Consider the following 142694-nt stretch of genomic DNA (forward strand, 5'->3'; position numbering starts at 1 on the left):
TGTGTGGAAGTGGCAAAAGCTGACATCTCTGCCTTGTTTTCAATCTTGGGGGGGAATATTCAGATGTTTACCATTAATTACAATGTTGGATTTAAGTTCCCTTGGCAATATTTTATTTATCAGGTTGAGGAAGTCCTCTTTAATTCTTAGCTGACCGATAGGTTTTAAAAAGTTATAAATGGTTATTGAATTTCTCAAAAGTAATTTTTTTCATCTCTTGAGTCAGTCATATGGGGTTAAAAAAATTCTATTAATATGGTGAAATGCATCTATTGATTTTTGAGTGTTGAACCAAACTTGCATTTTTAGAATAAATGCCGATTGTTCAGGATCTATTATGATTTTTGTACATTAGTAGATTCTATTTGGTAATATTTTAAAAAGATTTTTAGTTATGCTCATGGAAGATATTGATGTAAAGTTTTCTTGTTTTACAATGTCTTTCTCAGATGTTTATATTGGTATTGTTTCTACTCTTATAACATGAGTTGGAAAAAATGTCTTCCTCTTCTATTTTGTGAAGTTTGTGTGAATTTTTCATTAAATCCTTGACAGAATTCAACAGTGAAATCAGGTGGGTGGGCCTGGAGATTTCTTTGTGAGAAGGTTTTTGATTACAATTTTTCTTTAACAGGTGTGTGGCAATACAGATTTTCTATTTCCCATTGTGTCATTTTTATAATTTGGTTTTTCCTAAATAATTTATCTGTTTTTAAATTTGTTGGCAAAATGTTTCAAATTTGTTGGCAAAAAGGTCCTTATAGTATTCTATTATTATTATTAATTACTATTTATTTGGCTTTATTGAGGCATAATTGACAAATAAAAGTTATGTATACTTAAGTTGTACAAATATATTTTGATATATGTATGCATTGTGAAATAATTAGCATAATAAAGCTAATCAACAGATCGATCACCTCACATACATTTTCTGTGTATGTTGTAAGAACATTTAAGATGTACAGTCTTAGAAAATTTAAAGCATTCAATGCAGTATTATTAACTATATTCACCATGCTGTACATTAGATCTTATTTTGCTTAAATGAGATGTTGTACCCTTGACCAACATCACTCCATTTCCCCCACCATCTAGCCCCTGGCAATCAAAATCCTATTCTCTGCTTCTGTGAGCTTGACTATTATTTTAATATCGGTGTCATCTGTCGTGCTATTCCCTCTTTCATGTCTGATAGGGGCAATTTGTGTTTTATGTTTTTTTTAATTAGTCTAGCTAGGTGTTTATCAGTTTTATCAATCTTTCAAAACAGCTAATTTTGGCTTAATTTTCTCAAATATGTATTTTACTTTCTAATTCTTTGAATTCTACTTTTATCTTAATTTATAGTTTTTATTTCTGTGCTGAGATTTTTGTCTCTTTATTAATTGCATGGATACTTTCCTTTATGTCCTTAAGCACATTTATAATAGTTGCTTTGAAACACCTCTCAGCAATTCTCATACCTAGGTCATTTTCGTGTTAATTTCCATTGAATCCTCAGGCTCAGGACATTTTAGAATGTATTTTAGAATGTATCCTGGATATATGAATATTACACTGTGGTTTTAGGATTCTGTAATGTTCTTCCAAAGAGTGTTGATGTTTTTGTTTTATTGGGCAATGAACTTGTATGAGATCAAACTGAATATATGTCTTGTGTGGAAGCTCAAATCTCACTTAAGTTCTTTTACATATAATTGAGCTATATGACTGAGCTATTTATAATTGTTGTCATATATTCTGCTTTAGGGTTCAGCCAGAAACTTGCATAGAGTACATACACAGAATTTGAGGCCCTTCTCTTTGCTTATCTCCTTTCTTGGATTTTATCCTCATTCTCCAATATCTGTGGTTCTCTCGCATGCTGTCCTTTGGTTCTTTATGCAAGAGAGGCTAGAGGATTTTCATTAGAATATTTGATGTCCTGTGTGGCACTGACTTTGGCCTTTACTCAGGCTAGAATTTGTCAAGATGAAAACTCATCACACCATCTCTTCTTCCAGGTGTTGGCTCCCCTTCAGTATCTGCCCAGATTTTTGTATCTCTCAGATTTTTCAGGTCATTGTGTATTTATTTTGTGCAGTTTCCTGTTGTTGTTGAGTGAGAAGTTTGGGTCCTCTAGATGCTTAATTTCTGATGCTGGAAGTGGAACTGCCTCATTCAAAGAATTATTTTATTTCAGATATTGTATGTTTTCCATTCTATGAGTTCATTTGTTTTTAGAATTTTCTTACCTATTCTGAAATTATCCATCACTTCATTTATTATATACATCATTCTCAATAGATTCTTAAATATATTCATAATTATTTTGTAGTATTTGTCTGCCAACTCCAGTATCCTCATTGTGTGCTCTTTCTATTGATTATGCTCTTCCTTGGTTACGGGACACATTTTTTCCTGCTTTTTCATACCTAGTAATTTTGATTATGCATTGAGCATTGTGGATAGCATATTGTAGAAAGTCTGGATTCCTTTATTATATTTCTCTAAGGAGTGTTGAATTTTGTTTTAGCAGGCAATTAGATTACTAGAAAATCATTTGGATTCTGTTGAATCATGGTACTATGCTTACTAAAGGTGGGTTTATTTTAGTTATTCTCTTTGACCTGGGAATAACCCTTTAACTTAGAGCATAGCCCTTAATCCTTCAGAAAGGTCTTTTAAGAGTTTAAATAAAAAGTCTGAAGTGTTTATGAAACTTGTCTAACTTGGGAGAAATTTGAACTCTAAACTTGTTCTCATTAGGACTTCCCAGGACCACTGCTGAAATACTAGCCTAGCACTTTCGGAACACAGACTGTTCTCTCAATTGCCGCTGAGCTCTTTGTAATCATGCCTGCACATGCAGAGTTAGGCTCAGCCAAGTGTTCTAAAGTTTGCAGATTTGAATCTTTCCCCTCTGTGACTTGTTCTTCCAGGATTTCTTTCTCAATATTCTGGCATTATGGCAGCCCAAATCTCTGACCTTAGACTTCCCAGCCCAAGATTATGATTCTCTCCTGGTGCTCTACTTCCCAAGGACCTCACTTACTGGGGAGTAGCTTCAAGAAAATATGTGAATAAATGTGGTTTCACCTATTATGCTACTCTTATTTCCAGAATTTAATTTCTTCCTGTATCTGCCTGCTTTCCTTTCCCTTCCAGTGTCTTCAAACGTTATTTCTAATTGTTAATGTGAGGAAAGATAAAATGCTATAAGTAACTCTAATATCACCATAAGCTAGAAATATATATACAATTTTGTTTCTTACTTTTTTACTTACTATTTTCAATTTATTAAAGCATTTTCCACAAACATCTTTAATGACTTAAGAATGCCCCAGAGTATGAATGAATATGTCATAATTTATTTGGATATTCTCCTATCTCAGAGAGCCATACACTTGGATGTTAAATAGAGAGCTGCAATCAACACTTCTGCATAAAGTTTTTGTAAATTTTTCTAGTTGTTTGGGAGAGATTTCCAGGGGTGAGATTAACACAGATTGTTAAGCCTTCTTTGAATTATTTTTTCTACCTTTTAAAAATAACTAATTTGTCACTTTATGTATAATATTGATGGATTTCTAGGTGTTGTTATCAGTGGATTCCTTTAACAATGTGATATAGCACAAGTTCTCAGAGGTTATATGACAAATTAGAAGTCAAAGTTTTTAGTTACTTTCTAAAAAATTTCAAATTAACTTTGGTTTCCTTGCATATATTAACATATATTGGGTTTCCTAAACATATTAACACATTGAAACAGAATGAAAGAATGTCATTTTTTCCCTTTTTTTCTGTGGAAGAATAATTTATTATTTTAGAGAAATACAATAGAGTTTCTTGTAGTTTTAAAAAATTTCCTATTTTTAAATTTAGAGACAGTCTCTGAGTGTGACAGGAGATAGATTCACTATTTATAAAAACGATAGCAAAATCTATGTGTCTAGACAAAGGCTTATTTTATCACAAATTTATTTGCACCTTGTCTGAGATATGGTAATCAAATGATAGTTCTAATTTCTTTGATTTATATTATAATTATATTTTCAAATGACATTATTTTCTATTCTCATTAAAATCTTTTTATTTGGTTCTTTCTTTAAGCAAAAAGAAGATAATATTCGTTCCTTAACTATGCTCGATCATTTTGGTTTTGAATGTTTGCCTCATCAATTGGCGAACAAATCTATTCAACAAGGATTCTCTTTTAATATTCTCTGTGTGGGTAAGTGCCAAATGCCTCATCTCAATTATTCCTTAATTTTCCCAAATGCTCACTTCAACTTATCTTAAACAGCATAACACTGGTGCTGTTAATTCAAGACCATGTATTTATATTAGTATGGGGTTTTGTCTTCCTAGTCATATTACTTACACTTTTTTCTTTAAATTTTTCAGCACTCTTCAAAATCTGATGTGCCTTTGTGTCTATTTTCTTTCTATATTATGTTAATGACTGACGGAGTCAGGAGTAGCATGTATACCTTCAAGGACATCCCAATCTTTGAAGTATTTGGGACACTTTAAACCACTCTTGGGGCTCAGAGTGTTACTTCTCAGCCATCTTATGTCCCTAAATGATGTATCTATGTTTGTTACAGGGGAAACTGGAATTGGAAAATCAACACTGATTGACACATTGTTTAATACTAATTTGAAAGACAAAAAATCCTCACATTTTTACTCAAATGTTGGACTCAAAATTCAGACATATAAACTTCAGGAAAACAATGTTCAGTTGAAATTAACTGTTGTGAATACAGTGGGATATGGTGATCAAATAAACAAAGAAGCCAGGTTAGTGTTTTCTTATTTTAAATTAAAAGGTTTTTTTTTTATTTCAAAGAATTTATTTTCTTTCTCCATGGACTAAATTGTAATATTCTTCTAAGACAATTGAAATCTTTAATCCTAGATTTTAATTCTTTCCTAATTAAGTAATGTTTTCTTATTATGAAATTGATATTTTTGTATGCAGTTGTCTCGTTTTCTTACAAGATTTTTGTATTAACCAATTATAGCAAAAATTTGTTGATGTAGTTTCTATTAGTTTTAGCTTATTTTCTTATTTCTTATATGATATTATGAGGACTTTTTAAGTTCCTGTATCAGATTTAAACTTCTTGTATAAGAGGGAAATAAATTGTGACTTAGCAATAGCTTTAGAGTCTTACTCCTTTTTGAAATGGATGCATATTCATTATTCTGTGTTACTCTTCTAGTGAGGTAAAGTTAGCTTCAGAGTGAAAATATTTTTCATGTGTTGATTGTTTTGTGTGATTTATGTTAGTTAGATGCAGAGGTGTGCTAAAGCTGGTTTGTACAAGCTTGTGAGAGCAGATTGTACTCATCTCTTCTCAATTCTACATTCAATGACATCATTTGGGTAGCTTGAAATCAGCCAAGGTGGGAGTATTCACACCACAGAAATCAGCAAGTTTTACAAATGAGTTTGTTTTTTTCCTTCCAAAGAGCCATATTGTAAACATTTACCAGCTCGCCACTGGTTAAAGAAGTCTTTTAAATAAATACTCAACTTCTAACTTAAATATGAAAATGATTTATGTGAAACTCATGAAAAGAATAGACAGTAGAAAAGGGGCTGTGTCAAAGACATATGATACATTGCTTTAAATAGTTCTTAATATTTAAAAAGTAAATATTACCATAGTATCAATAGTCAGTACTTCTGAAAGTATATTTTTAAATGTAAGATTAAGCCTATGGTCAATATACTTAATGTATTGTAAGCATTTCATTGTATGGTGGAATAAGATCCACAAGAGTTAGTGCATCCTATATTAATTTCATGAGTCTGCCATAACAAATTACCATAAACTGGGTGGCATAAAACAACAGAAACTTATTCTCTCACAGTTCTGGAGGCTAGAAGTCCAAAATCAAGGTGTTGGTAGGGCCAAACTCCCTCTAGGGGCTGTAGGGAAGAATGCTTCTTCACTTTATCCAACTTCTATTAGCTGTTGGCATTCACTCTGGCTATATCCCTCCAATCTGTGCCTCCACCTCTACCTTCTCCTTTGCCCTCCATGTTCCTTTAAGAACATTTATGGTTGGATTTAAGGTGTACTCAAACAATCCAGGATGAACTCACGTTGAGTTTCTTAACATAATTATATCTACAAAGTTTTGTTTCAAATAAGATTATACTTACTAGTTCCAGGGGTTAGAATGCAGACATATCCCTTTGGAGATCACCGTTCAACCCACTAGTCCTCTTTTATATAATAGGGTTGTTTCTTAAATGTTTTAAAATTGATTTTTCTCATTTTTTTACTTGTTGTATTGCTTGTTTTCTATCAATTATCCAAGTCATAAATGAATATATTTCTGTAAAAAATTTAAATAATCCAGATGAAATGAAAACCCACTGGGCCAACCTTAAGCACTTTGCTTCATTTCTTTTTGCTAAATAATCACTATTATGAGTTTAGTAAGTTTCCTCTTAGACCTTATCTTATGCAGTTATTGAATTTTTGTAGCAATTGAAATACTTTTAAAATAATGCAGAGTAAATTTATTTAACATATATCAATTATAATATAAAAATGCCTAAAACATTTATGGACAGGTTAATAGATGATTCTGAAACAAAAATCCTTTGTAAAGCACCTTTCTATTTAAGTTATGACATGCTCCTCATGGGTCTCAGGCATTTTCATTTTTCGATCACAACCCGTAGTCAATCTCATGGAAGCAGAGAGTAAAATGTCAGTTGCCGGTTGGTTGCAGGGAAGGAGAAATCAGGAGTTTCTGTTCCATGGGTATAAAGTTTCCATTATGCAAGATGAATAAATTCTAGAGATCTTCTATACAACATAGTAACTATATTTAACAGTACTTTATTGCACACTTAAAAGTTTGCTATGAGAATAGACCTCATGTTAAGTATTCTTATCTCAATTTTAAAAAAACTATAGGATGCTGAAAAAGTGTTGTTGAGAGGGAAACTTATAGCATGATATCCTCATGTTAGAAAAAAAATCTGTCAGTAATGTAAGTTTTCATTTAAAAAAAACTAGACAAATAGGAACAAATTAACCCTAAATAAAGGAAAAGATAAGAAAGATTATAGTAGAGCAGAAATTGATGAAAATAGAAAAAGGTCAGAAAATCAATAAAACCCAAAGCCTGTTCTTCAAAAAAAATCAATAAAATTGAAAACTTCTAGCCAGACTGAGCAAGCAAAAGAAATGAGAAGTAAACACCACCAATATCAAGAATAAAAGAGGAGATATCATTACTACTCTTACAAATATTAAAAGAAGAAGAGTACTACAAACAATTCAATGCCCACAAATTCAACAATTTAGATATTAGCTGTGGGCTTTTCATGTATGACCTTTATTGTGTTGATATAAATTCCTTCTGTACCTAATTTTGAGAGTTTGTTTGTTTGTTTGTTTTTTTGTCATGAAGGGGTGTTGAATTTTGTGAAACACTTTTCCTGCAACTATGGAGACGGTCTTGTGATTTTATTCTTTAGTCTGTTAATGTTGTGTACCACATTAATTGATTTGCTTATGTTGAATTATCCTTGCATTCCGGGGATAAATCCTACTGGTCATGGGGTATGATCCTTTTGATGTTCTGTTGAATTCAATTTGCTAGTATTTTGCTGAAGATATTTGCATGTGTGTTCGTCAGGGATACTGGCCTGTAGTTTTATTTTTTGTTTGTGTGTGGTATCTTTGTCTCACTCTGTTTTCAGGGCAATTCTAACTGTTTAAAATGATTTTGCAAAAGTTCCTGTTTCTTAAATTTTTTGGAAGAGTTTAAGAGGTATTGGCGTTAATTCCTTTCCAAATGTTTGTTAGAATTCAATACTGAAGACATCTGGTCCTGGGTTTTTCTTTCTTGGGAAATTTTTGATTGCTGATTCAATCACCTTATTTATTATTAGTGTACTCTGATTTTCTATTTTTTTGTGAGTCAGTCTTGGTAGATTGTATGTTTGTAGGAATTTCTTTCTTTCTTGTAGATTATCTAGTTTGTTGGCATATAAATGTTTATATCAGTCTTGTGTGGTTCTTTTTATCTTTTGTGGCATCAGTTTTAATTTTTCCTCCTTCATTTATAATTTTATTTATTTGAGTAATCTTTTTCTTCATCTAGCTAAGGGTTTGCCAATTTTATTTATCTTTTCAGAAAAGAATTTAGTTTTACTGCTATTTTCTACTACTATTTCATTTATATTTGCTCTAATCTTTATTTCTTTCCTTCTCTAACTTTCGGTTTAGTTTACTCTTCTTTTTCTAGTTCCTTGAGGTTTAAAGTTAGGATATTAAATTGAGATATTTCTTGTTTTTAAATGTAGGCGTTTATCACTGTAAAATTCCCTCTACTGCTTTTGCTCTTCCAAGAAGTTTTGGTATGTTGTTATTTTTTGCTTGTGTCAAGATATTTTGTAATTTGTTTTGATTGTTTCTTTGACCCGATGTTTGTTCGTAAGCCTGTTTTTAACTCTCTCCACATTTGTGAATTTTCTATTTTTCCTTTTGTTATTGACTTCTAGTTTCATTTTATTGCAGTCAGAAATGATACTTGGTATAATTTCAGTCTTCTTAAATTTGTTAAGACTTGTTTGTGGGCTCACATATGATCCATCCTGGAGAATGTTATGTGTGCTCTTGAGAAGAACGTGTATTCTGCTGCTGTTGGGTCCAATGTTCTGTATATATCTATTAGGTGCATTTGTTCTGTTGTGTTGCTCAGTTTTGCTCTTTCCTTATTGATTTTCTGTCTGGATATTCTATCAATTGTTGAAAGTGGGATATTGAAGTCTCTTACTGTTACTGTGTGTTATTCTCTTTAGTTCTGTGAATGTTTGCTTTTTATATTTAAGTACTCTAATGTTGATTTCATATATATTTATAATTGTTATACCTTCCTGATGAGTTGATCCTTTCACCTTTATAAAATAGCCTTCTTTGTCTCTTCTGACAACTTTTAACTTAATTTCTATTTTAACTGATAGAAGTAGAGTCACCCCTACATTCTTGTTGTTACCATTTTCAAGGAATAGCTTTTTTCATCCTTTCACTTCCAGCCTATGAGTGTCTTGATTCTAAAGTGGGTCTATTGTAGAGCATGCAGTTGGATTTTGTTTTTTTATCCATTTGGGCACCTTATGTCTTTTGATTGGAGAGTTTAATCTGTTTAACTGATTATTATATATTACTTTATTAAAAATAATTATACATAATATATACTAGTAATTATTATATACTCTATAATATGTAATACATATAAATAATTATTGATAGGGAATGACTTACTATTGTTATTTTGTTAAATGTTTTCTGTCTATCTTGTCATTCTGTTGTTCCTCTTTTCCTCTCCATTTTTAAGTTTCTTTGTATTTTGTTGACTTTTTGTAATGATGTATTTTGATTCCTTTCTCTTTTTTTGTGTGTGTATCTTCTACAGGTATTTTCTTTGTGATTACCATGAGGGTATCTAAAACATCTTATAGTTATAACAGTCTAGTCTAAGCCTATAACAAAATAGTTTCAATCATAAGTAAAAACTTTACTGTTATCTCTTTCCCCACTTTATGTTTTTGATATCAAACTTTACATATTTTTATGTTGTGTTTCCTTTAACAGATTTTTGTATTTATACTTATTTGTAATACTTTTTTCTTTTAACTTTTATGCTAGAGGTAAAATTGATTCACATAATTTTATTACAGTATTCTTTATTTGTCTATATATTTATCTTTACCAGTGAGTTTTATACTCTCATGTGCTTTTGTGTTACTGGTTAGTGTCTTTTTCTTTCAACTTGAGGAATTCCCTTTAGTATTTCTTTTAAGACAGATCTAGTGGGAATGAACCTCCTCAGTTTTAATTTGCCTGGGAAAGTCTTTATTTTTCCTTCATTTCTGAAGGGTAGCTTTGATCTGTATAGTAGTCTTTGTTGGCAGGTTTTTTCTTTCATCACTTTGAATATATCATCCCACTCCCTTCTGGCCTGCAAGTTTTATGCTGAGAAGTTAGTTGATAGTCGGACTGGAGCTCCCTTATATGTGATGAGTTGTTTTTCTGTTACGGCTTTCAAAATGTACTCTTCGCTGCTGATTTTGGACAATTTGAACATACCATATCTTGGTGTACACTTCTTAGGCTTCATCTTATTTTGAGGTCCTTCAAGTTTTATGAATGTGCTAGTCCACTTCCCTCCTCAGATATGGGAAATTTTCAGCCATTATTTCTTTAAATAAGCTTACTGCCCATTTCCCACTCTCTTCTTCTAGGATTCTCTTGATAAATATATTGTTTAGCTTGATAGAGTCCCATAATCCCCCAAAGCTTTCTTCACTATTTAAAAAAATTTTCTTACTGAGATTATGATAGTTAACCTTGCGAAATTTCAGTTGTACATTATTGTTTGTCAGTCATGTTGTAGGTGCACCACTTCACCTTTTGGGCCCACCCCCACCCCACCTTTCCCCTGGTAGCCACTAATCTGTTTCTTTGTCTACATGTTTAGCTTCCATGTATGAGTGGAGTCATACAGAGATTGTCTTTCTCTATCTGGCTTATTTCACTTAACATAATACCTGCAAGGTTCATCCATGTTATTGTGAATGGGACAATTTTATCCCTTTTTATGCCTGAGTAGCATTCAATTGTATATATATACCAAATCTTCTTTATCCAATCATCAGTTGATGGGCACTTAGGTTGCTTCCCAATCTTAGCTATTGTAAATAATGCTGCAACGAACATAGGGGTGCATGGGACTTTTGGAATTGCTGATTTCAAGTTCTTTGGGTAGATACCCAGTAGTGGGATGGCTGGGTCATATGGTATTTCTATTTTTAATTTTTTGAGAAATCTCCATACTGTTTTCCATAGTGGCTGCACCAATTTCATTCCCACCAGCAGTGTATGAGGGCTCCTTTTTCTCCACAACCTCTCCAACATTTGTTACTTTTTGTTTTGGTTACTTTTGCCATTCTAATGGGTATAAGGTGATATCTTAGTGTAGTTTTGATTTGCATTTCCCTGATGATCAGTGATGATGAACATCCTTTCATGTGCCTATTGGCCATCTGTATATCTTCTTTGGATAAGTGTCTGTTCATGTCTCCAGCCCATTTGTTGATTGGGTTGTTTGAGTTTTTGTTCTTGAGTTGTGTGAGTTCTTTATATATTATGGAGGTTAACCCTTTGTCAGATATATGACTTGCAAATATTTTTCCCAATTGGTGGCTTTTTTTGTTTCAATCTTGTTCTCCCTTGACTTGAAGAAGCTCTTTAGTCTGATGCAGTCCCATTTGTTTATTCTTTCTATTGTTTTCCTTGTCTGAGAAGACATGGTGTCTGAAAAGATCCTTTTAATACTGATGTCAAAGAGTGTACTACCTACATTTTCTTCTAGAAGCCTTATGGTTTCAGGTCTTACCTTCAGGTCTTTGATCCATTTTGAGTTTATTTTTGTGAATGGCGAAAAAGAATGGTCAATTTTCATTCTTTTACATGTGGCTTTCCAGTTTCCCCGGCACCATTTGTTGAAGAGACTTTCTTATCTCCATTGTATGTTCTAAGATCCTTTGTCAAAGATTAGCTGTCCATAGATGTGTGGTTTTATTTCTGGGCTTTCAGTTCTGTTCCATTGATCTGTGAACCCGTTTTTGTACCAGTACCATGCTGTTTTGATTACTGTAGCTTTGTAGTATGCTTTGAAGTCAGGGATTTTGATGCCTTCAGCTTTGTTCTTTTTTCTCAGGATTACTTTAGCAATTCGCGGTCTTTTGTTGCCCCATATGAATTTTAGCATTCTTTGTTCAATTTCTGTAAAGAATGTCATTGGGATTCTGATTGGGGTTGTGTTGAATCTGTAGATTGCTTTATGTAGTGTGGACATTCTAACTATGTTTATTCTTCCAATTCATGTGCATGGAATATCTTTCTATCTCTTTTTATGTCATTATCAATTTCTTTCAGGAAAGTCTTGTAGCTTTCATTGTATAGGTCTTTCACTTCCTTAGTTAAATCCATCCCAAGGTATTTTATTCTTTTTGTTGCGATTGTGAATGGTATTGTGTTCTTGAGTTCTTTTTCTGTTAGTTCATTATTAGAGTATAGAAATGCTACTGATTTATGTAAGCTGATTTTATACCCTGCAACTTTGCTGTAGTTGTTAATTATTTCTAATAGTTTTCCAATGGATTCTTTGGGGTTTTCTCTATATAAGGTCATGTCCTCTGCAAACAGTGAGAGCTTCACTTCCTCACTCCCTATTTGGATTCCTTTTATTCCTTTCTCTTGCCTGATTGCTCTGGCCAAAGCCTCCAGTACTATGTTGAATAAGAGTGGTGGCTTTTATTATGTTGAGGTAATTTCCTTCTATCCCCATTTTGTTAAGAGTTTTTATCTTAAGTGGCTGTTGGATCTTGTCAAATGCTTTCTCTGCATCTATTGAGATGATGATGTGGTTTTTATTCCTCAATTTGTTTATGTGGTGTATCACATCAATTGATTTGTGGATGTTGAACCATCCCTGTGTCCCTGGTATGAATCCCAGTTGATCATGATGTATTATCCTTTTGATGTATTGCTCGATTCGGGTTCCCAATATTTTGTTGAGAATTTTTGCATCTGTGTTCATTAGTGATATGGGCCTGTAGTTATCCTTCTTTGTGCTGTCCTTGTCAGGCTTTGGTATCAGAGTGATGTTGGCTTCATAGAATGTGTTAGGAAGTGTTCCATCCTCCCTAACTTTTTGGAATAGCTTGAAAAGTATAGATATTAAATCCTCTCTAAAGTTTGGTAGAATTCCCCAGGAAAGCCATCTGGTCCTGGGGTTTTATTCTTTGGGATGCTTTTGATTGCTGTTTCAATCTCTTTCCTTGTGATTGGTCTGTTCAGATTGTCTGCTTCTTCTTGACTTAGCTTTGGGAGGTTGTAAGAGTCTAAGAATTTATCCATTTCCTCTAGGTTATGTATTTTGTTGGCATATAGTTTTTCATAGTATTCTTATAATCAATTGTATTTCTGCGGAGTCGGTTGTTATTTCTCCTCTTTCATTTCTGATTTTGTTTATTTGAGCTTTCTCTCTTTTTTCTTTGTAAGTCTGGCTAGGGGGTTGTCAATTTTATTTATCTTCTCAAAGAATGAGCTCGTTGTTTCATTGAGCCTTTCTACTGCCTTTTTTGTTTCAATAGCATTTATTTCTGCTCTGATTTTTATTACTTCTCTCCTTCTGCTGACTTTGGGCTTTGTTTATTCTTCTTTTTCTAATTCAGTTAGGTGTAATTTGAGATTGTTTATTTGGGATTTTTCTTGTTTGTTAAGCTGTGCCTGTATTGCGATGAATTTCCCTCTTAATACAGCTTTGGCTGTATCCCACATGAGTTGGTATGGCACGTTATCATTTTCATTTGTCTCCAGATATTTTTTTATTTCTTCTTTAATTTCTTCAATGATCCATTGCTTGTTCAATAGCATATTGTTTAGTCTCCACGTCTTTGTCACTTTCTTAGCTTTTTTCTTGTAATTACATTCTACATTTATAGCATTATGATCAGAGAAGATGCTTGTTATTATTTCAATTTTTTTTAATTTATAGAGGCTTGCCTTGTTTCCCAACATATGGTCTATCCTTGAGAATGTTCCATGAGCACTTGAGAAGAATGTGTATTCTGCTGTTTTTGGATGAAGTGTTCTATATATGTCTATTAAATCCAACTGTTTTAGCTTTTCATTTAATTCCACTGGTTCATTGTTGATTTTCTGTCTGGATGATGTGTCCAATGATGTGAGTGGGGTGTTGAGGTCCCCTACTATTATTGTGCCATTTTTGATACCTTCTTTTAGGTTTGTTAATAGTTGCTTTATGAACTTTGGTGCTCCTGTGTTTGGTGCATAGATATTTATAAGCATTATTTCTTCTTGATGTAGTGTCCCTTTGATCACTATATATTGTCCCTCTCTGTCTCTCTTTACCTGCCTTATCTCGAAATTTACTTTGTCTGATACAAGTATTGCAACACCTGCTTTCTTTTGTTTGCCATTATCTTGCAGTATCATCTTCCACCCCTTCACTTGGAGCCTGTATTTGTCATTGGAGCTGAGATGTTTCCTGGTGGCAACAAATTGTCGGATCTTCTTCTTTAATCCATCTTGCCACTCTGTGTCTTTTTATTGGAGAGTTCAATCCGTTTACATTGAGGGTGATTATTGATGTATGAGGGCTTAATGCTGTCATTCTGTCATTCGCTTTCCAGTTTTCTTGCATTTCCTTTGTTTCTCGTCCTGTGTGTTTTGGTCTACCCTTTGATTTCTGCAGTTTCTTGTGCTGTATTTCTTAGTTTTTTTCCTTGTTTATTATTTGTGTCTCTGCTCTGCTTTTTAGTTTAGTGGCTGTCCTGAAGTGTGTATTCAGAATCTCATGCATAACATAGTCCATTTTCTGATGGCCTCTTATTTCTTTCATCTAAACTGATTCAGTCCCTTTCCTCCTCCCCTCCTAAGTTATTATTTTCATATCTTATTCCAACTTGTGTTGTGATTTTGTGGTTAAAGTGACAAGATTGTCTTTGTTTTTGGCGTTTTCCTTCCCTTTATCCTAATGCTATATTTGAATATTTGCTATCCTATTCTGATTCTATCTGTCTCCTTTCTCTGTGTTTTGTGAACTCTTTCTCCCTTTCTTTCTTTTTTCAGGTATGAGGGTCTTCTCGAGGATTTCTCGTAGGGAGAGTCTTGTGGCTACGAAGTCCCTTAGTCTTTGTTTGTCTGGGAAAGATTTAATTTCTCCCTCATATCTGAATGATAGTTTTGCTCGATAGAGTATTCTTGGCTGAAGATTTTAATCTTTTTTTTCATCTTTCTGATTTTTCTCCCCAAACCCCCCCAGTACCTAGCTGCATATTTTAGTTGTGGGTCCTTCTAGTTGTGACACATGGGACACTGCCTCAGTGTGGCCTGATGAGTGGTGCCATGTCCATGCCCAGGATCCGAACCAGTGAAACCCTGGGCTGCCACAATGGAGCACGTGAACTTAACCATTCGGCCACAGGGCCAGCCCCGATTTTTATCTTTTAAAGTTTTGAATATGTCATTCCATTCTCTCTTTGCTTGTAAGGTTTCTGCAGAGGAATCTACTGAATGTCTGATAGGGGTTCCTTGTAGGTTATTTTCTTCTGCCTTGCTGCCCTGACTATTCTTTCTTTGTCATTAATTTTTGCCAGTTTTACTACTATATGCCTTGCAGTAGGTCTTTTTACATTGACTAATCTAGGAGATCTGAAAGCTTCCTCCACACAGATTTCTCTCTCATTCCCTAGATTTGGGAACTTCTCTGCTATTATTTCTTTGAGCACGCTTTCTGCTCCATTCTCCTTCTCTTCACCTTCTTGGATACCTATAATGCTTATGCCACATTTCCTCATTGAGTGGCATATTTCTCAGAGACTTTCTTCATTTCTTTTTAGTCTCAGTTCTCTCTCCTCTGTCTGGAGCATTTCAACATGTCTATCTTTGATTATGCTGATTCAGTCCTCTATGGTGTCCACACGAACATTCAGGGAATCCATATTTTGTTTTATCTCTTCCATTGTGTCTTTCATCTCTAGTATTTCTGATTGATTCTTCTTTATACTTTCAATCTCTTTTGTGAAGTAGCTCCTGAACTCGTTGAATTGTATCTCTATATTCTCTTTTACCTCATTGAGTTTTTTGACAATAGCTATTCTAAATTCATTGTCATTTAGTTTACTTATTTCTGAGTCCCCAGGACATAATTCTGGGTATTTATTGTTTTCCCTCTGGTCTGGAGTTTTGATGAACTGATTGATGCTGGTACTACAGGTTTACCCGTTATATTATTCACTTGCAGTTACAGCCTATCGCCACTAGATGGGGATCAAGAGACGCATATTCTGAGCCCTCTGCCTTCACCCAAGATGGCACAGCACAGCCTCGGTCTTGGTGGGTGGCGTTTTCTTTTGCATGCAGGTCCAGGTTTCCTGATCAGCTCTCTCTATCTGGTCTCTTGGGGTCTTGGCTTGATGAGGTCACCCCATGTGAAAGCTTTTGCCCTGTCAGAGGGCTTCCCTCTAGGCTGCAAGGGCGCTAGAGAGTCCTGGGTGATCCCACAGATGCACAACCCCTCCACCCACCTTCCCTCACAGAGCCTCCCATGGCAGCGATCCCAGTCTTTAGGGTAGGGAGCAAAGTTCTCTCTTACCCCATTCCAGGTCCTCCAAGGGGGGCTCCAGCCTCTCCACCCTCCATAATTTGGCTGCTGTGAGTCTCCAAGGATTCCTGTGCTATTAGGATATTTTCTGTTGGAATATGGTTACTCCTTTTTGTTGTATGTTGGAGGGGAGAGAGTTCCGGGCAAGCTCATTCCCCCATGATGCTCTTTCTTCACTATTTTTTATTCTTTTTTCTTTTTGCTCCTCTGGCTGGATAATTTCAAATGACCTGCCTCTGAGTTTGCTAATTTTTCTTCTGCTTCATCAAGTAACTGTTGAGTTCCTCAGGTGATTTTTCAGTTCGGTTATTATAGTTTCCACCTCCAGGATTTCTGTTTGCTTCTTCTTTATCATTTCTACTTTGTTCAAATTGTTATTTTGTTCACATATCATTTTTCTGATTTTGCGTAGTTATCTTTAAGGAACTCACTGTATTTCTTTATGTCATGTCTCCAACTTTATTCCAGGCTGGTATGTTCTGATTCCCCTTTCTTTATCTTTTGTAAGTATACTTTAGGTTTTTGCTTTGTGGTTATCATGAGGCTTACATAAAGTATCTTATGGGATAAAAGAGTCCATTATAGCTGATAGGTACTTCACTTCCATGGCACACAAAAGCTCCAATCTTTTACTCCCCTCTTTTATATCTTTGATGTCACATTTACCTCTTTTTCTATTGTGTATTTGTTAACAAACTATAGTATCTATAGTTATTTTTAGTACTTTTGTCCTGAACTTTTATACTATACTTAACTGGTTAACACACGTCACAGAATTAGATTTTTTTGTCTGACTGTATATTTACCTTTATCAGTTTTATATTTTTGTATGTTTTTATGTTCTAATTAGTGTCTTTTCATTTCTGCCTGAACTTCTTTTGGTTTTTCTTGCAAGGAAGGTCTAGTGCTGATGAACTTCCTCAGTTTTTTCGTTTGTTTGCTTGGGAAAGTCTTTATTTCTCTTTCATATCTGAAGAATAATTTTTCCAAATAGAGTATTCTTGGCTGGCAATTATTGTCTTTCAACAATTTGAGTATGTCATTACACTCTCTCCTGGCCTGTGGAGTTTCTGATGAGAAATCTACTGATAGCCAATGGGGTTCCTTTGTAGGTCATAGTCTTTTTTTTCTCATGCTGCTTTTAGGATTCATTCTTTGTCTTTGATTTTCACAGTCTCATTGTAGTGTGTCTTCAAGGTCTTTTGCATTGAGATATATGGTGATCTATTAGGCTTGTGAACTTGGATGTCCAAGTCTTTCCTCAGGTTTGGGAAGTTCTCAACTATTATTTCTTTAAATAAATTCTCTGCCACCTTTGACCTCCCTTCTCCTTCTGGAACTCCAATTATGCTGATATTTGTATGTTTTGTGGAGTCTCATAGATCATATAGACTTTCTTCACTCTTTTTCATTCTTTTTTCTTTTTTCTCCTCTATGTGGGTTATTTAAAATGTTCTATTCTCTAGCTCACTGATTCTATCCTCCATTTGGTCTACTGTGCTGTAGATGCTCTCTATTTCATTTTCCTATTTCATTAATTGAATTATTCAGCTCCAGAGTTTCTGTTTGGATCTTTTTTATGACCTATATCTCCTTGTTAAATTTCTCATTTGAACATGTATTGTTTTCCTGATTTTGTTGAATTGCCTTTTTGTATTTTCTTATATCCCATTAAGTTTCATTAAAATAGCTATTTTGTAATCTTAATCAGATAGACAGCAAAATTCTGTGCCTTTAGTTCAGTTATTGGAGGATTATTGTTACATTTCAGTGATGACATGTTTTCTTGATTCTTCATGTTCTTAGGAGTTTTGCATTGCTGATTTCACATTTGATGTAGCAGATGCTTCCTCAAATCTTTTAGTTGCATTTAGGTGAGATATATTGTTCATTTGTCCCGTTATATCTGGGAATTTCTCTGACCTCATAAGGATACCCCAGCTATGCACTTCTTGCTTCTTCTTGTGGAAAAATTTTAAGCTTTTATGTCTTCTCTGTTCTTCAACTCCTCTGACTGGCTGCTGGAAACTTCTCTTTTTTTCCAGTAAGTGGTGCTACAACTCAAATTTTACATAAAATGGTTTCTTCCTTGCTCATAGACCCTTGTCTTATTTTTCTGACCACACTCTATTTACTAGATCTTGCTCTTGCAACCACAATGAGTACTGTGCACACACAACCAGCTGCAGAGTTTGAGGAGGTGAGGGTTTAGCACTCAGGGCATTGGGAGTGCTATGGTCCCAGCAGTGGATCATCAGATGAGGTTCTCCTAGAGGTTCTTGGTCAGACTTCCTGCTGATGTACTGAGCCTAGTCAGCAAGGACCATGTCCCTTTAATGCCCTTTTATATTATCTGCCTCTTTCCCAACTTTCTTCCTCCCCCTAGTCATGGATTTCCTGCATCAGTATTCTGGGTGATTCTGGAGAGAAATGTTTCTTTCCAGCAGCATCCTGCACAACTGGGGTAGCTAGACACTCATTCATGGCTCTCCTTTTTCCCTGAGGCAGATGTCACAACTTGTTATTTCAGCACAGTGCTGTATCACCTTGGTATATTTTAGACTTTAGCAAACTTTCTCTTACCCTCTCCAATGCATCCAAATTTGGTTTTATTTTTGCTCCAATGGTGTGCTGGAATGTCCTGTCTGGATTGCTGAACTTCTACAAGTTTCTCTCCTCTGTGGGTGTATGCCCAAGTCAGCACTCTCCAGTTTTTCCCCAAGTGCATGTAAGAGGTGTTGGGGCAGATTTGCTGGCTCCTGCTGGTTCCACAGCCTGTGCAGAGGTTTATCTGACTATTACTAGAGGCACAGTTGGGCAAGACTATTCCTGGTCCCCTGGCATATTGTGCTCAGTTCCACAACTCCCGCAGAGGTACTTTTATTTGTGGATGGATCTAATTTTTAGTTTTAAAAAGGAAGACAAAGGAGGGACATATTCACTGCCATGATGCTAATTTCATTCTTTTTAAATTTTACATACAGTAAGACTCACTTTTTGTGGTGTATATTTCTGTAGGTTTTTAAGAATGCATAGAGTTGTACATCCACCATCTCAGTTGTGGTACAGAACAGTTCTATCACATCCAAAAATTGTCTTGTGCTTTAGTCTATCTATCCTTGTGCTGATACCACACCCTATTATTTTAGTTTTATAATAGGACCACGAAGAATATATCTCCCTGTTTTTCTTCAGTATGTCTTGAGCATTCTTGGTCCTTTGCACTTCCACATATATACACATAAAAAATTTGGTTTCTGATTGGAATTGCATTGAACTGATAGATCATTTTGCCATTTCTATAAACAATGTAAAGCATATGCCTTTGTATTGATTTGTAATTGCTATCTTTGTAAGGACAGGTGATATATTTTTAAAATACTTTTGGTAATATATGTACTCACATATTAACTGTTAAGTTATTGATATGTATACTCACATACTAAGTACACATATTAACTATTTATTAAATGATGAAAATGCAGACTTCCAATGTCATTAATCTATTAAGCTAAATGTTTAAATAATGACTTTTTTCAGCTACCAACCAATAGTTGACTACCTAGATGCTCAATTTGAGGCCTATCTTCAAGAAGAATTGAAAATTAAACGTTCCTTCATTGACTACCATGATTCTCGTATCCATGTGTGCCTTTACTTCATTTCACCTACAGGACATTCTCTGAAGTCCCTTGATTTATTAACCTTGAAGAATATTGACAGTAAGGTATGTTTGGTAAATCCATCAACCTATCAAGATTTTGTATTTATTTTGAGATAATTTATATCTTGAAGGCATTTGTGTACAAGAACATGTTATTTTGTATTACATGTAGATATATATTTTTCTGTTAATACTTAAAGCATTTGTATTAGCTTCCTAGGGATACCATTACAAAATACTACAGACTCAGTGGTTTAAACAACAGAAATTTGTTTCTCACAGCTCTGGGAGCTGGTAGTCCAAGATCAAGGTGTCACCAAGTTTTGTTTTCTCTGAAACCTCTCTTCTTGGGTGGCAGATGGTCACCTTCTCAGTGTGTCCTCACAGGATCTTTCCACTATGCACACATCTGATATTCCTTTGTTTCCAAGCTTCCTCTTCTTATACAGACACCAGTCAGATTGGATTAAGACTCATCCTAATGGTCTTATTGTAATTTAATCACCTCTTTAAAGATTCTATCTCCAAATACAGTCATATTCTGAGATACTAGGTCTTAGAACTTCAACACATGCATGGGGCATGGAGACACATTTAGTCCATAACAGCATTTGATACATTTCAGCTTTAGCTTGCTTTCCAGAGAAACTTAATTAGAAAATGCATCAGTTAGGAAAATGAGATGCAGGTAAAAAAATTAAAATAAAAATTTAGGGGTTTTTTGGTGGTTAAATGATACTTTAGATCATGGTCATTTGCTCATATTTTTGAAATTAAATTTACTCTATAGTACTGTAAAATAATCCCATTATGATTTACCTGGTACCACTGATGGTGTGAAACATGAAGCACGATCCTGGCTGCTGGTTCTATCGGAGAAGATTCAGAATGCAATATACATATTTTCAACAGAGGATTAATATACACATGAAAGAAATTATGTCCTGAGATCCTTTCCTGCACTCAGCCCTGATAAAACGTGTTGCCTTTTACTTTATACAGCAGTAGAGAGGAAAATTTCCAAAATTGGATTCTGTATATCAAATAAAGCCTGAATTTGTTATGTATTGTTCAAACTGAAAACAAACTTTGTACTTAATCTCACATTTTACCAAGGAGTTGAAATAGTTAGATTTCTAGTTAAAATTTAGCTGCCTCAATTTCTTGATTAGTAGTATATTCAATAGTCAAGGACACATAGTTTTGTTTTTAACTTTATGGGCAGCCATAATCATCAAGCCACTTCCAGAAACATAAATTGCTAGTTTTTTCAAGGACCATTACATTCAAGGGGCAAGGGAGCATGTGTATCTGTTGTCTTCTCTTCCAGTTTGCTCAGCTCTCCCTGCAATAACAGACTTTTGTTCCTCAAGTCCGATCACCTGAGGAATTATTGTCATGGAAAGTTTCCATTTCTTATGTGATAATGATTTACTATCACTGGAGGATATCTTTTCCCAGCTTGCTCATCGATAAAACCCAAGACATTCATGATAGTGTTGAATCTACTTTGGCAGTAGTCTGATTTTTACTGTGGAAGCTATTATTTAATATTTTAAAATTATACAAAATTTTGAACATCTATGTTATAATATGGAAGCCACAGCTTTGCATAAGGATTGTTTTTAAAAAGTTGAATAATCTAGAGCAAAAGCAATATACCTAAAACTGACTTTTATGCATCCCTACTATATAACCGAACTTGATATCATGTAGTTGTGATTTAATAAAATCTTATTTTAACAGTAATAAAACATATTTTAGAATTTTTCATATTGTTATTTTATACAAAGTTTAATTATTAATGTGAAAATGCCAGGAGACAGGAAAGATCACGTTGTAGAACTAGGAAGAAAAGTTTATGAATAAAATTTCAACCTCAAATATGTAACAGTTCCTTTTTATAAATTACAAATGAACATATTTGTTAGCGAGATGCTATACACACACATTCAACCTTTAGGGTATGGTAACAAAAAATACATTATTTTAGGTGCTCTTTGGAAAACACAAGCAAATTTATCTGCAAAGACATCTAGATAGAGCAAGTATTTGTGAAAATGGGGCATTGATTAAGACAAATTTATGGAGAAGGTGGTATGAATAAATAATGGTAGAAGGACAAAATTAATCTGGTCTACAATTTTGATGACAGGTCTTTTCTGACTTTTTAGCACGCAGTTTAATAAGAAATCAAAATGATAGTGAAGTAAATAGACTACTTCATCCTACTACTTACATTTTACTAACTCCAGATTTGTTGGAAGTATAAGAAAGTTTGCCAAAAGAAAGAAAGTTAAGACTTCAGGACTTAAATTCTGATAAAAGATTAATCTTCAAAAGTACTGAGAATTTTGGAAAAAAGTTATAGGGAAGGCAAGATAGCTAGTGATTAGCTACAAAAATTTGTTGTCAGAGATTGTGGTTTTTACTGTAAAAATTCTAGGATTAATAAAAAATATTCACTGATGAGGTTTTGTTTGCTTTCTTCTTAATAGGTGAACATTATACCACTGATTGCCAAAGCAGATACATTGTCAAAAAGTGACTTACAGAAATTTAAGTTTAAGATAATGAATGAATTGGTTAGTCATGGCATACAGATATACCAGTTCCCAACAGATGATCAAAGTACTGCTCAAGTGAACTCCTCAATGAATGTAAGCTTTGAACTATTGAATATCAATTCTACTTTACAGGTGTGAATGAAAATATAATTTATAAGTAACAATATTAGTAATACATTGTCACTTGTATCTGATGAAAAGAGTATAATAAGGTATTTTTTCCAAAACCCAGTGTGGAAAAATGTTTTATTTTCTTGATTTTGAAAAATGTTTCTGAGAATCAATTCTCTTTTTAAACAGCTATATTAAGATATAGTTCACATACCATATGAGTCACTCATTAAAGTATATAATTCAACAATTTTTCATCTATTTACAGATGTGTTCACCCATCACCACAATCAATTTTAGGACATTTTTATCAGCTCAAAAAGAAAACCCAGACCCTTTAGCTCTTCTCCCACACTACCTGTCAGCCCTCCTCCCCACCAATCCTAGACAAACACTAATTAAATTTCTCTGTATATTTCTCTGTTCTGGACATATCGTATGAATGGAATTATATAATACTTAGCTTTTTCATATGCTTACGGATATTAGTATATATTTCCAGAAGAGACATTTACTCAGATATTTTGCCCATTTTTAAATTATGCTTTGTCTTTTTATTATTGAATTATGTGTTCTTTCTATATTTTGGATACAAATTACTTTGAGATATATGATTTGCAAATATTTTCTCCCAATCTGCTTTTAGTCATTCTTTTACTTGCTTTTTGGTGTCCTTTGAAACACAAATTTTTAAATTTTGATGAGGTCCAATTTATCTATTTTTGTTGTTGCTTGTACTTTTGGTGTCATATCTAGGAACATTTTGCCAAATCCAAGGTAATAAAGATTTACTTATATGTTTTCTTCAATGGTGATAAAATACACATAACATGAAACTTACCATCTTAAATATTTTAAAGTGCACAGTTGAGTGGCATTATAGATTCACATTCTTGTGCTACCATCACCACCATCCATCCACAGAACTCTTTCCATCTCGCAAAACTGAAACTCTGCATCCCATAAATAATAACTCCTCATTACTCCTCCCCCCAGCCTTTGGCAACCACCATTGTATTTTCTGTCTTATAAATTTGACTACTCAAGGTACTTCCTGTAAATGGAATCATTCAATATTTATTTCATGCCTGTACAAATATTTCTTTGAGTTTCTTTTTTCAGTTCCTTTGAGTATATGCCAAGAAGTGGAATTGCTGGATTGTACAGTAATTCTTTGTTTAATTTTTGGAGGAATTGCCATAACTGTTTTCCATAGTGGCTGCACTATTTTACATTCGCACTAACAGTGTGCAAAGATTATGTTTTCTCCACATCCTCATCAACATTTGTCATGTTCTGGGTGTTTTTTAAATATTAGCTTCTCTTACTGGATGTGAGGTGATATCCTATTGTGGGGGATTTTTTTGTGAGGAAGATTGGCCCTGATCTAACACCTGTGCCAATCTTCCTCTACTTTGTATATGGGATGCTGCCACAGCATGGCTTGATGAGCAGTGTGTAGGTCCACGCCTGGGATCTGAACCTGTGAACCCTGGGCTGCCAAAGTGGAGCGTGCAAACTTAACCACTATGCCACTGAGCTGGCCCCCTATTTTGGTTTTCATTTGCATTTCTCCAATGATTAGTGATGTTGAGCATCTTTTCATATACATATTGACCATTTGTATATCCTCTTTGGAAAAACGTCTATATATCTATTTCATCTAAGTGTTGTCAAATTTGTTGGTGTGCAGTGGTTTATAGTATTCCTTTACAATAATTTTTATTTTTGTAAGATTGGTAGTAATGTTCCTTTCATTTCTGACTATAATAATTTGAATCTCCTCTCTTTTTACCTTGATCTAGCTAAAGGTTTGCCAATTTTGTTTGTCTTTTAGACAACCATCTTTTGGTTTCTTTGAATTTTTTGTTCTCTATTTCATTAATATTCTCTTTAATCTTTGTCATTTCCTTCCTCTACTTGCTTTAGGTTTAGTTTGCTCTTCTTTTTTCAGTGTCTTAAGATAGATGGTTAAGTTATTGATTTAATAACTTTCTTTTTTATAGGCATTTATTTCTATACATTTCATTCTAAACATTGTTTTGACTGCATCACAAATTTTGATATGCTGTGTCTTCATTTTAATTTATCTCAGAATATCTTCTGTTTTTCTTTTTACTTCAACTTTGACTCTGGTTATTTAAGACTGTGGTGGTTTAATTTCCACATATTTGTGAGTTTCCAAAATTTTCCACTGCTATTGATTTATATTTTCATTATACTATGGTTGAAGGCCATACTTTGTATATTTTTTATTCTTTTATATTTATTGAATTTAGTTTTATGGTTTACCCAATGGCCCACCCTAGAGGATGTTTCATGTGCACTTGGAAATAATGTATATTCTCTTTGAAGGTGAAAATGATCTTTCAGTTTATTTATGTTTGCACAGGCTACGTTCTTATCCACATGAAACCACTAGGATTTATAGAATTTCTGGCATGTCTTGCCCTGCAATTGAATATTTAGGACAATATCCTGTGTATGGTGATGTTCTTTTACCTCAGAGTCTTAAACCCAAGCAAGAATAAGAATGTACATTCTATTTTTGGGTGGAGTGTTATAAATGCTTGTTGTCGGGTTAGTTTATAGTGTTGTCCAAGTCTCTTTTCTTGTTGATCTTATCTTTGTTCTATCAATTGTTTTATATTTGCATATTGAAGTCTGCAAATATTATTGTAGAATTGTCTATTTCTCCCTTCATTTCTTTCTTCCAGTTTTATTGAGAAATAATTGACATTCATCACTCTTTAAGTTTAAGGTGGGCAGAATGATGGTTTGACTTAAATATATACTGAAATGATTACCACAATAGATTTAGTTAACATCCATCATCTCATATAAATACAATAAAAAGAAAAGAAAAAATTCTCCTTGTGATGAGAACTCTTAGGATCTACTCTCTTAACAACTTTCCTACGTATTATACAGCAGTGTTAGCTATAGTCATCATGTTGTATGTTATATTCCTTGTACTTACTTATCTTATAGCTGGAAGTTTGAATCTTTGATCATTTTCCTCCAATTCCCTTTCCCCTCCCCCACCACCTCTGATAACCACAAATCTGATCTCTTTTTCTATGAGTTTGGTGGGTTTTTTTAAAATTAGATTTCACATATAAGTGAGATCATATAGTATTTGTCTTTCTCTGTCTGATTTATTTCACTTAGCATAATGCCCTCAAACTCTATCCATCTTGTAGTAAATGGCAGGATTTCCTAGTTTTATTTTTTGGGTGAGTAATATTCTGTGGAATCTTTAGGGTTTTCTACAGATAATATCGTGTCATCTGTAAACAGAGATAGTTTTGTTTCTTCCTTTCTTATTTGGATGACTTTCTTCTCTTTCTCTTGCCTAATTCTGAATAGGAGAGATGAAAGTGGACATCTTTGCCTGGTTCTGGATCTTAGAGGGAAATCTTTTAGCTTTTAACCATTGAGTATGATGTCAGTCGTAGGCTTTTCATAAATGACTATTATTACTTTTAGGTAATTTTCTTCTATATCTAATTTGTTGAGAGTTTTATATGGAAGGACATTGAATTTTGTCAAATGCTATTTCTGCATTTATTAAGATGATCATGTAGTTTTTATCTTTTATTCTGTTAATGTGGTGTATCACGTTGATTGATTTCTGTACATTGAAATATCCTTGCATCCCAGGGATAAATACTAACTCGTCATGGCATATGATTCTTTAAATGTGCTGTTGTATTTGGTTTGCTGCTATTTTCTTGAAGACTTTTGCGTCTATGTTCATCAGGGTTATTGGCTTGTAATTTCATTTTCTTGTATGTTCTTATCTGGCTTTGGTATCAGGGTGATGCTGGCCTCATAGACTGAGTTTGGAATGTTTCCTTCTACTTTTTTTGGAAAAGTTTAGGAAGGATGGGTATTCGTTCTCCTTTAAACATTTGGTAGAATTTAGCTGTGAAGCCATCTGGTCCTGGGCTATTTTGTGTTGGAAATTTTAAAAAATTTATTCTTCAATCTCCTTTTTAATTATTAGTCTGCTCAGGCTTTCTATTTATTCTTGATTCAATCTTGATAGGTTGTATGTTTTTCGGAATTTCTCCTTATATTCTAGGTTATCCAATTTGTTGGAGTATAACTGTTCATAACTATCCCTTATGATGCTTTTAGTCGTGTGATCTGTTGTAATGTATTCTCCTAAATTTCTGATTTTATTTACTTGAGTCTTCTATTTTTCCTTTATAACTTTAGCTAAGGCTTTATTGATTTTGATTATCATTTCCAAAAAGCAACTCTAAGCTTATAAAATTGTTTTTTAGTCTTTATAATTTATTTCTCCTATAATCATTTTTATTCCTTTCTTCTGCTAATTTTAGTTTGGAATTTTTCCACCTATTTCCTTGAATTGTAAAGTTAGCTTGTTTATTAGAGATGTTTCTTCTTTTTTAATGTAGAAATTTATTGCTATAAACTTCTCTAATAGTACATTTTTGTTGCATGCATAAGTTTTGATATATTATGTTTTTGTGTTTCTTGTCTCAAGATATATTTTAATTTTCTCTTTGATTTCTTTTTTGACCAACTAGTTTTTTATGAGTGTGTTAATTTCCCCGTATTTGTATATTTTCCTATTTCTATTATTGATTTCTAGTTTCATTCCATTTAGTTCAGAAGAGATAATAATAATTTCAGTCTTCTTGTAATAATTTCAGTCTTCTTAATTTTGTTGAGGTCTATTTTGTGACAATATATGATTTATACCAGAGAATATTCCATGTACATTTGAGAAGAATGGGTAATTTGGTGCTGTTGGGTGGAATGTACTGTATATATCTTTTAAGTCTATTTGGTCTATAGCATTATCTCTTCAGTTCTGCCATTTTCTTATTGATTTTATGTCTGACTGTTCTAGCCATTTTTGAAAGTGAAATGTTGACAATTCCTACTATTATTACATTTTTGTCTGTTTCTCCCTTCAGGCCTGTCAATGATTGCTTTTTATATTTGGATGCTTTGATGTTAGTGATAAATATATTTATAATTGTTATATATTCATGTTGATTTGATATTTTTATTATATGCTTTTGTCATTATGTCATGACTCTCTGTCTCATGACAGTTTTGACTTGACATCTATTTTGTCTGATAAAAGTATACCCACCTCTACTTTCTTTGGTTACTATTTACATGGACTATCTTTCTCCACCTTACACTTTCAGACTATGTGTGTCCTTAAATCTAAATTCAGTTTCTTGTAGTCAACCTATAGTTGGTTCTTATTTTTTTATCTACTCAGACTATGTCTTTTGATTTGAGAGTTTAGTCATTTCACACTTAATTTATTGTAGGTAGTAGCTTCTTGCAATTTAAAAAATTTTTCTGTTTTGTAGTTCTCTTCTTCCTTTCTCTTCTTTTGTCTTTATTTGTGGCTTAATTTTTGTGGTGGTGTGCTTTGATTATTCTTGTTTTTCTTTTATTTATCTACTGTACTTTTTAAAAGTTATTACAATGAGGGATTACATTGAATATTTTATATTTATAGTAATCTGGTTTTTGCTAATAACTTCAATCACATACAGCAATTCTACACTTTACACCTCTCCATTTTATGTAATTGATGTCAGATTTTACTTCTTTTTACATTATGTTTTCATTAACAAATTTCTATGGTTAAAGTCATTCTTAATACTTTTGTCTGTTGTGATTTATGTGCCACCATTATAAAATTTTGTTTTTATGTTTATGCTTAGTGGTGAGATTTCTATTTTCACGTGCTTCCAAGTTGTTTAGCATCTTTTCGTTTCAACTTGAAGAACTCTGATGACATTTCTAGCAAGGTAGATGTAGTGGTACAAACTCTCTCAGTGTTTGTTTGCCTGAAAAAGTCTTTATCTCTCCATTCTTGAAGTACACTTTTGCAAGGTAAAGTAATCTTGGTTGTTTTTTTTTTTCTTTTTCCAACACTTGACTATATCATCCCACTGTTCTGGCCTGCAAGTTTCTGCTGAGAAATCTGCTAAGAGTCTTAAGAGGGATCCTTTTATGTGACAAGTTGCTTTCTCTTACTGCTTTCAAAATTATTTCTTTCTGATATTGATCAGGTAGTACAAAGTTTTAGTTATACCAGATGAAAAACTTCTGGAGATGTATTGTACAGCAATTTGAGTATAGTTAACAATACCATATTTTACACTTAAAATTTTTTAACAGGGCCAATCTTGAGTGTTCTTACCACAAAAAAAAGAGAAATGGTAACTGTATGATGTGTTGGATATGTTAATTAGTTTGATTATGGCAATTATTACACAATGTATACCCATATCCAAATATCATACAGTACATTTTAAATATATAAAATTTGTCTTTATCCATTATACTTCAAAAAGAAAAAATTTAAAAATATAGAGTAAAAAGACAAAATCATAGTCCCCAAAACCCCCACAAAAATTTTTCTTTGACAATTTAATTAAAGTGTATCTTCTTGTAGAACTGCTTAGGTTCTAATTTTTATAATTTTGGGCTTTGTGACTCTGAATGTCCACTTCTTGCTCTAGATTTGGGAAACTTTCAGCCATTCTTTCTGAGGAAGACTAGCCTTGAGCTAACATCCATGCCCATCTTCCTCTACTTTATATGTGGGATGCCTGCCACAGCATGGCTTGATAAGCAGTGCGTAGGTCCACTCCTGGGATCCAAACTGGCGAATCCTGGGCTGCCGAAGTGTAGCATGCAAACTCACCTGCTGCATCACTGGGTCAGCCCCAGCCATTATTTCTTTAAATAAGTTTTCTGCCTCTTTCTCTCTCTCCCCTGCCTCTCTCTCTCTCTCCTCCTTCTGGGACCCTCATGATGTGTATATTGATTCCATGATGATGTCAAATAATCCCAAAGATTTTCACTTTTTAATTCTTTTTGCTTTTGTCCTTCTAACTGAATGATTTCAAAATATCTTTGAGTTCACTGATTGTTCTGCTTAATTAAGTCTGACGTTAAAATGATCTACTTTAATTTTCAGCTCGGTCATATTTTTCAGCTCCAGGACTTCTGTTTGGTTGTTTTGTATGGCTTTTATGTTTTATTGCACTTCTCATTTTGTTCACATATTGTTTTCCTGATTTTGTTTAATTGTGTATCTGCATTTTCTTGTGCCTCATTCAGCTTCTTTAAGAAAATTATTGTAAACTCTTTGTCAAGCAAAAGGATCTCTATTTTGATAGGGTTGATTATTGGAGCTTTATTACTTTCCATTGGTAGTGTCACATTTGCCTTATTCTTTGAGATCTTTGTAGCCTTGCATTGGCATCTCTGCATTTGAAAGAATAATCACCACTTTCAGTCTACTCAGACTGGTTTTGAAAGGTAAAGTCTTTCTCCTTCTGGGTCCTCCAACTGACATGACTTCTTCTAGGACCACAGATGAGCCGGGCTGGAGCTGAGTTCTGAGGCCCCTTCCTGCCCAGAGTTGGGTTGTAGGCAGTGGACCAGTTGCCAGGGTGCAGTGGGTATAACTTCTGCTAAGTCCTCCAGCAGACAAGACTGCCTATGGAACCATAGTTGAGTGAGATTAGAGCCAGGTCATGAGATTGCTTCCAGGTCCACAGTCAATTGTCCACAGGGCTATTCCCATAGGCATGAATGGACATGGCTACCCACAGGTCCCTGGACAGATGAGATTGCCTATTGGACCATGGTTGAGAGGAGTTGGAGCTGGGTCATGGATTGTTTCTTGGTTCGATTGGATCTTCAGTCAGTGGGCCTGTTACCAAGGTCACAGGTTGGCATGTTTCCTGCCTATGGCAACACTGCAGATGGACAGGATTGGAGCTAATTTCATAGAAAGAGATGGTTGCTTCCAAGTCTGCAGCCAGGTTTACAGTCAGCAGGCCTGCTCCTGGGATCCTAGCCTGTTTCCTCAAAGTATCTTTCTTCATTCTAGGCCTTCACCAGGGTGTGGCAAACACCACCCGCATCCTGAGGCTCCCACAAAGCTACTTTTTTCTGTGGATGGTTGCCAAATCAATGTTTCTATGGGGAGGATGTGTATTTCTCTTTCACCATCTTGCTGAAGTCACTCTCCTTTACTTTTTAAAACTTTTATTGAGGTCATATTGGTTTACAACATTGTGTAATTTCAGGTGTATATTATTATTATCATATATCAGTTTGTGTATAGACTGCATCATGCTCACCACCAATAGTCTAGTTTTTATCTGTCGGCAAACATATGTGCCCCTTTACCCCTTTCACTCACCCCCACCTTGTTCCCCTCTGATAACCACTAATCTGTTCTCCTTATCCATGTGTTTATCTTCCACATATGAGTGAAATCATACAGTGTTTGTCTTTATCTGTCTGGCTTATTTTGCTTAACATAATACCCTCAAGGTCCATCTATGTTGGTGCAAATGGGACGATGTTGTCTTTTTTATGGCTAAGTAATATTCCATTGTGTGTGTGTGTGTGTGTGTGTGTGTGTGTATGTATGTATGTATATTACCACATCTTCTTTATCCATTCATTAGTTGATGGGCACTGGCATTGCCTCCATATCTTGGCTGTTGTGAATGATGCTTCAATGAATGAAGGGTTCATAAATCTCTTTGTATTGCTGATTTCATATTCCTTGGATAAATACTCAGTAATGGGATTGCTGGATTGTATTGTTTTTCTATTTTTAACTTTTTGAGAAATCTCCATAGTGGTTGCACCAGTTTGCATTCCCACCAGCAGTGTATGAGGGTTCCCTTTTTTCCACATCCTCTCCAATGTTTGTTATTGGTTTTTGTCTTGTTAACAATAACCGTTCTGATGGGTGTAAGGTGACGTCTCATTGTAGTTTTGATTTGCATTTCCCTAATAATTAGTGATGTTGAACATCTTTTCATTTGCCTGTGGGCCATCTGTATATCTTCTTTGGAAAAATGTCTATTCATGTCCTCTGCATATTTTTTCATCAGGTTGTTTCTTTGTTGCTGAGTTGTATGAGTTCTTTATATATTTTAGAAATTAATCCCTTGTCATATATGTGATTCAGCAAATATTTTCTCCCAGTTAGTGGGTTGTCTTTTCACTTTCTTTATGGTTCACTTTGCCTTGCAGAAGCTTTTTAGTTTGATGTAGTCCCATTTGTTAATTTTTTCTTTTGTTTCCCTTACCTGAGTAGACATGGTATTCTAAAGATGCCGCTAAGACCAATATCAAAGAGTGCACTGCTTATATTTTCTGCTAGGAGTTTTGTGGTTTCGGGTCTTATATTCAAGTCTTTAATCCATTTTGACTTGGTTTTTGTGTGTGGAGTAAGATAATGGTCTACTTTGAATCTTGTGCATGTGGCTGTCTAGTTTTCCCAGCATCATTTATTGAAGAGAATTTCCTTTCTCCATTGTATGTTCTTGGCTCTTTGGTTGAAAAATAGCTGTCCATAGATACGTGGTTTTATTTCTCAGCTTTCAATTTAGTTCCATTGATCTGTGTGTCTGTTTTTGTGTCAGTACCACGCTCTTTTGACTACTATAGCTTTGTAGTATATTTTGAAGTCACAGATTGTGATGCTTCTAGCTTTGTTCTTTTTTCTCAGGATTGCTTTGGCTATTCAGGATTTTTGTTCTATTTCTGTGAAGAACGTCATTAGAATTCTGATTGGAATGGCATTGACTCTGTAGACTGCGTTAGGTAATATGGATGTTTTACCTATGTTTATTCTTCCATTCCATGAGCATGGAATATCTTTCCATTTATTTATATCTGCTTTGATTTCTTTCAGTAATGGCTTATAGTTTTCAGTGTATAGGTCTTTGACATCCTTAGTTAAATTTATTCCTAGATATTTTATTTTTTGTTGCAGTTGTAAATGGGATTGTATTCCTGACTTCTCTTTATGCTAATTCATTATTAGTGTATAGAAATGTAACTGATTTTTATAAGTTGATTTTGTACCCTGCAACTTTGCTATAGTTGTTGATTATTTCTAATAGCTATCTGGTGGATTTTTAGAGTTTTCTATACGTAGAATCATGTCATCTGAAAACAGCAAGAGTTTCACTTTTTCCTTTCCAATTTGGATCCCTGTTTTTTTTTCCTTGCCTAAATGCTCTGGCCAAACCTCCAGTACTGTGTTGAATAGGAGTGGCAAGAGTGGGCACCCTTGTCTTGTTCCTGTTCTCAGAGGAATAGCTTTCCATTTTTCACCATTAAGCATGATGTTGGCTGTGAGTTTGTCATATGTGGCCTTTATTATATTGAGGTACTTTCCTCCTATAGCCATTTTATTGAGATTTTTATCATAAATATCTTTGGTATCTTCTTGAATGCTTTCCCTGTATCTATTGATATCATGTGATTTTTGTTCCTCATTTTGCTAATGTGGTATATCCCACTGATTGACTTGCAGATGTTGAACTACCCCTGTGTCCCTGGTATAAATCCACTTGATCATGGTGTATGGTCCTTTTAATATATTGTTGTATTTGATTTACTAATATTTTGTTGTGGATATTTGCATCTATGTTCATCAGCGATATTCGCCAGTAATTTTCCTTCTTTGCATTGTCCTTGTCTGGTTTTGTTATCAGGGTAATGTTGGTCTCATAGAATGAGTTAGGAAGTGTTCTTCTTCAATTTTTTGGAATAATTTGAGAAGAATGAATATTAAATACTGCAGAATATTTGGTGGAATTGCCCAGAGAAGACTTCTGGTCCTGGACTTTTGTTTTTTGGGAGCCTTTTGATGGCTGCTTAAATCTTTTCACTTGTGATTGGTCTATTCGGATTCTCTATTTCTTCTTGATTCTGTTTTGGGAGGTTGTATGAGTCTAAGAATTTATCTGTTTTTTTAGGTTATCCAATTTGTCGTCATATAGTTTTTCATTATATTCTCTTATAATCCTTGATATTTCTGTGGTATCTGTTGTAATTTCTCCTCTTTCATTTCTAATTTTATTTATTTGAGCCTTCTCTCCTTTTTTGCTTGGTGAGTCTGGCTAAGAGTTTGTCCCTTTTGTTTATCTTCTCAAAGAAGCAGCTCTTAGTTTCATTGATCCTTTCTTTTCTTTTCTTTTCTTTTAGTCTCTATCTCATTTATTGTCTTATTTGTATTATTTCCCTCTTTCTGCTGATTTGGGACTTTGTTCTTCTTTTTCTAATTATGTTAGGTGTGGTTTAAGATTACTTATTTGAGATTTTTCTTGCTTTTTGGGGTAGCCTGCATTGCTATAAATTTCCCTTTTAGTGCCAATTTTCTGCAGCCCATGAGTTGGTATGTTGTATTTTCATTTTCATTTGTCTCCAGGTGTTTTTTGATTTCTCCTTTGATTTATTCATTGATCCAATGGTTGTTCAGTAGCATGTTGTTTACTCTCTTCATATTTGTGACTTTCCTAGCTTTTTTCCTGTAGATGATTTCTAGTTTCATAGCATTGTGGTCAGAAAAGATGCTTGACATGATTTCAATCTTTTTAACTTTATTAAGGCTTGCCTTCTTTCCCATCATCTGCTCTATCTTTGAGTATGTTCCATGTGCCCTTGAGAAGAACGTGTATTTTGCTATTTTTGGATGGAATGTTCTATATATAACTATTGCCTATATGGACTAGTGTTTCATTTAAGGCCATTTTTTCCTTGTTGGCTGTCTGATCATTTATCCGTTGATGTAAGTGGGGTCTTGATGTTCCCTACTGTTGTTGTGTTTCTGTTAATTTCTCCCTTGAAGTCTGTTAATAGTTGTTTGGTATACTTTGGTGCTCCTGTGTTAGGTGCATATACATTCATGTGTTATGTCCTCTTGGTGGAATGTCCCTTTCAGTATTTAATGCCCTTCTTTGCCTCTCCTTGACTTTTTTATCTTGAAGTCTGCCTTGTCTGATTTAAGTATGGCAAGACCTGCTTAGTTTTGCTTGCCATTTGCTTGGAACATCATCTTCCATCCCTTCACACTGAGCTTATGTTTGCTTTTGGAGCTGAAATGTGTTTCCTGGAGGCAGCATATTGTTGAGTCTTGTTTTTCAATCCACTCATCCACTCTGTCTTTTGATTGAAGAATTCAATTCATTTACATTTATAATGATTATTGATAAATGAGGGCTTAATCCTTCCATTTTGTCTCTTGTTTCCCAGTGGTTCTATATTTCCCTTGTTTCTTTTGCTTTTTATTTCTGTCTGCCATTTCTATTTGGTGGTTTCCTGTGATGGTTTTCTTAATGTTCTCTTTATTTATGATTTGTGGCTCTGCTCTTATTTTTTGTTTAGTGGTTACCATGAGGTTAGTAGAAAAGATCTCATAGGAGAGAAAGTCCATCTTCTGATAGCCTCTTATCTCCATTAGCCTAAGCATGTTCCATCTTTTTCTTTTTCTCCATCTGAGTTATTGTTGTCATAAGTTATTCTTTTTTATGTTGTGAGTTTGTGACTAAATTGAAGTGTTTATAGCTATTTTTGATGTTTTCCTGCACTTTATCTTTTGTTATAGTTGTTTGCTAACCTGTTCTGATCAAGAGCCGCAATTTTCTGATTTTGTCTATTTATCTCCTTGCTCAAAGCTTTGTTAACCTTTGTCTTTTTGTTTCAGGTATGAGGGCTTCCTTCATCATTTCTTGTAAGGCAGGTCTAGTGGTGATGAACTCCTTCCGCTTTTGTTTATCTGGGAAAGTTTTTATTTCTCTGTGATATGTGAAGGATAGCTTTGCTGGATAGAGTGTTCTTGGCTGAAGGCTTTTGTCTTCCAGTGTTTTGAATATATCATTCCACTCTTTCCTACCTTGTGAGGTTTCTGCTGAGAAATCTGCTGAAAGCCTGATGGGGGTTCCTTTGTATCTCATTTTCTTCTGCCTTATTTCCCTTAATATTTTTTGTTTATCATTGACTCTTCCAGTTTTAATATTATATGCCTTGGAGAAGGTCTTTTTCATTTACGTAATTAGGAATCCTATTGACTTCATGTATTTGTAAGTCCAGTTCTTTCTCCAGGTTTGGGAAGTTCTCAGCTATTATTTTTTTGAATAAACTCTCTGCTGCTTTCTCCCTCTGGAATACCTATAATCCTTATATTACTTTTCCTAATTGTGGTGGATATTTCTCAAAGAATTTCTTCATTTTAAAAAATCTTAGTTCTTTCTCATCCTCCACCTGAAGCATTTCTGTATTTCTATTGTCTAAGTCACTAATTCTGTCTTCCATTGTCAGCTCTATTTTTTATCTTTTCTAGATTATTTTTTATCTCATTAATTGTGTTCTTCATATGGAGAAGTTCTATATAGTTTCTTTTAAGTGCTTTAATTTCTTTGGTGAAGTATTCCTTCTGGTCATTAATTTTATTCCTGAGCTCATTGAACTATCTTTTTGTGAGGGATATTGGCCCTAAGCTAAGATCTGTCGCCAGTCTTCCTCTTTTAGTTTGATGAAGATTGACCCTGAGCTAACATCTATGCCAGTCTTCCTCTATTTTGTATGTGGGACACTGCCACAAGGAGCTATGTTTTCTAAACCTGCATTTGCATGGGCTGGCTGCAGCCACTCATCTAGTTACACTCACACAGGCAGGGTCTCTGCTGTCAGTGTGCCAGTTGTGCACATTCAGGTGAACTCACTGCTGTGTGGGTGGGTCACACATGTGAAGGCTTGGCTTCTGTGCTTGGCAGGGGACTGACTGAGCTGCTGCACTAAGTTGGAGGGGCACGTTTGTGGGGACTGAGCCACCACCACTTGGTGGGGCGTGTTCCCATGGGTGGGGTCACTGCAGCATGCTGCCTACTCCTGCAGGCCAGGCTACCACTCCTAAAGCATTCATGCATGGGCCAGGCTGCCCCTTCCCCCAATTATAGTCATGACAGCTGCTGTGTGAGGATCTGTGACCTGAATTGCTGCCACCATGGAGGAGGAGGGTTCTATTCACCTAGTTACACTGCTTCCCAAGGATCCAGTCCACCCACCTTCAGATGTATGACTGTGTGGATCTCTCAGGTGTTGTGCTGTGTAGGGAATCCTCTGTTGGTTAATGAATGGCCTTTTAGTTGTAAGGTAGAGGGGAAAGACAAAGGGAACAACTTACTCTGCAATGATGCTGACATCACTCTCTCCTTTACTTCTTTAATCTAGATTTCCTTTAGTTCTAAGAACATGGTTATAATGATTATTTTGAAATCATTTTATCTGATAAATCTGATTTCTGATCAGTCTCACAGCCAGTTTCCATTGCCTTTTTTCTGATGTATGAGTCAAATTTTCCTGTTTGCTTGCATTCTTCATAATATTTTGCTCAAAATGAAACATTTCAGGTACTATATTGTAGCCAGGCTGAGTAGTAATTTTCCCTTCTGCCATAGGGCTTGTTATTGTTATTTGTATAGCCAAATTATCTTAGTTAAATCTACTTTCTTTCCTACAGTGTTAAGTCCCTGATGTTGCTCTTTAGAGAGGCACAGCTTTTGATATGGCAACAGTCACCCTGGAATGACATTGGTTTTGGTGTGACTCTTTACATCTCTTCACATGCTTATACTCGGATGATAAACTCTACTAATTGCCAACTGATTGCTAAATTGTTTTTGACATTGCCCTGTGACATAAACTTCTCTAAAATTGATCAAGTCAAAATGTGGCTCCTTTTTTTTTTTTTTTTTGAGGTAGATTAGCCCTGAGCTAACATCTGCTGCCAATCCTCCTCTTTTTGCTGAGGAAAATTGGCTGGCCCTGAGCTAACATCCATGCCCATCTTCCTCTACTTTATGTGTGGAATGCCTGCCACAGCATGGCTTGACAAGTGGTGCATAGGTCCCCACCTGAACTGGCAAACTCCAGGCTACTGAAGCGGAATGTGTGAACTTAAGCCCTGCGCCACCACTCAAGCCCCTGTGGCTCCTTTTTTTTGCTTAATCAAGAGAAATTTATTTTCTCAAACTCTTGGAGTTGGCAGATTTGATTTCTTCTGAGGCCTCTTTCCTTTCATCTGGCCCCTCTCTTGTTATGTCTTCATATGGTTTTTCCTCTTTGCACAAGTTACCACTGGCATTTCTATGTGTCCAAATTTCCTCTTCTTATAAGGATGCCAGTCAGTTTGTATTAGGGCCCAGACCAATGTCCTCATTTTAACTTAGTCACATCTTTAGAGGTCTTATTTCCAAATATAGTTATCTTCTGAGGTCTGGGGTTTAGGGCTTCAAAATGTGAATTTTGAGGGGAAATTATTCAGCCCATATCAAGGGCTGGGCTTCAGATTTACTGGCTGTGTTAATGTCTTTTTTCTCCCTACACAGGCTTCTTTAACTATTTATTGAACTTCTGTCTTTTAGCGAGCTTTTTGTTTGGACACTGACCCTGCTTACAAGACAAAGCTTCCTAGGCAAGATTGCTGTCTCTCCTCAGGGAAAGCTCTGTCTTTAGCTGTTGTTTCTTTTGTAAGCAGCTTCATAAATATTTGATTGACAAATAATCATTGTATATATATTTTACATGTACTACATGATGTTTTCTTCTCACTATGTACAGTGAAATGATTACCAAAATCAAGCTAATTAATATATTTATCATCTCATAGAATTACCTTTTATTTGCACATTGTTGGGGGACACTGAATACCTACTCTCTTGGAAAATTTCAGGTACACAGTACATTATTAACTATAATCATATTAATTATAAGATATATAATTATAATCATATATATGTAATTAGTCATTTATTATGTAATTATGGTATATTTAATCATATATATTATATAATTATGTAATTATTATATATGTAATCATATATAATTATAATTATTATATTAATCATATAATTTTAGCCTTCATTTTGTTAATGTGGTAATATCACAATGATTGGTTTGCAAATAGTGAACCATTCTTGCATCTTTGAGATAAGTCCTAATTTATCATAGTGTATAAAGCTTTTAATGTACTATTGAATTCAGTTTGCTAGTATTCTTAAGTATTTCTGCATCTATGTTCGTCTGAGATATTGACCTGTAATTTTTTTCCCATAGTGTCCTTTTCTGGCTTTTGTATCAGGGAAATGGTGAAGTTGTATAATGAATTTAGAAGTGTTCCTTCCTCTGCAATTTTTTGAAGAGTTTTAGAAGGATAGTGGTAATCCTTTAAGTGTTTAGTGGAATTCACCAGTGAAGTAATCTGGGCTTAGGCATTTTTTGGTTGGGAGGTTTTTGACTACTGATTGCGTCTCCCTACTTATTTTTGGTGTTTTCAGGTCTTCCATTTCTTCATGATTCAGTCTTGATAGCTTGTGTGCTTTTAGGTTTTTATCTATTTCTTGTAGGTTATTCAATTGGTGTATAAATGGTGATAATAGTCTATTATGGAGCATTCCTATTTTAGGGGTATCAATTGTAATGTCTCCTCTTGCATTTATAATTTTATTTATTTGAGTCTCCTTTTTGATCTAGGCAAAAAAAGTTTGTTAATTTTCTTTACCATTACAAAAACTATGACTTAGATTCATTTATCTTTTCTTTTTCTTATGGTCTCCATATCATTTATTTCTGCTATTATCTTTGTCATTTTCTTCATTCTGCTACCTTTTGGTTTAGTTTATTCTTCTAGTTCTAGTTCTTAATGTGTTTCTAGTTTCTAGATGTGTAAAGTTAGGCTGTATATTGAAATTTTCCTTTTTTATTTTCTTTTTATATTTGAGATATAATTGACATATAACATTGTATTAGTTTTATATATATGACAATGATTTGATATATGTATATATTGCAAAATGATTACCATAGTAACTTTATTTAACAGTTACATGTTGTATTTCTTGTGATGAGAACTCTTAAGATCTACTTTCTTAGGAAATACCAGTACTGTTAAGTATATTACTATTAAGTACTGTGTTAATATAATACAGTACTATTAAGTATAGTCACCATGCTGTACATTACATCTCCAGGCCCTATTTATCTTACAATTGGAAGTTTGCACATTTTGACCACCTTCACCCATCTTGTTCATCCTTCACCCTCAGCCTCTGACTACCACCAATCTGATCTCTTTTCTATGAGTTTGATTTTTTTTTAAGATTCTACATATAAATGAAGTCATACAGTAATTGTCTTTCCTTGTCATGCCTATTTCATTTAGCATAATGTCCTTAAGGTCCATCTGTGTCATCACAAATAATGAGATTTCTGTCTTTTATATGTCTAAATATTATTCAATTGCTTGTAAATACCACAGTTTTTTCTATCCATTCCTCTGTTGATGAACACTTAGGTTGTTTCCATTGCTTGGCTATTGTAAATAATGTGAATTTACAATATTGTAAATATTGCTGCAATAAACATAGGGTGCTGCAATATAGTGATTTTGTTTTCTTCAGATAAATACCTACAAGTGGAATTACTGTATCATGTGGTAGCTATATTTTTAATTTTTTAAGGAACACCCATAGTGTTTTCTAGGTGGCAGTACCAATTTACATTTTCCCAACAATGCACAAAGAATCTCTTTTCTCTGCATTATGCCAGCACTTGTTATCTCTTGTCTCTTTGATAATAGCCATTCTAACAGGTCTAAGGTGAGATCTCATTATAGTTTTCATTTGAATTTCCCTTAAGATTAGTGATGTTGAACACATTTCTGTGTACCTGTTGTCCATTTGTATGTTTTCATTGGAAAAATGTCTAATCAGTTGTTCTGTCCATTTTAAAATGGGATTAGTTGATTTTTTCCTATTGAGTTTTTTATATACTTTGGATATTAACTTCTTATCAGAAATATGATTTGTGAATATTTTATTCCATTCTGTAGATTTTATTGATAGTCTCCTTTGCTGTACAGAAGGTTTTACTTTGAGGTAGTCCCATTTGCTGCTTTTTTCCCTTTAATTGCCTTTGTTTTTGGTGTCAAATACATAAAACCTTGGCTGACTGATGCCAAGGAGTTTAATCCCTGCTTTTTTGAGGAGTCTTATGGTTTTAGGTCTTATGCTCAAATATTTAATCCATTTTCAGTTGTTTTTGTGGATGGTGTAAAATAGCTTAATTCTTCTGCTTGTGGCTATTTTTCCTCACACTATTTATTGGAGAGACTATCCTTTCTCCATTGTATATACTTGGCTCCTTTGTGTAAATTTTTTTTAAAGATTGGCACCTGGGCTAACAACTGTTGCCAATCTTTTTTTTTTTCTGCTTTATCTCCCCAAACCCCCCTGTACACAGTTGTATATCTTAGTTGCTGGTCCTTCTAGTTGTGGGATGTGGGACACCACCTTAACGTGGCCTGACAAGTCGTGCCATGTCCGCGCCCAGGATCCAAACCCTGGGCCGCCGCAGTGGAGCATGCGAACTTAACCACTCGGCCACGGAGCCGGCCCCATCCTTTGTGTTAAATTAATTGAACATATATGCATGGATATATGTCTAGGCTCTATATTCTGTTCCATTGATCTGTGTTTCTCTTTTTATGCCAATTCCATACTGTTTTGATTACTATAGCTTTGTAATATAGTTTGAAATCAGCTTTGATACCTCTAGCTTTGTTTTTCTTTCTCAAGATTGCTTGGGCTTTAGGGGTCTTTTGAGGACCTATACATATTTTAGGATTGTTTGTTCTATTTCTCTAAAAAAATGTTATTGGAAACTTGAAAGAGATTGCATTGAATCTGTAGATTGCCTTGGTTAGTATGGACATTTTCACCTTAAGGCTTCCAATTCATGATCATGGAATATCTTTCCATTTGTTTGTGTGTTCTTCAATTCCTTTTTAGCAATGTCTTATAATTTTCAAGGTACTGATCTTTCACCTCCTTGATTAAGTTTATTCTCAGAATTTCATCCTGTTTCTGCAATTTTAAATGTGTGTCTTCTTAATTTCTCTTTCTGGCAGCTTGTTATTAAAGTACAAAATACAACTAAATTTTGTATTTTTTATTGTGCAACTTTATTGATTTCATTTATTATTTATAATAGTGTTTTGGTGGAGTTTAGAGTTTTCTATACATAAGTCATGTCCTCTGCACAGAGAGATGGTTTTACTTGTTCCTTTCCAATCTGTATGCATTTTATTATTTTTTCTTTCCTAATTGCTCTGGCTGGGACTTCCAGTACTATGGTGATGGCAGCAGTGATAGTGGGCATCCTTGTCTTGTTCCTGATCTTAGAGGAAAAGGTTTCAACTTTTCGTCATTGTGTATGATGTTAGCTGTGGGATCATCATATATGCCTTTATTATGTTGAGTTGCATTTCATCTATACTCACTTTGTTGAGAGCGCTTGTCATAAATGGATGTTGAATTTTGTCAAATGTTTTTCTGCATCTATTGAGATGATCGTGTGATTTTTATCCTTCATTTTGTTAATGTGGTATATCACATTGATTTGTAAATGTTAAACCATCATTGTATGAATACTGGCCTGTGATTTTCATTTATTATAGTGTCCTTGATTGGTTTTGTTATCAGGTAGTGCTGGCCTTCTAAAATGAGTTTGGGGGCTGGCCTGATGGCGTAGTGGTTAAGTTCACGTGCTCTGCTTTGGTGTCCCAGCGTTCATGGTTTCAGATCCTGAGTGCAGACCTACACACCATTCATTAAACCATTATGCAGCATTGTCCTGCATACAAAAAAGAGGAAGATTGGCAACAGACATTAGCTTAAGGCAGTCTTCCTCACCAAAAAATATTTAGAAAAATAAAATAAAATAAGTCTGGAAGTATAATATCCTATTCTATTTTTTGGAAGACTTTGAGAAGGATTGGTACTAATTCTTCTATAAGTGTGTGTAGAATTCACTTGGGAAGCCATACGATCTTGGACTTTTGTTTGTTGACAGGTTCTTGATTACTGATTCAATCTCTCTTCAAGTAATTGGTCTGTTCAGATTTTCTATTTCTTCATTATTCACTCTTGGCAGATTGTATGTTTTTAGGAATTTGTCTGTTTCTTCTAGGTTGTCCAATTTGTTGGAGCTTGATGGTTCATAGTAGTCGATTGTGATCCTTTGTATTTCTTTAGTATTTGTAACGCATTTTTATTTCTAATTTTATTTATTTGAGTCGTCATCTGTTTTCTTGGTGAGTCTATTAAAGGTTTGTCTATTTTATCTTTTCAAAAATCTAGCTCTTAGTTTCATTGATCTTTTCTAATTTTTTGTTCTCTATTTCATTTATTACTGCTCTTATCTTTGTTATTTTCTTCCTTCTATTAACTTTGAGGTTCATTTTTTATTTTTTTTCTTGAGGTTAAATTTAAGTTGTTTATGTGAAATCTCTCTTATTTCTTGATGTAGGTGTTTATCACTACAAACTTTCCTCTTAGAACTGCTTATGTTGCATTTCATAAGTTTTGGTATGTTGTGTTTTTATTTCCATTTGTCTCAAGATATTTTTTATTTATTTTTGAGCCACTGGTTTTTCAGTAGCATTTTTGTGTATGTGTGAGGAAGATTGGCCCTGAGCTAAAATCTGTTGCCAATCTTCCTCTTTTTGCTTGAGGAAGATTGTTGCTGAGCTAACACCTATGCCAATCTTCTTCTAGCTTATGTGGGATGCTGCCACAGTGTGGCTTGACAAACAGTGCTAGGTCCATGCTCGGGATATGAACCTGCAAACCCTTGGCCGCCAAAGCAGAGTGCACGAACTTAACCACTATGCCACTGGGCTGCCCTAGTAGCATGCTTTTCTAATTCCCTACATATTTCTGAATTTTCCCATTTTCTTCTTGTAATTAATTTCTAGTTTCATAACATTGTGGTTGGAAAACATGCTTGATATAATTTCAATCTTCTTAAATTTATTAGGACATTTTGTGGTCCATATATAAGCTATTCTGGAGAATATTTCATGTGCACTAGAGAAACATGTGTATTCTGCTTCTTTGGATGAATGTACGTGAAAATATATTATGTCCATCTGGCCTAATATGTCATTTAAGTCCAATGTTTCTGTAGTGGGTTTTTTTGTCTGGATGATATGTCCACTGGTGAAAATGGAATATTAAAGTCCCCAGCTATTATTGTATCTATTTCTCTCTTTGGTTTCAGCTTATGGAAATCTCTTTAACATTTCTTGTTAGGCATATCTGGTGATGATGAGCTCCCTCAGGTTTTGCTTGTCTGGAAAACTCTATCTTTCGTTCATTTCTGAAAGACAACTTTGCCTGGTGGAGTATTCTTGGTTGGCAGTTTTCTTTCTTTCACCCTTTTGAATATATTGTGTCACTCCCTTCTGGGCCTGTAAAGCTTCTGCATAAAAATCTGGTGATAGTCTTATGGGGATCCATTAAAGAAACGAATTCTTTTTCTCTTGCTGCTTTTAAAATTCTCTCATTGTCTTTAACTTTTGGCAATTTAATTATAATATGTCTTGATGTGGGTCTCTTTGGATTCCAATTTTTGTAACTCTCTGGGCTTCCTGGATCTGGATGTTTGTTTCCTTCCTCAGGTTAGAGAAGTTTTCTGCCATTATTTCTTCAAATAAACGTTCCACCTCTTTCTCTCTTTTTCTCCCTCTGGGATGTTATAATGCAAATATTGGTCAACTTGATGTTATTTCATAAGTTTCTTAGGCTATATTAACTCATTTTCCTTCTTTTTCCTTTTTTCTTCTGTGATTGATTGAATTCCACTACCCGTCTTTTAGTTCATTGAACCCTTTCTCCATTTGACCTAGTCTGTTGTTGAACCCTCTATTGAATTTTTTAGTGTTTCTATTGTATTCTTCAGCTCTGTGATTTCTGTTTGGTACTTTCTTATATTTTGTATCTCTTTGTTGAAATTCTCATCTGTTCATCCATTCTTTCTTTGAACTCAGTAAGCATCTTTATGACCATTATTTTGAAATCTTTATTAGATAAATCAGTTATTTCCATTCCACTAAAGGTTTTTTTTCCTAGAGTTTTATTTAGTTCTTTCATTTGGCACATATTCCTCTGACTCTATTTTCCTTTACTTTCCGTGTTGATTTCTGTACATTAGATAAAACAGCCACTACTCCCAGTCTTGTAGGGGTGAACTCAGGTAAGAGATCAATCGTATGATTCAACCTTGCCCTAGCTCTTAGTTTTCTCTCAAATCTTTGTGATTGTCCAAGTGGTTTTTTTTTGTTCTTATTGGTTCTCGTTTGTTGAGGTTGTGCTAAGACCTGTCAGTGTTTCAAAGGTGAGTATCTCAGTCAGCACCTAGATGTAGGCTCATTGGAAATTGGGACCTCAGGCAGCAGTTTTAAAGTATGCAAATAAATCTTTTTCAGGGGAAGAGTAGAAGATGAACATTTCTTTCTGTTTTCTCTACACTGAGCCCTGGGGGATATCCAGTTTAAAAATGTTTCTTTTTTTCTACCATCTTATTGAACCTGTTTACACAAGTCCTCCTGGCCATCAGATACAGGCCATTAATAGATGTGTCCTGTGGGTGGCAGCCACAAAAGCTGGGGCACCACAAGTGTACACAAGCTCCTTTTATGGTGTCACTGATGACGTGTGGCATGACATATGGAAAGCATGAAGATGGAGTTTGCTGGCCTCCCAAGCCTCTGGAGACTATTGAATTCAGCCCCTAGATGTGTGTTAAATTAGAAGCCTGACCTTCAGGCTGCTGCTTTTAAGATCTGTATATGGGTCTTTTCCCCAGAAAGACTGGGCATTTCAGCCTGCTTCCTCTGCACTGTACCCTGGCAGGATAGCTGGTTAAGGGCTGTTTCTATGTTTGTTAAAGTCCTGTGAAACCCCAAAATTTAATCGATTCTGGCTACCAGAACCAGACAATCAATGGGTGTATACACTGGGCATCAACCATAACAGCCAGGGTTCTAGATGTGAGCACAAGCTCCTTTTGGGGAGGTAGCCTCCTCTAGTGAGGCAGAAAGAGAACATGAACATGGCACCTGCCAGCCTCCCAGGTCTCTGGAGGGTATTACAGTCAGTCCCTAGATATGTATTAAATTAGAGGCTTCTTCTCAGGCCACACATTTTAAGATAAGAAAAGTCTTATTTCTTAGGAAGACTTTTTTCAGTCTTCTGCCTCTGTGCTGGGCTCTTGGGAGATAGCTTGTTAAGAACTGCTTCTCTGTTACTGTCCTATGGGAACTACACATGTATGCTCCACTGACCACCAGAGTCAGGTGATCAAGGAATGTGTCCCCTGTGCAGTACCCACAAAAGCCAGGATGCCAGACCTATGTACGAGCTTCTTACCAGGAAATACCAGTGACATGAAGGAAGGTGGAGGGAGAACACAAAGATTGTATCCACCAGTCTCCCTCATGTCTGGGCAGTAGTGAAGTTAGCCCATAGGTGTGTGCTAAATTAGAAGTCTGCCCCTCGGGCTACAGCGTTTAAGATAAGCAAGTAGGTATCCTTCATGGAAAGACTGGTTTCAGTCTACTGCCTCTGTGATGGGCCCTGGGAGGATGGCTACAGTGAATCCTCCTGAGCTCCTTAAGAACTGTTTCTTATTTTGCTATAGCCTTGTGGGTCTCTTGGAAGCAAGCTCCGTTGCCTTTTACAGCTAGATTTTTTGAGGTCTGTTTCTCAGATGGATGTATTTAAAGTTGTGTGACAGATGTGGAATCCAAGCACTTTACTCATGAGGGAGAATCTGGAGGTTGTGAGTTTCCTCCTGGTTTTGTGATGCCACACTGAGAGTGGGTTCTTGGTGAGATTGTGTCTCAGCCTCTCTAATGTGGGTTTTTTTTTTCACTACTCGATGCGCAAGAGTTGCTCAGCTAGTTTCTGGATTTCTTTCACTGGAAATTCTTCCGTATGTAGCTGTAGAGTCTGTGTGTCTGTGGGAGGAGGTGAGTTCAGGAGCCTCCTATATTGCCATCATTAATCAGAATCTTTTTTTAAATGTAGACATTTATTGCTATATAATTCCTTCTTAGAACTACTTTTGCAGCATCACATATGTTTTGATGTTTCTGTTTTTGTTTCCAGATATTTTCTATTTCCCTTCTGATTTATTTTGACTATTGGTTGTTCAAGAGTGTGTTCTCTTTTTTTTTTTGTGAGGAAGATTGGCCCTGAGCTAACATCTTTTGCCAATCTTTCTCTTTTTTTCTTTTTTCTCCCCAAAGCGCTAGTGCATAGTTGCATATCCTAGTTGTAGGTCATTCTAGTTCTTCTGTGTGGGATGCTGCCACAGCAGGGATTGATGAGCAGTGCATAGGTCTATGCCCAGGATCTGAAGCAGTGAACCCCAGGTCGCTAAGGTGGAGCACATGAACTTAACCACTCAGGCACTGGACCAGTCCCAAGAGTGTGTTCTTTAAGTTCCACACGTTTGTGAATATTCTGGTTTTCTTCCTGTTATTAGTTTAGTTTTGTCCCATTGTGCTTAGAAAAGATATTTGATATGATTTCAATCTTAAAATTTTTAAGACTTCTTTTGTGACCTAACATATCATCTTCCTGGAGAATGCCCCTTGGATGCTTGAGAAAAGTTTGTAATCTGCTGCTGTTGGATGGACCGTTCCTTATAAATTTGTTAGGTCTATTTTGTGTAAATTGCAGTTCACGTCCTCTGTTTCTTATTGATTTTCTGTGTGTATGATTTATTCATTGTTGAAAGTGTAGTATTGAAGTCCCCTACTATTATTGCATTGCTGTGTATTTTTCCTTTCAGATCTATTAATATATGCTTTATATATTTATATATAAATATATATATATTTTTTGTGCTGTGATGATTTACAATTGTAATACCCTCTTGATGAATTGACCCCTTATGTAATTATATAATGACCTTCTTAGTCCTTGTATATTTTGAATTAAAGTATACTCTGTCTGATATAAGTATTCCACCCTTGCTGTCTTTTGGTTTCCATTTATATGGAACATTTTTTTCTATCTCTCACTTTGAGCATATATATGTCCTTCAGGCTGAAGTGGGTACTTATAGGCAGCATTTTAATGTGTCTCTTTTTTTTATCCATTCAACCACTCTATGTCTTTTGTTTAGAGAATCTAATAATTTACATTTAAAATACTTTTTGCTAGACAAGGGCTTCTATTGCCATTTTGTTAATTGTTTTTTGGGTTTTGTGGATCTTTTGTTTCTTCCTCTTTTTGTTTCTCTTTTGATTTGATAATTTTCTATAATGATATGCTTTGATTCCTTTTTCTTTATCTTTTGTGTATATCCTGTAGTTTTTTTTGTAGTTGCCATGAGGCTTACATAAAACACCTTATTGTTATAACCGTCTATTTTAAGCTGATAACTTTGATATCATGCAAAACTACCTTTTTACTCCCCATGAACAGTTTATGTTTTTTATGTCACAGTTTACATCATTTTATATTGTGTATCCATTAACAAATTATTGAAGTTATTTTTATTACTTATCTCTTTTAACGTGTATACTAGAGCTTAAAAGGATTTATACTTGACCATTACATTATTAGATTATCTGAATTTGACTTAAATTTGCATCTGAATTTGATACTTACATTTTCCAGTGAGATTTATGCTTTATATGTTTTCATTTTATTAGTTAACATCCCTTTGTCTCAGCTTGAAGGACTCCCGTTAACATTTTATGTAAGACAGGTCTATTAGTGATAAAATCCTTTGCTCCTGTTTGTCTGGGAAAGTCTTTGCCTCTCCTTCATTTCTGAAGGATAGCTTTTCTGGTTAAAGCATTCTTAGTCTGGTTTTGTTTTCCTTCAGCACTTTGAATATATCATCCACTCTGTTCTGGCCTGCAAGTTTCTGTTGGGAAATTTGCTGATACTCTTATTAAGAGTGTCCTTTTATGTGACAATTTGATTTCTCTTCCTGCTTTCAAAATTCCTTTTCTTTGATTTTTATGAAGTGCTATTTATAAAGTGCCTTGGTGTAGTCTCTTTTTGGGTTCAACCTTTTTGGAGATGTTGAGTTTTATGTGCCTTGATGTCCATTTCTTTCCTTAGATTTGGGAAATTTTCAGCCATTATTTCTTTAATAAAATTTCTGCTCTTTTTTCTTTCTCTTCTTCTTTGTGATTCCCATAATGCATATATGAGTTTTCTTATATCCCGTATTCTTTCTTCATTTGTTTTCATTTTTTCCTTTTTCTCCTCTGATGGGGGAACTTCAAATGCTTTAAGTTCACTGATTCTTCTGCTTCATCAAGTCTGCTATTGATGCTCTCTATTACATCATTTTATTTTATTCGTCAGTTCCAACATTTCTGCTTGATTATTTTTATGATTTCCATCTCTTTGTTGAAATTCTCTTTTTGTTCACGTATTGTTTCCTGATTTCGTAGAGTTGTATATCTTTGTCCACTGTAGCTGGCTGAACTCCATTAAGACAATTACTTTGAATTCTTTGTCATGCACTTTATAGATCTTCATTTCTTTGAGATTGGTTACTGAAAAATTATTCTGTTCCTTTGGTGATGCCATGTGTCCTTGATTTTTCTTGTTCCCTAAAGTCCTGGTATTTTTTATTTTCATTTTAAGAAGGTGTCACCTCCTCTGGTCTTTACTAACTGGCTTCTGGATACCAATATCTTTGCCAGTATTCTAAGCTAGCAATTCTGAGGTGCTCTCATACTTTTTAATGGATATTCCTCCTCCACATCTCTTGTTGCCTCTGGGGGCAATTCTTAATATTGTATCCCTTCTCTTATTCCCATCAAGTTGGTCATGTTCTGAGAGCCTCCTGTTTGTTTCTCTAGGGTGATGCCCTGAAATCTCACATTTGTGTGCCTTCTCCCAATCCTGCTGAGTTGAGTCAGCTTTATGTGCATGCTCATGAGCCAACTGCAAAGTCTTGCACTTACTCTCTGCAGGGACACTCCTGGTAACTGGCCTTGTGAATGGGTGAGGTACCTTGAGTGCTGGCATGCCCATGGACCAGTTGGTGAGGTCCACTGGCAAGGTGTCCCAAATGACTCATTGGGCAGCCTCCTGATGGAATTTAACCACGTGGCTGGGAGTATCCATGGCCTTTTGTTGAGTTCCATGCCCTTGAGACTATCATTTCTATTCTTTGCTTTTCACTCCCAGCTTCCCCCAATCACTCAGCCATGCTACTCACCTCAGTATTCTGAGGGGGGCCAGACAGAAGTGGTCCTTTTGGATAGCACCCACATGGCTGAGGAAGCTGGGCACTCACTCTCACTTTCCCCATGGGAGAAACAATGGGCCCCATGGGTCACTTAGCACTGTCCTGGGCCACCAAAGGCAAGAGGCAATGTGAGTAAAGTGAAATTGTTCTTCTTATCTTCTTCGAAGTATTTATTCTCAGACTTTTTGCTCAAATGCTGTGTTGGAACTTCTCCACTGGACGCCTGGATTCCTACAAAGGCACTCTTGTCCATGAGTGGTTGTCAAAATTTATGCTTCTGTGGGGAGATTATGGCAGAGAACTCCCATTTCACTATCTTGTTCAAATCACTCCACATTGTGGCTTCTTTAAGGAATAGTTCCTGAGGTATTTGTTATTTGTTATAACTCCAGGAGAGTCCCTCTCAGTTGTCTCATTACTCAGTTCACCTTTGCAAAGTAGCAGTCACACAGTTTAGCCTTTATTAAACTCTCACCTCACATGTGTCTTTCAGCACCTTTTCTGTCCTTTAAAAAGTTATTTAAAAGACTTTTTTTTAGTAGTTTAATGTTTACAGAAAAATTAAGCAGAAAGTACAGAGTTCCTATATACATTTTTAAGACACCTCCCCCCGAGATTTTTCTTGTTATTAACATCATGCATTAGTTTGCTACATTTGTTACAATTGATGTCAATATTGATACATTATTAACTAAAGTTCCCAGCATACATTAGTATTCTTTTTGTTGTTGTTCATTCCATAGGTGTATGATCCAATTCCAGGTAATTTTTGTGATATAGGTAATGTCTGTTTATAGATTGTTTTTTTGCACGTGGATGTCCAGTTCGTCCAGCATCATTTGTTGGAATGACTATCTTTTCTCTATTGAGTTGCCTTTGATTCTTTATCAAAGATCAGATGACTGTATTTGTGTGGGAATATTTCTGGGCTTTCTATTTATTCTGTTCCATTATCTACTTGTCTATTCTTTTGATATTACCACACTGTCTTGATTGCAGTATCTTTGTAGTAAGTTCTGAGGTCAAGTATTATCAGTCCTCCAACTTTCTTCTTCTTCAATATTGTGTTGGAAATTCTGGGTCCTTTGCTTTTCAAAATAAATTTTAGAGATAGTTTGTCAATTGTAACAAAATAGGTTGCTGGGATTTTGATTTTAATTGTGTTGAATCTATAGATTTTGTTGGGACAAACTGACATCTTGACAAAATTGTGTCTTCCTCTCTATGTAAATGGGATGTCTCCGTTTATTTTTCTCTCATTTATCTCTTCAGAGTTTTATAGTTTTCTTCATATAGATCTTACACATATTTTCTTAGATTTATGCTTAGCTACTTAATTTTTTGTCGTTACTGTGATATTGTATTTTTAATTTCAAATTCCAATTGTTTATTGCTGACATATGAAAAAGCAATTGATTTTTGTGTATTAACCATGGATCCTGAAACCTTGTTATTATTGCTTATTAGTTGCAGAAATTTTAGTAGAAACACCTCTAGTTTTTCACCCTTGTGATAATAGCTGTAGTTTTTTCAGATGTTCTTCTTTATCAAGTTGAAAAAGTTTCCTGCTACTCCTAGTTTGCTGAGAGTTTTTATCATGTAGGTTGTTGGATTTTTTTCAAATGCTTTTTGTCAAATGCATTTATTGATATGATTATGTGTTTTTCTACATTAGGCTCTTGATGTAATGGATACAGTAATAGATTTTTAAATGTTGATCCAATCCAAGTGGAACAAATCCCAGTTGGTCATGGAGTATAATTCTGTTTATACAGTGTTGGATTCAATCTACTAATATTTTGTTGAGGATTTTTGCATCTATTTTCATCAGAGATATTGGTCTGTAGTTTTTCTTTCTTTTAATGTCTTTGTTTCATTTTGGTATTAAGATAATGCAGGCTTCAGAATGAGGAAATATTCTCTTTGCTTCTATTTACTGGAAAAGATTTCAGAAAATGGTACAATTTATTCCTTAAATGAATGGAAAAATTCACTAGTGAACATATTTTGGTCTGGTGCTTCACATTTTGAAAATTTATTAATCATTGACTCAATTTCTTTGAGAGATAAAGGCAAATTCATATTATTTCTCCTTGTGTAAATTTGTATGAATTGATTCATTTCACCTAGGTTATCAAATATGTGGGTTGTTCAATTGTTCAATGTATTCCATTATTTTCAGTTTCATGTACATGGGGTCAGTAGTGATGGTCTCATTTTGATTTCTGATATTAATAATTTGTGTCTTTTCTTTTTTTCTTAGTTAACCTAGGTAGAGGCTTATATATATTTTTGATATTTTCAAAGAACCAGCTTTTGGTTTTGCTGATTTTCTCTATTGATTTCCTCTTTCAATTTCATTGACTTCTGCCCTAATTTTTATTTTCTTCAGCTTACTTTGGATGTAATTTGCCCTTTTTTCCCTTTTTCCTAGTAGAAGCTTAGATTATTAATGTATATCTTTCCTGTTTTCTAATATATGCATTGAATGCTATAAATTTCTCTCTAAGCACTGGTTTCACTGAATTCCACCTATTTTCTTAACTTTTATTTTTATTTTCATTTAGTTCAAAATACTTTAAAAATTTCCTTTGAGCCATGGGTTATTTAAAAGTGTGTGTGTGTTTTTTTTAAAGATTGGTACCTGAGCTAACATCTGTTGCCAATCTTCATTTTTCTTCTTCTTCTTCTCCCCAAAGCCCCCCAGTACATATTTGTATGTTCTAGTTGTAAGTCCTTCTGGTTGTGCTATGTGGGATGCCACCTCGGTATGGCTTGATGAGCGGTGCCATGTCTATGCCTAGGACCTGAAGTGGTGAAACCCTGGGCCACCGAAGCAGAGTGTGTGAACTTAACTACTTGATCAAGGGATCGGTCCCTGAAAGTGTGTTGTTTTATCTTCAATTTTTGCAGCTATTTTTTTGTTATTGATTTCTACTTTAATTCTACTATGATCTGAGATCATATTTTGTATGACTTCTGTTCTTTTGGTTTTAGTGTTAAGTACATCCCCATTGTTGCTCAACAGATTTCCAGAACATTTTAATCTTGCATATCCATACCAACAATTCTCCATCTACCTCTTGCCCTGGCAACCACCACTCAGATTTCTGTTTTTATGAATTTGACTATTTTAGACATCTCATATAAGTGGAGTCATGTTATTTGTGTTTTGTGACCGGTTAATATTACTTAGCATAATGTTCTCAAGGTCCATCCATGTTGCAGAATTTGACAAAATTTCTTTCCTTTTTAAGACTAAATAATGGTTGCATCATTTTATAGTCTCACCAACAATGCTCAATGGCTTCAATTTTTCCACATTTTTGTCAAGACTTGTTATAGTCTTTTTTTAATAGAAGCCATCTAAATGAGTGTGAGGCAATATCTCATTGTGGTTTTGATTTGCATTTTTCTATTGGTTAGTGAAGCTGAGCATATTTTCATATCATTTGTGTTCATCTTTGGAGAAATGTCTATTTAAGTTCTTTGTCCATTTTAAAATTTATTAATTTTACTAAAAATTTGCTTAGTTTTAGGAGTTATTTATATATTGTGGATATTAACCCGTTATTTGATTTGGTTTGAAAATATTGTCTTCCATTACATAGATTGACTCTTTACTTTGTTGACTATGTACTTTGATGCACAGAGTTTTTAACTTTGATGTAGTCCCACTTGTATTTTTTGCTTTTGTTGCCCATGCTTTTCATGTCTTACTAAAAAAATTATTGCCAAATCCATATCCTATGTTTTCTTCTAGTAGTTTTATAGTTTGGGATCTTATATTTAGGTCTTTAATTGACTTTGAGTTAATTTTTATATGATGTAAGATAAGGCCAACTTTATTCTTTTGCCTGTTGGTAATCAGTTTTCCCAGCACCATATGTTGAAAAGATTGTCCATTTCAAATGCAGTTGTTTTGTCACTTTTATCAAAGATCTTTTGATCAAATACATGAGAATTAATTCTGTTTGACTCCATTGGCCTCTATGTCTGTCCTTATGCCAGTACCAATCTGCTTTGACTACTATAGCTTTGTAATATGTTTTGAATTCAGGAAGTGTGAAACATCCAATCTTGTTCTTCTTTTTCAAGATTTTTTTGGCTACTCAAGTCTGTTGAGAATACTTCCAGAAAAGCTATTGGACACAAAGGGGTAAAAAGCCAGCTCTTAAAGGGCCCATGGACAAATTCACCCATTCTGGAAAGCAACCTAAAATCACCAGAAAGAAAGCTGCACAGTCCTTTGGCAAGAAGAGACTCACCTAATAGTCTCTTGGTGCATGTTGGTGAGAGGTGAGACCTCTCCAGGGACTGAGACATTGGCAGCAGCCATTATTGTGACCTAATACAGATGTGCTGACACAGAGGCTGGAAGATGCCATTGAGGTACTTCCTCTGGCATGGTATACCAGGGTCTGCCCCACCTACTAGAGCACCAATTTAATCCAGCTCAGCAAGGGCAGGCAGCCTGCCCTAGGGACTGGCCCTACCCAACAGCAAGCCCTTGGGAAACTTAGCCTGCATAAGCTGGGTGCCTGGATCCTCTGCAGCCAAAGGAGAAGGTTAGCCTCTGTAGGGCAGGGCATGTGTGAGGAGTGGGTGGAGTGTCTGGGGCACTGGGTGAGTGTGTGAGGCTTCTGCAGTGGGGTGACTGGGTCCACTTCAGGAGGTTTGGATGAGCACATGAGGAAGGACTGTGTTAATGGTGTGTGAGGCCACGTGGGAGGTAGGACATAGCTGCAGAAGACTTGTGCTTCTCAAACAGCTACATAAGGGATTTGCCACACATTCAAAAGCCTGAAAAGGGTAGGTGCTCCCATGTCTGAGGCCAGTCCCACTCAGCTTCAGTCCTGAGAGAGCTGACAGCCTTGCAGGCTGGAGGCATACAGCAATTGTAAGCCCATGAGCCTAGCAACCAGCATGCTTGGGGCCTACTCAACAGAACAACTGCAACATGAATGTGCTATTAGACCTTGCAGCCAACTGTGCTGGGATCTCCATACCCAATAGAGTGACTGAAGTGTCCATAGCAGCTACATGCAGCTGAGAATTACAACCAACCAGCCAGGGAGACAGCCTAGGCTCCCTGGGCATCTGCCACAAGAGCCACCCTGCCACAACAGGACAAAAGTAGCCCACAAAGGGGATGCTCCTGGAACATTTGGGACTAGTGACAAGAGCGAGAACATTACTGGGCCTCATAATGCATATCTTAAATCAGGCCACCTCTCCAAGATCAGAAGACATATATGACCCATGTAATACATAGATAGAAGCACAGAGAAAGAAGCAAAATTAGGAGTGCATAAAGATACATGCACCCCTATTTTTATTGCAGCATTATTCACAATAGCAAAGACTTGGAAGCAACCTAGGTGCCCATCAAGGGTTGAATGGATAAAGAAGATGTGGCATATATACACAATGGAATACTACTCAGCCATAAGAAATGATGAAATCCGGCCATTTGTGACAACATGGATGGAACTTGAGGGTGTTATGATAAGCAAAATAAGGCAGAGGGAGAAAGTCAAATACCATATGATCTCACTCCTAAGTAGACAACAAAAACAGCAAACAATCATATAGAAACAGAGATTGGATTGGTGGTTACCAGAGGGGAAGTGGGGAGTGATGATGGCAAAAGAGGTGATTAGGCAACATGTGTGTGGTGATGCACTGTAATTGGTCTTTGCATGGTGAACATGATATAAGTTACACAGGAATTGAAATATAACGATGTACACCTGAAATTTATATAATGTTATAAACCAATGTTACCACAATAAGAAAAGGAAAAAATAATACTGTACTGTATATTTCAAAGTTGTTAAGAAGATCTTAAAAGATCTCAACACAAGGGGCTGGCCCTGTGGCCGAGTGGTTAAGTTCGCGTGCTCCGCTGCAGGCGGCCCAGTGTTTCGTCAGTTCGAATCCTGGGCGCGGACATGGCACTGCTCATCAGACCACGCTGAGGCAGCGTCCCACATGCCACAACTAGAAGAACCCACAACGAAGAATACACAACTATGTACGGGGGGGCTTTGGGGAGAAAAAGGAAAAATAAAATCTTTAAAAAAAAAAAAGATCTCAACACAAGAAAAAAATTCTAACTATGTGTGGTGATGGATGTTAACTAGACTTATTTTGGTGGTTATTTCACAATCTATACAAATATTTAATCATTATGTTATACACGTGAAACTAATGTTATATGTCAATTATATTTAAATTAAAATATGTTGAAAATATCATGTCATCTGAGAACAGAGATAACTCACTTATTTCTGATTTGTATGCCTTCTTTTTTTTTCTTTTTTTGTCCTTTTTCATCAATATTCATAAGATTTTGGTCTGTAGCTTCCTTTTTTGTTTTTTTACCTACTTTGTTTATCATCTTCCCAAGTCTTTCTTGGGTTGCACCTCATTTTTCAGACTGCCCCTGACTCTCACCATCCAGAGTGAAATTTTAATTGTATTTAGAATTTACTGACATATACAGGGCTATTTATTAATATATTTTATATTGTATACCCATTAACTAATTATTATAATTATTCTCAATACTTTTGTTTTTTAACTTTTATATTGGAGTTAAAAGTTATTTGCGGATCATTTCTTTTTTATTTCTTTTTTATTGCAGCAACATTGGATTATACCATTATGCAGCTTTCAAACGTACATCATAATATATTTCAAATTCTGTGTAGATTGCATCATGTTCGCCATCCAAACACTAATTATAGTCCATCACCACACATGTGTGCCTAATCCTCCCTTTTGCCCTCCCCTCTGCCCCCTTCTCCTATGGTGACCACCAATCCAATCTCTGTTGCTATGTGTTTGTCATTGGTTTTATCTTCTACTTATGAGTGAGAAAATATGGTATTTGACTATCTCCCTCTGACTTATTTCACTTAGTGTAATACCCTCAAGGTCCATCCATGTTGTCACAAATGGCCGGATTTCATCATTTCTTATGGCTGAGTAGTATTCCATCGTGTATAAATACCATATCTCCTTTATCCATTCATCCCTTGTTGGGGACCTACGATGCTTCCAAGTCTTGGCTATTGTGAATAATGCTGCAATGAACATGGTGCATGTATCTTTATGCGTTTGTGGTTTCCAATTGTTTGGATAAATCCCCAGCAGTGGAATAGCTGGATCGTATGGTAGATATATTCTTAAGTTTCTGAGGAAACTCCATACTGTTTTCCATAGTGGCTGCACCAGTTTGCACTCCCACCAGCAGTGTACGAGGGTTCCCTTCTCTCCACATCCTCTCCAACACTTGTTCTTTCCTGTCTTGTTAATGGTAACCATTCTGACGGGAGTGATGTGATACCTCACTGTAGTTTTGATTTGCATTTCCATGATAGTTAATGATGTTGAACATTTTTTCATGCACCTGTTGGCCATCCACATATCTTCTTTGGAGAAATCTCTGTTCAGATCTTTCGCCCAGTTTTTAATTGGATTGTTGGGTTTTTTGTTGTTGGGACATATGAGTTCTTTGTATATTTTGGATATTAACCCCTTATCTGATACATGGTTTTCAAATATCTTCTCCCAATTGTTAGGTTGTCTTTTAGTTTTGTTTATGATTACCTTTGCTGTGCAGAAGATTTTTAGTTTGATGTGCCATTTGTTCGTTTGTTCTATTCTTTCTCTTGTCTAGTCAGACATGATACTTGAAAATATGCTGCTAAGACCAATGTCAAAGAGCGTACTGTCTATATTTTCTTCTAGAAGTTTCATGATTTCAGGTCTTACATTCAAGTTTTAATCCATTTTTAGTTGATTTTAGTGCATGATGTAAGATAATGGTCTACTTTCCTTCTTTTGCATGGGGCTGTCCAGTTTTCCCAACACCATTTATTGAAGAGACTCTCCTTTCTCCATCGTATGCTCTTGGCTCCCTTGTCGAATATTAGCTGTCCACAAATGTGTGGGTTTATTTCTGGGCTCTGGATTCTGTTCCATTGGTCTCTGTGTCTGATTTTGTGCCAGTACCATGCTGTTTTGCTTACTATAGCTTTGTAGTATATTTTGAAATCAGAGAGTGGGTTACCTCAAGCTTTGTTCCTTTTCCTCAGGATTCCTTTGGCTATTCGGAGTCTTTTGTTGTCCCATATAAATTTTAGGATTCTTTGTTCTATTTCTATGAAAACTATTGTTTGAACTTTGATATGGACTGCATTGAATCTATAGATTGCTTTAGGAAGTATGAACATTTTAACTATGTTAATTCTTCCAATCCAAGAGCATGGAATATCTTTCCATTTCTTTGTCTCTTCTTCAATTTCTTTCAACAATTTTTTATAGTTTTCAGTGTACAGATCTTTCACCTGTTTGGTTAAGTTTATTCCTATGTATTTTATTCTTTTTGTTGCAATTGTGAGTGGGATTGTATTCTTAATTTCTCTTTCTGCTACTTCATTGTTAGTGTATAGAAACGCAGCCAATTTTTGTATGTTGATTTTGTATCTTGCGACTTGATTGTATTCATTTATTATTTCTAAAAGTTTTTTAGTGGATTCTTTGGGGTTTTCTTTATATAAAATCATGTCATCTGCAAATAGTGACAGTTTTACTTCTTCCTTTCCAATTTGGATCCCTTTTATTTCTTTTTCTTGCCTGATTGCTCTGGCTAGGACTTTCAATACTATGTTAAATAAGAGTGGTGACAGTGGGCATCCTTGTCTGGTTCCTGTTCTTAGAGGGATAGCTTTCAATTTTTCTCCATTGAGAATGATATTTGCTGTGAGTTTGTCATATATGGTCTTTATTATGTTGAGGTATTTTCCTTCTATACCCATTTTATTCAGAGTTGTTTTCATAAAAGGATGCTGTTTATCTTGTCAAATGCTTTCTCTGCATCTATTGAGATGATCATGTGATTTTTATTGTTCATTTTGTTAATGTGGTCTATCACATTGATAAATTTGTGGACGTTGAACCATCCTTGCATCCCTGAAATAAAACCCAGTTGATCATGATGGATGATCTTTTTAAAGTATTGTATTTAGGGGCCGGCCTGGTGATGCAGTGGTTAAGTTCACATGTTCTGCTTCTCGGCGGCCCAGGGTCTGCCGGTTCGGATCCTGGGTGTGGACATGGCACTGCTTGGCAAAAGCCATGCTGTGGTAAGCGTCCCATGTTTAAGTAGAGGAAGATGGGCATGGATGTTAGCTCAGGGCCAGTCTTCCTCAGCAAAAAGAGGAGCATTGGCAGCAGATGTTAGCTCAGGGCTAATCTTTCTTAAAAAAAAAAAATAAAAAGTGTTGTATTCCATATGCTAGGATTTTGTTGAGGATGTTTGCATCGATGTTCCTCAGTGATATTGGCCTGTAATTTTCTTTTTTCGTGTTGTCCTTGTCTGGTTTTGGTATCAGGATAGTGTTGGCTTCGTAGAATGAGTTAGGAAGCCTCCCCTCCCATTCAACTTTTTGGAATAGTTTGAGAAGGATAAGTATTACGTTTTCTTTGAATGTTTGGTAGAATTCACTATGGAAGATGTTTGGTCCTGGACTTTTCTTTTTTGGGAGGTCTTTGATTGCTGTTTCGATCTCCTTACTGGAGGTTGGTCTATTCAAATTCTCTACTTCTTCTTGGTCCAGTTTTGGAAGGTTATACGTTTCTAAGAATTTATCCATTTCTTCTAGATTATCCAATTTGTTGGCTTATAGCTTTTCATAGGATTCTGTTATCTTTTGTATTTCTGAGATGTCCATTGTAATTTCTCCTCTTTCATTTCTTATTTTATTTATTTGAGTCTTCTCTCTGTTTTTCTTGGTGGGTCTAGCTAAAGGTTTGCCTTTTTTGTTTATCTTTTCAAAGAATCAGCTCTTGGTTTCATTAATTTTTAGTCTCTTTCATTTATTTCTGCTCTGATTTTTATTATTTCCTTCCTTCTGCTGACTTTGGGATTTCTCTTCTATGTTGAGGTAGGCCTGAATTGCTATGAACTTCCCTCTTAGAACTGCTTTTGCTGTGTCTCATAGATTTTGGCATGTCAAATTTTCATTTTCATTTTCATTTTTTTCCAGGAATTTTTAAATTTCTCCTTTGATTTCTTCATTGACCCAATCATTGTTCAGTAGCATTTTGTTTAATCTACACGTTTTTCTGGCTTTTCTTTTCTTCCTGTAGTTGATTCCTAGTTTCATACCCTTGTGGTCAGAAAAGATGCATGGTATTATTTCAATCTTCTTAAATTTATTGAGACTTATTTTGTGGTCTAATATGTGATCAATCCTGGAGAATGTTCCATGGGCATTTGAAAAGAATGTGTATTCTGTGGTTTTTGGATGGAATCTTCTATATATATCTACTAAGTCCATCTGGTCAAAGGTGTCGTTTAAGGCCAGCGTTTCCTTATTGACCTTCTGTTTGGGTGATCTATCCATTGGTGTAAGTGGAGTGTTAAAGTCCCCTACTATTGTTGTATTACTGTCTATTTCTCCTTTTATGTCTGTTAATAATTGCTTTATATATTTAGGTACTCCTATGTTGGGTGCATAGATATTTACAAGTGTTATATCTTCTTGTTGGATTCTTCCCTTTATCATTATGTAGTGCCCTTCTTTGTCTCTTGTTACATTTTTTGCTTTAAAGTCTATTTTATCTGATATAAGTATTACTACCCCCACTTTCTTTCTTTGTCATTTGCATAGAGTATCCTTTTCCATCCTTTCACTTTCAGTTTGTGAGTGTTTTTGGTCTGAAGTGTGTCTCTTGTATGCAGCATATACATGGGTCTTGTTTTTTATCCAATTGACCACCCTATGCCTTTTGATTGGAGTATTTAGTCCATTGACATTTAAAGTAGCTATTGACAGATATGTATTTATTACCATTTTGTTACTTTTTTTTCCTGGGTGTTTTAGTAGTTCTTCTCTATTACTGTCTTTTTCTCTTGCTCTCTTCCCTTGTGGTTTGATGGCTTTCTTTAGTAATATCTTTGATTTCTTTCATCTTACTTATTTGCTTACTTATTATATGTTTCTGGTTTGTGATTACCATGAAGTTCCTGTATAATGTTCTGTGTATACAGCAGTCTATATTGAGTTGATAGACTCTTTAGCTTGACCTCTTTCTAAAAGCTCTGCTTTTTCATTCGCCTCCTCCCACATTTTATGTTTTTGAAATCATATATAATCTCTTGTGTGTGTCTATCCATTACCCTCATATCATTGAAATAGGTAATTTTAGTACTTTTGTCTTTTAACCTTCATGTTATTTCATAGGTGGTTGGTCTGTTACCTTTAATATATTTTTACCTTTACCAGTGATTTTATTGCCTGGATTTTGGGGAGGGGGGAGGGTTGATAATTTTTTATCCCTATTTATGGTCATTGCTTTCCTGCTTAAATAAGTTCCTTCAGCATTTCTTGTAGAACTGGTTTCTTGGTGATAAACTCCTTTAATTTTTGCTTTTCTGGGAAGCTCTTTATCTCTCCTTCCATTCTGAATGACAACCTTGCTGGATAGAGTATTCTTGTGTGTGGGCCCTTTAAGAGCCTTTTTTTCTTACTTTCCTCTGATAGCTTTTCTCAAGGTATTACCCGCTGCAGTTAATAGCCCACAAAACCAGATAGTAAGACCCTTGTCTCAATTGTGCTGAGTCTGAAGGATGCTTATAGCAGTGTCGGGCCCCCTCTCAGGGCCTCACTCCACCAGGGAGGGCTGCGTATCTGAGGGTGGCTCCCCCCTGGCCAGCAGTGAAACTCTGCTGCTCGTGAAGGTGGCTTTTTTTCTGTCCAGAAGGAATTTCTGCCTCTTCTGCCTCAGTCAGGACTGTCCCTTGTTGTGGGGGTTCTTTTTATACTGTTTTCAGTTTGCTATCTGGGGTAATTTTTCCAAAAATAGTTGTAACCTGGTTGTGTTCATTGGAGGAGATGAATTCAGAGTCTGCTTACACCGCCGTCTTGATGAGATCCTCTGTGTATGATTTATTTGACATTATCTTTGTGTTTTAAGGTAAAGAGAATGTGAGAAAAATATGTCTACTAAAAATCTTTTTTCTTTGTATTCCCCACAGCAGAATGCTTTGCTTTAGGCTCTACTCAGTAAGTAGCTTTTAATTGTGTGCATGGTCTGACATAAATGGTTGCAGAAATCAATTTATTGCCAAGTCATAAAATTTGAGGCAGGATATATCATTTGTTTGAATAAACTTATTATGATATTTTTGTCTTTATTATTCCGTAACAGAGACAAGAGTAAGAAAGTAAGCCATATTTGTATAAGGGAATATGATTAAAACTGTTCTTACTTTCTAGGGACACTTACCTCTTGCTGTAGTGGGAAGTACGGATGAAGTGAAAGTTGGAAAAAGGGTGGTCAGAGGCCGTCAGTACCCTTGGGGAGTTTTACAAGGTAAATATGATGAAAGTGAGAAGGCTTGCTTTGGAATAATTTTATATATATTATAATATATATAAAATATAATAATATATTGTTATAAAATATAATAAATAATAATTATTATATATTATATATTATATATATTATATACACAATTATATATATGGGTATATATATATATATATATATACTTGTAGTCTCAAATCAACATTTTAACGTGAACCAATATTGGTAACTCTTGCAAAACAGTTAATTCACAGTCACTAATAGGAAGCACAGATTCTGTTTCACTTAAGTTAGTGCTCACTTTAACTATGATTCATTCTCATAGGAATTTGCTGGATGGTGCTTTAGGGAAAAATCCACAGAGGCTGAGCAGAACCTTTTCATTTACCCCAATCTACCATATGCATATTATCTCTCTATACATAAACCATCACATTCAGAATGTTGGAAAGTGCTTTGAACAAAAGAACTTTGAACAACACTGAAGTATAAATACTAGTGTTTAAAGCATGTCACATAAATTATCTACTAATTTATAAAGCACTTTTAAATAGTCACTAGAAAAAAGGATGGTAAACTCTTTTTAAAATCAAGAAATATAATTTACCTTTGGATAAATTATACCTAGACACTTATGTTAGCTACTATCATAATGAGTTGGAATATTGTAGTAAGCAGCTGTGGTTCATATACTTGTGATGCTAAGTACTGGGAGATGGATTATCTCTACCTGTAGTAGTTTTGAAAAGTTGTCTTTTATCAATTGATATATTAGAAATTTTTAAATTTATGAACATACTTAAAAACAACATATTATAATGAATATTAAGATTTGGTTACAATATCGTACACAATACACAATATGTTGTGCTCAGTTTTCTGGATATACAAACATCAGAGAGAGCCATGTGAATTTATTGATTGATTTTGAATATTGACTAAGTCTCATAAATATGGTGTATACGTAGAATTTGATAGCCAAAGCATGCACAATTGTTAAGGCCTTTATGAGTGCATAAAATTATTTACTTTGTAAGTTATTTAATGAAATTAAATGAAATTATTTACTTTAGTAAAATTATTGCATTATCTATTAGCACTTTGTGAAATACATTGAGAGTAGTTTGTAAAATGCTAATTTACAATTATTTATTAATGAAATAGTAATATATTAAATTAATTTAATATAGCATTAAATATAAAATTAAATAATAAAGATTAATTTTACAATAATTATTAATGAAAACCTATGACATATATTAATATAACATAAAGTGTTATTTCACTGTTTCCTATTTATTGTTTGCCTAATAAATTGAAAGCAAGTTTCCTGGTCTAAAAATAAACTCTGCCTATAATTGGTATGCACCATATAACCACAGTTCCATGATTTAAAGAATTACAGCTATTAACCAGAATGATCCCTTAGCTGTTATTTTAAGTGTGTTTTTATGCATGCATGCATTGAAGAATACTTGAGTGCCAGGGATTGATAATGAGTGTTGTGGCTTTATTATTTTTTTGCCTAGTGGAAAATGAGAATCACTGTGACTTTGTTAAGCTCCGGGATATTCTTCTTAGCAGAAATATGGAAGACCTGAAACAACAAACCCACACTTGGCACTATGAAAATTATAGGTGCTGCAAACTGCAGGAGATGGGCTTCAGTGATGTTGGCCCAAACAACCAGCCAGTTAGGTGAGTGGTGATCTTGCTAGAAGAAGGTAATGGGTGATTTAGAAATCCCCTAAAACAATGAGATACAATAATTTGGGAATGAGAATAAGTGTACTTTTCACATCCTGGGCCATCCTGAATTTTATGTTTTCTAATCATCTTCACACTTACATGGAGAGAATTGGTAGGAGCAACATAATGCAAGGGCTCATTTACATGCTGCAGTATGTGTATATGCTGCAATGTGTATCCAAAAGGAAAACATTATTTTGTTTCTATTTTTGTATTTTACATGAAACAGAAGCTCAGGAAGGAGGTTGGCAGATATTAGCAAAGATTGACAAAATATGACAAAGGACATTGAAAAGGATGGCAAAATATATGAGTGTTGGATGCAGTAAAGAGAAAAAGCAGCAGTATGATGACATGGAATTCAAATGAAAACAGTTTGAGGGCGGGTGTATTTAGCTATATTGAAAAGGAATAGGATTTGCACTTCAGAAGTATGACAGTGTAGTATATTCCAGTTATATCAGTTATGGTACTTTGAAGACAACCAAAATTGAACGGGCTATCTTAAATAAATCGTGTTTTGAAAGATGCCTGGCTTTATTTTGTTTTGAGAACCTCACAATTTAGAGGTTTCCCCAAATTTTATAGTCAAAAGTAGTGAAGACGTGATATAATGAAAAGTGATGGGACAAGAAACCACTGATATAACTGTTTCAAAATTCTAGTACTCATTATATATAATTTCTATATACTCATGTTTGATATTGTATCTCACGTTTTTACATCTCATGACACAGAAGAGAATATTGGAAAATGTCTTCATACAGGACATGACATACAATATATTTTTCCATGTTTATTTATATTAACACTTTATTATGACAGTAATCAAAATTACTTTTTAGTTTTCAAGAGATCTATGAAGCCAAAAGACAGGAGTTCTCTGATCAATGTCAGAGGGAAGAAGAGGCGTTGAAACTGAAGTTTATGCAGCTAGTAAAGGAGAAAGAAGCAACATTTAAAGAAGCTGAAAAAGAGGCAAGCACTACTAGTTTGATATAATTCATATTGATTTTTAGACATCCTACTGATCTGAGGGTTTTAATCTCAAGGGTTTAGTTTATGATATGATTCAAAAAGTAGCTATTTACCATATAGGTTTTGAATGCAACCTTAAAAAAAGTCTGTAATTTTATTTTTATAGCAAATTTAGAGAATTTTCCTTTTAGATAACCCCTAAAATAATTTTTAAAAGCTATTTACCTTTATTTTATGTATAATTTCAGTTTTTATGCATAAAGTTTAATTTATAACAAAGTTAAGCTATTGACTTCTGTAAAGAGTCATGGAATTTCTAACACTGCTACTGCATTAGAAAATTCTCTTCACTTTTGTAAATAAGCAGGTGAATACTGACTAGTGCAAGCCTTGATTAATCAGAGAAATTTTAGTTGGTGAATGATGTGGGTCCTTTTTTATTTCATTCCAATATGTTTCCAAGAAAACGGAAAAAGAGGCTGCCAATATGGTCTTGATTATTTGCTACAATACATTTTTGACAAAGGAATATATTTGAAATCATACATATCTTTCTCTCAAGTGCATGTGGCTTCAACTTAAGAACGTTTAGTTTTAGCAGGTAAACTGGAACATAAACTTCCTTTTCCATAGAAAAAATATAGTGACTAGCTGCTGCATACCGGATGTCTCAGTCAGGGACAATTGAACTATAAGTAATAGAAATTTCTTTAGCTTAGGTATAAAGGGAAGTATTTTGGAAGTATTCAAGGGTATCTTATGGCATCAAGATCAGAAAGCATAGCTGGATCTTTTGGAGACTTCAGCCCAAAGGAGGAAGTGACCGGAGACCACGTCAACCATTTAAATTTTCTATTTCTCCCCTACCTCACTCCCCTTCGTTATGATACTTATTTCTGTACTTCTGCTTTAATTTTGCTGTCTGGAGATCAGTTTTTCTCCCATTCGTCAATTACATGTCCTTTCAGGAAGAACCAAAAAGAGCCAACCACAGCCTAAAATTGCTTGTGCAAAATTAGGAGTAGCAGAGTTTCTTACCAGGGTTTAGTAATGCCTCTGGAAAGAAGCAAATGAATTTCTTGTAGAAATAAAACAACCAGAATTCTAAAGGTGATACCAAACCTGAAGTGAGTTCGCTCACCCGTTGTGGAGCAAGCCAATCTCTGACACCAGGTGTGGTGGAAGAAAGTAGGAATTTTATTTTTGCACAGCGCTGAGCAAGGAGAGAGGGCAGCTAATGCTGAAATCCCAAACTCCCCGAAAAGCTAAAAGGAAGGGGTTTTTATTTGGTGTTTTAGGTAGGGGAGGGGGAGCACATGGCCTTGCTGGTCAGCAGCTTTCCCACCAGCCTGTATCTCTGCGGGGAGGAGATGATCCAGGTGCTTGTCCTTGACGGTGTCTGTCTCCATGGAGAATAGTGGATTCTGGAGCCAGGAAGCCAGAGAGTAAGCAGGGAATGAGTGCTTTGGTTTTAACCCCATATATGCTGGGTTTTATGTGGGGAAACTGATATTAGGGTCGATATCAAAGGCATTGAAAGAGAACAAAGTGAGAGGGAAACAGGCCTACCTGGCTTGCTCAGAAAAGTAACAACTTAATTATTTAAAACATGATAAGTAAACAACTAACGAACTGACAAGGAAAGTGGAGGCTCACAGAGCTTAAAGTAAACTTTCTAAGCACATCTAGCAGATGGATTAGTCAAAATTCAAACTTGTATCTTTAAAATTTTCAAGGTTAGGTTTGTACATATCCTACACTATTAGAGAATTTGGTCATATTTTAATCTGTTGCTTGTATTTTTTCAGAGAATTGCCTGTATTTTTATAGTGTTTTTGTTTGTCTTTCTCTCATTGATTTATAATTCTTTATATATTGTAAAAAATGCTCGTTTTATAAATATTTGTAATACTTCTCTTAATCGTCTGCTGTCTTTCAGCCTTATTTATAATGACCTTTGTTCAATAGAAATTTTATACCTTGATATGGTCAAATGTACTAGTCTTGTCATTTATAACCTTTGAATGTTTTTTCTGTTGCCTAAGAAAGTTTTACTACCTGAAGGGTATAAATGTATATTCCTGTTTTCTTCTAATATTTTTATAGATTTGTTTTTTACATTTGGGATTTAGTTTTGTATTTTTTCTTACAGATTGGTAGCCAATTATACAAATAGCATTTGAGTAGTTCATCCTTTCTAGTGGATTTCAAATGCTACTTATATTATAGCATTAAATTTCTACAAGTGGTTTATTTCTGGACCATCTTTTCTGTTTCATGGATACATATTTTTCATTCTCTTCTATTGTAACTGAATTTTAATTATCATAGCTTTACAAGTTTGTTTTGGTATATTTTAGGGCAAGTCTCTCCTCTCATCTTCCAGTTTTGCTTAATTTTCTTGGCTATTGTTGCATATTGGGTTTTTCAGATTTTAGAACTATTATCAAGTTCCTTAAAAGGTCCTGTTGATTTTGATTGAGATTGCACTAACTTGATAGGCTAATTTCCAGAGGATAACATCTTTACCAATATTGTGACTTACCACAGGGATATTATATTCATCTCTATTTATTCAGGATATACTTTCATGTTCCTCAGAAAAACTATTTAGAATGCGTATAGGTCTTTGTTATATTTTGTTCAGCTTATTCTTAGCATCTTTAAAGTTATCCTTACTATTACAATTGGAACAGGTTTTTCTTTTTTATATTGAAATTGATTATTGCAAGACAGCAGGAAAAATTTTACTTTTATTGGTCCTAATAGTTTTCAATTATCTTGTCCCTTATTTACATCATCATATTATTTACAACTTAGTCACACTTCTATGTTTTTGTAACCAATATTTATATTTCTCACTTATTTTTCTTATTCTATTGCATAGGTTGTGACTTCAAGGAGAATAGACACCAGGCTGTTTTGTTTTACTGACTTATTAGAAATATTGCTAATTTTTCACCATAACATATGATGTGGTCTGGTGGATATTTTTTCCATAATAAGAAAATTTTTTGTCCTATTTTCTGTATAAACTGATATTTTGGATCTACTGAGATGATTTTCTCTTTTAATCTGTAAATATAATAAATCACATTGATAACATATTGCTCAATCCTCTTATGAGAAAGTTTGAATTTATCCTTTTTTAAAAACAGCATTATTGAAAGCTAATTGACATAACTGTATATATTTAAAATATAAAATTTAATAAATTAAAATTATACATTTAGAGCAATTTTATGTTCTTAACAAAATTGAGAGGAAGGTACAGAGATTTACCATATACTTCCTGCCCCTATGCATGCATAGCCTATGCCATTATCTACATGACTCACCAGAATGGCACATTTTTTAAACCAAGAATGAACCTACATTGACACATCATAATCACTCAAAGTCCATAGTTTACCTTAGAGTTCACTCTTGGTGTTGTACATTCTATGGGTTTGAACAAATCTACAGTGACATATATCCATTAGTATATCATATTGAGCATTTTACTGCCCTAAGAATTCTCTGTACTCTGCCTGTTTATCCCTTCTTCCCAACCCTTTGCAACCATGGATCTTTTCATCATCTCCAAAGTTTTACCTTTTCCGGAATGTCATAGTTGAAGTCATGCAGTATGTAGCCTTTTCAGATTGACTTCTTTCACTTAATAATATGTATTTAAGATTCCTCCATGTCTTTTCATGGCTTGATAGTTCATTTCTTTTTAACACTGAATAATATTCCGTTCTCTGAATGTACTACAGTTTATTTATCCATTCATCTACTGAAGGACACCTTGTTTGCTTCGACTTTTGACGAGTAAATGTTCTGTAAGCATCCACGTGCATGTTTTTGTGTAGACAAGTTCTAACTCCTCTGGGTAACTACCAAAGAGGACAATTGCTGGATCATATGGTAAGAGCATTTTTAGTTTTATAGGAGAACAAATGTCTTTCAAAGTGTCGGCACTGTATTGCATTCCTGCCAACAACTGTAGGTAGGAATGTAGAGTTCCTGTTGCTCTACATCCTCATCAGCATTTGGTATTGTCAGTGTTCTGGATTTTGGTCATTCTAATAGATGTGTAGTGGTATCTCATTGTTGTTTTAATTTTCATTTCCCTGATGGTATATGATATGGAACAGAGTTTTGTATACTTATTTGCTGTCTGCATATCTTCTTTGGTGAGGTGTCTGTTAAGGTATTTGGTCCATTTTTTACTCAGATTTTTGTTTCTTATTGCCAAATTTTAAGAGTTCTTTGTATACTTTGGAAAACATTCCTATGTCAGATCTGTCTTTTGTAAATATTTTCTCCAAGTCTGTGACTTGTCTTCTAATTTTCTTGACGTTTTATTTTGCAGAAGTTTTAAATTTTAATAAAGCTCAGCTTATCAATTATTTCTCTCATGAATTGTCTCTTCAGTGTTGTATCTAAAAGACATCACCATAAAGATCATCACCATACCCAAGGTCATCTAGATTTTCTCCTGTTATCTTCTAGGAGTTTTATAGCTTTGTATTTTACATTTCAGTCTATGATCCATTTTAGATAATTTTTGTGAAGAGTGTAAGATCTATGTCTGGATTCATTTTTTTGCATGTGGATGTCCAGTTGTTCCAGTACCACTTATTGAAAAGACCATCTTTCCTCCATTGTATTGCCTTTGCTCTTTGCCAAGCATAAATGGACTATATGTGCATCTATTTATAGGTTCTCTATTTTGTTGCTCTCATCTATTTTTCTATTCTTTCACCAATATCACACTGTCTTGATTACTGTAGCTTTAGTCAGATTACTATAGTCAATCTTGAAGTTGGATAGCATCAATCCTCTAACTTTGTTTTTCTCCTTCAATATTGTGTTGGCTCTTCTGAATCTTTTATTTTGCCACATAAACTTTAGAATACATTTTTTTGTTATCCATAAAATAACTTGCTGGGATTTTGATTGAGATGGTATTGAATCTCTAAATAAAGTTAGGAAGAATTGACATCTTGACAATATTGAGTCTTCCTAGCCATCATCATGGAATAGCTCTCCATTTGTTTAGTTCTCTGATTTTTTTCAATAGGGTTTTGTAGTTTTTCTCATATGCACCTTGGATATATTTTGTTAAATTTATGACTACGTATTTCTTTTTTTTTGGGTGCTAATTCAGTTGGCATTGTGTTTTTCATTTCAAATTCCACTTGTTTATTGCTGGTATGTAGGAAAGTAATCAGCTTTTGTATATTAATCTTGTATTCTGCAAACTTACTATAATCTCTAGTTAATTCCAGGAGTTTTTTGTGAATTCTTTGGATTTTCTATATAGATTATCATGCTATCTGTGAACAAAGACAGTTTTATGTCCTCCTCCCCAATCTGTATGCCTTTTATTTCCTTCTCTTGCCTTATTGAATTAGCAAGGACTTCTAGTACAATATTGAAAAGTAGTGTGAGAGGGGACATCCTTGCCTTGTACCTGACGTGGGAAAAAAGTCAAGTTTCTCACTGAAGTGGTTAAATTTTTTTTCATGGAACACCATTTTTATTTGAAAAAACAATTGACTGATAAACAATGGTTATTCAGACTTGAGTATTTGGCAGATATTGTCTCAAAAACTAATAAAGTGAGCCTATCCCTGTAAGGAAAACAACTGACAGTGTTCTTTGCCAGTAATAATATTTGAGTCTCAAGCAAATATTAGAATTTTGGAAAATTTTCCATTTGGAAGATATACATAATTCAGATAAATCAGTGAGCCAATATTTTCCAAATAATCAATGCATTATGTGACAAATCACATATGGGTAAAAGATTAATTCAAAATGCAAGATAGATCAATAGATTGTAACATTATAGAAGATAAACAGTTCACTGATATGGTATCAAATTCCTCATTGCTGCTGACCTTTAAGAAACTAGCATTTGTCAGGTTTTGATGTAGTATCAAAGAATATCCTCAATTAACTGAAAAAACTATTAAAATATTCCTCCCCTTTCCAATTATGGGTTTCCCCTGCTATCCAAAATTTTGTTTTACACCATGAAGTGGTTAACTTTTGAAATGTTTATATATTAATATGAAGTTTAGCTCTTTTTGATTTCTACCCTCACCCTCCCATCTTTAAGTAAAACATTTTCTCATTGATTTTTGTCATTATTTATAGATATAGATACCGCACTCTCACATCCCCAGCCTTTCCAATCATTCTTCTTGTCATTGTGTCTAGATGCTCATTTGCTTCTCAGGGCAGAAAATGTAATTCCAAGAGATATCTGACTCCAGCAGAGGGAAAAATAATCTTTATTTAGAATCATGGATCTCAATTTTTGCTGCACACTGAAATCACTTGGGGAATTTTTAAAAGCACTGATGCCTGGGTTTCAGTGTTAGTCTGATGTGAGTGATCTGTGAGCAACCTGAGCTTTGGGAGATTTACAAGCTCACTGAATAATTCTGATGGACACCCAGGGTTGAGAACCACTGGTGTTAAGACTGTGCTTGTGTTCTTCACAGACATACAAGCCAGATGGTTAATATCTTGGCAGTGGAAACCCCTTCAAAAAGTTAAACTGCAAATAAGCCTGTCCTTCATAGTTTTATGCCATACAAGCCATAGCTTTAAAAAACACAACTCCTCTGATGCATATAAGCAAACTTTATGTTGTTGAATAAAGTTGTGTCAAAGACCTAGGCCTATCTCTAATGGAATCCAAGGTGATATCATTTCCTTCATATTGCTAACTTGGCTTAAGTCCCACAGGTTAAATAAAACACCACAAGTAAATAAAATGTAACTGAATGAGGTCCTTAAAGCTTTTTGTTTCTTTCTATCACTATGCTAACTTCAGTTAACAAGGAAATTATCAGACTCCCTTTCAAAAAGTCTTTATCAATTAAATTCTCAACAAATGTTTCATAATCCATGCTATATTTTAATGTATGTATTTCAGTGAGCATGGATTTATCAAATTTTATTTGAAGAGATTTGTGGGAAAACATAGACTGAGAAAATACGCTTCATTAGGAAAAGTAAAGTGTTTTAAAAATTGAGTGTTGTTCATAGCTTTTGGTTTTATGATATTTGGTTCAATGAGGACATATTTTAAATTAAAATCAAGAAAAAAATTTCATATCTGAATTTTTAATTTAAAAACAATTTATGAGACTGTTGTTTAGATCAAGCTCTACTCTGATAATTAGCATATGTTTGATAATCAGAAAAAAAAAAACAAGCATGATCCTAAGGATGTGCCACCATAGTGTGCTTTGAGTCACAACTTTAAATTTGTTTCACAGCTACAGGACAAGTTTGAGCATCTTAAAAGAGTGCAACAAGAGAAGACAATGCAACTTGAGGAGGAGAGAAGACAATTGGAAGAAGAAATAATAGATTTTTATAAAATGAAAGCTGCCTCTGAAACATTGAAGACTCAGGTGTACACCAATGTAAAGAAAGACAAAGATCATAAGAAATAGTCCTTTCTTACCATTCTTTATGTTGTAGTGCTCTATCATTTTTGATGCTATCTTTCTGTGAGATTGTCTTCATGGCACTTAACTCTGATTAAAGTTTTACTAATTTTTAATTTTTTTTGCCTGTATATTTTCCCCAACTAGAATGTGAGCTCCTTGAGAGCAAGTACTTTGACCAGCTTGTTAGATGCTCTATCTTCAGTGTTTAGAACAAAGAGTTGCACAGAGTTGGCAATCAATAAATATCTACTAAAATGAAAAGAAGTAAGAGACTACATAGCACAGTGTAAAAACTGCTGGTTAGCTGTGGGAATTCTTGTACCATAGCCCTGCCTGTGGCTCCAGTGCACAAGTATGATTTTTTTCATATCTAAATAGAAGTGGGAGATTTCTTAAGGAGTCATAGGCGTAAAATATTATGTTACAAAAAGCTAATTCTTAGGCTTATTTTTCTTATCAATTCTATTGATAATGATCCTTGATAGTTTGTATTACAATAAAGGTTGAGTTTTTAATTAGAACTCCTATGTTTTGATGCTAGACCTTGTAAAACTAATATTAGAATAAAAGCTTCAGAAGTTAGAGAGAGCCAGAGAAAAATGGGAAACCATGAATAACATTTGGATGATAATATTATGCTTATTTTGGGCATACGTTAAACCTAAGTTATCAATGGTAACCACTAAGCAAATAATTATAACAGAGACACAAATTAAAAATAAAAGAACCAACCTAGAAAACTACTTGCCTGAATTGGTAGTCCAAAATCTGTGGGACGAGAAACAAAGGAAATGCAGGGGAACCAGAAAATGAGCAATAAAATGGCAGCATTAGGCCCCCACATTTCAATAATCACTCTAAATGTAAATGGATTGAACTCTCTAATCAAAAGACACAGAGTGGCAGGATGGATTAAAGAACAACACCCAACCATATGCTGCCTCCAGGAAACAGACCTCAGCCCCATAGACAAATACAGACTCAGAGGTGAGGATGGAAGATGATACTCCAAGCTAATAGTGAACATAAGAAAGCAGGTGTCACCATTCTTATATAAGACAAAGTAGACTTCAAGGAAAAATAGGTGAAGAGAGACAAAGAGGGGCAGTTTATAATGATAAAAGGGACACTCCACCAAGAAGACATAACACTTATAAATATATATGTACCAAATACAGGAGCATCAAAGTACATAAAGAAACTACTAACAAAACTAAAAGGAGATATCAACAACAAGACAATAATAGTAGGGGACTTCAACACTCCACTAACACCAATGGATAGATCATCCAGACAGAAAGTCAACAAGGAAATTGTAGAATTCAATGAAAAACTAGACCAGATGGACTTAATATATATAGAACACTCCATCCAAAAACAGCAGGCTACACACTCTTCTCAAGCGTGCATGGAACTTTCTCAAGGATAGACCATATGTTGGGAAACAAAGCAAGCCTGAAGAAATTCAAGAGGATTTAAATATATCAAGCATCTTTTATGATCATAATGCTATGAAACTAGAAATCAACTACAAGAATAAAGTGTGAAAAGGCCAAAGATGTAGAGATTAAACAACATGCTACTGAACGACCAGTGGATCAATGAAGAAATTAAAGGAGAAGTCAAATATTATCTGGAGACAAGTGAAAATGAAAACATGCCATACCAACTCATTTGGGATGCAACAAAAGTGGTCCTAAGCGGGAAATTCATTGCAATATGGGCTCACCTCAATAAACAAGAAAAATCTCAGATAATCAATCTCAAACCACACCTAACAGAATTAGAAAAAGAACAAACAAAGTCCAAAGTCAGTAGAAGGAGAGAAATAATAAAAACTAGAGCAGAGGGGCTGGCCTCGTGGCTGAGTGGTTAAGTTCGCGCGCTCTGCTGCAGGTGGCCCAGTGTTTCGTTGGTTCGAATCCTGGGCGCGGACATGGCACTGCTCATCAAACCACGCTGAGGCAGCATCCCACATGCCACAACTAGAAGGACCCACAACGAAGAGTATACAACTATGTACCGGGGGGCTTTGGGGAGAAAAAGGGAAAAAATAAAATCTTAAAAAAAAAAAAACTAGAGCAGAAATAAATGAAATTGAAACAAAAGACAGTAGAAAGGATCAATGAAACAAACAGCTGGTTCTTTGAGAAAATAAACAAAATTAACAAACCCTTAGCCAGGCTCACTAAGAAAAAAAGAGAGAAGACTCAAATAAATAAAATTAGAAATGAAAGAGGAGAAATCACAACGGATACCACAGAAATATAAAAGATTATAAGAGAATACTATGAAAAACTATATGCCAACAAATTGGACAACCTACAAGAAATGGATAAATTCTTAGACTCTTAGAAGCCCCCAAAACTGAATCAGGAAGAAATAAAGAATCAGAGTAGACCAATCACAAGTAAAGAGATTGAAACAGTAATCAAAAAGCTCCCCCAAAATAAAAGTCCAGAACCAGACGGTTTCTCTGGAGAATTCTACCAAACATTCAAAGAAGACTGAGTACTTATCCTTCTCAAACTATTCCAGAAAATTGAGGAAGATGGAGCACTTCCTAACACATTCTACGAAGCTAACATCACCCTGACCCCAAAACCAGACAAGGACAACACAAAGAAGGAAAACTACAGGCCAATATCATTGATGAACATAGATGCAAAACTCCTCAACAAAATATTGGCAAACCGAATACAGCAATACATTAAAAAGATCATACACTATAATCAAGTGGGATTTATACCAGGGACACAGGGATGGTTCAACATCTGCAAGTCAGTCAACGTGATACACCACAAAAACAAAATGAGAAACAAAAACCACATGATCATCTCAATAGACGCAGAGAAAGCATTCGACAAGATCCAACATCCATTTATGATAAAAATTCTCAATAAAATGAGTATAGAAGGAAAGTACCTCAACATAATAAAGGCCATATATGACAAACCCACATCCAACATCATACTCAATGGGGAAAACCTGAAAACCATCCCTCTGAGAACAGGAACAAGATTAGGGTGCCCACTCTCACCACTCTTATTCAACATAGTACTGGCGGTTTTGGCCAGAGCAATTAAGCAAGAGAAAGGAATAAAAGGAATCCAGATAGGGAGTGAAGAAGTGAAACTTTCGCTGTTTGCAGGTGACATGATCTTATATATAGAAAACCCTTTTAAAAATCCATTGGAAAACTATTAGAAGTAATCAGCAACTACAGCAAAGTTTCAGGGTACAAAATCAACTTACATAAATAAGTAGCTTTTCTATATCCTAATAATGAACTAACAGAAAGAGAACTCAAGAACACAATACCATTCACAATCGCGACAGAAAGAATAAAATATCTTGGAATAAATTTAACCAAGGAAGTGAAAGACCTATACAAGAAAACTACAAGACTTTCCTGAAAGAAATTGATGATGACATAAAGAGATGGCAAGACATTCCATGCACATGGATTGGAAGAATAAACATAGTTAAAATGTCCATACTACCTAAAGCAATCTACAGATTCAGCGCCATCCCAATCAGAATCCCTGACATTCTTCACAGAAATAGAACAAAGAATCCTAAAATTCATATGGGGCAACAAAAGACCCTGAATTGCTAAAGCAATCCTTAGACAAAAGAACAAAACTGGGAGGCATCACAATCCCTGTCTTCAAAGCATACTACAAAGCTATAGTAATCAAAATAGTATGGTAATGGAGGCTAGCCTGGTGGTGCAGTGGTTAAGTTCACACGTTCTGATTTGGTGGCCCAGAGTTCCATGGTTTGGATCCTGGGTGCGTACATGGCACAGCTTGGCAAGCCATGCTGTGGTAGGCTTCCCACATATAAAGTGGAGGAAGATGGGCATGGATGTTAGCTCAGGGCCAGTCTTCCTCAGCAAAAAAGAGGAGGATTGGCAGCAGATGTTAGCTCAGGGCTAATCTTCCTCAAAAACAAAAAAGCAAAAAACCCAGCATGGTAATGGTACAAAAACAGGCACATAGACCAGTGGAACTGAATTGACAGCCCCGAAATAAAACCACACATCTATGGACAGCTAATCTTCAACAAAGGAGCTGAGAACATACAGTGGAGAAAAGAAAGTCTCTTCAACAAATTGTGTTGAGAAAACTGGAGAACCACATGTAAAAGAATGAAAATAGACCATTCCTTTACACCATTCACAAAAATACACTCAAAAGGGATCAACGACTTAAAGGTAAGACCTGAAACCATAAGACTTCTAGAAGAAAATATAGGCAGTACACTCTTTGACATCAGTATCAAAAGGATCTTTTTGGACACCATACATCTCTTCTCAGACAAGGGAAACAATAGAAAGAATAAACAAATGGGACTTCATCAGACTAAAGGGCTTCTACAAGGCAAGGAAATACAGTATTGAAACAAGAACACAACCCACCAATTGGTAAAAGAATATTTCTAAGTCATATATACAACAAAGAGTTAATCCCCATAGTATATAAAGAACTCACACAACTCAACAACAAAAAATCAGACAACCCAATCAAAAATGGGCTGGGTACATGAACAGACATTTCTCCAAAGAAGATATATGGATGGCCAATAGGCACATGAAAAGATGCTCAACATCACTAATCATCAGGGAAATGCAAATGAAAACTACACTAAGATATCACCTTACACCCATTAGAATGGCAAAAATAACCAAAACAAAAAGTAACAAATGTTGGAGAGGTTGTGGAGAAAAAGGAGACCTCATACACTCCTGGTGGGAATGCAAACTGGTGCAGCCACTATGGAAAACAGTATGGAGTTTCCTTAGAAAATTAAGAATAGATCTACCATATGACCCAGCCATCCCACTACTGGGTATCTATCGAAAGAACTTGAAATCAGAAATTCAAAGAGACCCTTGCACCCCTATGTTCACTGCAGCATTATTCACAATAGGCAAGATGTGGAAGCAGCCTAAGTGCCCATCAACTGATGATTGGATAAAGAAGATTTGGTGTATATATACAATGGAATACTACTCAGCCATAAAAGAGGATAAAATCGTCCCCTTCACAACAACATGGATGAACCTTGGGGGTATTATGTTAAGTGAAATAAGCCAGATAGAGAAAGACAATCTCCGTATGACTCCACTCATATGTGGAAGTTAAACACGTGGAAAAAGAGAACAGATTAGTGGTTACCAGGGGAAAGTGGGGGTTGAGGGTGGGCACAAAGGGTGAAGTGGTGCACCTACAACATGACTGACAATAATGTAGAACTGAAATTTCACAAGGTTGTAAACTATCATAACCTCAATAAAATAGAAAATAGAAAAAAACTAATATTATCAATGTTTTAGAAAATAAGGTGGATTTTTTTGTCATTTCAAAAATTTCCTTCTGACTATATATCCTGAATGTTCTGCATTTATAATATTTGTTCACCTATTTGTGTGGCTGACCTTCACCATGACTCACTCTATTAAACTGCTACATTTGAGGATCTTTATATGTCCACTCTAACTACATGTGGCATAGTGCATGGAGTTTTTCTCGTGCTCCTATAAGAATAATGTTTCTTTTTTCTGTTGTAGTTTTACCACTGCATTCATTTCCAAGGTAGCATTTTTTCAGGATATCAGGATAGTGTAATTTAGTCTCAAAATATTTGTGAAAATATACTCTCTGTTTGTAATACCTTTACTTTTTGAAAACGTTTATTTGAAAAATATGGGGAAAGGGAGGTACATCCACAATAACTTTTATATATATTATTAAATCATCTTACAGATTTTATTATTTGGGGGAAGAAAGAAGTTTACTGTATGAACTTTTGATGAAAACTCTACAAGGACCAGGATCTCTGATTTGTTCACTTGTGTTTCCATTCCTTGGCCTAGAGCAGTGCATAGCAATAGCGGCAATTGTTCATTGAATAAACAAACAGAGTAATAGTATATTATCCACATTATATGCATGGATAGTCTAATTTAGATCATTGACTTCAGAAGATAAACAATGTAAATTATTACTAATTTTAAACATGCTGGTGAATTACACTGCTAAGAAAATTTTATCTTCTCATTCTTCTACCATAATCCAATGTTATTAAATTTGGAGTCACCAATGTTGTTACACATATGAAAAGCAATAACATTAATGTTGTAAAAATTATCACTCTGTGGCATTTGAGAATGTGACAGTCCATAGTTTCTTTTAGAGATCAAAAAATTCACCCTAAATGAACTATGTGTGGTTTTTTTTAAATTTCTTGTGCAAAGGTACAGAGCAAGTTATGACATAGTATTACAAGATATACATTTACTCTTTACATAATTGTTTTATAAAATAGTGTTTGTTTCCCATGTAACTTTTAACTGTAAAAATAAAATTTTTTCTCTTTCAGATCCATTTTGATGTAAAACAGAGGTTCAAGACTTATGTAGCACAGAGAGTTTTAATAAGTCAGAGTTACTAAGGACTTAGAAGTATACTTAGGTTTGCCTTGCTCTTCTTATTCGCTGGATTATTTATTTATTTGATATTAATATAAATTATATCTTCAAAAATTTCAGTTTCCAGTTGATCATTGCTAATAATACACATTCTAATAATTTTTGTACATTGATCTTGTATTATGTAATCTTTCCAAACTTGTTAAATTCACTAATTATTTGTAATAACTTTTTTGTAGATTTATTTGGATTTCCTAGGTATGTGATCATATAATCTCTGAATCAAAACAGTTTACTTATTTTCCAAACTTTATGTGTGTTGTTTTATTTCACTGAGTTCTTTAAGTGACTAGGATTTCTAGCACAATGTTGAGTAGAAGTGGTGGGAGAGGGCATCATAACCTTGTTCTCAATCTTAGGAGGAAATTGATACAGTTTGTTCTATCATTTTTTTCCAGCTCCATTGAGACATAATTGACATAGAACATTATGTAAGTTTAAGGTGTACAACATGTTGATATAATACATTTATATATTGCAAAATGATTATCAACATAGCATTAGCTCCCACACCTTCTTCCTGTCACATAATTATCATTTCTTTTTTATGGCGAGAATATTTAGGATCTACTCTCACAGCAACAGTCAAGTATATAATATAGTATTATTACTATAATCACAAGGGTGTACAGTAGATCGCTGTACAAAATTTGTTAATCTTATAACTGCAGGTTTGTACTCTTTGACCAATATCTCCCCATTTCCTCCACCCCCAGCCTTTGGTAACCACCACTCTATGTCTGTTTCTCTGAGTTTGGCTTTTTTTAGATTCCACACATAAAAGTGATATCATACAGTATTTATCTTTCTCATGGCTGACATTTCAGTTAGCATAACATCCTCAAGGTTCTCCAAGTTGTTACAAGTGGCAGGATTTCTTCTTTGCCATAGTTGAATAGTATTTCACTGTGTGTATGTACCACATTTTTTTTTTAAGATTTTATTTTTTCCTTTTTCTCCCCAAAGCCCCCCAGTACATAGTTGTATATTCTTTGTTGTGGGTCCTTCTAGTTGTGGCATGTGGGACGCTGCCCCAGCGTAGCTTGATGAGCAGTGCCGTGTCCGCGCCCAGGATTCGAACCAATGAAACACTGGGCCGCCTGCAGCGGAACGCCGAACTCAACCACTTGACCACGGGGCCAGCCCCTGTACCACATCTTTTATCCATTGACATACTCAGATTATTTTTGTATCTTGGCTTTTGTGAATAATGCTGCAGTGAACATGGGAATGCAGATACCTTTATGAGACCCTTTAGTTATATACCCAGAAGTTGAATTGCTGCATCATATGGTAGCTCCACTTTTAATTTTTTATGGAACCTCCATATTGTTTTCTATAGTGGCCATACCAATTTCCATTCCCACCAACAGTACATAAGGGTTCCCCTTTCTTCACATCTTTGCCAACATTTATTTTCTTTCCTTTTGATGATAGTCATTCTAACAGGTGTGGGGTGATACCTCATTGTAATTTTGATTTACATTTTGCTTATGATTAGTGACATTGAGTACTTTCTCATGTACCTGTTGGCCATTTGTGTGTCTTCTTTGGAAAATTGTCTAAGTAGTTTCTTTGTCCATTTTTAAAATTAGACTGGTTGTCTTTTGCTATTGAATTGAATGTGTTCTTTGCATTTTGGGATACTAACCTCTTATCAGATATATAATTTGCAAATGTTTTCTCCCATTAGTATATTTACTTTCATTTTGTTGATGGTTTCCTTTGCTATGCAGAAGCTTTTGTTTCATCTTGTCCTACCTGTTTATTTTTGCTTTTGTTGCCTTTGCTTTTGATGTCAAATCCAAAAATACCTTGACCAATGTCAAGGAGCTTACTGCCTATGTTTTCTTATAGAAATTCCATGGTTTCAGGTCTTAAATTCAAGTCTTTAATCCAATTTGAGTTAATTTTTGCATATGGTGTAAAACAGTGGTCTGGTTTCCTTCTTTTGCATGTGGCTGTTTGGTTTTCCTAACACCAATTATTGAAGAGACTGCCTTTTCTCCATTGTATATTCTTGGCTCCTTCATTTTAAACGAATTGATTATATATGTGTGGGTTTCTTTCTGGGCTCTCCATTTTTCCCCACTGATCTATGTTTCTGTTTTTATGCAAATACCATACTTTTTTGGTTACTATAGCTTTGTAATGTAGATTGAAATCAGACAGCATGATGCCTCCAGGTTTGTTCTTTTCCCAGATTGCTTTGGCTTTTCAGGGTCTTTTCTTATTCCAATTTTAAAATTGTTTTCCTATTTCTGTGAAAAATGCTGTAGGAATTTTTATGGGGATTGTATTCAATCTGTAGGTTGCTTTGGGTAGTATGGACATTTTAACAATACTAACTCTTCTAATCCATGAGCACAAAATGTCTTTCCATTTCCTTGTGTTTTCTTCAATTTCTTTCATCAATGTCATAGTTTTCAGCATACAAGTCTTCCAACTTCTTGGTTAAAGTTTTTCCTAGGCATTTTATTCTTTTTGATGTAATCGTAAATGGGATTATTTTCTTAATTTCTCTGACAGTTCGTTTTTAGTGTACAGAAATGCAGCAGATTTCTGTATATTGGTTTTGTCTCCTGCAACTTTACTGAATTAATTTATTAGTTCTAACAATTTTTTGGTGAAATCTCTAGGCTCTTCCATATACAATCTTATGTCATCTGAAAATAGTGACAGTTTTACTTCTTCCTTTCCAATTTGGATGACTTTTATTTCTTTTTCTTGCCTTATTGCTTTGACTAGGACTTCCAATACTATGATGAATAGAAGCTATGTGAGTGGGCTTCCTTGTCTTATTCGTGATGTTAGAGGAAAAGCTTTCAGCTTTTTGCCATTGAGTATGATGTTAGATGTGGGTCTGTCATACATAATCTTTATTATTTTGAAGTATGTTTTCTCTATCTCACTTTTTGAGAGTTTTTTAAATCATAAATTGATGTTGAATTATGTCAAATGCTTTTTTTGCATCTATTGATGTGGTTTTATGGTTTTTATCCTTCTTTTTTCAATAGTGGTCTATCACCTTGATTGATTTGCAGATTTAGAACCATCCTTGCATTCCTGGAATAAATCTCACTTGATCGTGGTGTATGACTCTTTTAATGTATTGTTGAATTTCGTTTGATAATACTTTGTTGAGAATTTTTTCATGTATATGCATTAGGTATATTGGTCTATAATTTCCTTTTCTTGTGGTATCCTTATTGGTTTTGGTATCACGGTAATGTTGGCCTTGTAAAATGAATTTGGAAGTGTTACCTCCTCTTCTATTTTTTGGAAAAGATTGATTCTACTTGGAACATTTTGTAGAATTAATCAGTGAAGCCATCTGAGTCTGGACTTTTGTTTGTTGGGAGGTTTTTGATTCCTGACTCAATCTCCTCATTAGAAATTTGTTCAGATATTTTTTATAACTTTGTGATTCAGTTGGAAGCTTTTATGTGTCTAGGAATTTATCCATTTATTCTAGCTTGTTGGAGTATAATTAATAATAATATCTCTATTTCTGAAGTATCAATGATAACATCTCTTCCTTAATTACCGATTTTATTTATTTGAATCTTCACTCTTTTTTATGATGAGTCTAGCTAAAGGTTGTCAATTTCGTTTATCTTTTCAAAGAACTGCCTCTTGCTTCCTTTGATCATTTCTATTGTGTTTTTAGTCTCCATTTCATTTATTTATGCTCTGATATTTATTTCCTTCCTTCTACTAACTTTGGGCTTTATTTTTTATTCTCATTTTCAAACATTCCATAAATTTTGGTATTCTTCCATTATTATTTGTTTCGAGTATTTTTTTATTTCTCTGTTGAGCCTGTGGTTTATCGGTAGCATGTTGTTTAATTCCTGCATATATGTGAATTTTAATTTTCTTCCTGTAATTTATTTCTAGTTTCATAGCATTGTTGTCAGAAAAGATGCTTCATATGATTTCAGTCCTCTTAAATTTGTTAATAACTGTTTTGGGACCTAACATATCATCTATCCTGGAGATGTTCCATGTGCAATTGAGAGGAATGTGTATCCTGTTACTTTTGGGTGGAATGTGTTATATATATCTGTTAAGCCCATCTGGTCTAATATGTTATTTAAGGCCAATGTTTCCTTATTGATTTTCTAGCTTAGTGATTTATCCATTGATGTAAGTGGGGTATTAAAGTCCCCCACTATTATTGTATTGCTATTTTTTATCCCTTTAAGTCTGCTAATATTTGTTTTATGTATTTAGGTGCTTCTATTTGGGTGCATAAATATTTACAAATGTTATATTCTCTTGTGGATTGAGCCCTTTATCACTATGTAATGCCCTTTTTTGTCTGCTAGTACAGTCTTTGTTTTAAAGTCTATTTTTTCTAATATAAGCAGAGCTACTCCAGCCTTCTATTGGTTTCCATATCTATGGAATATTTTTTCCATTCTTTCACTTTCAGTCCATGTGTGTCTTTAAGTCTGGAGTGATTCTCTTGTAGGCAGCATATGGATTGATTTTGGTATTTTATCCCTTCAACCATTTTATGTTTTTGATTAGAGAGTTTAGTCCACTTATATTTAGAGTAAGTATTTATAGGTATGTGCATATTTTTTTGTTAATTGTTTTCTGGCTGTTTTTTATTTTCTCTGTTCCTTCTTCTCTTGCTAACTTCCTTGTGGTTTGATGATTTTCTTTAGTAGTATGCTTAGATTCCTTTCTCATTATCTTTTGTGTATTTACTGTAGGTTTTTGCTTTGTGGTTAACATGAAGCTTACAAATAAAAACTTATATTTTAACAGTCTATTTTAAGTTGATAATTTTGAACGCATTCTAAAGCTTTATTTTTTTATTCTCTCCCCCACATTTTATGGTTTTGGTTTCACATTTTATGCCTTTATGTCTTATGTAAGTCTTAACTAATTATTGTAGTTATAGTTACTTTTACTACTTTCCTCTTTTAACTTTTATACTAACTTTATAAGTAATTAATCCACTACTTTTATTATATACTTACTTTTACAGTGAGATTTATACTTTAATATGTTTTCTTGGTGTATAGAAGGAATATGCCTCACTATAATAGAAACTATGTATGACAAGCTCAGAGGTAGCATCATACTCCATGGTGAAAGATTGAAGGTTTTTTCTCTAAGATCAGGAATAAAACAATGGTGCCCACACTCATCACTTCTATTCTCATAGTACTGGAATTCCTACCCAAAAGCAAATAGTCAAGAAAAGGAAATAGAAGACATCTAAATTGGAAAGGAAAAATTTATCTATTCTTTCTTATATGTAAAAACCCAAAAGATACCACCAAAAACTCTTATAACTAGTAAAAAAAAAATCAGTTAAGTTGCAGGATACAAAAAGTAAGCCATACAAAAATCAGTTGTGTTTCCATACACTAACAATGGCTTATATGAAAAAGAAATTAAGAAAACAATCCTATTTACAATATCATCAAAAGAATGAAATACTCAGAAATAAAAGTATCCAAGAAGGTGAAAGATTTGTACTCTGGGAGCTGGCCTGGTGGTGCAGTGGTTAAGTTGGCATGTTCCACTTCTCAGCAGCCCGGGGTTTGCTGGTTCAGATCCTGGGTGCAGACATGGCACTGCTTGGCATACCATGCTGTGGTAGGCGTCCCACATATAAAGTAGAGGAAGATGGGCACAGATGTTAGCTCTGGGCCAGTCTTCCTCAGCAAAAAGAGGAGGACTGGCAGTAGTTAGCTCAGGGCTAATCTTCCTAAAAAAACTGTGCTCTGAAAAGTGTAAAACGTTAATGAAAGAAGTTGAAAAAGACAGCAAAAAGTGGAAATGCATCCCTTGTTCAAGGTTTCAAAGAATTAATATTGTTAAAGTATCTACACTATTCAAAGTGATATGCACATTCAATGGATCCTTAGCTAAATTCCAATGGCAATTTTCATAGAAATATAAAAAAACTATCCTAAAATTCATATAAAACCACAAAAAATTCCCAGTAGCTAAAGCATTCTTGAGCACGTAGAGCAAAGCAGGGGACATCTCACTTCCTGATTTCAAACTACATTACAAAGCTATAGAAATCAAAACGGTATTATATTGGCATTAAAGCAGACACATAGATCAATGAAACAGAATTTAGAACTCAGGAATAATCCCATGCCTATATGGTTAACTGATTTTCTGCAAAGCTTCCAAGAATACACAAGGAAAAAGGACAGTCTCCCCAATAAATGGTGTTGGGAACACTGGATAGCCACGTGCAAAATAATGAAATTGGACATCTATCTCACACCACTCACAAAAAATTAGCTCAAAATGGATTAAAGACTTAAGTGTGAGACCTGAAAATGTAAAAGCACAGGAAGGAAACATAAGGAAAAAGCTCTTTGACACTGGTCTTGGCAATAATTTTTTGAGTTTTCCACAAAAGCAAGGCAAAATAAAAATTAAAAAATTTGGCTGCATCAAACTAAAAAGTTTATGCACAGAAAAGAAAACAATCAACAAAGTTAAAAGGCAGCCTATGGAATGGAAGGAAATATTTGCAAACCATATATCCTGTAAGGGGTTAATATTCAAGATACGTAAGGACCTCAAACAACCATTTTTTTTTTCATATTGGCCCCTTGTATGTCTTTTTTTTGGAAGAAAATGCCTATTCAGGTCCTTTGTCCATTTTAAAATTGGGTCATTTTCTTTCTTGCCCTTGAGTTTTATGTGTTATTCATATATTTTGGATGTTAACTTTTGACAGATATGCCGTTTGCAAATATTTTCTCTAATTCTGTAGATTGCCTTTTCGATTTATTTATTATTTCCTTTGCTGTGCAGAAGTTCTTTAATGTATTCAAACTTGTTTATTTTAGCTTTTGTTGCCTATGCTTTTGATGTCTTATTCAAGAAATCATTGTGAAGACCAATATCAAGGAGATTTTCTCTTTGTTTTCTTAATTTTCTCTCTGTTTTCTTCCAGAATTTTTATGGTTTCAAGTCTTAGATTTAACTCTTTAATCTATTTTGAGTTAATTTTTGTGGGTAGTGTAAAATAAGCATCCAGTTTTATTCTTTTGCATGTGGATATCCTGTTTTCCCAGCAGCATTCACTGAAGAGATTATCCATTCCCCCATTTCTTCTTCTTGGTGCTCTTGTTAAAAATTAGTTAGCCATATATGCATGGGTTTATTTCTGGTATCTATATTCTGTTCCAGTGCTCCTCATGCTTGTTTTTACACCACAACCACGCTTTATAAATTACTATAGCTTGGTAATATAGTTTGAAATCACAAAGTGTGAAAAGCCTCCAGCTTTTCTCTGCTTTCTCAAGATTGCTTTGGCTATTTGGGATCTTTTGTGTTTACACACAAATTTTAGAATAGTTTTTTCCTATTTCTGTGAAAAATACGATTGGAATTTTGATAGAGATTTCATTAAATCTTTAGATTGCTTTGAGTAGTATGGACATTTTCACGATATTAATTTTTCCAATCTAAGAATCCAGGGTATCTTTCCATTTATTTGTGTCTTCTTCAATTGTCAGTGTATAGTAACACAACTGATTCATGCATCTTGATTTTGTATCTTGCAACTTCACTGAATTCATGTATTAGTTTCAACAGTTTTTTTGGTGGAATCTTTAGGGTTTTCTATATATAAAATGACGTTTGTATCAAAACTGAAATAATTTTACTTCTTCCCTTCTGATTTGGATGACTTTTATTTATTTTACTTGCTTAATTGTTTTGGATAGGACTTGTTGAATGGAAGTGGTGAGAGTGGGCATCCATGTCTTGTCCTGCTCTTAGAGAAAATTCTTTTGACTTTTCACTTTTGAATATGTTGTTAGCTGTGGGCTTGTCATATATGGCCTTTGTTATTTTGAGGTACATTTTTTCTGTACCAAAATTTTTGAGGGCTTTTTTAATCATGAAAGAACGCTGAGTATTGTCAATTCCTCTTTCTGTATCTATTGGAATGATCATAGGATTTTTGTCCTCCATTCTGTTATTTGGTGTATTACAATTATTGACTTACATATGCTGAGACATCTTGTGTCCCAGGGAAAATCCCAACTTGATCATGGTGTGTGATCCTGTTAATGTGCTCTTCAGTTTGATTTGCTAGTATCCCATTGAGGATTTTTGCATCTATGTTTATTAGAAATATTGGCCTGTAGTTTTCTTTTCTTGTAGTGTCCTAGTATGGATTTAGTATCAGTAACACTGGCCTTGTAAAAAAGAGTTTAGTAACGTTCTTTCCTCTTCAATTCCTTGGAATAGTTTGAGTAGGACTGGTATTAATTCTTCTTTAAATTCTGGTGGAATTTACCAGTAAACACATCAAGTTTTTTTGCTTTTATTTGTCGGGAGATTTGTAAGCACCCTCCATTCTTCTTGCTCATTATTGGTTTGTTCTGATTTTCTACTACTTCATGTTTCAGTATTGGTAAATTTTATGTTTCTAGGAAATTTTCAACTGCTCCTAAGTTATCTAAACCATTGGCATATAATTGTTCATAGTAGTCTCTTATGATTCTTTGTAGTTCTGTGCTGTCAGGTGTAATGTCTCCTCATTAGTTTACAATTTCATTAATTTGAGTCATCTTTCTTTTTTGAAGTTAGTATAGCTAAAGCTTTGTCAATATTGTTTATCTTTTCAAAAAACCAACTCACTTTTGTTGATCTTTTCTATTGTGTTTCTAGTCTATTTTATTTATTTCTGCTCTAATCTACTAATATTCTAATTATTTCCTTCCTTCTGCTAATTTTACACCAAGCTTTTTTCCCTAGTTCCTTGAGGTGCATGATTAGATTCATTTGAGATTTTTTATTTTTCTTAATGTAGGGGTTTATCACTATAAAATCCCTTCTTAAAACTGCTTTTGCTGCATCACGTAAGTTTTGATTACTGTTTCCACTTTCTATTTGGAATTTGTCTCAAGATCTTTGATTTCCCTTTTGATTTCTTCTCGGACTCATTGATTGTTCAGAACTGTGTTGCTTAATCACCACATATTTGCCAATTCTCCAGGTTTCCTCCTGTTATTGATTTCTAGTGGTATATCATTGTGGTTGGAAAAGATACTTGGAATAATTTGAATCTTCTTAAATTTCTTAAGACTTGTTTTGTGGCCTAAAAGATGATCTATCCTAGAGAATGTTCCATGTTTACTTGAGAACAATCTGTATTCTACTGCTGTTGAATAGAATACTCTGTATATATGTGTCAAAGCCATTTGCTCTAAAGTGTAGCTCAAATCCATTATTTCATTCTTGATTTTATGTCTGTATGATCTATTTATTGTTGAAAGTGGGGATATTAAAGTAGCATAATATTATTGCATTGCTGTCTATTTCTGCCTTCTGATCTGTTAGTAATTGGTTGGTATATTTAGGTGTTCCAATATTGGGTTTATATATACTGCAATTGTTATATATTCTTGAGGAATTGACTTTTTGTCACTATATGATGACCTTTTTTTGTATCTTGCTAGTTTTGACTTAAGTCTATTTTGTCTGATGTAAGTGTATCAACTCCTGGTCCTTTAGCTTTTTACTTGCAAGGAATATTTTTCCCATTCCTTCCATTTGTTCCTATTGTGTCCTTAAAGTTGAAGTGAGTCTCTTGTAGGAATATTTTAGTTTGGTATTGTTTTTTAAATCCTTTCAGCCACTCTCTGTCTTTTGATTGGTATATGTAATCCATTTACCTTTAGAGTGATTATTGATAAGTAAGAATTTCTTCTTCTTCTTCTTTTTTGAGGAAGATTAGCCCTGAGCTAACTGCTGCCGATCCTCCTCTTTTTGCTGAGGAAGGTTGGCCCTGAGCTAACACCCGTGCCCATCTTCCTCTACTTTGTATGTGGGACGCCTGCCACAGCATGGCGTGCCAAGCGGTGCCATGTCTGCACCTGGGATCCAAACCGGCGAACCCCAGGCCACCAAAACAGAACGTGTGCACTTGACTGCTGCGCCACCGGGCAGCTCAGGGAAGTAAGAATTCCTCATTGCCATTTTGTTAATTGCTCTGTTTTGAAGTTCTTTGTTCCTTTCTTCCTCTCTCATTGTCTTTCTTTCTGGATTAACTTTTTGTAGCATTATGTTTTGATTCTTTTGCCTTTATCATTGCATATTTATTATAGGTTTTTGCTTTGTGGTTACCATGAAGTTTTCATAGTGCATATTACAATTATAACACTATTTTAAGTTGTTAGCAACTTAACTTCAATTGCATAGAAGAGTTCTACACATTACTTGCCTCCCCCACATTTTATTTTATTGTTTTCACAATTTACATCTTTTTACACCATATGACTTATTAATGAAATGTCATCGCCATTATTATTTTTAACACTTTAGTCATTAACCTTCATGCTAGAGTTCAAAGTTATTTATACACCACTACTGCAATGTTAGAGCATTTGGGACATGACTATTTACCTTTACCAGTGAATTTTATACTTTCATATCTATTATTAATGTTACTAATAGTTATTAGTAAATAATAGTTACTAGTAGTTGCTAATTAGCATCCTTTTATTTCAAGTTGAAGAATTCTCATCAGCATTTCTTGAAAGGCAGGTCTAGTGGTGATAAATGCCCTTAGGTTTTGTTTGTCTGGGAAAGTCTTCATTTTTCCTTCACTTCTAAAGGACAACTTTGCTGAGTAAAGTATTTTTGTTTGGCAGTATTTTCTTTGAGCACTTTGATGTGTCATCCCACTCTTTCCTGGCCTGAAAGTTTTCTGCTGATAGTCTTACAGGGTTCTCTTGAATGTGATGAGCATTTTTTTCTCTTGCTGCTTTCAAAATTCTTTGTCTTTAATTTTTGAAAGTTTGATTATAATATATGTTGGTAAATATCTCTTTGGGTTGAATACACTTGGAAATATTTGAGTTTTGTGTACTTAGATGGCCATATCTCTCTCCAGATGTGGGAAGTATTCAGCCTTTATTTCTTAAAGTACATTATCTGTCTCCTTTTCTCTTACTTGGAAATATTTGAGTTTTGTGTACTTAGATGGCCATATCTCTCTCCAGATGTGGGAAGTATTCAGCCTTTATTTCTTAAAGTACATTATCTGTCTCCTTTTCTCTTACTTCTCATTCTGGGACCCTCAAAATGCAAATATTGTCTTATCTTATGGTGTCCTATAATTCATATAGGTTTCCTCACACTTTTCCATTCGTTTTTTTTCCTCCTCTGACTGGATAATATCAAGAGATATGCCTTGAAGTTTGTAGATTCTTTCTCCTGCTTGAGTGAAAAAACAATGTTGAAGCTCTCTATTGCATTTTTACTTCATTCATTGTATTCTTTTGCTCCAGAATTTCTTTTTGGTTCTTTTTATATAAGTTTTATCTCTTTGTTGAACTTCTCATTTTGTTATACATTGTTTTCTTGAGTCATTGAGTTGCATATTTGTATTCTCTCAAATCTCACTTTGCTTTCTTAGGACAATTATTTTGAATTACTTTTCAGGTCACTCACAGATCTCTATTTTGGGGGTAATTACTGGAAAATTATTGTGTTCCTTTGGTAGTGTCATGGCTTTGAATTGTTTCTAATGGTTTGCATTGGTGCCTGTGCATATGAAGGAGTTTTCACCTCTTTCAGCCTTTTTGGATTGACGTTGGTGGGGAAATACTTTCACCTAAAGGTGGCTGAAATTGTGCTGGTTGGGTGAAGTGTAGCATCTCTGGTCTGGAAGGGCACAACCATTTATCTTCCATGTGGCCCATCAATTGAGGTCAACATTAGCAAAGCCTATGGTGGTCTTTTGTGGCCAGTACTGCAGAGGTCCTGTGGATGGCAGTGGTGGATAGAACTATTGGGGTCCTAGGAGTCACTAGCTGCTGGGGTATTCCTCTTTTCCCTTTTTTGCCCATGGGAGAAAGTGCTAACCAAGGGGATCATTCTTCACAACAGATATGGGGTGATAGCACTCAGATTGACAGTGGAGCTGGGGTGCTGGGATCGGGCACACATGGAACTACCACAGTGTTTAGGTCCTGGGGCACATGTGTACCTGCTGCAGTGGTGGCACCAGTGTCTGAAGTGCAGCAGTGTTCCGATATCTCATGGAGCTGGAGTCTGCATCTTGGTGGCTCATCACAGTTTCTTAGACCTCAGAAAGAGGGATGAAGTGGTAACATAGGCCTTGAGATGTCAGGATGAAGTGTTAGCCTGGGCCCAGGGTGGAGTAGCAGCCTGACCTGGGAGTGATGGGTCAAATTCTTGACTCTGGCCCCAGGGGGTAGTCCCAGAACAGCAGTAGCTCTTCTCCACTGATGGTGGGTCAGAACCATGGCTTAGAGTCCCTGGGGTGGGACACAGTGCTACAGCAGTCCATCCCAGTGATGATGGTTGAAGACATAACTTAGGATACATGGGGAAGCTGTAGAATAGCAGCAGGTCAGGATCCTGGGGACAAGACACAAAGCTGCAGCAGCACGGCCCCAGTAACAATGGATCAAAGTTGTGACTTAGGACCTGAGATGGAGTGCAGAGCAGCTGCAGCATGGCCAGGCTATGGCAGATTGAAGTCCCAACTTGGGACCCAGAAGTTGAGTGCAGAGCTGCTGCAGTGCAGCACCAGTAATTTCACATCAAACTGTGACTTACAACTCCAGGAGGCAGGTACAGAGCTCCTGCAGCACAGCCCAGGGATGGCAGGTAAAAGCCACAATTTAGATATCAGGGGCAGCCACAGAACAGCAGCAGCATGGTCTCAGTGATGGCCTATTAAAACCATGCTTTGGGACCAGGGGCCTGGACACAGAGCAATGGCAGGACAGTTCCAGTAATGGTGGGTCAAAGCCCCCTCTTGCAACCTGGGGGCAGGGCTCAAAGCAGTAGCAGTGTGGCCCTGGTTATGGAGGGGCAAGGCCTGGACTTAGAACCTTGGTGTGGGACAAAGAGAAGCAGTGGCTTGGCCCTGATACTGGCAGGTCAAAGCCATGACTTGGCACCTAGGGGTGTGGCACAGAGCAGCAGCAAGCTGCTATGGGAGGTCAAAGCCTGGCTTGGAGCCCAGAGGGCAGGGTGAAGAACAGCAACAACACCACCCTGGTTATGGTGGGTCAAAGCCATGACTTGGGACCCAGGATGGGGCACAGAGCAGTGGCAGCTCAGGTCTCATAGATGGCAAGGCAAAGTGGCATCCCAATCCTAGAGAGTGAGGCACAAAAGCAACCGATGCCCCAGGGGCAGGTGTTACCACAGCAAGAACTCCAGGGGGCCGCTCAGTCAGCTGCGTTCAGCATTGGTGAAGACTGTGTGAGTCCTGAATAGCACAGGCTGCAAATAGCCATGGTGGTAAGGCTTGCTGGAGTTCTCCTGCTCTCCTTTCCCCAGTGAGGTAAATCCATCTTGGTGCCAAGCTGCTCTGGATGTGGGTATGGGGTGACACAGGTAAAATGTTTCCTATGCTTTTCTATATGGCTATTCTCAGTTTTTGAGCTCTGCAGGGTTTCTGTTACTCCTTTGTTGTAGTTCAGAGGTTTCTAAGAGCTATTTTCATCAGTTTGTAGTTGTTTATTTATTGTTTCTGTGGGTTTTGTGAGGCAGATCAGCATTGGGACCTCCTAGGCCTCCATCTTGCTGATGTCACCTCAGACTGGTGTTCTGTGCCTTGTTCCTTATCTTAGGGGAAAAGCTTTCAGTTTTTCACCCTTGAGTATGATACTAGCAATGAGAGTTTAATATATAACTTTCATTGTGTTGAAGTACTTTCCCCCTATTACTAGTTTGTTGAGTTTTACCATGAAAGAATACTGAATTTTGGAAAATGCTTTTTCTGCATCTATTGAGATAATTGTGTGACTTTTATTTTTTATTTTGTTAATGTGGTATGTCACATTAATTGATTAGCGTATGTTGAACCATCCTTGCCTCTCAGGAATAAATTCCACTTTTTCATGGTGTATGATCTTGTAGGGGACTGGAATTGGCCAACCCAAGATATGGCTCTTTGGCATGAGGATTATTTTGGGCTGGTTACTTTTAAAACAACCTGAAGACATGAGAGAAACTCTGAGAAACAGAAGTTACCCTTTGTTAAGATACACTTACACTTGTAAAGGAAATCTCCATCTGTAAAGGTGTCTCTCTCTCTGTACCAGGAGCGGGGGGGGGGGGGGGGCCTTATCTCTAGAAACTCTTAATCAATGCAGAAGGCAAGGACCTAAATCTTCATAATAATCTTACTCTTGTTTACTGTGCTTTTCTGGTAATCTCCCAGAACTGACTCCCCCTACCCCCAACATCCTCCTTTGTCTTTAGCTGGGGGTGGTATTTAAGGGGAGAACTTCCACCATTTTGGTGAGTTGCTCAGTTTGCCTGAGCCTCTCCCATGTATACATGTTATAAAGCTTTGTTTAATTTTCTCCTGTTATTCTGTCTCATGTGAATTTAATTCATTGTCCAGCCAGAAGGACCCAGAGTGAGTAGAGAAAAGATCTTCCTCCCCTACAATCTTTTTAACATACTTTTGCATTCCATTTGCTTTTATTTTTTGAAGATCTCTGCAAGTATATTCATTAGGAATATGACCCAGTAATTTTTTTTTCTTTTAGTGTCTTTTTCTGGCTTTGATATTAAGGTAATGCTGGCCTCATTAAATGTGTTTATAAGTGTTCCCTTTTGAGAAGGATGGGTATTAATTCTTTAAATATTTGTTAGAGTTCACCAGTGAATTCTTCTGGTCCTGGGCTTTTTTTTGTGGGGTGGTTTCTGGTTGGTAGTCAATCTCCATACTAGTCATAGGTCTGTTAAGAATTTCTGTCTCAGGATTTAGTCTGAGTAGTTGTATGTTCTAGGGATTTTCTTTTTCTTCTAGCTTATCCAATTTGTTGGTGTGTAACTTCCAGCAGTGCTCACTCATGATCCTTTTTATTTTTGTGGCATTAGTTTTTATATCTCATCTTTCATTTCTGATTTCATTTCTTATCTTCTTTTTTTCTTAGTTAATCTAGCTAAGGCTTGGTCTATTTTGTTTACCTTTTAAAAAAAACCAACATCAAGTTTTTTTTATTTATAAACTATTTTTTATTTTCTAGTTTGTTTCTGCCCCCATCTTTGTTATTTTCTTTGTTGTGGTAACTTTGGGATTAGTTTGTTCTTTTTCTAGTTTCTTAAGGTGTAATGCTAGATTGCTTGTTTGAGATCTTTTTTAATATAGGTATTTGTTGCAATAAACATCTCTCAGTACTGTTTTTGCTGCATTGCATAAGTTTGGGTATATTGTGTTTTGGGTGGGGTTTTTTTGTCTTAAGGTATTCCCTTATCTATTTTGATATCTCCTTTGATCCAATAGATATTCAAGAGTGTGCTGTTTAATTTCCACATGTTTGTGAAATTTTGAGCTTTCATTCTGCTATTGATTTCTTTTATTTTATTTTGGTCAGAAAAGATACTTGGCAGGTCTTCAATCTTCTAAATTTGTTAAGATTTTTTTGTGTCCTAAGATTCTATCTATCCTGAAGAAAATTCTTTGTGTTCTTGAGAAAAATGTGTATTCTGCTGCTGTCAAGTGGAATTTTTTGTATATGTCTATTAGGCTCATTTGGTCTGTAGTGTTGTTCAGTTCCTCTCTTTGTTTTTGATCATCTCTCTGGATGTTTTAATTATTTTTGAAAGTGGGCTATTGAAATCTACTCTCATTGTACTGCTGTTTATGCTTCATTTCAGTTCAATCAGTTTTTTAAAATACATTTAGATGCTCTGATGTTGGGTGCATATATATTTATAATTGTTATATATTCCTGGTGGATTGACCCCTTTATTCTTAAATAATGTTCTTCTCTGTCTCTTGTCACAATTTTGGATATATTTTGACATAAACTCTATTTTATCTGTATAAGTATATCCACCTCTGCTCTCTTTTGGTTACCATTTGCATGGGATGTTTTTTTTCTTTACTTCATTTTCAACCTATGTGTGTCCTTAAATCTGAAATGGATTTCTTGTAGATAGCATATATTTGGATCTCTTTTTTTAAGTTGTTCATCCACTCTATGTCTTTCTTTTTTTAACTTTTTACTAAGATTATGATAGTTTACAACCTTGTGAAATTTCAGTTGTACATTATTGTTAGTCATGTTGTAGGTGCAACACTTCACCCTTTGTGCCCACCCCCCACCCCCCAGTCCCCTGGTAACCACTAATCTGTTCTCTTTGTCTCTATGTTTAACTTCCACCTATGAATGGAGTCATACAGAGTTGATCTTTCTCTGTCTGGCTTATTTCACTTAACATAATACCTTCAAGGTCCATCCATGTTGTCGTGAATGGGATGATTTTGTCTTTTTTTATGACTGAGTAGTATTCCATTGTGTATATATACCATATCTTCTTTATCCAATCATCAGTTGATGGGCATTTAGGTTGCATCCACTTCTTGGCTATTGTAAATAATGCTGCAAGGCACATAGGGACTTTTGGAATTGCTGATTTCAAGTTCTTTGGATAGATACCCAGTAGTGGGATGGCTGGGTCATAAGGTATTTCTATTTTTAACTTTTTGAGAAATCTCCATACTGTTTTCCATAGTGGCTGCACCAGTTTGCATTCCCACCAGCAGTGTATGAGGGCTCCTTTTTCTCCACAACCTCTCCAACATTCGTTACTTTTTGTTTTGGATATTTTTGCCATTCTAACTGGTGTAAGGTGATATCTTAGTGTAGTTTCGATTTGCATTTCCCTGATTATTGGTAATGGTGAGCATCTTTTCATGTGCCTATTGGCCATCCATATATCTTCTTTGGATAAATGTCTGTTCATGTCCCCTGCCCATTTTTTGATCAGGTTGTTTGATTTTTTGTTGTTGAGCTGTGTGAGTTCTTTATATATTATGGAGATTAACCCTTTGTCGAATAAATAACTTGTAAATATTGTTTCCCAATTAGTGGGCTTTTTTTGGTTTCAATCCTGTTCTCCCTTGCCTTGAAGAAGCTCTTTAGTCTGATGAAGTCCCATTTGTTTATTCTTTCTATTGTTTCCCTCGTCTGAGGAGTTACGGTGTCCAAAAAAATTCTTTTGAAACTGATGTCAAAGAGTGTACTGCCTATATTCTCTTCTAGAACACTTATTGTTTCAGGTCTAATCTTTAGGTCTTTCATCCATTTTCAGTTTATTTTTGTGAGTGGTGAAAAAGAATGGTCAATTTTCATTCTTTTACATCTGGCTGTCCACTTTTCCCAGCACCATTTGTTGAAGAGACTTTCTTATATCCATTGTAGGCCCTCAGCTCCTCTGTCGGAGATTAGCTGTCCATAGATTTGTGGTTTTATTTCTGGGCTTTCAATTCTATTCCATTGATCTGTGCACCTGTTTTTGTAACAGTACCATGCTGTTTTGATTACTGTAGCTTTGTAGTATGTTTTGAAGTTAGGGATTGTGATGCCTCCAGCTTTGTTCTTCTTTCTCAGGATTGCTTTAGCAATTCTGGGTCTTTTGTTGCCCCATGTGAATTTTAGGATTCTTTGTTCAATTTCTGTAAAGAATGTCATTGGGATTCCGATTGGGATAGCGTTGAATCTGTAGATTGATTTAGGTAGTATGGACATTTTAACTATGTTTATTCTTCCAATCCATGTGCATGGAATGTCTTTCCATCTCTTTATGTTGTCATCAATTTCTTTCAGGAAAGTCTTGTAGTTTTCGTTGTATAGATCTTTCACTTCCTTGGTTAAATTTATCCCAAGGTATTTTATTCTTTTTGTTGTGATTATGAATGGGATTGAGTTCTTGAGTTCTTTTTCTGTTAGTTCATTGTTAGAATATAGAAGTGCTACTGATTTACGTATGTTGATTTTATACCCTGAAACTTTGCTGTAGGTGTTTATTATTTCTAATAGTTTTCCTATGGATTCTTTGGGGTTTTCTATGTATAAGATCATGTCGTCTGCAAACAGCAAGAGTTTTACTTCTTCATTGCCTATTTGGATTCCTTTTATTTCTTTTTCCTGCTGAATTGCTCTGGCCAACACCTCCAGTAGTATGTTGAATAAGAGTGGTGAAAGTGGGCACCCTTGTCTTGTTCCTGTTCTCAGAGGGATGGCTTTCAGTTTTTGTCCGTTGAGTATGATATTGGCTGTGGGTTTGTCATATATGGCCTTTATTATGTTGAGGTACTTTCCTTCTATATCCATTTTATTGAGGGTTTTTATCATAAATGGATGTTGGATCTTGTCAAATGTTTTCTCTGCATCTATTGAGATGATCATGTGGTTTTGGTTTCTCATTTTTTTAGTGTATCATGTTGATTGACTTGTGGATGTTGAACCATCCCTGTATCCCTGGTATAAATCCCACTTGATCGTGGTGTATAATCTTTTTGATGTATTGCTGTATTCAGTTTGCCAAAATTTTGTGGAGGATTTTTGCATCTATGTTCATCAGTGATATTGGCCTGTAGTTTTCCTTCTTTGTGTTGTCCCTGTCAGGTTTTGGGATCAGGGTGATGCTGGCTTCATAGAGTGTGTTATGGAGTACTCCATCTTCCTCAATTTTCTGGAATAGTTTGAGAAGGATAGGTATTAAATCGTCTTTGAATGTTTGGTAGAATTCTCCAGAGAAGCCGTCTGGTCCTGGACTTTTTTTTTGGGGTGAGGGGGAGGTTTTGGATTGCGCTTTTGATTTCTTTACTTGTGATTGGTCTATTCAGATTCTCTATTTCTTCCTGCTTCAGTTTTGGGAGGTTGTAAGAGTCGAAGAATTTATCCATTTTTTTCTAGATTGTCAAATTTGTTGGCATATAGTTTTTCATAGTATTCTCTTATTATCCTTTGTATTTCTGTGGTATCCATTGTGATTTCTCCTCTCTCATTTCTAATTTTATTTATTTGAGTCTTCTCTCTTTTTTTCTTGGTGAGTCTTGCTAAGGGTTTGTCAATTTTGTTTATTTTGTCAAAGAACCAACTCTTCGTTTCATTGATCCTTTCTACTGTCTTTTTTGTTTCAATATCGTTTATTTCTGCTCGAATTTTTATTATTTCTCTCCTTCTACTGACTTTGGGCTTTGTTTGTTCTTCTTTTTCTAATTCTGTTAGGTGTCATTTGAGATTGCTTATCTGAGATTTTTGTTGTTTATTGAGGTGAGTTTGTATTGCAATGTATTTCCCTCTTAGGACAGCTTTTGCTGCATCCCAAATGAGTTGGTATGGTGTGTTTTCATTTTCATTTGTCTCCAGATAATATTTGATTTCTTCTTTAATTTCTTCAATAACCATTGTTTGTTCAGTAGTTGTTTGGTCTCCACATTTTTTCCCCTTTCTCAGCTTTATTCTTGTAGTTGATTTCTAGTTTCATAGCATTATGATCAGAAAAGATGCTTGATATTATTTCAACCCTCTTGAATTTGTTGAGGCTTGCTTTGTTTCCCAAGATATGGTCTATCCTTGAGAATGTTCCATGGGCACTTGAGAAGAATGTGTAACCTGGTGTTTTTGGATGGAGTGTTCTATATATATCTATTAGGTCCATCTGGTCTAGTTTTTCATTTAGTTCTATAATTTCCTTGTTGACTTTCTGTCTGGATGATCTATCCACTGGTGTTAATGGGGTGTTGAGGTCCCCTACTATTATTGTATTGTTGTTGATGTCTCCTTTTAGTTTTGTTAATAGTTGCTTTACAAATTTTGCTGCTCCTGTGTCGGGTGCATATATATTTATAAGTGTTATGTCATCTTGGTTAAGTGTCCCTTTTATCATTATAAACTGCCCCCTTTGTCTTTCTTTATCTGTTTTGCTTTGAAGTCTACTCTGTCTGATATAAGTATGGCGACACCTGCTTTCTTATGTTCATTATTAGCTTGGTGTATTGTCTTCCATCCCTTCACTCTGAGTCTGTGTTTTTCTTCGGGGCTGAGGTGTGTTTCCTGGAGGCAGCATATGGTTGGGTGTTGTTCTTTAATCCATCCTGCCACTCTGTGTCTTTTGATTGGAGAGTTCAGTCCATTCACATTTAGAGTGATTATTGAAATGTGGGGGCCTAACGCTGCCATTTTATCACTGTTTTTCTGCTTCTTTTGCATTTCCTTTGTTTCTCGTCCCATGATTTTTGGACTACTAATTCAGGTAGGTAGATTTCTACATTGGTTTTCTTCTTATTTGTAATTTGTGTCTTTATTCTTGTTATTTGTTTAGTGGTTACCAAGTGGTTTGTATAAAACATCTCATAGATGAGATAGTCCATTTTCTGATAGCCTCTTATTTCCTTAGATTAAGATGTTCCATACTTTTCCTCTTCCCCTTCTAGTTGTTATTGTCAGATTTTTTTTCTTCCTTCTTGTGTTGTGAGTTTATGGTTAAAATGACAAGATTATATTTATTCTTGGTGTTTCCGTTCCTTTTATCTTTTTTTTATTATTAATGTTATGATAGATTACAACCTTGTGAGATTTCAGTTGTACATTTTTGTTAGTCATGTTGTGGGTACACCACTTCCCCCTCTGTGCCCTCCCCCCACCCCCCCTTTTCCCTGGTAACCACCGATCAGATCTCCTTATCAGTATACTAATTTCCACCTATGAGTGGAGTCATATAGAGTTCGTCTTTCTCTGACTGGCTTATTTCGCTTAACATAATACCCTCGAGGTCCATCCACTTGTTGTGAATGGGCCAATTTTGACCGTTCCTTTTATCTTTAATGTTATGCTTAACTTTTGCTAACCTGTTCTGATGGAGAGCTGCAACTTTCTGATTTTGTCTTTCTACTTACCTCCTGTGCTCTGGGTTTTGTAGCCCCTTTCCTTTTTTTGATTTTTCAGGTATGAGGGTCTTCCTGAGCATTTCTTGTAGAGGAGGTCTTGTGGCAATGAACTCCCTTAACTTTTGTTTATCTGGGAAGGTTTTTATTTCTCAATCATATTTGAAGGATTTTTTGCTGGATAGAGTATTCTTGGCTGTAAGTTTTTGTCCTTCAGAGTTTTGAATATATCATTCCACTCTCTTCTAGCCTGTAAGGTATCTGCTGAGAAATCTGCTGACAGCCTTATGGGGGTTCCTTTGCAGGTTTTTTTTTTTTCCTGCCTTGCTGCCCTTAGTATTTTCTCTTTGTCATTGACTTTTCCAAGCTTCACTTAACTATATACCTTGGGGTTGGTCTTCTAACATTGATAAAGTTTGGAGATCTATTCACTTCTGTCACATGCAGTTCCATCTCTCTCCCCAAGTTTGGAAAGTTCTCAGCCATTATTTCTTTGAACAGGCTTTCTGCCCCCTTCTCCTCTTCTCTCTCTGGGATACCTATAATCCTTATGTTGCATTTCCTAATTGAGTCGGATAATTCTAGGAGAGTTTCTTCATTTCTTTTTAGTCTTAGTTCTCTCTCCTCCTCTATCTGTAGCATTTATATATTCCTATCCTCCAAATTGCCAATTCTGTCCTCCATATTATTGACCCTACTGTTCAGAGAGTCCAGATTTTTCTTAATCTCGTCCACTATGTTCTTCATCTCCAATATTTCTGATTGGTTCTTCTTTATGGTATCAAGCTGTTTTGTGACATAGCTCCTGAACTCGTTGAGTTGTCTATCTGTATTCTCTTTTAACTTGTTGAGTTTTTTAATGATGGTTGTTTTGAATTCATTGTTGTTTAGGTTATAGATTTCGTTGTCTTTGGGATTATTTTCTGGGTACTTGTAATTTTCCTTCTGTTCTGGAGATTTTACATATTTTTTCATACTCCTTGATGTTGTGAATTTGTGCCTCCACATGGAGATAGTGTTTAGTTACTGTTTCCACTTTCTTCTACTGGAGTGGGGGGGGGCTGTTTATTAATCTGCACTGAACAGGATCCCCGTCAGCTATTGCTGCATGGACATGGGCCCCTCCTTGTAGTCACAGTGGTCGTGTGGGGTCCCCCATCAGCTGTGGGGACAATCACAAGGGGGCCTCATGTTGCTGGTGCCTACTGTCACAGACCACCTAGACGCACTCCCTCCTTAGGGTCTGCAGCAATGTTATGTGCTTTCACAGTGGCTGGGAGCAGGTTCTGTCACCGTCAGGGCCTGCAAGATCTCACTTGTCCACTATGGGCCACAGCAGAGCTGTGGGTATCTACTGCAGTCTGTGGTTAGCTCACCCAGCTTTGCTACTTCTGCCACAGGGTCTTCCAGCCTTGTGATTGCCAGGCAGGGCCTCTCCACTAATGCTACCCCGAGGCTTTCACTGTGGCTGCTGTGGGACCATGGATTTTCCCCCTGGACCACAGAGCAGGGCGGCTTGGGCTCCAATACACCCCTGCCCTCACACATGGTCACACTGGGCATCCCTTTCCCCCTCTGGGACACAGCTGGAGTCAGTGAGTCAGAGGCAGCTGGCGGGATCCTCCTCTCCCAGAGCCTCCCAGAATTCTGAATGCTGGGTGGGGCCTCTCCACTGATGCCAAGTAGAGGCTTTCCCTGCCACTGGTGCAGGACTGTGGACTTGCCCCCTTGGACCATGGAGCAGGGTGGCTGGGGCTCCAATGTGCTCCTGCCTTGCACACGGTCACACTGGGTGTCCCTTGCCCCCTCTGGGACACAGCTGGAGTCTATGAGTCAGAGGCAGCTGGCAAGCTGCTGCCCTGCCCAGGGTCCTCCTCTCCCAGAGCCTCCCAGTGTTCTGAATGCTGGGCGGAGCCTCTCCACTAATGCCGAGTAGAGGCTTTCCCTGCCACTGGTGCAAGACTGTGGATTTTCCCTCTGGGCTTAGGGGCAATTGTGGGGGTTTTAGGTAGGGCTGTAGTCACCTGTTTCCACCGTTGCTCTGCTGATACCCACACTCACCCACCCTTTGTGCGTGGCGATGTTGTGAGCATGTCCACTGGAAGAAAGTCGTTTGCAGGTACTAGGCTGTCCAGGGGTCGGGGGTCAGAGAATTTTCACCTATCTCCACCTCCTTCTGGGGGGAAGTCCATCTGCCTCCCAATGTATAGCAGCACAGGTTCTCAGGTATTCTGAGATGCTGTGTGGATAGCCTTTGTTGACCGATGAATGTCCAATTAGTTGTAGATTCGAAGGGGGGAGAGACAAAGAAAACTGCTCACTCTGCCATTTTGCTGATGTCACCTTTAATGCTATTCTTGAGTATTTACTAACCTGTTCTGATGTATAGCTACAAGTTTCTGATTTTGTCTAGTTATGTATCTGATTACTCCATGCTTTGTAACCCTTTTTCTCCTTTTTTTTTAGGTATGAGGGCCTTCTTGAGGATTTCTTGGGGGGGGGGGGTCTTGTGGCTACAAACTTCCTTAGGTTTTGGTTATCTGGGAAAGTTTTTATTTCTCCATCATATCTGAAAGATACTTTCCCTGGATAGAGTATTCTTGCCTGAAAGTTTTTATCCTTCAAAGATTTGAATATGTCATTCCAGTCTCTCCTAGCCTGTAAGATTTCTGCAGAGAAATCCACTGAAAGCCTGATAGTGGTTCCTTTGTAGGTTATTTTCTTCTGCCTTGCTGCCCTTAGTATTTTTCTTTCTCATTCTCTTTTGCCAGTTTCACAACTATATTTCTTTCAGTAGGTCTTTTTACATTGACATATTTAGGAGTTCTGATAGCCTTTTCCACATGGATTTCCATCTCCTTCCCTAGGTTTGGGAAATTCTCTGCTATTATTTCTTTGAACAAGCTTGCTTCTCCATTCTCCTTCTCTTCTCCCTCTTGAATATCTATAATTCTTATGTTGCATTTCCTAATTGAGTTGGATATTTCTCAGAGACTTTCCTTGATTATGCTGATTCGCTCCTCTATGATGTCCACTCAAGTGTTCAGGGAATCTATATTTTGTTTCATCTCTTCCATTGTGTCTTTCATCTCTAATATTTCTAATTGATTCTTCTTTATAGTTTCAATCTCTTTCATGAAGTAGCTCCTGAACTCATTGTTCCTCTACATTCTCTAACTCATTGAGTTTTTTGATGATAGCTATTTTGAATTCTCTGTCTTTTAGATTACATATTTCTGTGTCCACAAGGCTGATTTCTGGGTACTTGTCGTTTTCTCTCTGGTCTGGAGATTTAATATAATTTTTTATATTGTTAGAGAGTGTGGTTCATTTTTTGCACATCATAGTATTTCTTGGTTGCAGTTACTGCCTATCTCCACTGGGTGGGGGTCAAGAGTAATGTATTCTGAGCCCTCTGTTTCTGCTGAGATCCCAGGCACGGGAGCTGATGCTGAGCAGGTGGTGGGGAGGGATGCTTTCTTCTGCATGCTCTTGGGGTTTTCTTGCTCTGTCCTCATTATCTGCTTTCCTGAGGTGTTGGCTTTATGAGGTCACCCTGCTTTAGCTTTCACCTCATTAGGGGCTTTTCCCCTAGGCTGCAAGGGATCTTTGATGTTCCCACAAATGAACGTCTCCTCCCCCATTCCTTCCTTTTCAGAGGCTGCCCACAGTCCCAGATCTTTTGGAGATGGAGTGAAGTTTTCTCTTATCCCATTCAACCTACTCTGAGGGCTGCTCCAGCCTCTCCACCTTCAATAATATGGCTATGTGGTTTTTTCAGACGTCTTTTGTGCTATGTTTGAATGTCCTCTGTTTGGAGTGTGTGGGGCCTCTGCAGTGGGGTGACTGAGTCCACTTCACTGGGTTGGCGTGTGCACATGGGGCAGAAGTGTGTTGATATGGTGTGTGGCCCTGCAGGCAATGGGGCCTGTCAGCTGCAGCAGACTTGTGCTTATCAATCACATAAGGGATAAGGCCCACCTTGCAAAGCCTGAAACAACTGTGTGCTCCCATGTCTAGCATTGGCACCACTCAGCTACAACCCTGAGAGAGCTGACAACAGCCTGAAGGCAGAGATCTGCAGCAATTGTAAGCCCCCAAGGGTAGCAACCAGACATTCTGGGGGCCTACTCAACAGAAAAACTGCTACAGGAATGTGCTATAAGGGCTTGCAGCCAACTGTGCTGGGGCACCCCATGCCCAATAAAGTGACTGAAAGGACCATAGCAGCCACACACAGCTGAGCATTACAACAAGCAGACGAGGGTGACCACCTAACTTTCCCAGGCACCTACAGAAATAGCAACCCTGCCATAAGAGAAGGACAGATGGAGCCCACACAGGGGACACTCTGGGAACATTTGGAACTGGTGATGAGAGTGATGACACTGTAGCATGTTATAAGGCATCTCTTACATAAGGCCACCACTCCAAGATTGGGAGACATAGCTGACCTACTTAATACATAGATATAAGCACGGAGAAAGAGGCAAAATGAGGAGATAAAAGAACACATTCCAAGTAAGGCAACAGGACAAAACCCCATAAAAAGAACTAAATGAAACAAATAATCTACCTGACCAAGAGTTCTTACAAAAAGTCGTAGGGATGCTCACTGATCTTTGAAGAATGGATGAACTCAGTGAGAACATCAAAAATGAATTGGTAAATATAAAAATGCACCAATCAGAAATGAAGAATACAATATTGGAAATGAAAAATTCACTAGAGGGACTCAATATCAGAGTTCTTGATACAGAAGAACAGATCAGTGAGCTGGATGAAAAACCAGAGGAAATCAACCAAGCTCAACAGATAAAAGAAAAAGGAATTTAAAAGAACGAGGATGGTCTAAGGGACCTCTGGCACAACAGCAAGTGCACCAACATATGTGTTACAGGTGTCCCAGAAGGAGAAGAGAGAGAGACAAAGGGGCAGGGGATTTATTTGAAGAAATCATAGCTAAAAACTAGAGTAATGAAAAGCACAGATATCCAGGTACAGGAAGAACAGAGAGCACCAAACAAGATAAACCCAAAGAGGTCCACACTAAGAAACATTATAATTAAAATGTCAAGAATCAAAGATAAAGAGAGAATCCTAAAAGCCACAAGAGAAAGGGAACAAATTAAATACAAACGAAATCTCACTAGGCTATCAGCTGACTTCTCAGCAGAAACCTTATAAGCTAGAAGGGAGTGGTATGATATATTTAAAGTGCTAAAAGGAAAAACACTATAGCCAAAAATACTCTATTCAGCAGGTTATCATTCAGAATGTAAGTAGAGACAGTTTCCAAGATAAGCAAAAACTAAAGGAGTTTATCACCAAGAAACCAACCTTACAAGACACGCTAAAAGGACTTATTTAAGTGGAAAAGAGAAGGCTACCAATAGGAATAAGAAAATTATCCCCAAAAAAGGCAATAAAATCACTGGTAAAGGCAAATATACAATAAAGGTAGCAGATCAACTACCTATGAAACAAATATGAAGGTCAAAAGACAAAAGTACTATTATCTATTTCCATGGTAAGAGGGTAACAGATACACATGCACAAAAGAAGAGGTTAGAGATGACATAAGACACATAAAATTTTGGAGGAGGGGAGTAAAAGAGTAGAGCTTTTAGCAAGAGGAAAAACTAAAGAGATCATAACTTAATATAGACTGCTATATACATAGGTTATTATATATGAATCTAATGGTAATCACAAACCAGAAACCTATAATAAGTACACAAAAAATTGAGAAAGGAACCCAAGCATAATGCTAAAGAAAGCCATAAAACCACAAGAAAAGAGAGCAAGAACATAACAAAGGAACAAAGAAGAAGTACTAAAACATCCCCCAAAAAAGAAAATGGCAATAAGTACATTCTTATGAATAGCTATTTTAAATGTCAATGGACTAAATGCTCCAATAAAAAAGCATAGGGTGGCTGATTGGATAAAAATACAAGACCCATATACATGCTGCATACAAGAGACACACTTCAGACCTAAAGACACTCACAAACTGAAAGTGAAGGAGTGGAAAAAGATACTCCATGCAAATGGCAAGGAAAAAAAAGCTGAGGTAGCTATACTTATATCAGACAAAACTGACTTTAAAACAAAAATTAACAAGAGACAAAGAAGGACATTAGACGATGATAAAGGGAACAATCCCACAAGAGGATATAACACTTGTAAGTATCTGTGTCCAACATAAGAGCATCTAAATATACAAAGCAATTATTAACAGACATAAAAGGAGAAATAGCAAAATAATAATGGTAGGGGACTTTAACACCCCACTAACACCAATGGATAGATCATCCAAACAGAAGATCAATAAGGAAACATTGGCCTTAAATGACACATTAGATCAATTGGACTTAGTAGATATATACAGAATATTCCACCCAAAAACTGCAGAATACACATTCTTTCCAAATTCTCATGGAGCACTATCCAGGATAGATCACATATTAGTCCAGAAAACAAGTCTCAATAAATTTAAGATTGAAATCATCTCAACCATCTTGTCTGACTACAATGCTATGAAACTAGAAATCAACTACAAGAAAAAAAATTGGAAAGTCAAAACTATGTGGCGACTAAGCAACATGTTCCTGAACAACCATGGAATCAATGAAGAAATCAAAGAAGAAATTAAAAAATACTTGGAGAAAAGTGAAAATGAAAATACAACATACCAACTCTTATGGGATGCAGTCATTGAAGTTGGAACAGGGAAATTCATAACAATACAGGCCCATCTCAACAAACAAGAAAAATCTGAAATAAGTAACCTTAAATGGCACCTAACAAAACTAGAAAGAGAAGAACAAAAGAAGCACAAAGTCAGCAGGAGGGAAAAAATAAAAATGAGAGCAGAAAGAAATGAAATAGAGACTAAAGAACAGTAGAAAGGATCAATGAAACTAGGAGCTTGTTTGAGAAGACAAAAGAAATTGACAACACTTAGCCAGACTCACCAAGCAAAAAAGAGAGAAGGCTCAAATAAATAAAACCAGAAATGAAAGAGGAGAAATTATAATGGATATTGTAGAAATACAAAGGATAAGAGAATACTATTAAAAACTACATGCCCACAAATTGGATAACCTAGAAGAAATGGATAAATTCTTAGACTCTTACAACCTCCTAAAACTGAATCGTTTTGAATAGACTAATCACAAGTAAAGAGATTTAAACAGTAATCAAAAACCTCCCCAAAAATAAAAGTCCAGGACCAGATGGCCTCTCTGGAGAATTCTACCAAACATTCAAAGAAGACTTAATACCTATCCTTCTCAAACTATTCCACAAAACTGAAGAATAAAGAATACTTCCTAACTCATTCTATAATACCAACATTACCCTGATACCAAAACCAGAGAGGGACAATACAAAGAAGGAAAATTACAGGCCAATATCGCTGATGAATATAGATGCAAAAATCCTCAACAAATTATTGGAAACTGAATACAGCAATACATTGAAAGAATCATACACCATGATCAAGTGCCAGGATGCAGGGATGGTTCAACAAATCAATCAATATGATACATCACATTAACAAAATGAGGAATAAAAATCACATGATCGTCTCAATAGATGCAGAGAAATCATGACAGGATCTTACATCCATTTTTGATAAAAACTCTCAATAAATGGGTATAGAAGGAAAATACCTCAACATAATAAAGGCCATATATGACAAACTCAGAGCCAACGTCATACTCAATTTTGAGAAACTGAACGCTATACCTTTGAGAATAAGAATAAGACAAAAGTTCCCACTCTCACCACTCCTATTTAACACAGTACTGGAAGTTTGGGCCAGGGCAATTAGGTAAGAAAAAGAAATAAAAGGAATCCAAATTTGAAAAGAAATGAAACTTTCTGTTTTCAGATGACATGATTCTATGTATAGAAAACTCTAAAGAATCCATTACAAAACTATTCAAAATAATCAGCAACTACAACAAAGTTGCAGGGTACAAAATGAATTTACAAAAATCAGGTGCATTTCTACATATTAACAATGAACTAGCAAAAGAGAAGTCAAGAATACAGTCCCCTTTATAATCACAACAAAAGAATAAAATATCTAGGAATAAACAATGAAAAAACTGAAAGGCCTATACAATGAAAACTATAAGACATTATTAAAAGAAATTGAAGATGACATAAAGAAATGGAAAGATATTCCATGCTAATCAATTAGAAGAATAGATATAGTTAAAAAGTCCATAATACCTAAAGCAATCTACACAGTCAATACAATTACAATCAGAATCCCAATGAAAAACATTCTTCATGGAAATAGAACAAAGAATATTAAAATTTATGTGGAACAACAAAGGACCTCAAATAGCTGTAGGAATCCTGAGAAAAAAGAACGAAGCTGAAAGCATTACTATCCGTGACTTGAAAATATAAAAATTTACCACAAAACCATAGTAATCAAAACAACATGGCACTGGCACAAAAACAGACACACAGATCAATGGAAAAAATTGAAAGTCCAGAAACAAAATAATGGAACTATGGACAGTTAATCTTTGACAAAGCATCCAAGGACATACAATGGAGAAAGGAAAGTCTCTTCAATAAATGGTGTTTGGGAAAGTGGACAGCCTCATGCAAAAGAATGAAAGTAGACCATCATTTTACACCATACACAAAAATTAACTCAAAATGGATTAAAGACATGAATGTAAGACTTGAAACCATAAAAATTCTAGAAGAAAATATAGGCAGTATGCTCTTTGATATCTGTCTTAGCAGCATCTTTCAAATACCATATCTACTCAGGCAAGGGAAAGAAAAGAAAAAATTAACAAATGGGACTGCATCACACTAAAAAATTTCTGCAAGGCAAAGGATACCATAAACAAAATGAAAAGACAACCCACCAACTGGGAGAAAATATTTGCAAAACATATATCTGACAAGGGGTTAATTTCCAAAATATATAAAGAACTCGTACAACTCAACAACAGAAAAAAACGACCAATTGGATTTAAAAATGAGCAGAGGATATGAACAGATATTTTTCCAAAGAAGAGATACAGATGGTCAACAGGCATGTGAAACGATGTTCAACATCACTAATTATTAGGGAAATGCAAATCAAAACTATAATGAGATATCACCTTACACTGGTCAGAATGGCTATAATTACCAAGAAAAAAATAACAAATGTTGGAGAGGATTTAGAGAAAAAGGAATCCTCATGCACTGCTGATGGGAATGCAAATTGGTGCAGTGACTATGGAAAAAAATATGGAGACTTCTCAAAATATTAAAGATAGAAATATCATACAATCCAGCTATCCTCTACTGAGTATTTATCCAAAGAGCTTCAAATCAACAATCCAAAGAGATTTAGGCACCCCTATATTCATTGCAGCATTATTTACAGTAGTTAAGACATGGAAGCAACCCAAGTGCTCTTCTATGGATGAATGGATAAAGAAGATGTGGTATATATATACAACAGAATACTACTCAGCCGTATAAAAGACAAAAATCCTCCCATACTTAGCAGCATGGATGGACCTTGAGGGTATGACATTAAGTGTAATAAGCCAGACAAAGACAAATACTGCATGTTTTCACTCACAAGTGGAAGATAAACACATGGATAAAGAGAATAGATTAGTGGTTACCAGAGGGGAAGGGGGCTTGGCATGGGTGAAAGGGCTAATATGTATGGTGACAAACAAAAATTAGACTACTGGTGGTGAGTACAATGAAGTCTATTCACAAATTGATAAATAATAACATACTCCTCAAATTACACAATGTTATAAACCATTATGATCTCAATAAAATAACTGAAAAAAAGACAAAGTTATAAGAACCTGAACAAGGTGATAAATAGAATCTGAAAATTGCAAATCTATGTCAGAATGGGTTGGCAAACAATTATCAAAGATTAAAGGGAAAGCAAGCATTAAAAATAACTATAACTACTTCAATTTGGTAACAAACTCACAACACAAAAAGAGATCATTTGTGACAACAGAAACATAGATGGGGAAGAGGAAAAGGACAGTACTTGCATGGGGAAATGAAGATAAGATGATATCAGCAGAAAAAGGACAGTCTTATCTATGAGACCCTTTATACAAACCTGATGGTATCACAAAATAAAAATTCAGAGGAGACACAAAACATAAAATAAAGAGGTAACTGAGTGTCCAGCCTGGTGGCACAGCAGTTAAGTTTGCACATTCCACTTCTTGGCAGCCTGGGGTTTGCTGGTTCAGATCCTGCATGCACACATGGCACTGCTTGGCAAAAAGCCATGCTGTGGTAGGTGTCCCACATATAAAGTAGAGGAAGATGGGCACGGATGTTAGCTCAGGGCCAGTCTTCCTCAGCAAAAAGAGGATGGGCAGTAGTTAGCTCAGGACTGATCTTCCTCAAAAAACAAAAAAAAAAGAAGAGGAAACTGAGAAGAACATCACAGAAAATTACCAAACTGAAATGGCAGACTAAAACACAAGGGAAAAGAAACAATGAAAATATGGAGCAACCAGAAAACAAAAGATAAAATGCTAGTATTATGTCCTCATATATCAATAATCACCCTAAATGTAAATAAATTGAATTCACCTGTCAAAAGAGACAGAAGGGGGAATGCAAACTGGTGCAGCCACTATGGAAAACAGTATGGAGATTTCTCAAAAAGTTAAAAATAGAAATACCTTATGACCCAGCCATCCCACTACTGGGTATCTATCCTAAGAACCTGAAATCAGCAATTCCAAAAGTCCCATGCACCCCTATGTTCATCGCAGCATTATTCACAATAGCCAAGTCATGGAACCAACCTAAGTGCCCAGCAACTGAAGATTGGATAAAGAAGATATGGTATATACATACAATGGAATACTACTCAGCCATAAAAAAGGACAAAGTCGTCCCATTCACAACAACATGGATAGACCCTGAGGGTATTATGTTGAGTGAAATAAGCCAGACAGAGGAAGACGAACTCTGTATGACTCCACTCATAGGTGGTAGTTAACATATAGACAAAGAGAACTGATCGATGGTTACTAGGGGAAAGGGGGGGTGGGCGGAGGGCACTAGGGGTGAAGTGGTGTACCTACAACATGACTAATAATGATGTACAACTGTAATTTCACGTTTGTTAACTATCATAATCTTAATTTAAAAAATGGAAAAAAAAGGAGACAGAAGGGCTGCATGGATGAAAAAAACAATACCCAACAATATGCTCCCTCCAGGAGACTCAGCTATAGCAAACATAGGCTCTAAGCAAAGAGGTGAAAGATTATATGACAAGCAAATGGCAACCAAAAGAAAACAAGGGTAGCCATATTTATAGCAGACGAAATGGACTTCATGCCAGAAAAGATAACAGGAGACACAGATGGACATTGTATAATGATAAAGTGGACAATCCATCAAAAAGGCATAACATTTATTAATATATATGCATCTAAAATAGAAGGAACAAAATATATAAAGCAATTATTAACAGACCTTGTTAATTGACAGAAATTGACAGCAGGGAGAAATTGACAGCAAAACAATAATAGTTGGGGAACTTAATACCTCACTTACATCAATTGATAGATCATCCAGACAGAAAGTGAAGAAGGAAACAGTGGCCTTAAGTGAAACATTAGACCAGATGAGTTTAACTGATATATAGAGAACATTCCATCCAAAAGCAACAGAATACACACCCTTCTCAAGTACACGTGGAACATTCTCAAAGATAGACCATATATTGGGAAACAAAGGAAGTATCAAGAAATTTAAGAAGATTGAAATCAAGTCAAATATCTTTTCCAAACACAGTGGTATGAAGTGAGAAATCAACTACAGGAAGAAAGTTGGAAAGGTCAGCAATATGTGCAGATTAAACAACATGCTTCTGAACAACTATTGGATCAGCAAAGAAAACAAAGGAGAAGTAAAAAAAATACCTGGAGACAAATGAAAATGAAAACAAAACATACCAAAATCTGTGGAATGTAGCAAAAGTGGTACTAAGAGGGGAGTTTAAAGCAATACAGGCCTACCTCAACTAAAAAGAAAAAGTTTAAATAAACAATCTAAACTTACACTTAAATGAATTAGAAAAAGAAAAACAAAGCCAAGAATCAGAAGAAGAAAGGAAATAATAAAAATTGGAGCAAAAATAAATGAAATAGATACTAAACAGACAATAGAAAAGATCAGTGAAACCAAGAGCTAGTTCTTTGAAAAGATAAATAAAATTGACAAATCGCTAGACTCACTAAGTGAGCTAAACTCACTAAGAAAAAAAAAAGCCTCAAATAAAAATCAGAAATGAAAGAGGAGAAATTATAATGGATACCACAGAAACACAAAGGATTATAAGATTATACTATGAAAAGCAATATGTCAACTAATTGGATAACCTAGAAGTAATAAATTTTTAAAATTAAACAACCTTCCAAAACTGAATCAGGAAGAAATAGAGAATCTGAATAGACCAATCACTAGCAAGGAGATTCAAACAGTAATCAGAAACTTCCCCCAAAACAAAATCCAGGACCAAATGGTTTCTCTAGTGAAGTCCATCAAAAATTCAGAGAATACTTAACACCTATCCTCCTCAAACTTTACAGAAAATTAAAGAGAAAGGGACATTTCCTAACTCATTTTAGGAGGCCAACATTACCCTGATACCAAAACCAGCCCCGAACAACACAAAAACAGAAAATTACAAACCAACATTGCTGATGAGCATATATGCAAAAATCCTCAATAAAATATCAGCAAATTGAATACAACAATATATTAAAAGATCATATACCATGATCAAGTAAGATTTATTCCAGGCATGCAAAAACAGTTCAACATTTGCAAATCAATCAACATGATATACCACATTAACAAAATGAAGAAAGAAAATCACATGATCATCTCAATAGATGCAGAAAAGCATTTGACAAGACACAGCATCCGTTTATGTCAAAAATTCTCAATAAAAATGCGTATAGATGGAAAGTACTTCAACATAATAAAGGCATATATGACAAACCCACAGCCAACATTATACTCAATGATGAAAAACTGAAAGCTGTCCCCCTAAAAATAAGAACAAGGCAAGAATGCCCACTCTCCCCACTCTTATTCAACATAGCATGGGAAGTCCTAGTCAAAGAAATTAGGCAAGAAAAAGAAATAAAATGCATCCACATTGGAAAAGAAGACATGAGACTGTCACTATAAAATTATCTCACTATTTTTGGGTGACCTAATATTATATATAGAAAATCCTGATTAATTCACCAAAAACTATTCAAAATAATAAACAAATACCATAGAGTTGCAGGGCACAAAATCAACACACAAAAATCAGTTGCTTTTCTATACACTAACAATGAAGTAGCAGAAAGAGAAATTAAGAACACAATTGCATTTACAGTCACAACAAAAAGAATAAAATACCTAGGAATAAATTTAACCAAGGATGTGAAAGCCCTGTACACTGAAAACTATAAGACATTGTTGAAAGAATTCGAAAATACTAAAAACGGAAAAGTCCTCTATGCTCGTGGACTGGATGAATTAACATAGTTAAAATGTCCATGCTACCTAAAGTAACCTACAGATTCAATGCAATCCTTATCAAAATTCCAATGACATTTTTTATGTAAACAGCACAAAAAATTCTAAAATACATTTGGAACAACAAAAGATCCTGAATAATCAAAGTTATCCTAAGAAAAAAGAACCAAGCTGGAGGTATCACACTCCTTGATTTCAAAGTAAACCTCAAAGATATAGTAATCAAAACAGCACGGTATTGGCGGAAAAACAGACACACAAATCAATGGAACAGAATTGAGAAGTCAGAAAGTAACCTGCACATTTATGGACAACTAATTTTTGACAAATGAGCCAGGTGAAACAATGGAGAAAAGAAAGTCTCTTCAATAAATGGTGGTGGGGAAACTGGACAGCCACATGCAAAAGAATGATACCAAGCCCTATCTTATACCATATACAAAAATTAATTCAAAATGGATAAAGACTTGAGTATAAGACCTGAAACCATAAAACTCCTAGAAGGAAACATAGGTAGTAGGCTCTTTGACATCAGTCTACCAGTATCTTTTTTAATATATCTCCTCAGGCAAGGGGAAAAAATCAAAAATAAACCAATGGGACTATGTCAAACAAAAAAACCTTTCACAGCAAAGGAAACCACCAGCAAAATAAAGAGACAACCTACTTATTGGGAGAAGATATTTTCAATACATCTGATAAGGGGTTAATATCCAAGATATATAAAGAACTCATACAATTCAAAAACAACAACAAAAACTCAATTAAAAAGTGGGCAGAGGATCTGAACACGCTTTTTTCAAGGAAGATATACCAGCAGCCAACAGACACATAAAAAGATGTCCAACATTGCTAATTATTAGGGAAATGTAAATCAAAACCACAGTGAGATACCACCTCACAGAATGGCTATTATTGAAAAGACAAGAAAGAACAAGTGTTCTTGTACAAGGGAACATTTGTACACTGCTGTTGGGAATGTAAATCTGTGCAGCCACTATGGAAAGCAGTATGGAGATTCCCCAAAAATTTAAAAATAAAACTACCGCATAATCCAGCTATTCCACCCAAAATACCTTTTGGCTATTTATCCAAAAAACACAAAAACACTAATTTGAAATGATATATGCACCCTCATGTTCATTGCAGTATTATTTATTCTGTCTTTTTGTGTCAGGAAATCCACCTTGTGCTACAGGCTAAAGTTCATGAAAGGAGGGGTCAATAAACTGGAGACATTAGGAGAAAATTGATATATTTTGTTTGTTTGCTATGAACCGAAATATGTCTCCCCCCAAAAATCATATACTGAAACCCTAATCCCAAACGTGATGGTGTTTGGAGATGGAGCCTTGGGAGGTGATTAGGTCATGAAGGTGTGGTACTTATTATGAGATTAGTACCCTTATAAGAGCAGGCCTCAGAAAGTGTGATCACTGTCTCCACTACATGAAGACAGAGAAAGAGAACATCTACAAGCCAGAAAGAGACCTCACCATAACTCAACCATGTGGGAACACTGATCTCAGACTTCCATCCTCCACAAGTGTAAGAGAGTACATTTCTGTTGTTTAAGTCACCCAGTCTATGGCATTTTGCTATGGCAGCCTGAGCTGACAAAGACACTCTTCAAGTATCTATAGCTGTAGGCAGCATAACTTAGACAATATCTTCATTTGAATTTACTAGAGCAGCATGTCCTAAGGTAGCATGTGCTGTTCTTCCACTATCCCTTTTGAACTTCATTTTTATTTGAATTAACTTGAAACAGTAGTTTAAAAACATTTATGAGGGCCCAGCCTCATGGCCAAGAGTTTAAAGTTTCACATGCTCCACTTCAGTGGCCTGGGTTTGCAGCTTTGGATCCTGGACGTGGACCTACACCACTCACCAGCCAGGCTGTGGTGGTGTCCCATGTACAAAATAGAGGAAGATTGGCAACCATGTTATCTCAGAACTAATCTTCCTTGAGCAACAACAAAAAGAGGAGGATTGGCAGCAGATGTTAGATCAGGGCCAATCTTCCTCAGCAAAAATAAATAATAAATAATGGTCTTTAAAGAAAAAAGGGGCTGGCCCAGTGAAGTAGTGGCTAAGTTTGCATGCTCCACTTTGGTGGCCTAGGGTTCACTGGTTCAGATCCTGGGTGTGGACCTACACACTGCTCATCAAGCCATGCTGAGGCAGTGCCCCACATAGAACCAGAAGGATGTACAACTAGGATATACAACTGTCTACTGGGGCTTTGGGGAGAAAAAAAAAGAGAAGATTGGAAACAGATGTTAGCTCATGGCCAATCTTCTGCACACACACAAAAAAACTTTATGAGAGTACGTAATCCTGAAATGTTACAAACACTTTTCTTGAAAAAAATTTGTTTAGCAAACTGATGCTGAGCCACTTGTACTGCTGACATGCAGACTTTCTATTAAATAGCCCATGCAGTGGAAATAAATTAGTCTTTATTCTACTATTTCAAAAAGTGTATCTCTTATGTTTCCTTAAACTGTATTTTCACTCCAATAAAACTTCTACAACCTGACCTTATCAATATTTTAAAAACTAAGCTAGCTTGGACTCAAACTGGAACTACATCAATGGCTTTCCTCAGTCTCTAGCTTTCAGATGGCAGATTATGGGACTTCTCAACCTCCATAATGATGTGAACCAAGTTCTAATTAGATAGATAGATGACACATATAGATGGATAGATAGATAGATAGATAGATAGATGATAGCTAGCTGGATGATAGATATAGATTTTCTATTGGTTCTGTTTCTCTGGAGAACCAGACTAATATAGATTTTAGTATCAAGAATGGCTGTAAAGGAACAGAATTTTAAGAATGAGTCTGAAGGCCTAAGAACCAGGAGCCAATGTTGTAAGTCCTAGTCCAAGGGCAGGATATCTCTGTTCCAGCTCAATCAGTCAGGCATAGCAAATTCTCCATTCCTCCAATTTTTTTCTCTATTCAGGACCTCGACATTGGATGATGCCTGCCCACATTGGAGAGGGCAATCTGTTTTACTTAGTCTATCAATTCAAATTATAATCACACTACGAAAGACACACCTTGGAATAATGTTTAGCCAAATATCTGGACACCCCATGACCCAGTCAAGTTAGCACATAAGATTACCCATTGAAACTTCATCATTGTCAATTTGGCATCCATAGACATTTCCTTAAACCATACTTAATATTCAAATAAAGACAATAACAAGGTCATAATTTCACCTAACATGATACAACTATCCTGCATACAACCCAAAGTGCACGAACCCCTTCCCCAGAAGAGGAGATAAAAATCACTGAATGATGTTTACTATTCTCCTTGATATCCTGTAACTTAAGTACTATGATGTACAATTAACAATAATTAAATATTATGATGTAAAGTCAATACATCTTATGTTATAAGATAAGGGAATAATACAGGAAAGAAAAAGTGATATTTGCTAGCTAGTTAGATGACCGATATGTGAAAAGACAGACACACACATATAAATGTATTCATAACAAATAAGAAGGAAATATTCATGGAAATTACAGTCCTCATCTCTATAATTGGTCACATGGTCATAGCTGGTATTTATAACTATCTTCTGTCACTACCCATTCTATATTCCCTTTGCCTTCAGCAAGCATCTCAACTGGTCATGGTTCTTTACCTGATGGGGTGACCCAAATCTTTCTTCCTGAAGGGTCTGGGTCATTAGTAGTCCTGCCTGAATTGGGTTGCTGTAGTTTTCCATTTGCCTTAATCACAGGGCATAGTAATATTAGGAGATGCCTAAGGAATCTCCTGTATTCCAGACATACTCTTCCTTACTTCTCTGGTGGAGTAGTTCAATTTCCCCTTGGTAGTCAGTATCAATCATCCCAGCCATCACAGTAACTCTCTTCTTTGCCTGTTGATTCAGAGGTATGAGGAGTCCACAGTGGCCAAGTGGCAGTCATACCTTCAAGTTCAAAGTAATCATTGTTTTGTCTGTTGGTGGAAGCAACTCTCCCTCTGGAACTAAGACCTCTAGACGAGCAGAACATTAGGTCACAGGAACAGGAAGCAAAAATTTATGATAGTGGGTCACTAAGGGGTAATAGTAAGTGGTGTCACTCCCATTTCCACCCCTTGATTCTTGGACCCATGAATCCTGGCTATGAAAGAAACAGCACCATATATTGGACACTGATTCAGAGCATATACAGCCTTCTGAAGAAACTTGTCCCAGACCTGTAAGATATTTCCACCTAGCTGGCACTGTAACTGAGTCTTCAAAAGGCCATTACATGATTCTGTCATGCCAGCTCCTTCCAGATCATGGAGAATATGGTAAGACCAGTGAATTCCATGAGCATGGGCCCACTGCCACACTTCTTTTGCTGTGAAGTGAGATTCTTGTTCAGAATCAATGCTGTCTGGAATACCACGGTGGTGGATAAAGCATTCTGTAAGTCTATTAATAGTAGTTTTGGGAGAAGCATTGCATTCATGGGAGACAAATCCATATCCAGGTAAGTGTCTATTCCAGTAATAATGATATGCTACTCCTTTCATGATGAAAGTGATCCAGTGTAATCAACCTTTCATCAGGTAGCTAGCTGATTACTATGAAAAATGGTGTCATATCAGAGACTCAGTGTTGGTTTCTGTTCATTGGACACTGAGTGGAAGTCCATCTTGCTGAACCCAGGGATAATTTCCATTGCTGCCATCATGGCCACCTTGTTCATGAGCCCGCTGAGTGACAACAGGGGTGGCTGGGGAAAGAGGCCAACTGCTAGCCATAGAATGGGATATCCTATCTACTTAATTATTAAAATGTTTTCTGTTGAGGGCGCACTTTAGTGAGCATTCACATGAGACACAAATCTCTTCACCATTTTTGCTCACTCAGAGAGATCTATCCACATATGTCTTCCCCAAATTTCCTTATCATCATTTTTCCAATCATGTTTCAAGTCCCTGGCCATCCAGCCAAACCACTAGGCATACTCCATGAATTGCATGACTGGTCATTTTTCCTGCCAAGCAAAGTGAAAAACCAGGTATTATGCTGAGAGTTCTGCCCACTAGGAGGATTTCTTTTCACCATTGTCTTTCAGGGATGTCCCAGAACAGAGCTATAGTGCAGCAGCTGTTCACTTTTGGATTGTGCCTACATATCTTCCAGAACTACTGTAAACCATGCCCAAGTCTTCCTCTGTCAACTCATTATAAGAAACTCTCCATTAGGCCATACTTGCAAGCTGGTGGAGAAAAGGCAGTATAGCAGGAGAGGGGACCACATGTATTTGGGCCACTTCATGAAATGTACTTGTGTCTTCAGGGCCTGCTATCACATATATACCACTTCCATTTGATAATGGAGTGCTACTGCACATGCCTAACTTTATGGCTTGATGGGTCAGATAACATACAGTTCATTATGGGCAGCTCTTGTCACATGGTAACTTGGTGGCCCATGGTTAACCATCCAGTCTCTACTAAAGCCCAGTAGCATGAGTTATCTTTGGAGGATGGAAGGGCTTTGCTACCAAATCATAAGGGCTCACACTGTGATTCACATATATGGGCCTGCCAAAGACTCCAAACAGCATCACTACCTGCTTCTGACACTTCAAGTACCATTGGATTGGCTGGATCATGGCCCAAGTGGCAGAGCAGCTTGCACGGCATCCTGGACCTACTTAACAGCCTTCTGCTGTTCTGGGCCCACTCAAAACTACCAACTTTTCTGGTCACTTGGTAAATGAGCCAGGGTAACACACCCAAATGAGGAACATGTTGCCTCCAAAATCCAATGAGGCCCATTAGACATCTTGCCTCTTTTTTGGTTGTAGGAGGGGCCAGTTGCAAAAACTTATCCTTCACCTTAGAGTGGATATCTTGACATGCCCCCACACCTCAGGGCCCTTAAAAATTTCACTGAGGTAGAATGTCCCTGAATTTTTGTTGGATTTATTTCCCACCCCCTAGCATGCATGTGTTAAGACATCTGGCATGTCTTATCAATAAGTCTAGAGTAGTTGCTACTTTCTTGCTCACTAGGTCCAATCAGCATAATGTCATAAATGTAAAAGATTAGTATACCTCCTGGAAGGGTAAGGTAACCAAGATCTTTGTGAACTAAATTATGACATAGGACTGGAGAAGTGATATGCCCCTGATAGTGGGGGTGTGTTGCTAGCCTTACCAGCTGAAAGCAAACTGCTTCTGGTGAGTCTTATTGACAGAGATGGAGAAAAAAATATTTGCCTAGAACATTAGTTGAACCTTAAGTACCAGGAGATGTGTTGATTTGCTCATGCAGTGAAACCACATCTGGTACAGCAACTGTGATTGAAGTCACCATTGGGTTAAGCTTAGGATAATCCACTATCTTTCTCTAAGATGTATCTGTCTTCTGCCCAGGCCTCATAGGCAAGTTGAATGGGGGTGTGGTGGGAATCCTCACTCCTGCATTCTTCAAGTCCTTGATGGTGGCACTAATCTCTGCAATCCCTCCAGGAATGTGGTATTGCTTCGGGTTTACTGTTTTCCTAGGTAGAAGCAAATCTATTGGTTTCTGTTTGGCTTTTCCTACCATAATAGCTCTCATTCCACTGGTCAGGGAGCCAAATGGGAATTCTGCCAGCCTCTGAGTATATATATTTCAATTAAGCATTTCAAAACTGGGGGAACAACCACAGAGTGAGTTCTGGGACCCACTGGACCCACTGTGAGGTGGACCTGAACTAAAACTCCATTGATCATCTCACCTCTCTATGCCTATACTCTGACTGGTAGACCACAGTGATGTCTTAGGTCTCTTGGAATTAGTGTCAGTCAGAGCCAGTGTTCAGAAGTCCCCAAAACAACTAATTACTTTCTTTTCCCAAAGCACAATTATCCTGGTAAAAGGCTATAAGCTGCTTTGGGGAATGCTGGGGAAAAGATTAATAGGATAAATATTTGGTAGTGTACTTAGATCCTTTCTCAAGAGGACTTGGCCTCTTCTTCATTCAAGAAGCTCTGGGTCTGGCTGTAAACTGACTGAAATCTGTGAATTGATTGAGAAGCCATGCCATCTGTTTTTGATTTGGGTTAGACTTTTTTCACTTGACCTAGAACTCTTCTGCTTTTACAGATCAAGTAAGAATTTAGTGGGCTTTCTATCTATTTTACTTCTAGGAGCACCATGATCTACTAGCCAATGCCATAGGTCTATATAAGTCAGCCCATTCTGAATGCTGCTTTGACTCTGCTGTTCATTGTGGTAACCATTCACACCTTGCCTTTGGCAATTGAGTGCTGCCATTTGGCCCCTACCACTCAGGATCCAATTACAGTCATGCACTGCTTAACAACATTTCAATCAATGATGGACTGTATATACAACAGTGGTCCCATAAGATTGGTACCATGTATCCTGGATATGAGTAGGCTTATACCATCTAGGTTTGTGTAAGTACTATAGGGGAGAAATAAATTTTCCTCTGCCTCTCTAAGTTCTTCCAGCTGGTCTAAGAATTAAATTGGCATGAGACAGATTAACAGGAGAAAAACAAACAAAAGTTTAAGAACATATATACATGAGAGAAACCCAGGAAAACTGAGTAACTCACTAAAATGGCTGAAGCCTTCACCTTCAATACCATCCTTAGCTAATGACAACAGAAGAAATTTGGGGTGGGGAGAGCCAGAGACTTCAAAGAGAAGGAAGGCAGTTCACAGGGAGGTGAAAAGGAGTAAACAATTGGAAAATGAGTGTTTGGCCACACAGAAACAGAAGAACACAGATGGGAGCCCAACAGACTTTTCTAAGTTCCTCCCTGTCTACTACCTGGTTCATGTTATGCTAAGTTAATGGCTCGCTTCCTGAGACAGGTTTCTTTAAGCTGATTTATTTTAGGCAATTAAGGAGGACGTAACAAGAAAAATTTTCTGAGTCTTGCTTCTTAAAAATAATGAGCCTAAATTAATCATGTTAAAGGATACATTTTAGGGTGGCAAATTTTTTCCCCTTCAGTACACTCTCTGATATTTGCGTGAAGACAAAAATCACCAACTGACGCATTTCTCAGAACATATCCCCATCATTAAGCAATGCATAACTGTACTCGCATTGCATTTAAGTTTCCCAGTTCAGTCACTGCAGTCCCCACTGTAAGGTCTGGCTTACAGAGAAGAGGTATCATAGAGCTCTTCATGGATGCCAGTGTTCCCCTCAGAAATTTATTTTTCACAGAATTGATGAGAGATATGTCTTCTAGACCCTCCCAGCATGGGTGAGGTCTTAAATAACAAATTTTTTTGTTATGTCCACTCTAACATTCCAATCTCCCTAAGCCTTTGAATTCCTTCCTCTATGTTAAACCAAGACAAGTCTGATATTTTCAGTTCTCTCACTGTGGGCCACCTCATGATCCATGTTTCAGCCAACCAACAAATAAACTGTTAGATCCCTTTCTAACTTCTCAACATGCAACATAAAATGTATAATCTCTGCTTAGTGATCCCATATCGATAAATTTAGCCTAATCCAACTTTATGTTCTACCATTATTATCCTCCATTCTTAGAATCAATTCCCACACATGTTCCCCAGATTTTTGTTTGTATAAATTAGAAAATTCTTTTGGAGTGTAGCACACCTCCTTATGGGTCAAATTTAGTACCTCACCTTTAGGGGCTTCTGGTACTTGGGTCTAGTTATAGGCCTAGAAGGAAAGAGAAGTGGTAGGGGTGGGCCCTGAGGAGAATCAACATTGTCTTGCATGGCAACTCTTTTGAGAGGCTATTACATTTTCCTCAGGCTGTGGAGAGATAATCATCTCAGATGGGAGTGGAGAGGCTAATACCCCTCGGGTTGGGGAAACTGTTTCCACTGGCAAAGATGCTCATCAGAATTTAGGGGCTCAATGTTCCCACTTCATCATGGTCTTCCCACACATCCCCACTCCAACTTTTAGGATCCTAATCCTTCCCAATCAATGCCCTCACTTTAACAATAGTTACCCTGCAAAGGAAGGAGTTCAACCATTTGTTACCACTTTTGTTACTTAAATCTGTATTACAGTTCTCCAGAGAAGCAAAACAATTTATATATATATATCAGGAATTGGTTCACATAATTATGGAAGCTGAGAAGTCCCACAGTCTGCCATCTGACAGCTGGAGACCTAGGAAAGGCAGTGGTGTAGTTCTAGTCTGAGTCCAAAGGCCTGAGAAGAAGGAACTGATAGCATAAGTCCCAGACTGAGGGCAGGAGACAATGTCCCAGCTCAATCAATCAAGCAGAGAAAGTAAATTCTCCCTTTCTCTGCCTTTTTGTTTTATTCAGGCCCTCAATGGATTAGATGGTGTCCACTCACATTGGGGAAGGCAATCTACTCAGTCTACCAATTCAAATGCTAATCTCATCTAAGAACAGCCTCATAGACACACCCAGAAATGGTGTTTAACCAAATATCTGGGCACCCCATGACCCAGTCAAGTTGTCACCTAAAATTAACCACCACATATGGTATGAGTTCCACTTACGTAAAGTTAAAAACCAGGCAAAGTCAATTTGTAATAAGTGAAGACAGGATGACAGTTGGGGCTGGTAGGAAGGGGCATGTATTAGTTTTTCTAGGGCTACCATAACAAAGTACAATGGACTGAGTGACTTAAAAAACAGAAGTTAAGATCGAACTGTTGACAAGTTTGGTTTCTTCTGGGGCTTCTCTCCTTGGCTTGTAGAAGGCCATCTTTTCCCTGTGTCTTCACATGACATGTATCTGTATCCAAAATACTCTTCTTATATGGACACCAGTAATATTGGGTTGGAGTCCATCCTAATGACCTCATTTTAACTTTAATTACCTCTATTAGACCCTTTCTCCAAATACAGTCACATTCTGAGGTACTAGGGGTTTGGGCTTCAACATATGAATTAGGAGGTGGGGTGAACACAACTCAGGGCACAGAGGAGGTTTCTGGTTGCTGGTAATGTTCTTTCTCTCTGTTGAAGTAGTGATGGCATGGATCTGTTTACTCTGTGAAACTTCGGTGAACTAAACTCTTAGACCATGTGCCCTTTTCTTTAATACATTGATAAAAATTTTCCTTAAAAATAAAAAATTATCCGTGAGTGACTTGGATGTGTATTCTTCAAAACAACCACTTGACTTGATCAAGAGCAAAGCTCAAAGAAGGCCCATGCTTAGAGCATTGTCAAAAACAACAGTGAGGTACTGGGTTCCTTTTGTGCTGATGAAATGTTCTGAAACTAGATAGTGGTTATGGATGCACAATATTGTAAATTTGCTAAATATCACTAACAGTAAATTTTATGTTATGTGTATTTTACCACAATAAAAAAATGATGTTATATATACAGAAAAGTTTAGAACAGTATATCCCAAAGCGTTAGCCAGAGTTATCCTGGGTATTAAGGTTACTGTATTTGCTTATTCTGTCTTGTTTTTGCTTGTCTTTAGTACATGATTTTTTTTTCTTGTTTCTTTTATTGTAATAAATACACATAACATAAAATTTACCATCTTACACATTTTTAAGTGTACAGTTTGGTGATCTTAAGACATTCACATTGTTATGCAACCATCACCACCATCCATCTCCAGAACTCTTTTTCATCTTGCAAAACTGAAACTCTATACCTATTAAACAGTAAGCCCGCATCACCCCCTTCCTCCAGCACTTTGAAACCACCATTCTCTTTCCTGTGTTATTCCTGTATCTCTATAACTTTGACTACTCCAGATACCTCATATCATATAAATGGGATCATACAGTATTTGTCTTTTTGTGATTTGTTTATCTCACTTAGTATAATGTCCTCAGGCTCATTCTTGTTGAAGCATATATCAAAATTTTCTTCCTTTCTAACTCTGAATGATATTGCGTATGTACATATCCTATTTTACTTATTCATTTATCAATCAATGAACATTTTGGTTGCTTCCATGTTTTAACTATTGTAAATAATGTAGCTGAGGACATTGGTGTACAAATATCTCTTTGAGAACCTGTTCTCAATTCTTTTGAGTATATATTTAGAAGTAGAATTGCTGGATTGTGTGATAATTCTATTTTTAGGTTTTTAAGGAACAGCCATAGTGTTTTCCACACTGGATGTACCATATTACATTCCCACCAACAGTGCACAAGGGTTCCAATTTCTCCACATCCTCGCCAACCCTTATTGTTTGGTTTTCTTTATAGTAGCCATCTTGATGTTTGTGAGGTGATATCTTGCAGTTTCAATTTGCATTTCCCTAATGATTGGTGATATTGAGCATCTTTTCATGTGTGTATTGGCCATTTGTATATCTTCTTTAGACAATTGTCTATTCAAACCCCTTTGCCCATTTTTAAACTGGGTTGTTTGTTTTCTTGTGATTGAGTTCATTAGGAGTTGCCTTTATATTCTGGAAATTAACCCTCTCTCAGATATAGGATTTGCAAATATTTTCTCCCATTCTATAGGTTACATTTTTACTCTGTTTATAGTATCCTTTGATGCACAAAAGTTGTTAAATTTTATGAAGTTAAATTTGTCTATTTTTTCTTGTTTTGCCTATGCCTTTAGCATCATATTCAAGGAATCATTGCCAAATCCAACTTTGTGAAGCGTTTGTTTTTTTCTAATATTTTTATAGTTTTATCTCATGTTTAAGTCTTTGATCCATTTAGAGTTAACTTTTGTATATGCTGTTAGGTAAAGGCCCGAATTCATTCTTTTGCATGGGGATATCCAGCTTTCCCAGTACCATTTGTTGAAAAGACTCTCCTTTCCTTCACTTGGCACCCTTGTCAAATATATCTGACATTTATAATGAAAAAAGCAGCAATGTTTTTATTTTTAAATAAATGATGAATCTTTTGGGGAGGAAAGAATCATCAAAAACCTTGTAAATAATATTTTCTATGAAACAAATTCCTAAATATATCTACTCTGTGCTGAGGCAAACATATTGAAACTAGATATAGTCATTAAATTCTCAAGTAAAAAATCTAGATGTATTTTCTGTTTAGTATACAGTATCTAATAGTTATGCAAAGTTTAAAATTAGGACCATTATGGAACTTGAAAGCATATGATGGCCAGGAAGATGGGCAACTACCACTTCAACTGGGATGCCCCAAACTAAAATCTCTACACTATATCTTGTAGGGGAAGAAAAATATTCCCTTACCCTCTAGGTTCTTCTGGCTGGTCTAAGAATTAAATTGAGATGAGACAAAATAGAAGAAAATCAAACAAAGTTTAATAACATGTATACACAAGAGAAACCCAGGAAAACTGAGTAACTCAACAACATGGCTGAAGCCACCACCTTAAATACCATCTGCAGCTAAAGACAAAGGAGAATGTTGGGGGTAGTGATTTGGGACTTCGAAGGGGAGGAAGGCGATTTACATGCAGATGGAAAAGCAAATGTTTGGTAAACAAATGTTTGCCATACCTTGCAAAACCAATGGGACGTGGTCCTCCCTGTCTACCACACCTTGTTTATATTATACTATAGTTAGCTTACGGTATTAGCTCTTTCCTGGAACAGGCCTTCTATCTTAAATTCTTTTAGGTAGTTAGGTGGGGAGGTCAAAGTTCCTTTATGAGTCTTTTGTTGTTAAAAATAATCAAGCCAAAAAGACACACTTTGGGGTAGCAAACTCTGATCCTCCACAATCCCTTTAGGGATAGGTCTTTAGGATACTAAAAACCAACCACTACACACAAGACAAAAGGCCTCTGATGGGTTATTTAAATGTATTTTTCAAGCTCTATTTAATAACTATTAATAACAAATAAGGTTTAAAATTTATTAGATTAATGTTTTTTGTCTTGGTCTAAGTGAAAAAGTTTTATTTTAATTGGAAAACTAATGAAAAAAGCTAAGGAAATAATGAGAGAGGCACACAAACATTTCTGAGTGATGGTGCTCATTGCAAGGGAAATGTTGGACACAACCTATTGAAGAAGGAATAAGTAAGTAATGATGTTTCCACAAGAATTAGTAAAACACAACAACTACTTGTCTTGAAGGGATGGCATGATATGAGGAAATTATCACAACATAGAAAGTGATGATGGAAGAATATTTACATGTGCATATGTATGTATATATATACACATGTAAAATACACATGTAATCTCAATCAATTAAACTGGACAAAACAAATGGACCAGGAAAAATATATACACATATTTACAACTTTATATCTATATGGCCTTCATCATTTATTTGTATATTATTTATATAATAACATTTTATTAGGAAAAATTATAAATTAATGAAAACTATTTACATTTATAATTCTTCATTTTTAAAAATTTTGTACTTTTCATAACATTTTTGATTGATTAATGTTCTGTAACCTTGAACTTCTCTCTAATATTTTAAAAATAAATTTGGCCCTATCTCAACCAGTATTAATAGTCATATGTAATAATCCCACCAATTCCAGAAGTTTTAAAGTTTATCTTATCTTCTACTGTGTTTTTCCTTTTACTCCTAGTTGTAGCATTTTAAGAACTAAAATTGTTACAAGAAAAGAAAATATAACATGTTCTTGTGATATAAACAAATAGCTAGATGAAAAAAGTAGTGACCTTTGTGAAAAATTTGTGTAGTTCAACATTGCAGCTGCATGAGGTTGTGATACATGTTGAGGCGAGAAACACACAAATAGACCTGCCAGAAATTTTACGGAGAGATTCAGGAATGGGACAGTCATAATGGGCCTTGTAAAGCTCCCACAAATATCGATGATCTGAAAGGCCATGCACATGCACAATGTTGCATGCAAACTCAGGACAGACTGGAGAAAGCCCTAGATATCTACACTTTGACATTGGATGTGAAGTTTTGTGCAGATGCAAGAAGAACCAGCAGAAAGCAAAAGCCAGGGAAGGCATGTAAATTGCGTGACCTTTGAATGTTTTATGCAGCCCAAACACATATCTATTAGGAAAGAGTGGAAGACTTACAGGCTCAAGATATTAAGTACAACCTCTGACAAGTTCTTGGCTGATGAGTAAGCTATACTGCAACTTATAGGGTGTCAGGTTTAGGAATAAAATAACAATATTTTTAAAAAACCAAGCAGAGACAACAACAGCTGCACACTGTGGAGACGGATAGAATTAATACAGCCAAGTCAATAAACAAACAAACAGCAAAAAACAACAACTCCAGGTGGGGAGGAATCAGAATCCTAAACTGCTATAAAAGGGACTTTGCAGGTGTGATTAAATTAAGGATCTTGCAATGGGAAGACTATCCTGGAAAATGTAGATGGGTACAAGATAATCGAAGTGTCTTTATAAGAGGGAGGCAGAAGGATATGTTGACCACAAAACAGAAGTTGATGTAGTGATGGGAGCAGAGATTGGAGTGATGCAACCAACAAGCCAAAGAATGCTAGTAGCCTCAAGAAGTTGGAAGAGGCAAGGATCAATTTCTCCCCTGAAGGGTTCCAAAGGAAACAGCCTTTCCAAGCCCTGTACAATTTTTTTTTTTAGATTTTTTTTTTTCCTTTTTCTCCCCAAAGCCCCCCGGTACACAGTTGTGCACTCTTCGCTGTGGGTTCTTCTAGTTGTGGCATGTGGGACGCCGCCCCAGCGTGGTCTGATGAGCAGTGCCATGTCTGCGCCCAGGATTCGAACCAACGAAACACCGGGCCGCCTGCAGCGGAGCGCGCGAACCCAAGCACTCGGCCACGGGGCCAGCCCCAAGCCCTGTAAAATTTACACTGAGCTAACGTCTGTGACAGTCTTCCTCTATTTTGTATGTTGGATCCTGCCAGAGCATGGCTTGATGAGCAGTGTGTAGGTCCACACCTGGGATCCAAACCCACGAACCCAAGGCCGCCAAAGCAGAGCATTCAAACTTAACCAACACACCAGCAGGCAGGCCCTTACGTAATTTTTATTGAGATATAGTTGACATATAACATTATATTAGTTTCAGATGCATTACATAAAAATTCAATATTTATATATATTGTGAATGTTTACCACTATATGTCTAGTTAACATCCATCACCATACATAGCTACAAAATATTTTTTCTTGTGATGAGAACTTCCAAGATTTATTCTTTTACCAACTTTCAAACATGCAATACAGTATTCTTAGCTATAATCACCATGCTGTGCATTACTACACCTTGATTTATTTATTTTATAATGGAAAGTGTGTACCTTTTGATCTCATTTGACACATTCTGCCCACCCCCAACACTTTGCCTCTGGCAACCACCAATTAGTTCTCTGTATCTATGAGCTCAGTGTTTTGGTTTTCTTTTTCAGATTCCACATATAAGTGTCATCAGACAGTTTTGTCTTTCTCAATATGACTTATTTCACTTAGCATAATGTCCTCAAGGCCTATCCATGTTCTCGAAAATGGCAAGATTTCCTTCTTCTTTATGGCTGAATAATATTTCATTATATATATCACATTTCTTAATACATTCATTCATTAATGGACCCTTAGGTTGTTGCCATATTTTCCGTTGTGAATAGTGCTGCACTAAACATGGAGGTGCATACATCTTTTTGAGTTAGTGTTTTCATTTTTTTCTTATAAATATCCAGAAAAGAAATCGCTGGATCACATGGTAGTTCTATTTTTAATTTTTTGAGGAACCTCCATTTTGTTTTCCATAATGGCTGTAACAATTTACATTCCCACCAACAGTGCACAAGTGTTCCCTTTTCTCCACATCCTTGCCAACAATGATTAATTCTTGCCTTTTGATAATAGCCATTTTATTATGTGTGAGGTAACATCTCATTGTGGTTTTTATTTGCATTTTCCTGATAATTAGTGATGTGGAGCAGCTTTTCCCGTACCTTGGCCATCTTTATGTCATCTTAAAAAATGTTTATTCAGATATTCTGCCCATTTTTTAATTGGATTGTTTTGGGTTTTACTATTGAGTTGTATGTGTTCTTTCTTTATTTTGGATATTTACCCCTTATCATACATTTAATATGCAAAAATTGTCTCCCATTTGGTAGGTTTTATGGTTTCAAGTCTCACATTCAAGACCTTAATTCATTTTGACTTAATTTTTGTGTATGGTGTAAGATAGTGGTCCAGTTTCATTCTTTTGCATGTGGCTGACCAGTTTTTCCAACATCATTTATTGAAGGGACTGTCATTTCCTGATTTATATTCTTAGCTCCTTGTCATAAATTAATTGACAATATACGTGTGGGTTTATATCTGGATTCCCAATTCTGTTCCATTGATCTATACATGTTTTTATGCCAATACTATACTGCTTTGATTACTATAGCTTTGTAATATAATTTGAAATCAGGGAATGTGATGCCTCCAGCTTTGTTCTTCTTTCTCAAGATTGTTTTGGTTAATTGGGGTCTTTTGTGGTTTCATATAAATTTCAGGATTGTTTTATTTCTGTGAAAAATGCCATAAGAATTTTGACAGAGATTGCATTCCAGATGGCTTTGGGTAGGATGTGCATTTTGTAGCTGCCCCTGATGCAGGAAGGGTTAATAATCACTGGAAAAGGCTTGCCAACAAACTGTGACCCAGAGGTGAGAAGTCCAGTTAGCCAATGACAGGTAAGACCTCCAGGGGGAAGCAACCTAAGCCAGGCACAGTCGCCTGGGGGCACAGATGGAGACACGATATCGGGAGCAGGAGGTGTCATTGCCTAGGAGGCCTTGCATGCTCTGAGATAAAAATATAGGAGCACAGCAATAACATGATAATATCAAAACAGAGGCCAAGAGAGGGCTTCTTGAGAAATCACTAAGAATTCTTGGCATCCACTAATTACATTGTCCAGAACACCTGTGTATGTTTAACAGCTGTAAACTATGTATATATTGAAACGCTGGTTATAATAAACTCAGAGTGGCCATCAGCCCTCTCTGCATCTATCCTGATGTGTACATTGAATTGCGACACCAACACATTTTAACAATATTAATCCTTCTAATTCATGAGCACGGAATATTTTTCCATTTATTTGTGTCTCCTTCAATTTCTTTCATCACTATTGTATAGTTTTCAGTGTGCAGGCCTTTCACCTCCTTGGTTAAATTTTTTTCTAACTAATTCTTTTGGATGCAATTGTAAATGGGATTGTTTTCTTAAATTCTCTCTCTGCTTGTTCTTTATTAGTATATAGAAATGCACCAGATTTTTGTATCCTGCAATTTTACTGAATTGATTTATGAGTTTTAACAGATTTTTGGTGGCGTGCTTAAGGTGTTCTATATATAATATCATGTCACCTACAAATAGTGACAGTTTTACTTCTTCCTTTCTGATTTAGGTGTCTTTTATTTCTTTTTCTTCCTATTGCTCTAGATAGGAGTTCTAATACTATGTTAAATAATAGTGGTGAAAGTGGACATCCTTGTCTTGTTCTTTTTTTATTTTCCAAGTAATTTTGTTGGGATTATAATGGTTTATAACATTGTGTAATTTGGGGTGTACATTATTGTTTATCAGTTCCTGAATACAGTTAATTATGCTCACCCCAGTAGTCTAATTTTTATGCATCACCAGACATATGTGCCCCTTTGTCCCTTTCGCCTACTCCCTAATCCCCTTCCCCTCTGGTAACCATTAATCTGTTCTCTTTATCCATGTAGTTGTTATCTTCCACATATGAGTGAAATCATGCAGTCTTTCTCTATCTGGCTTATTTCGCTTAACATCATACCCTCAAGGTCCATCCATGTTGTTGCAAATGGAACAATTTTGTCTTTTTTTATGGCTTAGTAGTATTCCATGGTATATATATATACCAAATCTTCTTTATCCATTCACCTGCAGAAGGGCACTTGAGTTGCTTCCACATCTTGGCTATTGTAAATAATGCTGCAATGAACATAGGGGTGCATAAATCTCTTTGGATCATTGATTTCAAGTTCCTTGGATGAATAGCCACTGGTGGGGTAGCTGGATCATATGGTATTTCTATTTTTAATTTTTTGAGAAATCTCCATACTGTTTTCCATAGTGGCTGCACCAGTTTGCATTCAGCAGTGAATGAGGTTTCCCTTTTCTCCACATCCTCTCCAACATTTGTTGTTTTTTGTCTTGGTAGTTATAGCCATTCTGATGGGTGAAAGGTGATATCTCTTTGTAGTTTTGATTTGAATTTCCCTAATAATTAGTGATGTAGCATCATTTTCTGTGCCTGTTGACCATCTGTATATCTTCCCTGGAAAAAAAAAAATTGTTCATGTTCTCTGCCCATTTTTTGATCGAGTTGTTTGGGTTTTCTTTTTTTTTGAGTTGTATGAGTTCTTTATATGTTGGAGATCAACTCCTTGTCTAATAAAGGATCCGCAAATATTTTATCCCAGTTTGTGGGTTGTCTTTCCATTTTGTTGATGGTTTTCCTTGGCTTTGCAGAAGCTTCTTAGTCTGATGTAGTCGCATTTGTTAACCTTTTCTTTGTTTCCCTTGCCCAAGTAGGCACAATATTTGAAAAGATGTAGCTAAGACCAATGTCAAAGAGTGTACTGCCTATATTTTCTTCTAGGAGTTTTATGGTTTCAGGTCTTACATTCAAATTTTTAATCCATTTTCAGTTAATTTTTGTGTCTGGTGCAAGATAATGGTCTACTTTTATTCTTTTGCATGTGGTTGTCCAGTTTCCCCAACACCATTTATTGAGGAGTCTTTCCTTTCTCCATTGTATGTTCTTTGCTCCTTTGTCAAAGATTAACTGTCTATAGATGTGTGGTTTTATTTCTGGGCTTTCAATTTTGACCCATTAATCTGTTTGTCTTTTTTTGTGCCAAAACCATGCTGTTTTGATTACTATAGCTTTGTTGTATGTTTTGAAATCAGGGATTGTGATACCTCCAGCTTTGTTCTTTTTTTTTCAGGATTGCTTTGGCTATTCAGGGTCTTTTGTTGTTCCATATAAATTTTGGGGATTCTATTTCTATGAAGAATGTTCTATTTCTGTGAAGAATGTCATTGGGATTCTGATTGGGATTGCATTGAATCTGTAGATTGCTTTACGTAGTATGAACATTTTAACTATGTTTATTTTTCTGACAAATGAACACAGAATATCTTTCCATTTATTATGTCTTCAATTTCTTTCAATAATGTCTTATAGTTTTTAGTCTACAGGTCTTTCACCTCTTTGGTTAAGTTTATTCCTAGGTATTTTATTCTTTTGGTTGCGATTGTAAATGGGATTGTATTCTTGATTTCTCTTTCTGCTAATTCATTGCTAGTGTATAGGAATGCAACTGATTTTTTTAAATTGACTTTCTACTCTGCAACTTTGCTGTAGTTGTTGATTATTTCTAATAGTTTTCTGGTGTGTTCTTTAAGGTTTTCTATATATAGAATCATGTCATCTGCAAATAGCGAGTTTCACTTCTTTCCTTCCAATTTGGATTCCATTTACTTCTTTTTCTTGCCTAATTGCTCTGGCCAATACCTCCAGTACTATGTTTAATAGGACTGGTGAGAGTGGGCACCCTTGTCTCATTCCTGTTCTCAGATGGGTGGCTTTCAGTTTTTCACTATTAAGTATGATGTTGGTTGAGAGTTTGTCATATACGGCCTTTGTTATGTTGAGGTACTTTCCTTCTATACCTATTTTATTGAGAGTTTTTATCATAAATGGATGTTGGATCTTGTCAAATGCTTTCTTTGCATCTACTGAGATGATCACGTGATTCTTATTCCTCATTTTGTTAATGTGGTGTACCACATTGATTGATTTGTGGATGTTGAACCATCCCTGCATCCCTGGAATAAATCCCACTTGATCATGGTGTATCATCCTTTTAATGTATTGCTGTATTCAGTTTGCCAATATTTTGTAGAGGATTTTTGCATCTAAATTCATCAGTGATATTGACTTACAGCTTTTCTTCTTTGTGTTGTCCTTGTCTGGTTTTAGTATCAGGGTAATATTGGCCTCATAGAATGTGTTAGGAAGCATTCCATCATCTTCAATTTTTTGGAATAGTTTGAGAAAGATAGATATTAAATCTTCTTAGAATGTGTGGTAGAATTCTCCAGAGAAGCCATCTGGTCCTAGACTTTTATTTTTTGGGAGGTTTTCAATTACTGCTTGAACCTCTGTACTTGCAATTGGTCTGTTCACATTCTCTATTTCTTCTTGATTCAGTTTTGGGAGGTTGTATGAGTCCAGGGATTCATCCATTTCTTGTAGGATATTGAATTTGTGGGCAGAAAGTTTTTAAAGTTGTAGTATTCTCTTAGAGTCTTGCATTTCTGCAGTTACTGCTGTAATTTCTCCTCTTTCATTTCTAATTTTATTTATTTGAGCCTTCTCTCTTTTTTTCTTGGTGAGTCTGGCTAAGGGCTTTTCAATTTTGTTTATCTTCTCAAAGAACAAGCTCTTAGTTTCATTAATCCTTTTTACTGTTTTTTTAGGCTCTAATTCATTTATTTCTGCTCTGATTTTTATTATTTCCCTCCTTCTGCTGACCTCGGGCTTTGTTTGTTCTTCTTTTTCTAGCTCTGTTAGGTGCCTTTTAAGGTTGTTTATTTAAGGTTTTTCTTTCTTCTTGAGCTGGGCCTGTATTGCTATGAATTTCCCTCTTATTACCACTTTTGCTGCATCCCATAAGAGTTGGTATGTTGTATTTTCATTTTCATTTGTCTCCAGGTATTTTTTAATTTCCCCTTTGATATCTTCAATGATCCAATGGTTGTTCAATAGCATGTTGTTTAGTCTCCACATATTTCTGACTTTCCCAGTTTTGTTCTTGTGGTTGATTTCTAGCTTCATAGGATTGTGGTCAGAAAAGATGGTTGGGATGATTTCAATCTTCTTAAATTTATTGAGGCTTGCCTTGTTTCCCACCATATGGTCTATCTTTGAGAATGATCCATGTGCACTTGAGAAGAATGTATATTCTGCTGTTTTCAGATGGAATGTTCTATATATATCTATTAAATCCATCTAATCAAGTGTTTCATTTAAATCTACTATTTCCTTGTTGAATTTTGTCTGGATGACCTGTCTTCTGATCTGATTGGGGTGTGGAGGTCCCTTACTATTATTGTGTTGCTGTTAATTTCTCCCTTTAGGTCTGTTAATAATTGCTTTTGTACTTTGGTGCCCCTGTGTTATTTCTTTGCATATATATTAATAAGTGTTGTGTTCTCTTGATGGAATGTCCCTTTTATCATTATATACTGCCCATCTTTGTCTCTCATTGTCTTTTTTAACTTAAAGTCTGCTTTGTCTGTTAAAAGTTTGTCAACACCTGCTTTCTCTTATTGGCCATTAGCCGGGACTATTGTCTCCTTTCTCTTCAATCTAAGACTATGTTTGCCTTTGGAGTTTAGGTGTGTTTCCTGAAGGCAGCATATTGTTGGGACTTGTGTTTTAATCCATCCAGCTACTCTGTGACTTTTGATTGGAGAATTCAATCCATTTACATTTAGAGTGATTATTGATATAGGAGGGCTTAATACAGCCTTTTTATCTCTTTTTTTCTCATGTTCTATGTTTCCATTGTTTCTCTTCCTTTGTATTTCTGACTCCCATTTCAATTTTGTAGTTTTCTGAGGGAGATTTCTCAGTTTTCTTTTTCTGAATTGTGGCTCTGTTCTGATTTTTTGTTTAGTGATTACCGTGAGGATTGTATGAAAGATATTGGAGATGAGATAGTCCATTTTCTCACAGCCTCTTATCTCCATTAACGTAAACAGGTTCCTTCCCTTTCCTCTCCCTGTCTGAGTAATTGCTGTTACAAATTGTCCTGTTTTTAATGTTAAGAGTTTGTGGATAAGTTGAAGTGTTTATCATTACATTTTATGCTTTCTTTCCCTTTCTCTTTTATGTTGTAATTGAGTCTTTGACTCCCTATTCTAGTAGAGAGCTGCAGGTTTCTGATCATGTCTGTCTATTTACCTCCTTGCTCAGAGCTGCCTAGACTTTTGCCTTTTTGTTGCCAGTGTGAGGGTATCTTTACTTATTTCTTTTAGGAGAGGTTTTAGTGGCAACGAACTCCCTCACCTTTTGTTTATCTGGGAAAGCTTCTATTTCTCCATTGTATCTGAAGGAAATTTTTGATAGATAGAATATTCTTACCTAAAAGTTTTTGTTTTTCAGTATTTTGAATATATCATTCCATTCTCTCCTAGACTGTAGGGTTTCTGCTGAGAAACCTGCTGAAAGCCTGATAGGGTTCCTTTGTAGGTTATTTTCTTCTGCTTTGCTGCTCCTAATATTTTTTCTTTATCATTAACTTTTGCCATTTTTACTATTATATGCCTTGGAGAAGGTCTTTTAGCATTGATGAAGTTGGGTGTTCTATTAGCTTCATTTATTTGTAAATCCTGAACCATTCCCAGATTTGGGAAGTTCTCAGCAATTATTTCTTTGAACAAGCTCTCTGCTCTTTTCTCCTGCTCTTCTCCTTCTGGAATACCTGGAATATCTATGTTGCTTTTCCTAATTGAGTCAGATATTTCTCAAAGAATTCTTTCATTTTTTAAAAATCTTAGTTCTGTCTCCTTCTCCACCTGTAGAAATTCTATACTTTTATCCTCTAGAAGACTAATTCTTTCCTCCATAAGATCAGTTCTATTTCTTAATGATTTTAGATTATTTGTCATGTCATTAATTGTGTTTTCATATCCAGACTTTCTGCTTGATTTTCTTTTATAGTTTCAATCTCTTTGGTGAAGAGATTCATTTTATTGCAGAGGTCCTTGAATTGTCTTTCCATGGTGAGTTTCCTTATGATGACTATTTTGAATTCTCTGTCATTTAGGTTGTAAATTTCGGTGTCTTCAGGGTTGGTTTCTGGAGAATTGTCATTTTCTTTCTGGTCTGAACTGTTGTTGCAGTTTCTCATGCTGTTTGATGAGCTAACGTTTTGTGAGAGCATTTGTGGTATTCTTAGGATGCAGATTCCACCTGTAAAAACTAGGGGGAAGCAGGAGCAGAGTTTCTGGCCCCACCCCCTCTGCTGGAAGCTCTGGGGGTATTATGAGTTCTTGCCTCAGCCTAGGGTGTATTCAGGTGCTTGTGTGGACTGTCCTTGGCAGGTGGGGCTTCCTTTCTGGACCAAGCTAGAGCCAGTCTTTTGTGCCTCAGGGGCAATATGAGCTTCCCCTCCCTGCCAGGAAAGTGATATCCAGTGAACTAAAAGCTGCTGTTGCCTCTTCCCACAGCTTCCCAGGGCACATTCCCTCTTTGGGGGCTCAGCAGCACTATGAGCACTCATGCATGTGGGCCAGGGCTGTGTTTGCCCCAGGGTGTAGATCTGCTGCAGTCTCTGCTTGAGGTCTGGGGGACCACTGTGCTTGGTGGGCAGGGCTTCCTCACCGGGACCCAAGCTAGGGCTGCTCCTTGGCTGCACAGGGGCACAGTGGGCTCTCCCTCCATGCCAGGAAAGTGAACCTGAGTAGGCTCAAAGTTTCCACTACATTTTCCCACAGCTGCCTGGGACACATTCCCTCTTTCAGGGCTCAGCAGCACTATGTGTGCTTGCATAGGTCTGGGGTATGCTTGCCCCAGTGCATTGATCAGCTGCAGTCTGTTTACAGTCCAATGGGTTGCTGTGCTCGGTTGGTGAGGCTTCCTCACTCGACCAAGCTAGGGCCACTCCTTGGTGGTACAGGGGCACAGTGGGCTCTCCCTCCCTGCCAGGAGAGTGATCACAAGTATGGGCTAAGGGTTATCACTGCCTCTTCCTACAGTCACGCTGGTACATGTTCCCTCTTTCCAGGCACTTGCACCAGGCTGGAAAGCATTCGTGTGCAGGCACAGGGCTACCAGGGGAGGGCAGGGCATACTCACATATCTCTGCCACTTCCCAAGTGGCCAGTTCATTCACCTCCAATGTATAGCTGAAAATGTCTCTCAGGCGTCCTGTTGTGTTGTATGGGCTTCCTCCCTTGGTCAGTGAGTGTCCATTTAGTTGTAGTTCAAAAGGGGGAGAGACAAAGGAACAGCTCACTCTTCCATGTTGCTGACATCACTCCATAAAGCAACTATTAACAGACCTAAATGGAGAAATTAACAGGACACAATAATAGTAGGAGACCTCAACACCCTACTTACATCAATGGATAGACCATCCAGACAAAAAATCAACAACAAAATAGTGGAATTAAATGAAAAACAAGACCAGATGGACTGAATAGATATATATAGAACATTCCATCCAAAAACAGCAGAATACACATTGTTCTCAAGTGCACATGGAACATTCTCAAAGATAGACCATACATTGGGAAACAAGGCAAGCCTCAATAAATTTAAGAACATTGAAATCATATCAAGAATCTTTTCCAATCATAATGCTATGAAACTGGAAATCAACTACAAGAGAAAAACTAGAAAAGTCACAAATATGTGGATACTAAACAACATGCTACTGAACAACCATTGGATCAGTGAAGAAATCAAAGCAGAAATCAAAAAATATCTGGAGACAAGTGAAAATGAAAATACATCATGCCAACTCTCATGGGATGCAGCAAAAGTGGTAATAAGAGGGAAATTCACAGCAATATAGGCCAACCTCAACAAACAAGAGAATCTCAAATAAGTAATCTTAAGCTTCACCAAACAGAATTAGACAAAGAAGAACAAAAGGCCAAAGTCAACAGGAGAAGGAAAATAATAAAACTTAGAGCAGAAATAAATGAAATAGAAACCAAAAATAAGTAGAAAGGATCAATGAAACTAAGAGCTGGTTCTTTGAGAAGATAAACAAAATTGACAAGCCCTTAGCCAGACTCATCAAGAAAAAGAGAGGGCTCAAATAAAATTAGCAATGAAAGAGGAGAAATTACAACAGATACCACAGAAATACAAAGGATTATAAGAGAATACTAAGAAAAACTATATGCCAACAAATTGAATAACCTAGAAGAAACGGATAAATTCTTAGAATCATACAACCTCACAAAACTGAATCAAGAAGAAATAGATAATCTGAATAATCAATCACGAGTAAAGAGATTGAAACAGTAATCAAAAACCTCCCAAAAAATAAAAGTGCATGACCAGATGGCTTCTCCAGAGAATTCTACCAACCATTCAAAGAAGATTTAATACCTATACTTCTCAAACATTCCAAAAAACTGAGGAAGATGAAACACTTCCTACCTCATTCTATAAGGATGACATCACCCTGGTCCCAAAACCAGACAAGGACAACATAAAGAAGTAAAATTAGAGGCCAATATCACTAATAAACATACATGCAAGAACTTCTCAACAAAATATTGGCAAACTAAAAACAGCAATACATTAAAAAATCATACACCAAGATCAAGTGAAATTTATAACAGGGACTCATGGATGGTTCAACAAATCAATCAATGTGGTACACCATATTAACAAAATGAGGAATAAAAATCACATGATCATCTCAATAGATGCAGAGAAAGCATATGACAAGATCCAACATCCATGTTTGATTAAAAAAATCTGTCAATAAAATGGGTATAGAAGGAAATTCCATCAACATAATAAAGGCCATATATGACAAACCCACAGCCAACATCCTACTCAGTTTTGAAAGCCATCCCTCTGATAACAGGAACAAGGCAAGGGTCTTGTCTCACTACTCTTATTCAATGTAGTACGGGAGGTTTTGGCCAGAGCAATCAGGCAAGAAAAAGAAATAAAAAGTATTGAAATGGGCAAGGAAGTGAAACTCCTGCTATTTGCAGATGACATGATTCTGTATATGGAAAACCCTAAAGAATGCATCATAAAACTATTAGAAAAAAATCAATAACTACAGCAAAGTTGCAGGTAACAAAATCAACTTCCAAAAATCAGTAGCATTTCTATACTCTTAATAACAAACTAGCAGAAAGAGAACTCAAGAATACAATCCCATTTACAATCACAACAAAATGAATAAAATATCTAGGAATAAATTTAACCCAGGAGGTGAAAGACCTATACACTGAAAACTATAAGATATTCTTGAAAGAAATTGAAGATGACATAAGGAAATGGAAAGATATTCCATGCACATTGATTGGAAGAATAAACAAAGTTAAAATGTCCATATTTCCTAAAGCAATCTACAGAATCAATGCAATCTCAATCAGAATCCTAACGACATTCTTCACAGAACCAGAGCAAAGAATACAAAAATTTATATGGAACAACAAAAGACCCCAAATAGCAAAAGCATTCCTGAGAAAAAAGAACAAAGCTGAGGGCATCACAATCCCTGACTTCAAAATACACTACAAAGCTGGGGCTGGCCCCGTGGCCGAGTGGTTAAGTTCGCGCTCTCTGCTGCAGGCGGCCCAGTGCTTCGTTAGTTCGAATCCTGGGCGCGGACATGGCACTGCTCATCAGACCACGCTGAGGCAGCGTCCCACATGCCACAACTAGAAGAACCCACAACGAAGAATACACAACTATGTACCGGGGGGCTTTGGGGAGAAAAAGGAAAAAATAAAATCTTAAAAAAAAAAAATACACTACAAAGCTGTAATAATCAAAACAGCATGGTACAGGCACAAAAACAGACACACAGATTAACAGAACAGAATTGAAAGCCCAGAAATAAAACCATACATCTATGGACAGCTAATCTTTGACAAAGGAGACAAGAACATACAATGGAGAAAGGAAAGTCTCTTCAATAAATGGTGTTGAGAAAACTGGACAACCACTAGCAAAAGAATGAAAGTAGACCATTATCTTGCACCATACACAAAAATTAACTCAAAATGTATTAAAGACTTGAAGGTAAAACTTGAAACCATACGACTCCTAAAAGAAATTAAGGCTGTTTGGCATTGGTTTTAGCAGCATATTTTTGAAGAGCATGTCTACTCAGGCAAGGGAAGCAAAAGAAAAAATTAACAAATGGGACTATATCAGACTAAAGAGCTTCTGCACAGCAAAGGAAGCCATGAACAAAATGAAAAGACAACCCACCAACTTGGAGAAAAAATGTGCAAATCATATATCTGACAAGAGGTTAATTTCCAAAACATATAAAGAACTCATACAACTCAACAAGAAAAAAACCAACCTCATCAAAAAAAAATGGGCAGAGAATATGAACAGACATTTTTCCAAAGAAGATATACAGATGGGCAACAGGCACATGAAAAGATGTTCAACATCACTAAGCATTAAGAAAATGCAAATCAAAACTATAATGAGATATCACCTTATACATGTTAGAATGGCTAAAATTACCAAGATGAAAAATAAATGTTGGAGAGGATGTAGAGAAAAGGGAACCCTCATTCACTGATGGTGGGAATGCAAACTGGTGCAGCTACTATGTAAAACAGTGTGGAGATTTCTCAAAACATTAAAAATAGAAATACCATATGACCCAGCTATCCCACTACTGGGTATTTATCCAAAGCACTTGAAATAAGCAATTCAAAGAGACTTATGCCCCTCAATGTTCATTGTAGAATTATTCATAATAGCAAAGACATAGAAGCAACCCAACTGCCCATCAACCAAAGAATGGATAAAGAAGATGTGGTATATACATACAATGGAATATTACACAGCCATAAATAAAGACAAAATCTTTCCATTTGCAACAACCTGGATGGACCTTGAGGGTATTATGTTAAGCTAAATAAGCCAGACAGAGGAAGATAAACACCACATGATTTCACTCATACGTGGAAGAAAAATAAACACATGGACAAAGAGAATAGATTAGTGGTTACCAGAGGCAAAGGGGTTTGGGGATGGGTGAAAGAGGTAAAGGGTTCACATATTCATGGTGACAGATAAAAATTAGACTGTTGGTGGTGAGCACAATGCAGTCTATACAAAAATTGATACATAATAATGTACACCTGAATTTTCACAGTTCTAAACCATTATGACCCCAATAAAATAATTTTTTTAAAAAATCACAAAGGAAGACAGCAAGAGAGTAAAAAAGGCAAAATGAAATTACAGAATAGCCTACAACAATTAACATGGCAATAGTAAGTCTTTACTATCAATAGTTACTTGAAATGTAAACAGATTAAATTTTCTGATCAAAAGATATAGAGTGACTGAATGGATGAAAAACAAGATCTAACTATATGCTGCCTACAAGAGGCTCACTTCAGCTTTAAGGAAACTCATAGGCTTAAAGTGAAGGGGTGGAAAAAGATATTCCATGCAAATGAAAATCAAAAAGAGCAAGGATAGCTATAATTACATCAGACAAAATAACATTAAATCAAAACTGTCACAAGAGACAAAGAAGGTCATTGTATAATGACACCAGTCAGTTTAGCAAGAAGATATAACAATTATAAATATATATATGCATCCGAAATTTAAGTACCTAATATATTAAGTAAATACTAACAAATCTCAAGGTAAATAGAGACAACAAAACAATACATGTAGGGGTCTTTAATACCCCACTTTAAAAACTAGACAGAAAATCAGTAAGGAAACATTGGACTTGAACTATACTTTTGACCGAATATACCTAACAGTCACATACAGAACATCCCATCCAACAGAATACACATACTTCTTAAGTGCACAAGGAACATTCTCCAGGGTAGATCATTATGTTAGGTCACAAAACAAACCTTAGCAAATGTAAGAAGACTGAAATCACACCAAGTATCTTTTTCCACCACAACGGCCTGAAACTGGAAATCAATCACAGGAGGAAACTTAGAAAATTCACAAATATGGAGACACTAAGGACACTCTTGAACAACCAATAGTTCAAAGAAGAAATCAAGAGAGAAATCAAAAAATACCTTAAAGCAATGAAAATGGAAGCACAAGACACCAAAACTTAACAGGATGCACCAAAAGCAGTTCTAAGAGGAAGCTTATAGCAAACAAAACAAAACACATACATTAAGGAAAAATATGTCAAATAAACAACCTAACTTTATACCTCAAGGAACTCCCAAAAGAAGAACTAAGCCCAGATTTAGCAGAAGGAATAAAATAGCAAAGATTGGAACAGAAATAAATATAATAGAGACCTAGAAAACAATAGAAATGATCATGAAAGTAAGAGTTTTTTTTAAAAGATAAACAAAATTGACAAAATTATAGCTAGACAAAGAAAAAAGAGAAGACAAGTAAAATCAGGAATGAAATAGGAGACATTACAACTGATACAACAAAAATACAAAGGATCGTAAGAGGCTACATGAACAACTGTATGTCAAATAATTGGACACCCTAGAAGAAATGGATAAATTTCTAGACACATACAAGCTACCAAGAATAAATCTTAAAGAAAAAGAAAATCTGAAGAGACCAATAACAAGTAAGGAAATTGAATCAGTAATCAAAAACCTCCCCAACACAGAAAAGTCCAGGAGCAATGATTTCACTGATGAATTATACTAGACATTAAAGAATTGATGTCAGTCCCTTTCAAACTCTTCCCAAAATCTGAAGAGAAGGGAACACTCCCAAACTCATTTTATGAGACCAGCATCACCATGATACCAAAGCCAGAAAAAGACACTATAAGAAAAGAAAACTACAAGGCAGTATCCCTAATGAATACAGATGCAAAAATTCTCCACAAAATACTAGCAAACTGAATTCAACAGTACATTAAAAGGATCACACAAGTAGGTAAGATGAAGGCTCCAAGTGGAAGGAAGAAAAGGCAGGAAAGCATGGAGGCAAGACAGGACCCCGAGTCTTTCAGAGGCCCTGGAGTAGCTCAGTGTGACTAGAGAGCTTAGAAAACAAGGAGCTCTGACAGAATGATTCCTGGGAAACACACAGTTTCAATTTCTCCATCTAGATCATCTGTGGTTAGAACACAGCAACAACAAATCATATGTGGCTACTGAACACTTGAAATGTAACTAATCCGAATTGAAATATGCTGTAAATACAAAATGTACACTGA

The 142694-nt window shown here is 35.9% G+C and overlaps 1 protein-coding gene and 1 pseudogene across 1 annotated transcript; one reads left to right on the forward strand and one right to left on the reverse strand.

The window, feature by feature from the left end:
- Positions 1-4098: 4098 nt before the first annotated feature.
- SEPTIN14 (septin 14) lies at positions 4099-72092 on the forward strand. Its single transcript, XM_046667867.1, has 8 exons — positions 4099-4216; positions 4593-4788; positions 19759-19945; positions 22381-22542; positions 61812-61908; positions 63432-63600; positions 64497-64629; positions 71913-72092. The coding sequence occupies exons 1-8, from the start codon at positions 4126-4128 to the stop codon at positions 72090-72092; spliced, it is 1215 nt and encodes a 404-aa protein (XP_046523823.1). The 5' UTR covers positions 4099-4125.
- Positions 72093-116887: 44795 nt separating this feature from the next.
- LOC124241854 (uncharacterized) lies at positions 116888-119664 on the reverse strand (annotated as a pseudogene).
- Between the last annotated feature and the right edge of the window lie 23030 nt (positions 119665-142694).

This window comes from Equus quagga, chromosome 7, assembly GCF_021613505.1.
Source record: "Equus quagga isolate Etosha38 chromosome 7, UCLA_HA_Equagga_1.0, whole genome shotgun sequence".
In the NCBI taxonomy this organism is placed as follows: Eukaryota; Metazoa; Chordata; class Mammalia; order Perissodactyla; family Equidae; genus Equus; species Equus quagga.

Excerpts from the sequence above, each read along its gene's own strand:
- SEPTIN14 (XM_046667867.1), top strand. The coding sequence starts at position 4,126 with ATGCTCGATCATTTTGGTTTTGAATGTTTGCCTCATCAATTGGCGAAC. Across the intron at positions 4,217-4,592 it reads TTTTAATATTCTCTGTGTGG|GGGAAACTGGAATTGGAAAA; the intron begins GTAAGTGCCAAA and ends TGTTTGTTACAG. Across the intron at positions 63,601-64,496 it reads CCAAACAACCAGCCAGTTAG|TTTTCAAGAGATCTATGAAG; the intron begins GTGAGTGGTGAT and ends ATTACTTTTTAG.